At 32.5% G+C, this 135318-nt stretch overlaps 8 protein-coding genes across 10 annotated transcripts; 2 read left to right on the forward strand and 6 right to left on the reverse strand.

Annotated features, from left to right (window-relative positions):
- Nucleotides 1–19009: 19009 nt before the first annotated feature.
- On the reverse strand, nt 19010–23536 carry LOC148280445 (uncharacterized). The gene is made up of 2 exons (XM_088228350.1): nt 23240–23536; nt 19010–22384 (listed from the first exon to the last, which is right to left on the reverse strand). Exons 1-2 carry the CDS (start codon nt 23319–23321, stop codon nt 21417–21419), a joined length of 1050 nt encoding a protein of 349 aa, XP_088084476.1. The 5' UTR covers nt 23322–23536; the 3' UTR covers nt 19010–21416.
- Nucleotides 23537–26568: 3032 nt separating this feature from the next.
- anox (acyl-CoA-binding domain-containing protein anorexia) lies at nt 26569–27384 on the reverse strand. The gene has a single exon (XM_088228370.1). It carries the CDS (start codon nt 27382–27384, stop codon nt 26617–26619), a length of 768 nt encoding a protein of 255 aa, XP_088084496.1. The 3' UTR covers nt 26569–26616.
- Nucleotides 26569–27683, reverse strand: LOC148280448 (SRA stem-loop-interacting RNA-binding protein, mitochondrial-like). The gene has a single exon (XM_088228373.1). It carries the CDS (start codon nt 27681–27683, stop codon nt 27420–27422), a length of 264 nt encoding a protein of 87 aa, XP_088084499.1. The 3' UTR covers nt 26569–27419.
- On the reverse strand, nt 26569–30032 carry LOC148280447 (histone-arginine methyltransferase METTL23). Its single transcript, XM_088228371.1, has 3 exons — nt 29837–30032; nt 29585–29714; nt 26569–28149 (listed from the first exon to the last, which is right to left on the reverse strand). The coding sequence occupies exons 1-3, from the start codon at nt 29939–29941 to the stop codon at nt 27695–27697; spliced, it is 690 nt and encodes a 229-aa protein (XP_088084497.1). The 5' UTR covers nt 29942–30032; the 3' UTR covers nt 26569–27694.
- Nucleotides 30033–33376: 3344 nt separating this feature from the next.
- Sirt7 (sirtuin 7) lies at nt 33377–41991 on the forward strand. Its single transcript, XM_088228346.1, has 6 exons — nt 33377–33550; nt 33777–33992; nt 36398–36495; nt 37303–37450; nt 37548–37691; nt 37767–41991. The coding sequence occupies exons 1-6, from the start codon at nt 33449–33451 to the stop codon at nt 40563–40565; spliced, it is 3507 nt and encodes a 1168-aa protein (XP_088084472.1). The 5' UTR covers nt 33377–33448; the 3' UTR covers nt 40566–41991.
- Nucleotides 41992–46581: 4590 nt separating this feature from the next.
- Nucleotides 46582–55982, reverse strand: LOC148280450 (uncharacterized). Its single transcript, XM_088228348.1, has 9 exons — nt 55829–55982; nt 54954–55744; nt 53963–54119; nt 52851–52943; nt 52459–52567; nt 50364–50579; nt 48701–48873; nt 48095–48290; nt 46582–47733 (listed from the first exon to the last, which is right to left on the reverse strand). The coding sequence occupies exons 1-9, from the start codon at nt 55868–55870 to the stop codon at nt 47246–47248; spliced, it is 2265 nt and encodes a 754-aa protein (XP_088084474.1). The 5' UTR covers nt 55871–55982; the 3' UTR covers nt 46582–47245.
- A 128-nt stretch (nt 55983–56110) lies between these two features.
- On the forward strand, nt 56111–59921 carry RpL38 (ribosomal protein L38). Its single transcript, XM_088228354.1, has 5 exons — nt 56111–56169; nt 56330–56366; nt 56478–56538; nt 58176–58298; nt 59838–59921. The coding sequence occupies exons 2-5, from the start codon at nt 56364–56366 to the stop codon at nt 59861–59863; spliced, it is 213 nt and encodes a 70-aa protein (XP_088084480.1). The 5' UTR covers nt 56111–56169; nt 56330–56363; the 3' UTR covers nt 59864–59921.
- Nucleotides 59922–60046: 125 nt separating this feature from the next.
- On the reverse strand, nt 60047–96756 carry glob1 (globin 1). Of its 3 annotated transcripts, none has more exons than XM_088228352.1 (5): nt 96463–96742; nt 64923–64999; nt 63322–63480; nt 61134–61359; nt 60047–60331 (listed from the first exon to the last, which is right to left on the reverse strand). In XM_088228352.1, the coding sequence occupies exons 3-5, from the start codon at nt 63477–63479 to the stop codon at nt 60197–60199; spliced, it is 519 nt and encodes a 172-aa protein (XP_088084478.1). In that variant the 5' UTR covers nt 63480; nt 64923–64999; nt 96463–96742; the 3' UTR covers nt 60047–60196. The 3 variants fall into 3 exon arrangements, with proteins under 3 accessions (XP_088084478.1, XP_088084479.1, XP_088084477.1); XM_088228353.1 differs by lacking the exon at nt 64923–64999 and adding an exon at nt 76069–76103; XM_088228351.1 differs by lacking the exon at nt 64923–64999 and having other exon boundaries at nt 96463–96756.
- Between the last annotated feature and the right edge of the window lie 38562 nt (nt 96757–135318).

Here is a 135318-nt window from a genome sequence, read left to right on the forward strand (position 1 = left end):
CGTTGTAAATATATAAAAAATAAGAGAGAAAAATCTATTATAAATTGCAATATTTTTGTAATTTCAAAACCCTATTTTACGGGCATCAGGTTTTTTAATATATTTTGGCAGATAATCAACGCAATAATTTTCGAGGGGGTTTTTCTATATTTTTCTTCCATCAAAATATATACATTTTTATGGGTCTCTTAAATGTAAACAAATGCAAAAAATAATTTAAGTTCGGGATATTTTACAGATATGTTACAAATTTTTTTAAATCGTTAAAAAACGTCAAAAATAAATTTTGTGAGACAAAAGAAACATTGGAACACGGTGATTTTGATTTGATTGAACGAATAAAATGGGAAGAATTTGATACATAATAGTTTATGCTTGGATTATTAGTTATTCTTGAACTACCATGAGAAACCCTAAAATGAGGCATATTCATAAGACATTCTATTTATGCCATATAAAGAAGATTCGAAAATTGTTTATCGTTTCGGAGCCATAGGTGTACTTGTTCGAGAATTTTTTTTGCCTCTTAAACCCAAGCATCCTGTTACAGGCCGTACCTGGCCAATCGAGGTATTGGAGGTAGAACGAGTGGGGCGAACTGGGAGAGGCAAGCCTGTGCGTCGCGGCGCCGCCACTGCCACGGGGGCGGGACGCGGGGTGGGGGCCCGAGTGGTGGCCGAAGGGGGGCGGATGCCAGACACTCTCCGGCTGCTGGCGCTGACGGCACTAGACGAAGGTTGCTCCAGTACCCACCCGGGGATGGGTATACCGAGAGTCGTGTCCCTCGGTGGAGGCCGACAGGATTCTGCTCTTGCCGCTGCTGCTGCTCTTCTTGACCTAAAATCGTGGGCTCTCGCCATATTCACAAAAGGTGATAACTCCGGTAGGTCAGGAGGAGTTCGTAAATCTTCTATCGGGGGTTGAGCAGGAGGGGGTTGCATGGGAGGTTGCGGAGATATTCTGCGGGGTTTCGGAATACACTTGGAGACTTGCGAACGAGGTGCTTCTTGATCACCTCTTTTTTCCCTAAAGTCTCTTGCTCTCGCCCAATTCGCAATCAATGACAATTCAGGTCTATCCGGAGGAGTTTCTAAATCTTCGAATCGTTGTTGAGTAGGAGCTTGTGGTATTCGACGAGGTCTCGGAGGGGTTTTCGGAGGAGTTGGTTCTCTTTCACTTTCCATTAACTCACAAAATCTCTCTAATTTTTCAAACTCAGCGGTATCATCTATGTTGGCAACCAAGGGGCAGGGAGATGGGGATGGACCCTTCTGGAATAATTGTCTTCTTACTTGATTAGGTGAAGGCGTAAGTTCTCGCTCGCCTTCTACTAATTCCATCAATCTCTCGAGTTTCTCAAATTCTTCCGTATCGTTAAGGCTTCCGTATCGATGGGATGGAGGTGATGGAGATGGTGTAAATGGATACATTGCTTCATTTGCCTCTGATATAGGTGACAATCTTGGTCGAGGAACATTTGTTATAGATTTTTCGCACTCTCTTTTATCGGCTCGACTAGGAGTTGATGATGGACTATCAAAAAATAATTGTCTTCTTACATCTCTATGTGGAGGTGTGAGTTCGCAATCGTCGTAAACTAATTCCACTGAGGAAACTCTTGATGGTGGAATAATTGACTTAACACTAGATAATCTTGGTGGAGGAATATTTGACTTTAAACTTGAAAATCTGGGTGGAGGGATATTAGATTTTATAGAATAAGTTTTCAGTTGAGGAATCTTTGATCCTACAGAAGAAAACCTTGGTTGAGGAATATTTGACGGTGGTAATGTTTTTATTTTATTATCTCTAGAAGATGAAGGGCGTTGGGGATTGAATTGAATGGCAATTTTCCATGGTTTTTTATCAGGGCCGTCAAACAACAAAACATCTTTATCTGCTGAAATATCTGACTCTATATCTTCAAACGAACATTGAGCATCATCTATCAGGCTTCTATCTGCGGAGTCTCTTGAATGTATGAAATGCACTTCCTTTGGAGAATACTTCGTTTCATCGGTTAATATTGATATATTCTTTTCACCTTCCTCATTTTTAATGTTGATTAGAGAAACTCTTTCAACATGTTGCGGGTGAGCTACTATTTCTGGATTTTCAAAAGACTCGAAATCGCTCGGTTCTTCGAAAAGAGACATTGACATATCATTAATTGGTAAAGGTCCCAGTGAACTTTGCCTTCCCCTTTCAAGATTAAACTCAGGAGGGCCTGAGAGTCGTCTCTGTCGGTATGGTCTAGGAGGTGTCATACCAAATGAATATCTATCTTTCGTAATGGGTTGTTTGGGATCTAACTCAAATAAATCTAAGCCACCAACTTGTTCTAATTCTGGCGGTCCTGACATTCTCCTTCCTGGACAAACCTGATTCTGCCCTCCAGCTCCTCCATACGATCTTCTTCTACCTGGTATTCCGATAGTTCTAAACATATTTTTATACTGAGGGGCAAATGGATCTGGCAATGTTATATCTAAAGGTGGTTGTATTGTATCATTTATCTCTAATGGTCCCAGTCTCTCTCTGCCCATACTAATTCTAGGAGGGCCTGACAAACGTCTGCGTCTATGTGGTCTTGGGGGTGTCATACCAAATGAATATCTATCCTTTGTAATAGGTTGTTTGGGATCTAACTCAAATAAATCTAAGCCACCAACTTGTTCTAACTCTGGAGGTCCTGACATTCTCCTTCCTGGACAAACCTGATTCTGCCCTCCAGCTCCTCCATACGATCTTCTTCTACCTGGTATTCCGATAGTTCTAAACATATTTTCATACTGAGGGACAAATGGATCTGGCAATGTTATATCTAAAGGTGGTTGTATTGTATCATTTATCTCTAATGGTCCCAGTCTCTCTCTGCCCATACTAATTCTAGGAGGGCCTGACAAACGTCTGCGTCTATGTGGTCTTGGGGGTGTCATACCAATTGAATATCTATCATTTGTGATTGGTCTTCTAGGGTCTAACTCAAATAAATCAAGGCCACTGAATTGCTCCAATTCAGGAGGACCTGACATTCGCCTTCTTGAATAGATTTGATTCTGTCCTGCTCCACCATATGATTTCCTTCTGTGTGGTATTCCTATGGTTTTAAACAAATGTTCATACTCAGGTACAAATGGATCTGGCAACGTTATATCTAAAGGTGGTTGTATTGTATCATTAATCTCTAATGGTTCTAGTCTTTCTCTTTCCATGCTTATACGAGATGGGCCTGATAATCGCCTACGTCTGTATGGCCTTGGTGGTGTCATGCCAACCGAATATCTATCACTTGTGATTGGTCTTTTGGGGTCTAGTTCAAATAAATCAAAGCCGCCAATTTGCTCTAGTTCTGGAGGTCCTGACATTCGCCTTCCCGGACAGACTTGATTTTGTCCTCCAGCTCCACCAAACGATCTTCTTCTATTTGGTATTCCTGAAGGTTTGAATAAATTTTCAACAAATAATTCTGGCATAGATATATCTAAGGGAGGTTGAACCATGTCATTAATTTCTAATGGTCCTAGTCTTTCTCTTTCCATAGTAATTCTGGGAGGTCCTGATAGTCGCCTGCGCCTATATGATCTTGGTGGTGTCATACCAATTGAATACCTATCATTTGAAATAGGTCTTTTAGGATCCAGCTCAAATAAATCTAGACCTCCAACTTGTTCTAATTCAGGAGGTCCTGACATACGTCTGCCTGGATAAATTCTGCGCTGCCATGTTGCTCCTCCAAATGAACGTCTTTCTTCAGGCATTCCTATAGTACGAAACATTTCTTCGGGAGGAGGTAGTGTAATGTCAGACATTCCTGAATACTCATGGTCAAATATGGATGTGTCGTTAATAGGTAATGGACCCGGCAGACTTATCCTGCCTTTTTCAAGATTAAATCTCGCTGGTCCAGATAATCTCCGACGTGAGTATGGTTTCTGAGGGGTTAATCCAAATGAATATCTTTCGGCAAGAGGTTGAGCTCTAGAAACATCACCCAAAGCTGATAAAGCGGAATCATCAGCAACTAACTCCATTACTTCATCTCTAATTATATTTCTGTCTATTAATCTTGGTCCCATTTCCAAATTTATTGCTCCGGGTCCTGAATATCTTCGGTGTCGTATTATTTTATGTGGTGTTAAACCTTGTGAATAGCGCCTAGAATGTCTATGAATTGAAGGAGCCGGTATAGAGTCATCAGCTAAAGACATATCAAAATCGTCTAACAGTCCAGATGACTGGAATGAATCAAAAGGTAATATCTCATCATCTAAATTGTCAGCATGGGGTATTCCGGCAAAGGCTTGAGAAGGATAGTACATCTCGTCATTATATTTGACTTCGAGAAATCTTCTCGTTGCATCTCGAAAAGCTTTTTCACTTCTCGGAGTAAAGGCATCGTCCTTTTCAATAATTCCTGAGAAGTGGTGAACTGGTGTTTGAGGTGGGGTTGGCAACGATTCTTCAAAGTTTATTGATTCTTCAAATAAATCACGTTCATTTGGAACTGCAGAAATTGCTGACACATCAGCAAAATCTATTGAAACATCATTTATCATACCAGGATCAATTGAACTTTCTCTTTTTCGATACAAAGCTGGAGGAGCTGAAAGACGCTTTCGAAATGTATCTTTGGTTTGATTATAACCACCATATGATTCTCGCCTTTCGGGTATTTTGATGTTCCTGACAAAAGTTGAATCCACAGATGTTTGGGTTAAATCTCCAAAATGTCTATCTTTCAAATATTTTAATTTTTTAAATCTGGCACCAGGATCTCTTATTTTTGTTATTGCAGGCATAGCATATGTACCAGGAGCATTTTCATCTTCAATAAACAAATTGCTTACTGAACCAATACTTGAAAATGTAGATTCTGGTTTCTCAGAACGTGTTATGTTTAAACATTCATCCCCCATAAATGAACTTCCTAGAATATCAGAATCTAATGTGAAATCCAATCTTCGTCTGGCATCTTGTTGATTGAACATACTATTGTCCACTTGCCGTCCTGGTATAGGAACATTATGGGCAGTGTAATAGTTTTGGTCCATGTATTGAAGTTCCAGTAATCTTCTCGTCGCATCCCGAAATTCCTTTTCACATCTTGGAGAAAAAGCTGCGTCAGGCTCAATAATACCCGAAAAATGATGCACAGGTGTTTGAGGTGGTGTCGGAAGAGTTTCATCAAGGTGTATTGATTCTTCAAACAAGTCAGGTTCGTCGGGAATAGGAGTTACATCTGACACATCAGCAAAATCAAATGAAGTATCATTAATCATGCCTGGATCAATTGAACTCTCCCGCCGTTTATAAAGTGCGGCAGGCGCAGAAAGACGTTTGTTGAACCAATCTCTTTGTTGAGCGGCACCTCCATATGATTCACGATGTTCAGGTATGTGTTTGATAAAATAATCTGGATCAACAGATTGTTCTGACATATCGCCAAAATACTTATCTTTCATGTATTTCAGTTTTCTAAATCTCTTTCCCGGATCTTTAATTTTGGCTATTGTCGGCATAGCATATGTACCAGGTTCTTCTTCGTTTTCCACAAATAAATGTCCATCTGAACCTATACTGGAGAAAGCAGAGTTGTTGAAAGTACTATATGTGTTGTCAAAAGGAAAAGATTCATGTGATAATAATTCTCTAGACGATTCTGTGACAAAAGATGGAACTTCTCGAGAGAAATCTAATTCTTCCTGAGCATTCAAAGCTTCCCAGTTTCTGTCCAATAAATCTTGATCTACTGCTGGTGGTTTTTCAGGAAATGTTACTATTCTTGAAATACCCTTATCGGCTTCTCTTCTTATAAAATCTTCTAACTCCTCCATTCCCATACTGCTTTCATTACAAATATCCGGAATATTCATTGATATGTCCGTCAAATTATGTTGTGGATTACTAGATTCCTTCGCATACTCTAAAAGCTGAAAGTATCCTCTCGGAACAGGTGCTGTTATAAGTGGTTGCTGCAGAGAAGTAGGAATATCACCATCAAATAAGATATCCGGGCGCTCTGGTGTTTGTGGACCAAATACCAGTGGACAAAGTAAGTCATCTGGTAACTCTACTTCAGCTGCAGTCATCGGTAAACGTCTTCTAGGAGTGAGAGCTGTAAGAATTTTACTCAACATTATGTTTTAAAAAATTAAGGATTTTATTTAACTTTATATCTTAGTGAAATGTAGTTTCATATTATGTGTTCTGCGCTCTTAAGCAAATGTATTCATACCCGATATTGTTTGCATATCTGCAAATTCACATTTAGGAGAGAACATTGGAGGTGGCGTCTGATTAAGATTCCGTTGCCTTCTAATTTGTTGTAATTCACGAAATGTATTGATAGACCTATCTATATTTGGGGAAAATAAGTATCGAGCCCGAGGTCTTGGTCTCTGTGGTGAAAGGGACATATCTGAGGTCTCCAACTCGCCCATGCATTCCTGAGAAATGTTTAGATCGGCCATGTTGATCGAAGAGTCCCTTATCAAACTTTTAATTTATATCACTTAAATAATGTAGTTTAAAATTGAGTGTACTGTCAAATTTTATGGTGACAGGGGGTTAATTTTAGTATCCATAAGATTTCAAACTATAATTTTGTTATTAATTTTAGAGACACGAGATCATCAACTCATCTGAAAGACAAACGACGTCAAAATATTTAGTAAAAATTTGCCTTCGTACATAACTAAAATTTTAAGAAGTGACATGTTGTTGTATAAATTTATAATATATTGAAATGACATAAAATGTAATATTTAAATTCAGAAGGCAAAAGCCATAGCTTCATAATATGTTAACTTAGTTTGAGTAGGTTTCCGTATCCATAACTTTCCATAGACATAATTGAATCAAAAATTATTAAAAGACATTTGTTAATTTTTTACAGTTTCCGTTTTTATGACTTTATTCCAAAAATAAATCTAAAATTTATGGTTTGATTTGAAAACCACATCCTTTATACATTTTTTTCATTTGAATATTAGGTAGATAAAAACATGATGACTTTTAAAACAACTTTTGTCCTGGGCATGAGTTGTTTTAAAAACATTTTTTTATCTGCGACTTACTATAATTTAACAAAAGTTTTTAAAAAACTGAAGAATTGTGCAAACATGACAATTTTTATTTTGGTACAGTCTTTAACTATATGTAGAATCTACTCCTACCTAATATACTCCTACACACTACAGGATATTTTCTATCTTCTGTATTTATGGATTAACAACATATTTGGAATTAGTAATTTAACCAACAATGGTTCTATGTTTTATGATTATCACTAGGGTATTGCTAAGAAGGGAGCCAACGAAGTTTGCTCTTTTATTTTGTATTATATAAAGACTCTGACTTATACCCGTATGCAGAGACAGAACTTAAGGTAAGGAAAGTACAATCTAATCTCAAATGCATAGAATAACCCAAAGGTGAAGACAATAGAATGTACTTTCCTCACCTTAAGGTTTGTCTCTGCATACGATTATGCATTAGACTTAGAGTTTGAGTATTGCCAACTTTCTCCAGGAGCAGGGATCACTCACCCATTTATAGAAGGACCAATTTGACACATGTTTTATTAAAGAACTGGTAAGATTCCGCTTTTAACGCCTATGACAAAAGCATGTCCACTGGAATAATTTTTGATTAATATAAATAAAAAAAAGGATACTATAAACTTAATCAAGTGTATTAAGCCATCCTCATAAGATTTTCATAACTGAATAATAAATGGGTGACTAATGATTCTGGGAATTCACCAGAAAGAGAGCTGTTATAAAATAAAGTTACTAATGCTACCATTTAAATAAATAAAAATGTTTATTTCTTAGTCAATCTTGTGTTGATTTTTAAAACAACCTGAGTCCACTACAGTGTTTTTTTTTTCATATGAAATTATAAAAAAAAATTGATATTTCAATTACCACCAGCTGTGTTTCATCATAGTTATAATGGGTGGTACCAAAAATTCTCACTTTATAGTTTATTTCAGGTGGGATACAGTTTTTTTTTTAATATCTCTAAACTAACATTTATGGACGAAAGTGTCTTTTAATAATCATTGATTCAATTTATAACTTTTATCTACGCTCGGTTGATTTACCAGCCAATTGGCTACCTATCAAATTTGAAAAAAAATCGTTTCCACACTAAATGTCTGTTTCCAAATCACCTTTTCAAAAATCTTCTCCATTAATATCTTCCACAAGTTGGAGTACTTTTTTATGATGGAGATGGTTCAGAAGAAATTTCTGAGGTATCTTTACTTAACAGGGTATGGATACTATCCATGGCTGTACCCATCAGACTACATACTGGAAAGGCTTGGCTACAGTAGTTTGGAGAAAAGAAAAGATGCACGTTAGTTTGTGTATTTTTTCTAATAGATACGTGGTATTACGGTCAATTTAGGTGTAAAGAAGAGTATTTTTCTGTATTTTCCTACTGACTACTTACGACTTAAATACCCGCGGCTTAAGCTATTTTGTCTTCCTGCTTGCAGATCCAGCTTGCAAGTAATGCCAGTAGGAAGAGCAATGTCTCTACTCAACCGTATCTCTTTGAATATTGACGTCTTTTATGTTACTGAAAGAAAGCTCAGAGAGCTTCTTTTTACTTTAATTACTGGGTATTTTTATTTTGCCATTTTTTCACAATAATTTTTTTTTGTTTTTGTTTGCAGTATTTTGTATGCCTTGACTTTGTCTTTTGTAATAGACGTAAACATAATAAATAAATAAATTGAAATAAATTATCAATCGAAGAATCACTTCCTATACAAAAATATCTTATTTATTTACTATAATTAGTATGTTGATGTTTTTTTTAAATGACACATTTTTTATTTTACTAAGAAATTACCCAGTAAGCTTCCATTATTGTGCTAATAAAAGGATATGAAAGAAAGTTATCAATTATATACCACAACACCGGGACCAATTGAGAAAAAGTCTTTGTTGGATTTTTTTCTAGCAACGGCGGGAATCGAACCTGCAAAACTATGGCAGTTTCACAGTTGGCCTTTTAACCAACTGAACCACGACGCCTATCGATTCATCATTGAACAATTTTTCCATTGATCTCTGATTTGCTTATTCAAACAGTAGTAACTAAAGCTTATCCCAGTGTTGAAATTGATCTGTAACAAGATCATTAAATTTCAGTTTTTATGTCTATGTATTATTTAATGTTATACGTAAATACCACCAATCAATAATTTTAATTTTTGCGGTTTGTTTTAAAAAGTAAAATTACAAAATTCAAATAATGCATCGCAGTGTTGCCTACTTATGGCATATTTGTGTCATTTATAAATACAGAGTGGGATACTTCATATAATAATTTGTCAAAAATTATATTTTGGATGGATTTGTGAAAATATTGTTATTTTTTCTTTTCCCACATCTGCTTCAAAGTGCAGCATGTGGAGCCCGCGGGTGTAAAGAAGAGGCAACTTGGGTCAAGGCTCCCCTGTGACATCCGCAACACGTGTCCAAGTCAGGTCCACCGTCACACCTTTAAAACGCCCATTATAGGAGGCTGCTGTGTCCGTTCCTGGACCTCAATGTTAGTAATGAAATCGAATAACATTATACCTAATATTCTCCTCAAGCACTTACTCTCAAAACTAAGAAATTGTGTTTTTGAGCTTCGGTAAGGTGGCGGGATTTACACCCCAATAGGACTACTGGCATTATAGAAGAGATGAATAATCAGCATTCGGTTTTAACCGTTGAGTTCCAGACAGCACATGTCATGCTAAAAATTGTTCCAGCAATTCTTTGTCGAGCTCGGTCGTATGAACTCCCAGGTAGTTGATTCAGATTATTATATATTACTAGCTTTTACCTGTAGCTTCGCTCACGTGGTATTAAGGAGAAATTAGTTAGTTAATTTGTTTTATCATTTAACGATTAGAATTTTCTCAATGGATATATTTTTCCAGATAAAAAGTAGCCTTTATTGACTATCATCTGTTAGTCTATGGCGACAACATCCTCATTCTGTTTTAGTATTTATTCATTTTTCCACTTAGATTTTCTTAAAGGAGTGACAATTTTATTAGGATGAAAAGTAGTTTGTGACACTTGTCAACTTTCCGGCTATTTTTATGCAAAAAATCACATTGATCAGTTGCTCCGTTACAATGTGAGTAAAACGCAAACAGACACAGAGTATTGATAATATTGTTAATATTTAAGTGCCTATTTGAATGATTATTCACTGTTATATATGTGTATATACTATTTAGAGATTTCAAAATAAAACAAGTAATTAATAATTTTTCTGTAATTTTTTAACTAAATAAATATAAATTATTATGAAAATAAAACTTTGTTATCAGTGTTACACAATTTTATTCATTTACAAGAACACAACTATAGTTTTGGGAGAGCACTCCTCCCATCGACGGGTGATATAAAACTCAGTTTTATGGGAGGAGTGCTCTCCCGAAACTATAGTTGTGTTCTTGTAAAAGAATAAAATTGTGTAACAATGATAACAAAGTTTTATTTTCATAATAATTTATAATGAAGTGTTATGAAGTGAATGCCGATTCAATTAAAAATATTTGAAACATTGATTTTGTACATATTCATCGGGTTTCTGGAAGAAGTTTGTATCTAACATTTTACTAGTATTTTGTATATGTATATTTATTATGATCAACCGTTTTCACTAATTGGACACTCGCCTGGTTTTTAAGGTGGTGGATTACTAAGAGTGTACTATTTTAACAAATTAACTACTTTTATTTAAAGTTAATTAGACAACATATTTCAATGTTGCAAAAAATTAAATACCTGGTGTAAAAATTGAATACTAAAATATTTCATAGTCGCTAGACCGGAACCTGAATTGTAAGACTGATCATCTTACCTTCATGGAACAAAAATGATAAAGTGTACCTCAGTGTACATTTATATTCATCCTGTTTCTGGAGCAAGTTGATAACTATAAATTTTCGAAAAATGATATTTCTTAACATATATATATATAAATAATCTCTGTAAAAATAGTAAATAAAAATATACAATATTTCAAAAATACAAAAAATAATATTTTATAACATTCAACTAACGGTTTATCTCACAAAAAAATATGATAAAAGTTTAAAAAAATATATTTCAAACAATTTGTGCTTGCATCTTATGGATTATTTATAAAATTGCAAAGTATTTGTTCAGTATTGTTTGTTTGCAGTGGACTACCTAAGTACTGAATTTGACATTCGAATACCAGCGAACTATAAAGCCTGATTTTGTGCTTTCAACTGATAAAAATAACGGCGGATTATAGTAGTTAATGTACAATGTAATGTACAATGTACATAATGTACAATGTTAATGTACAATGTCAAGTACATTTATTTTTTGGTAAATATTAGTATGAATAATAAAATGTTTAACCACAAAATTAATGCTTTGAACATAAATAAGATTAAAGTGTCAGATAATCGAGCGGCAGATTACTGAGAGAGTACTGTATATGTAACTTGTTTTCAACTAATATTATCATGTTTTTATAAAAAGTCTCAATAAGGTTTTTTTTTAATTCCAGAAAAGTAGTCATTTATTCATTCTTATGGGCGAAATTTTTAAAAAGGTATTTGCTAAAATTATCATATTTTGGTAGAAGACCGTAATAAAGTGTGAAAAAAGTCTCTGCCTGGCTTTTTTTAGCGATAGTTTTTATGATGTTGCATTTTGAGGCATTAATCCTGCATTAATGGTCAAATAAATCATTATTAATTTACAATATTTGAATGTAAAGTTGTCACATATTTAAATAAATACCTAGATATAAAATATCACTATCAATGTGACTATATAGGTAATTTGATGAGTAAAGTTTAATTTACTCGTCAAATTACCTAAAAATGTTATTATAAACTATTAGAAAACAGTCATTACAAACTGATCAACGTTTTTTTTTAGGAGTTGATGTTACAGGTGGTTGAAATTTTGATGATGAATTTAGACTACTGTCATCTTGGTCATCTGCTGAGGCGGGTGTTCCCGTGTAACGAGGAATTCCAGATACACGGCGACTGCTAGAACGGCTCCCGGAAAACACTGGCTGGCTTATAGGCTGTTTGCACTCAGGAGTTGTCTGGATCATGTCCACTTTACCAGGCTCTAGACCTAATTCCGCTGATTCATACACAGATAAATTATCATTATTCACAGGACTTTTGGACACATTTGGATGAGGCTGACTTAAATTAGGCGATCTGCTGGTACCGAGCTCCATCACAACTCTTTCAAATGTATCGAAATTGTTCAATTCATCCTCCTCATTCCTTGGTGAATATTGTACAGCAAGCCTCCAAGATTGCCGGTCTGGTCCATCAAGTGAAAATGTTTCATTGCTTTTTTGTAAGATTTCTTGAGGCATAGAAACATCTTGAAGGAAAGCTCCAGAAGGCCTTTGTATCGATTCATTTAAAATAGAAATGAGCTGCTCACCGTTTTCATTATTGATGTTGAGAAATGATAGCTCCGAAACATGTTCCTGATTATTTACAATGTTTTTACCCAATGATATATTTATTAAGGACATGGTCAAATCATCTAAAGCAGTTTGTTCCATAACACTTTTGTGATTTTGTTGAAAATTTTTTGGCAGTGATTCCCGAGGAAGAGATTTCGGAGAAGAATAGTTATTAATTATACCATTTATAAGATCTTCATTTCTAGAGAAAGAATTGTTATATCTGTTATTATGGAATCGTTGGTTTGCTGGAGGAGTAACAAATTGATTTACTAATTTTCCAGTTACATTAGCCACCAATTCATCAAGTATTTCATCACGAGGTTCTAAAGAAACATTAACTAAATGTCTATGATTTGTAGCAGGAGATCTAATAGAAATATTTTGGGGACAATTTCGGTTTGCGGGTAGAGATGAAAATCTATTTGCATATCTTTGGCTGGCTGGTGTTGACGTCGTACCTCTATTTCTCATAATATCTTCAATGTTAAGTGGAAGAGTTTCATTAGAGACATCAAACCTTCGCTGATTGACAGGTGATGATTCTCTTTGATTAGCTGGGGATGGCATATACACAGACGAACGATTGGGGTTTGCCGGTGGAGATCGATATTGTAAGTGAAGTTGATTCGCTAGAGGAGATCTATAATCAATAGCCTGACTTTTCTCTGAATTTGAATTTCCAAAACCTGTTTGATTTGCAAGAGGTGATGCGTTTCGGTTTGCCTGAGGAGACAAACAACCTGGAGCAAGTCGGTTCCAGAAACTAACATTTCTCGCTCTCCTCAGATAAGCTGGAGAAGATGAAACATTTGCAGTTTCACTATCTACTAAATGAGCATCTCTCACTCTCCTTTGATTAGCTGGAGGAGATATATAACCGAAGTTAAGGCGATCATACACATGTTCATTTCTCATTCTTCTTTGATTAGCTGGGAGAGATATGTTACCCTCAGCTGAACCGTTCTCGAAATTTGGATTTCTTGTTCTCCTATAATTTGCTGGAGGAGACAAATTACCCAAAGTATGACGATCTTCAATGTTTGCATACATTATTCCCCTCCTGTTCGCCGGAGGAGATAAATATCCCATAACTATACTATCTGATAAACTTGCATTTCGTATTCTCCTTTGATTGGCATTAGGGGATAAATCGTCTATGGCAAGATCAACCTCCAAATTAGCATTTCTCAGTCCTCTTTGATTAGCCGGAGGGGAAAAATTACCCATGGCAAAATCATCCTCAAAATTTGCATATCTTATACCTCTTTGATTATCTGGAAAAGAAAAATTACCCATACCGAGGCCATGCTCAAAATTAATATTTCTCAATCCTCGTTGATTAGCTGGTGGAGATAAATTACCCATACCGAGGCCGTCCTCAAAATGTTCATGTCTCATTCCTCTTTGATTGGCGGGTGGAGATAAATTACCCATTGCCAGTCCATCTTCAAAGTCTGCGTTTCTCATTCTCCTTTGATTAGTCGGTGGAGACAAACTACCCATTGCCAGTCCATCTTCATAGTTTGCGTTTCTCAATCCCCTTTGATTAGCAGGTGGAGATAAATTACCCATTGCCAGTCCATCTTCAAAGTCTGCGTTTCTCAATCCCCTTTGATTAGCGGGTGGAGATAAATTACCCATTGCCAGTCCATCTTCAAAGTCTGCGTTTCTCATTCTCCTTTGATTAGTCGGTGGAGACAAACTACCCATTGCCAGTCCATCTTCATAGTTTGCGTTTCTCAATCCCCTTTGATTAGCAGGTGGAGATAAATTACCCATTGCCAGTCCATCTTCAAAGTCTGCGTTTCTCAATCCCCTTTGATTAGCGGGTGGAGATAAATTACCCATTGCCAGTCCATCTTCAAAGTCTGCATTTCTCATCCCTCTTTGATTACCAGGTGGAGATAAATTACCCATTGCCAGTCCATCTTCAAAGTCTGCGTTTCTCAATCCCCTTTGATTAGCGGGTGGAGATAAATTACCCATTGCCAGTCCATCTTCAAAGTCTGCATTTCTCATCCCTCTTTGATTAGCCGGTAGAGATAAATTATCCATTGCCAGTCCATCTTCAAAGTCAGCATTTCTCATTCCTCTTTGATTAGCCGGTGGAGACAAATTACCCATTGCCAGTCCATCTTCAAAGTCTGCATTTCTCATCCCTCTTTGATTAGCCGGTAGAGATAAATTATCCATTGCCAGTCCATCTTCAAAGTCAGCATTTCTCATTCCTCTTTGATTAGCCGGTGGAGACAAATTACCCATTGCCAGTCCATCTTCAAAGTCTGCATTTCTCATCCCTCTTTGATTAGCCGGTAGAGATAAATTATCCATTGCCAGTCCATCTTCAAAGTCAGCATTTCTCATTCCTCTTTGATTAGCCGGTGGAGACAAATTACCCATTGCCAGTCCATCTTCAAAGTCTGCATTTCTCATCCCTCTTTGATTAGCCGGTAGAGATAAATTATCCATTGCCAGTCCATCTTCAAAGTCAGCATTTCTCAATCCCCCTTGATTACCAGGTGGAGATAAATTATCCATTGCCAGTCCATCTTCAAAGTCAGCATTTCTCATTCCTCTTTGATTAGCCGGTGGAGACAAATTACCCATTGCCAGTCCATCTTCAAAGTCTGCATTTCTCATCCCTCTTTGATTAGCCGGTAGAGATAAATTATCCATTGCCAGTCCATCTTCAAAGTCAGCATTTCTCAATCCCCCTTGATTACCAGGTGGAGATAAATTACTCATTGCTAGTACATCTTCAAATTCGGCATTTCTCAATCCCCTTTGATTAGCTGGTGGAGATAAATTATCCATTGCCAGTCCATCTTCAAAGTCTGCATTTCTCATTCCTCTTTGAATAGAGGGTGGAGATAAATTACGCATACCGAGGCTATCTTCAAAATTTTCTTGTCTCATTTCTCTTTGATTAGCCTGTGTAGATAAGTTGCATATAGCTGGACTATTCTCCAAAATTCCATTTCTCACTTCTCTTTGGTTAACTGAAGGAGACAGACAACTGCTTTGTAAATTTCTCCTGAAATTATCTGGTAATGATAAATGTCTAGTACTATTGGCTAAGTTAGGACTCAAAGACATAAGTTCATTTATGAAGCTATCATTTACTAGATTCAAACTTGATTCTCCATTAGGTAGAGTAATTGATATTGCATCCAATACAGTGGGTTGTGAAGAATTGGAACTTCCAATCAAATTATGCGAAATATCGACTAACATATCCTTATTACCATTTTTTGAAGAACATACATACTGTTGGTTATTACTATTTGAGGACCCAACTAATTGACAGCGCGGTCTATTAGCAGTAAGCTGTTCATCATCAAATACTAATCTTCTACGCATATTCAACTGTGGAACATCTCTTCCAGTATTTCTACCATGTCTATTTACTCGATAAGGCCCATTAGAATTTCTCAGTAGATCCCTTAAAAATGAGTCTTGCCTTACTGATGAACTATTTGGATTAAACAATCCGGACATACGAGAATCTCTTGTTGACCGATTATTCAGTGGAGTAGAGCTGGGTAACATTGGAATATCTCTTGCAAAATCTTCTAAATCTCCGGATATTATGAAAGACTCGTGTGATGGGTCTTGGAATGAAACTGTTTGATCATTGCGATTGGACAATCTTGACTGATGAGTAGGTGAAACAAGCGCAAATTGTTCTCTGGATATGTTAGAACCATCACTTCTTATTGGTTCACACCTTAAACCGAGACTTGCTGCTTGTTCTATAATATAACTGCTATATTCTATCAAATCCATAGACTCCTCCGAAAGATTGTTATTTCTTTGTGGAACACCTAAAATGAATATGGTTTTATTTAGAATTTATTCATACACACCTTTAGACCAAATATGTTATCGATAGAGCAAATGCAATTCCATCAGTGTACGGAAAAAAGCATTAAAAATGGTACAGCTTCGTCACAAGTAAAAAAGAGATGGCACATTTTCCACAAGTTCTACAGAAAAAAATGTATTCTATGAAACCACACACTCATACTGTTCATCATCTTTGTTAATGATATAATGGATGTATTTGATGATATGGAAATATTGCTGTTTGCCGATGATATGAAGATTTTTAAAGTTATTAATTCCGTAAATGATTGTGTGACTCTGCAACGTAATTTAGATAAAATATTCCAGTGGTGCTTCACTAATAAACTTCAATTAAATATAAAAAATGCCACATAATGAGATTTTTTAGAATAAAAAACCCAATTTTATTTGTTTATTTGATGGGTAATATGCAATTAGGCTCAACTTCTGAGATGCGCGACCTGGGTATCGTTTTTGATCAAAAATTATCCTTTATTAGGCACATAAATAATATTACTGGTAAATCTCTAAAAATGTTAGGCTTTATGTTACATATGACTAAGGAATTTAAAAACATAGGCACTTTGAAGTTGATGTATACTTCATTAGTGAGAAGCCAGTTAGAGTATAACTCAACAATATGGACTCCTTACTACAACTGTCACCAAAATTCTCTTGAAAGAGTCCAAAAAAAATTCTTACGGTATATAAATTTTAAACTTAGAATCAGTCATGAATTTTTAAATTACGATCTTTTACTAACAACATTAAATTTGTTAAAACTTAACGATCGAAGAAAAATTATAGACCTTTTAAATTTATTCAAAATTGTAAATTCAATATGGGATTGCCCTGAACTGTTATCTCTCATCAACTTCAGGGTGCCTGGAAGAATGACTAGACAGGTGCCACCGTTTTGTAGCAACAATTCACGGACAGTGTATACTTGTAATGCAGTATTAAATAGACTTCATGAATTCGGCAATAGTTATTCCCACGTATCTGATATATTTAGTGTAGGGTATTGTTCCTATAGAACAAACCTTTTGAACTTTTTCAAAGATGGTGAATGGTAATTATATTTATTTATTCGTGCATTTCATATACAGTTTTTTGTTCACTTTGCCTAGCTGTGTGAAACAGTACTTATGATTTTCTTGTTGTTTTACTGTAGAATGTTTTATTATTTAAAGTTTCTACTGAATATGCTGTATAATTTTTAGGTTATTTTTTCAAATATAAATTTATAATATCACAATTACATTCACTTGTATGTGATTCTAATACACATGCATTAATTCACTATCAATTTAATTTTTCGACAGAGGAACCTAAAAACCATTATTTTAATAATGTATCACTTGCAATTTAGTCATTAAAAATATTTATTCATTTATTATATACCCTTAGAGAGCTTATACAGTATTTATTGCTGGAGTATCGAAAAACTATAATTATTTAGAGTAAAAATATCAATAATGTAAAACTAATAGAACTTAAAACATTTATGTTTGTAAGTAAAAATTTGTGATGGAAGTTCATTGTAATTTATTATGGAAAATAAAAGGCATGTGATACTTTAATCAACAAATTTGGAATATCCAGTGACCGGTTTCATCTCTCATTTAATTTTGAGTTCTCTCTCCTTATCTCTTTTTTGTATAAATACATTGAATTTCTTAATAAAGATACCAGTCTCGAAAATGTCACGAAAGCGATTAAACCGGTCACTGGATATTCCAAATTTGTGGACTAAAGTATCACTCGTCATTTATTTTCTATAATAATAGATTTTAGCCCAAATGAAGAATTTATTGTAGTAAAACGTTTTTGTAAAAAACAACAGGTTACGTGGTAGTGCAGTATAACCAATGTATTTCTGATTTGTTTACTGATATACTAAAAAATATTGTGGACGTAGGTACATCAAATTAATTTACCCATCCTTGCGAAGTTTCGAGGTAATGATTGATCACCTCTTCTCAATCTACACCGTCTGCTTGGACTAGCTGCATCCATGATTATATTCTTGAGTTTTTTATATTTTGGTCCCCTCAAGATAGAACATCATTACAATTACTCTCGCTCCGCACACAATCCATTGGTCTGAATTGTTGAGCAGTTTCAAAAAAATAAAACTTTCCAAATCAAAACAATATTTTTATAAAAAAATCTTATTGATTTTTTTATCAATATAAAAATTGCAGAAAAAAATGGTTACATCACTGAATACCGCATTGTAATTTTATTATTTACATGGCTAATTTGCTTACAGTAATTTTGACACTGACAAGTAAATTTATTTCATTTCTGCCTTAGATTTGGGTTCTCACATTTTGAAAATAGAATTTTAATATTTCTTTGAATAGCCACCCAAAAATGTTTAAAATTAATATTTAAAAATTGTGTACATTGGCTGAGGTTTTAAATAAAATTAATGATGTTTGAAGACATTTTTATTTTATTTATGTTGATGTCTGTAGTTAAAATATAAATTATTCAGAATCTTAGTTAAAGCCACGTATTTTAACATATCGTCGTGGCACTGGCAATACCTGTTAAGTGTTTTTTTTTTTCTCTCATTAGCTCATTCGCAGCGGCGCGCTCACATACATCTGTGAGCGCCTATGACAGCACTACTACGCGGAGCTCACTATGTGAGTAATTTATAATCAAAAAGGTTCGTAGCTTGAGTATTCATCAAGTACAGAATCTATAGTCCGCCTCGTGGTGTAATGGTCAGCGCGTTTGCCTACCATGCGAGAGATCTCAGGTTCTACTCCCGACATGGTTGATATGAAATATTGATTTAAAAGGGTGTTTTCACACCAGAATATTTCATAGTGATTAGCAGGCCTGGCGACAGGGGGTTACAAAGGGTACAGCTGTACCGGGCCCCGGACTTCAGGGGGCCCCGTGTAGCTAGTAATGAGATTAACGAAACGATGCATAATAACGATGACGTAATCAATTAAGGGAATCATTTGTTTTGTTCCTTCGAAAATCGAAGTAGGTAGGAAAATAGTCATATATAATACGTAAACCAACCCCAACATCTTGCTTTGCCTACTCACGTTCTTCGCTTATCATCACTAGTCTATGTGCCGTGCCGCCCGCAAGTGCAATGCGCGGTCAGCGCGGAGACTACTAAAAAAGTCAAGAAGAGCCAAGGTGGTGGGGTTAAACGACTTCAAGCTCACTACCTTTTACACGAAACTCAGAATGAGTTTATTTATTTGTGCGGGAAAAAAGTTTTGGACGTAATTTTGAATGAAAGAGCAAACGCAATTTATTTTTCCCTCAAATGTGATGCAACGCCAGATAGAACTTACATTGAGCAAAATGTATTGATTTTGCGTTATATTTTCAAAGATCCAGAAACCAGACAATGGGTTATTAAAGAAAAGTTCCTAGAGTTCTTCGACTTTTGGCAAAAAACTGGATTGGATATCGCAGACAAAGTGTTAAGCAGGCTCCAATATCATGGCATCAATATTGACGATTGCAGAGGCAAGCCTACGATAATGGAAGCAATATGTTGGGAAAGTATAAAAGAGTGCAAGCTCGAATTCAAGAAAAACATCCAACAGTAATTTATTCACCATGTGCTGCACACTCTTTGAATCTAGTTGGTATGCATGCTGCATCATGCTGCCCTGACGCCATAACATTCTTTGGATGTATTAATCGCTTGTTTGCTCTTTTCAGTGGCAGTCCTGACAGGTGGAGTATACTGACACAAAAGACAGGTTGCTCTCTTCACAGACAGAGTGATACCCGTTGGAGTTCCAGAAAAGAAGCTATACGTCCTGTTCCTAGGAACAGGAGTCTAGACACCTACCCAGTGTCATTCAAGGTTTGGAAGAATTAATTGACACCGGACAACAGAAACTCGGCGCTGAAGCCTACTCTGAAGCTCTTGGTTTGCGTAAATATTGTTCATCTTTTAAAGCTGTACTAATGGCAGTCACGTGGGTAAAATTACTAGAAAGCTTCGATGAGAGGAATTTGATCTTACAGTCAAGAGCCATTACTATGGAAATTGCTACAGCGAATATAAAAGAACTAACATCAGAAATGCAGTCACTAAGGGAACAATGGCCAACTTTACTTTCTGAAGCCAAACTTGTTGCAAACAATATAGGTACTACAGCAGAGTTCCCACCTGAGCGTCGACAAGACCAGGACCTAGATAATTAATTTAAGATAAATGTTTTCGTGGTAATCATGGATTTTATAATAACCGAACTCAAACATCGATTTGAGCACATGAATCGTATCTGTAGTGTGTTTCATCGCTGTTCAACTTTCAAAACATGAGAGGAGATGAAGACAAAGGACTTAACATCAAACTTAGAAAGTGAAATTATTCACCTTAAAACTATTTATAAAGCGACTTTTACAGAAAGTGCAATCTCTGCCTCGGGAGGTTCCTTTGTATTACTGAATGCAATTTACAAGTTGCAGTTGGAAAGCATCTTTAGAGAAGTGTGTATGCATTGCGCATTTTCTGTACTCTGCCAATAACAGTCGCGGAAGGTGAGAGAGCATAAGAGTTAAAATCGAACAGTGTTACGTTTGAGGTGCTAACGACTTCACCAGAGGGCCCACAAACAATCATAGTAACGGGCCCAAAAACTTCTGTCGCCGGCCCTGGTCATTAGACCTGAAGCGTAAGACTGATCATCTTACCTTCATCTAACAAAATGATCAAGATACGCTGCAATTGATGTACCAATGCAGTACTCTATGCACTATTAGGTGCAGAAAGTTAATGAATAAATTAATTCAAAACTTAAACGTTTATATTCATGGTCACTAACAAAATATGTGTTCAAACTAATAAATAAAATACATCAATTTTGAATGTGGGGAAAGGGTTAACATTAAACAATTTGGTTTTGACGAAATATGCTTCAATATTTCATTCAAAATAAAATTACATATGTTTAGTTTTTGTTATCAATAAAAAAATATGCAAAAAAATAAACAAAGCGTACATTATTTTTTTTTAATGTTAAATAAAATGAGATATTGCCGGCGCAACGACGATATGTAGTTAAAGTTTAATCAAATAACCGCCTTCGTGGTAACTGTGGACATTTTCTCCTCCATTTGTATTTATTATATCTCGGAGTTCTTTTAGGAGTTGTATTATACGCCGGAGGATAATCTCTATCTGTTGTATCTGCTAACAACTCGGCTACAAAAGCTGAATCTCTTAACAAATCGACTAAATAGAGAGGTTTTGCAGGGCTCTCATCAATTAAAGTAATTGATACAGCATCTAGCATTGAAGGTTCCGTATCATTGAAGATCAGTTGTCTCCTTGCGTCAAGTGTGCGAACGGGAGTTGAATGACCCGGATACGCAGGAATATCTCTAAAAAATTCATCGCTTCCTCCTGAAATGTTTGAATCATCAAAATCTGGGCTCAATGTAACATTTCTCGGTGTCAAGCATCTTTTTGGTGTCGATTGATACATCGGTAAATCTCGGAAAACATCCTGAGAATTATCCAAGAGTAAAGAAGAATGTTTCTGCTGTCGAGGTGTCCTCGCACACTGTGCAGCTCGAGCAGAAGCATTCCACATTGTTGAATGGCCATACGGATATGGAATATCTCTAGCAAAACGGCCATAGGGATCGGAAATTCTAGTGGAATGCGCCGGATACGGCGGTATATCCCTGATAAAACCATCTATTCCTTCAGACTGATTGTTCATGGTGGAATGTGCCGGATATTCTGGTGCATCCCTGTAAAATTCATCAAGCCCTGTAGAATTTCTGGAAGATTCGAGAAGAGAAAATGTTTCTCGGGATACATTCCGATAAGTGGGAGATCTTGAGGACCCGAGGAGAGAATATTGTTCTTGAGATATATTACATCCAGTAGGATCTAAATTTGCCCATTGCCTCTCTAAGTAATCCATTGGAACACATTTTAAACCAAGATTTGCCGCTTCTTGAATGACATAGTTACTGTACTCTGTTAATGGCCGAGGGGAGTGGCCGCTATAGGGCCATGGCATGCCTGAAATTTATATTATGTAGTTATTAAGGCATGGTAGGTGACATAATGTTTGCCAATTAAAAATAATTGATTTCCTACTGTTATTACATAGAATTATAATAGCCCAGAAACCGCGAACGCACGTCAAACTTAAGCCGACAAAACTACTCATAAATGAGTAGTTTTACATTTTGGCCATTAGTTACTCTGTAGATGTCGCTTAGTATGCAACTGCCGATTTCAATTCAATTATGCCGAGTTGTGTTGTTTTTAAGTGTCAAAATACTGCTGGGATTAAAAGAAAATAAGGTGGGATTACATTTTATGTGTAATTAGCTAATTTTATGGTTATTATATAATAACGTAACACAGAATTATCTAATGATATTATTTGTTCGCGGTTCAGCAACATTACGCGGCCACTTCATGCATGCGCGCAGGTAGGATGTCATGCAGGGGTGGGGAGAGGGGGGATTTGGCAATCTTCGGACACAGTGCGAAATATGCAAACTTGATTCTACGCGCCTTCTGGTATATTATAATTCTATGTGTTATTACTTCAAAACATATTTCTGAAAGACAAATATTAAAAAATATATATTCAAAGATCCTTTTTTTAAAATAGCACATAAAATTATTAATCATTCATCCCGCCAGTTCCCCATAGTGGTAGATAGACAAGTTAAAATACTATACCACCTTTATATTCATGAAGACTGCTTTTTCATAAACATTCATACATGTCAATAAGTCTAACTTTACTGAAATGTTGGTCAAAATTCAGTTTGACAAGGTAACTAATGTGCAATTTAGGACTTGAATACAGTTAATTATGTATTATTTATTGATTGAATTACATTAAAATAAAAGTATTACCCATGCTCCTAAAGTTCCTTGGCAGTGTATAAGCTGATCTTCCAGCGCGGGGGGGCGCACAAGCTGGAGTCCGTCGTGCCATTTTAATTTATTTTTATATACATTTTAAATTATCATAATTAATAGAAATGGATACAATCAATTTTATATTATTACAGTGTCTACAATAATTATTTTGTATAATAACATCATAAATTTGCTGTCATTTTTTTTTCTCCCGTTATCCTCAAACTTATTTGAACAATTTTAACCATCCACGAAGGAAATCTGCTAATTTAGGTAATATACATAATAAAGATTTTAAAAATCTGACACTGACGTATTGACATAAAATAGAAGCTCAATTGTCTTTTTGAATAAGTAAATTTTTAGCATTGATTTTCTTCATTCTAGACTGAACCGGTTCTACCTGAACAGACCAACAAAAAACTAATTGCAAAACAATAAGTATTGTAATAACTATGAGGATTTTTACCTTTACATTATGAATAGACGAAGTATCTTCTAATGTTGATGAATCTAAAATCTAAATAATTTATTTATTTACAAACTTCTTCAACCCATTTAAAATTCAGTTTTTCATGAAAGCATAATAGCTAATTTAAAGCAATTAAAAAAAATACAGGAATAAAATTAAATGCAGATGGATAGTGAAATAGTTTTTATATGGATAATTAACAACTTTAGTAAAACATATCAATATTAAAATCAATATAAAATCAATTTTTTTATCATCAATGTAAACCAGGGGGGTGCGGTGGAGTTTTTATTTTTTTATTAGGGAAGCAATTAATATATAGGTAATTGGTACATAATAATATATATTGCCCTTAAGAAGTTAAAAACAAACTAAATACTTAAAGCATATGATCAGAAATAATAACATTCAATAGCTAGAGTTATAAATTGTAAAATAATATAAAAAATAAAGTAAATGTAGCTATGTATAATAAAAAAACAATTGGAAAATATGTAGTTAATAATAAAGATAAGATCTCAACCTTAGATACTAATGGTGTGTATATTTTAAACTGCAATGATTGTGAAGGTATATATATATAATATATATATATAATAATATATAGGTTTTGAAGTAGTAGATCAACAAAAAAAAGACTCAAAGAACATATTGCCTCCGGTAGATTAAAAAATTATAAATCTAATTTTGCAACCCACTAAAACTCTCTTAGCCATACTTTTGACAGCAAAAACAATGTTAAATTAATACATTTTGAAAACAAAGGGAAAAAAATAGATAAATTAGAATCATTACAAATAAATACTATTTAACTTAATGCACTGATAATTAACCAGCAATCGAAATTATCGAACTCTCCTTTACTTAAACCATTAATTCAATAAATAACTACGCTACGTTTTATAAATTTATTTACTAATCAAAATATTATAATTCACATAAAATTAAATATCAAAATTAATTACTTCATTCCATAAACAAATGCATTATTTAGGTATGTATATTGAAATATTTTGTCATTTATCTATCGGTAAGTAAACTTCCCTGTCATAAAACCAAAGTATTCTGCTAACTTAACCTGTGAAAATGTGTATTTTCCACTCTGTTATATTTCACTTGTGTTCTTTTCACACCTTTTAAATAATAAATGCTTTATCCCAATTTCGGTCCAATAATTCCCAAAAATGAACTGTTTAGCCAACTAGTAAATATTTATGTTTCCTGCCCCTTGTTTTTTTTATTATTTGTTATTTGATCTCTTTATCTCCAAAATATGTTATAAATAGTATAAAAGCTGTAAACGTTGTAAACAATTTGCCAGTCTTGAAGATGCGTACTTAGGCGAAAGCGCTAGTTGGTCTAAATAATAAAAAAGTAAACCTAAACCAAGAAGTTTTATTGATAACTTTATTTATAATTTTATCAAAATCAGTAACTATTGAGTTTTATCAAGAAATATCATCAAAACTATCAAGATATTTTCTTGTTAAAAAACATGACTTTTCAACGAAAAAGAATTGGCCATTATTTGAAGGCGAAAAATCAGTATGATTATAAACTTTTTTTTCATCCCAAATAAACATTATTATTTATGTAACGTTTGAATTAAATTCTACACTTTATTTTGTATTCCTACTCCATCACAAAATAATTATAATATTATGTTCAGTGCCAAAATACCAAAATCGCATCTGTGCTGTGCGGCAATGAGCGGTGTCGTGGACGCATCGCGTCAAAACTACATGAAAAATGTACTAATATTTGTTTCGACTGCTTCCACAGCCTAGTGAGAATTTAAGATTGTGCATGTGCGCACTGGAATGGAATTTCTATTTGGTTCCACCGTTCTTTGCTTAAGATCGAGATCAACCATCCAGTTACAAGTTACAAGTGCAATTACACGCATGACAGCCCTAAAAAATGGGTGTGCCTAGGGGTTATGTTGCTTTTCAACATTTTTTTATAAAGCGATAGTGAAACTCCTCCGGATCTATTGTGATTATTAATAAAATTATTATTACATCATTTGTTTACCTAAATATTAGGTAATATGACTGATAATTAATTTAATAAACGTGATATTTTATAATAGCTAAATTTAAGGGAAGCGGTGGTTTCATGTGTTCTATGAACCAAATGCGCATGGTAACAACATATATTATGTTACAGAGTTAAACATCACGGCCTCCGTGGTGTAATGGCCAAGACACTTGACTCACATACGGAAGGTTCTGGGTTCGATTCTTGGAGAAAACAAAAATATTTTAAAAATGATTTTTATCGAGCCTGGGTGTCCTGAGCTGTAATTGAACCTCGTAGTCTGCGGTGCAAAAAAATAAAACAAAGACTTACTAAATCATAAAATGTTAACTGTTCTTGAATTACAAGTTACCTTTCACCATGAGACTATAATCCGATTACAAAAATAATGGAGGCAGATTCTGACAATTTGTTTACTAACTAAGACTGTTTTGGCAAAATTAAAATAATAGTTTGTTTTCTAATATTCACCAGCTACGTGCAAAAAAAACCAGTTGTAAATAATAGTAAAAGAAAATATAATGGAAAAAGCTAAACTGAATTAAAAAATATTTTTACTAAATGTTAAGAGCAAATTTTACAGATAATCGTGCATTTCAATTTGCGTTGTTACTTAATATTTTTAATTTTACTATGTTATCGTCACTGTTTTTATAAAGCATCTTAAATTGAATCTTAAGGTCAAATACATATTAATACTGTATTCTAACTTTACAAATTAATGTAAAGTAAAAAGTACTCTGACCAATTGATTTAAATAAATAACGATGTCAACAATTTTATGATGAGGTAAGTAGGTATTGAGAAAATATTACATATTCAGTACTTTATTCAATTGAAAATAAAAAAAATTCAATAATTATAAAAGTAATTGTTTAACAGATTCATCAGCCACATCCAGAGGTGTCAGACCTTCGTGATCTCTGGAATTTTTATCAGCACCATGTTCTAATAACATGAGGATACATTCTTCGTGACCACAGGTGGCAGCGTAATGCAGAGCAGTTTGATCGATATTGTCTTTCATAGAAACGGAGCAACTGTGTTTAAGAAGCATTTTTAACATATCTGGAAACCCTCTGTCTGCCGCCCAATGAATAAGTCCCAGACCTTGAGGATCCAAAGATTGCAAATATTCAGGGTTGAATTTGAGTAGACTGTCGACCTTGGAAGTATCCCCATCTTTACAGAAGTCGAACACAGAATGACTGGCAATATGTGGTTCATCATCTGCCTGTAAACTAGAAACTGCGGCCCTACGGAATGCTCGGGTGGCATTCTCTTTCGCTCGACTCTTGTCATCCCAGCCGGGATCTATTTCCGAAATGATCCGGATATATCTTTCCTTGGCAGAGTCCATAGGAAGACCTGAGAGAGCATTCCATACATCCCACTTCTGTTTACCTTGCAATTCCAACCATTTAGGCCGAGGAATATTGCAGTCTCCCTCTGTGGCCTGCTTGTAGTAACTATAAATTTCCAATAATTTAGTTTTGTCCAAATTTCCTACAATATTCTTAACATGTTCGGCGGCCGCGTTGAACTCTTTATGCAAATCGCTGAGATCACATTCTGTGTCTGAACCTGATAATTCGAGATCCGAATATGTATCCAAGGCTTCGGCCATTTCTAAATTCTAGATACTACAGAGTAACAGTTTAACTAAGAAGATGCAGGTTGCAATGTTAAGGAGCTGCCTTCTAAAGAATGATTGCCCTTATTTGTGGCGTTTTCATATCCATTCCTAGCAGAAAATTCCACAAATCCGTATCCTCGACTTAATCCCGAAGACCGGTCAAATATAACTTTGGCATTGTACACATGCCCAAACTGAGAGAAATACTCCACCAGTTCACGATGGCCGACTGTCCACGGAAGGTTACCAACAAACAGCTTGTTAATAACTCTGCTAGCCTGACTTGCCATAACTCGATTAATTAAATGTGAAATATCTCCAGCAAGTGTATGGAGTGATCTCCCATCAACTCTGTGAAGTTGATTCCGGAAACGGCGCTAACCGAGTTCAAATCAATAAGGTGACACCTCAAACTCCACTTCTTTAGGAGAGCTTCGATGGACCAATCAGAGCTTCTTTCTTGATAAGTACAGAGGAATCTTGTACTCCCTCTTCCTAAGAAATAAGCGATGGTAGCGATGATATCTTCAAAAATTGAGGGATCGTAAAAGCAATCGGATCCAATTATAAGATCAAAAGGACCAATATTAAATACGTTGTCGAGGAAAAGACCCCAAGTCAACCCTACTACTTGTATATTAAGTCCGGGAGTCAAGCCGTTTGCTTGGCAGCAACTTGCTATGTGAGATAATGACTTGGGCAAGGTAGAGCTGTCGGATAATGTCACAATAGCTCCACACTTGGCTGCTAGTATTCCTAAAAGAATAAGAATATATATGAAGATGGAAATTAATATTGATAAACGAGCTTGTGCTTGAAATTCAATTCATAAATAACATTTTGTTATAAACACAGGCACCAGAATAGTGAACATATTAAGCAGGGTAAAGGATTAAAGACTGGACGGGCATCTGAAGCATAAATTTATTTATTCATTCAAAATTACACTAGTTTAAATATTAATGAACTTATTAAGGCTTTTTAGGCTGTGCCCGTGTCAAGCCACAATAAATAACAATAAAAATACACAGTAAAATTAATTAGATTAAATTATAATGACATGTGATGCAATAGAATAAATAATAAAATTCCAAAGAATACAATCCAAAAAAGATAATCAGAAATAATTTTAAAAATATAAATGATATAAATTAAGAATCCCACATAATCAAATATACAAAATAATGGTATCATTAAAATCAACAAAATAATAGTAAAATATAGTAGTATTCAAAAAATAAAGTAAGAGTATCATTGAAATCAACAGAAAAAGAATATATATATATATAAAAACATAATTGAGATTTACACTCTATAGTAAGAAATAGGAGCGATAAATCATATGCCCAAATAATAGTACGTACTAAATTAAATAATACAAAAATACATAATGAAAATACGTAAACATATCAAGACATAAAAAGCAAATAAAAGTAGAAGTATGGAAGGAAAGCAGATTTGTAAATTTTTGCTAAATGCTAATCTCGAACTTTAAAAAAATTTACAACCTCGTCCCTATCAATGTGCAGCAACCAATTGCAATTTTTTTTCTTAAATACATTGGCACTTGTGGAGTTTTTTATGGCTGCCGGAAGATGATTAAAAAAATTTTGGAGCCAGGAAGGTAAAGTTTCTTTGAGCTAGCTTCAAGTGAGTGGTTGGACCAAGGTAATTAATCCTTCCCGCTGATCGCTTCTGTATATTTAGTTGTGTCCTGACTTTATCTACAGATTTCCAGAACTTCACAAGTGCCTCCTTGACAAATAGCTACCGCACATCTAGAACTTTACAATTTTCAAACAATTCTTGGATTCAAGGATAGCGAAAAGGTACTTTTTTTATTGTTTTAAGCACAAGTTTTTGTACTTTAAAATAAATATATGTGATAATTTGAAGACTGATCACCTTACGTTCATGTAGTCATCAAAATGTGTCACAATTATTTTACCAAAGAAGCACAGATCACGGTAAAAGGGGAAAGCCAGAGAAGCTTTAATGCCATTTAGCTTTTTTGTGATGTTTGTTAACTTCGTTCATACACAGCGACAGTATAATCAAATATTACAATGGTTCAATCATGAGTATTTTGGAGATTTATACTGTAAACTGTAATGTTCCAGTGAGAATGTGAAATGAATGAAAGCAACTAAGCAAGAAAACTTCAAAACTGATAGTCTTACAAATTACAAACCTGGTAGAGCTGTGCCGGAACCAATTTCTAGAATTCTTTTACCACAAATATCGTTACGGTGATACCACAGAAACCACGCTAATACGGGAGCGGAAGGCCAAGTGTAAAAAGAATAACTCGCATGCAGCAACTAGAAATAATAAATCACAAATGCAAAATAAGCCACACTTAACACACGTGCCCGGCGCAAAAGGAGAAACAAAAACTAAGGTTATTGCGTAATAGTCACAGGACAGGGTCTTTAATATTTACCTCCGGTATATTAATTTCTAAATATTCTCCGTTAATATCACCGTTATTTTTAGATTTGGATCTAAAAACAAACTTTTTTGTTTGTCCAGCTAAGCCATCAGTCATTTCAATTATCAGCCATGATAGTAAAATAATAATTATCCAAAATAAAATTCATTCATTTGGCAGATAGAGAAAAAGATCAAAGATGAAAGACATAGACAAGACAACGCCAAAAACTAAAAACACATTAAAATTTCTGTAAATATGCATTAGAAAATAGTTGTAAAAAAAATGCCAAGTGCAGCATAGACAGCAGAATTCTGGGTACCATTATAACAATGTTTTGAGTATGTCCTAATATTTACAGACTAATATTTCTCAAGTTCCCTACAAATATAGATTAACTTATAACATTCAAATATGTTCATGATTACGATGCCATAATTTTACTAGATACACAAGTTATCACGGGGGGGTAAAATTTAGAATATAAAAAATAAATGTTTTAACGGGGTTGTTTTCGGGTATTCGATAGAGTGGCGATGAGAGAAAAATTAAGATGAGATTTGATCATCTCGGAGGCTGTGAAAAATTAAGTTCCGCGTTCGCACGTATGAATAGACGGAAGCTGTCCGTCTCTCTGCTAACTGAGAGAAAGCGGGAACATCCGCCGAACGGAAACTTGAGATGAATTAAAAGATCGCGTCTTCCTGGTGCCTTTTTTGGATATGTGGTGTAGAAAGTTACTTTGCCATGTTTTCCCATTTTTATTCCCCAACATGATAATATAATCCAAATTAAAACTAAATTAATTTAAAGCCCAAAAGAAAATAAAGAAAACTTAAATCTATTCTGAAAACGAGTAAATTGGAATATAATTTAAAAAGCTTGAATGTTTTATGTACCTATGTTTATTAAACTAGAACATAATAATAATCTTAGAACTATAGTTACAAACATGAGAGAAATACAATACTTACAGATCTAGGTCCTTAACTAATGCAGTTCGTAATAGTCACTCTTCACTAATATCTTAATTCTAACGCAATGGTGGTTTCACTTATGTGGAGAGATGACGGATGGTAGTCCGGATGCTGTGTTCGGACGAACACATGCTGGGCATTGTCCTGGGTGGAGACCTGCCATGGATAGAGCCTTGGGCGGCTCTCGGGATTCAGTCCCGTAGTTATGGTGATGACGACAGCCAGCTGGAAGACTGGCCAGTCGTGGGCTGGGCACACGCGCTGGCGGTGCAGGAAACTGGCATTCATTTGGAGGACGATGGATGTTCTGGATGTGGAGGAACTTTCGCGGCTCGTTCCGACCGTTTGGGGTGGTTTTATAACACTCAAATTAGGAGGTTTCTCCTTCTCCCTTTCACTTATTGCCTAAAACTCAATGTCTCTTTTCCCCACTTATTCATAAACACCTCGTTATATTTAAAACTAAAATATTATCTTCCGCATATTATTTCTTTTAAAACTAAATTATAATTAACTAAGATTAGAATGTATATAATATTAAATGCGTTTAAAACTATTAATTAAAAATAAACATATACTAAACATGGAAAACTAAATGATTAAACTTACTTATACCAATGAAGATTAGAAAGGAATCAAGAATCAATAATTTAGAAATGATCCGCCTCTTGGTGTAGTGGTTGGTGCGTTCGCCTACCATACTTAAGGTCCTAAGTTCGATTCCTGACAAGGTGGATGTAAAATACCTTCATACATATTATAAAATAATCGCTGATACGTTGCAATTGGCGCACTGGTGCAGTGCCTTAAGTACTACGGGCGTGGATTAGAAAATGATGGCGCAAAATGTTATAAGAGTTTTAAGTTTATATGTGGCAAGTTAGAATAATCGGAGCCCGTACGAATGAAGATGTATGAAATTTGAAAAAGTAAGGTTTGTATGTATTACTGAGGAATTGATTATGCGTTTTATTTTGTTATTTTGATATAAGTTTTTAAAATACAAATATTATTTTAATGGCCATCGGTTTGCGAATTATTATTAAAAAGGTTATGTTTTTCCCCAGTGGAAAACATGGGTCAATATTTATTATTAAAGTTATTATTTTCAACAGAAAGGGTTTTGGAATTCCGGGTAATTCGCCGCTCGGTCATTTGAATTTAACCCGAGGTCGTAATTGACATTAACAATGGACGAAATATTTGTAAATACCTAGTAACGGCTCAGGTAAATGGGGATTTATTTTAATGTATTTATTTGTAAAGGCGGTAATTAAAAATGGGGTTCTTTTCGGAATTAGCTAGCGTGAACTAAAATGTTATATTTAAATGCATTATTGCTGAGAAACCCCAGATTAGAAAAAACAATAGAATGTATTGGAAAGTTATATTTAAATTCGTATTGAAATATTTTAAAACATCGCCGCGTTTTTTCCCAATACAAACAAGGTTGATTTTATAATCTAAAACAAAATACCTGCTTATTTTACGGGGACAAAAGATTTAAATGCATGAATATTTTAAACAGGTATGTTTAGCTCGTATCAAAGTACATAGTAAAAATCGAACGCAATCAATTTCGATAAACTTTCTCAGATTAGTCATAGTTCCAAGGTTTTGTATAAGGTAGCAGCTGCAATTGCATCCACTACCTTACAACCTGTAAACTATGTTTCAAGAAATAATATTTCTTGTATATTAGACCACAACAAACTGATAAAAAAAATAAGTAGGAAAAATATTTTTATATAAAAAAAATGTCGGGTGTAAAGATAATTTTATTTAGTAAAACAAATAACATTGATGATAAATAAAGCTTAAAGAGCACATAACTCTCCTGCAGGAATTTCACCTTTAAAGTATAAACATATATTATATGTATTATCTAAGTCAAAATGCAATAGAATCAGTGGTGTAGTCCTGAATAAAAAGCGCCGAAGCACACCGCCACCATTAAGGTGAAGTGGGAGGGAAGTCGTAGGGGGGAGGAGAGGGGGGACACATGTTTAGAATTTTGCCAGTTATCGGCAATAAATACGTTTGTTTTTATTTCGAATTGTTCGAAGAGACTTGAGTAGAAATATTTTTGAAATGTAATGTTTATTCCTGACCAGAGCCGAGCGCCACTCCGTTCAAACAAAAAGTGCCGGAGCGCTGCTCCGGTGTGCTCCGGCCCGACTACTCCACTGACTAGAATGCTATTCAAGCTAGAGATTTTTTTTTATTTCATGTACACAATAAGTATACAAAAACAAGCAATTTTATTTAAAGCCTGAAATTTTCCCTTGAATTACGTTTTGCTAGAATTATACGAAAAAAAACTGCCATATTCATTTATAATTTCTTTTTCTGGGTGAATAAAGAATAACAGTTAAATGCAGTTTTATTTTTTCAATATCAAAAATATTATTAATTTTTTTATTTCATGTTTCCATAGAAAATATATCTCAACAGAGACGGAGACAATATTTTTTTTGAATCAATGGTTTTATGTTATGTTTTAGTATTTACGTACACAAAATATTTAAGCCATAGAAAAAAGAAAAAGATTAACAACACACATTTAACTAGCAACACTGCATTTTATAAATCCATATAGGGAAATGTGACAGTTCACCGGACTACTCGATAAAAACATAATAGAAAGATGGAGGTGAAAACAAAGATGAGGTGTGGGGTGACAAGAAGAAAATGCAATCAAATAAGAAAAATAAGTCCAAAAATAGAAAAAAGGCAGTCGCTGCGAAGGGTAATATTGATGTTTTCTCCATTGTCAGATGCCTGTTTTCCATTTACACATTTCGCAATGCTGTATGCAATGCAGTAAAAATGACACTTTATTACTTAATTGATTGATATTGAATGTTAAATAAAAGTAACCTTGAGAATACCACGAACATCATGATGTTTATGTTAAGAAGGTGTCCTCACTTCTTGATTTAGTATTTTTCTGTAATACTGTTTGTTTATTATAGGTTTCTACCATACTTCGAAAGAATGAGTCACTTAGAAGTGCTGAGGAAATAGCGGTATTGGCAAAAATGACTGACGAAGTCAAAGAAGTGAAGTTTCGAATATGCAGGAGGCAAAGAACTCTAGAGCGAAGTAAAGAAGTTGAGGATGAACATTTAATTCTTCGTAGTAAATGTAAAAAGTTAGCCAATGCTGTACAGCGAGCTAAGCATCTTGTGGTAAGCATACACAATCATTGGACTTTTGATATTCTCGTGTGAAATGACAATAATGGTGGCCTAAGACGCTTGCTTTACGCACGGGGGTGTGAGTTCTATTCCCCTTGAGATCACAATAATTAAACCAAATTTGTTTCAAGGAAGTGACTGAAATTGCACATGAAAAAAATAGTGATGCATATTTTGTAGTTTTGTTAATGCACGATAATTTCTGGCATAAAATATGATGAATTTTGTCATTAAATATTTTATGGTGTAATAAACTTGAAAAAAATTTTTTTTCTGGCCTCGGTGCTTTGTTTTGTCCTTAAAGATCAGATGATTTTATAGCCAAAATATTTTGCAATTACAACAAAAGTCATTAATACAGTTGCCAAATTAGCTTTGTAGGATGTCTCTGTAGAAAAAACCGTGTTGCAATGAAGAAACTAATAGAAATATTATTACTGTTATAATGTACCCCGTGATACACCGCTGTAAAAGTTTTTATAAATAATTATTTTTTTATCATTCCCCTATTTTACTAAGCTGAAATACATTAAAAAATACGTTTAGTGTTATCTTGGCACCACTGGGTTTTTTTGGAGATTTAGATTTTAAAAATTCCCGCTTTAATTTTTATTTGTGATGTCACATTTTCTTCCTAGTCGTTTAACAAAATCTGTGGATTTTTCCTACTGTGGTCAACTCATTCACCGCAGTGCTCACATACGTCTGTGAGCGCCTTTGATAGCACTACTACGCATTGCTCACAGCATATGTGAGTAATTTATTATCAAAAAGGTTTGTAGCTTTAGTATTCATCATGGTCACTAACAAATTAAGTGTTAAAACTAATAATTAAAGTACGTAAAATAAGTGTTTAAGCTAATAAATAAAATACGCCAATTTTGAACGCGGTGAAAGGGTTAAAAGAGCATCTGTGTATTTTAAATGTGTTTTATTTTTACTATTTTTTTGCGCATTTTCTAGAAGTTAGGCTGCACAATTAAAAGTTCCCATTGTTATTTTGTCCTAGAAAACATTAAAAATATATGATTTCGGGTAGCATTAAACATTCTAACTGAGCCTCTAGCCTGTGTGGTAAAAAAATACCAAAACAAAATCGAATCTTAATTGCACCCTACCTTGATTCATCCCTTACGGAGGACTGGATGGACATTGCACTGGTACACTAATGAAGATATTCAGTGGTTTTTCTATATTTTTTTGTCACTATCAAACTAAGTCAAAAAAATAAATATGTATCATATCAGCGCTATGATTTTAAAAAAGTTTTTTAATTTTGTAATTACTCCGCCAGTGACGTCACAAGTTTTAGTCTGTAAGTTCTGCTTTGTTTTGGTGAGTTGACTTCCTGTAAACCAGAAATCTATCACATCACTCGGAAGAACTTGTGACTTAATTCAAAGTATTTCATGTAAGAGGAGGAAAATAATTTAAGCAACATATGTATGTGGTAGAAGTTTATACAATTTTAGATTTATTCCATCATCATCATTACTTTATTGACTCCTAATGCTGCGTATGGCGCTGTATCGATACACCAATCTAAGCGTATCTTGATTATTTTTTGTTGGGTTAAGGCATTACCAGTGTTATGATTCAGGTGCCCATCCAGTTTAGGGCCTATAAAATATTATAATGTAAAATACCCCTTTGAAATAACATTTTATGTAAATCATGTCGGGAATCAAACCCGAGACCTCTTTCATGGTAGGCAAACACACCGAGTACTAGACCACGAGGCGGACTGTATAGTGATAGGAAGAGCAGTCAGGCAGCTGAACATGATCATATTGGAGATCGACATTCATATCAGTGAAACTATGTTTAAGAGGCAAATACTTTTGCTATTATGCCTTCATAATATCGAGCCGTTGCTCGAGGGTTCCTGGCCTCATATATTTTGTTTTGTTTGTAATGTTTTGTGGTCCAATAAAAATGTATTTAAATGGAAAAAAAACATTAGTTTATTACGTGTGGCGACAATGTCAAGAGACTTTTATTCAGAGCTTACTGCACATTCATCTACATCAGTGAGCGTTAGATATAATACACAATGTCACAAATTAAAACAAATTAAGTTACGTATAACAGCTATCGTCAGTGCTTCAAGCTTTCCAAATATTGTAGGGCAACAGAAACATTTCAGTTTGACTCCTATATTTCCAGCATTAGTTATGGATAAAGAAAAGGTCTGAAAATTGAAATATTTGGGCGAATAAAAAGAACTTTAATATTTATTTTTAACTATTGTAAAAATAAATGGAAAGCTCAGTATTGCACTCTCCCACTAGCTTTCTGGATTCAAATGTTTATTAGTGTTTTTATTTATTAAGTATGCATTGTTTTAAGTTATCAACAATAAATTTTATTTATCAATAAAATTTTCTGTTTTTTAGGTTTACACAGGAGCTGGAATAAGTACTGCGGCTGACATACCAGATTATAGGGGTCCTAATGGTATATGGACCCTACTGCAACAAGGAAAACAAATTGGGTGTGTGCAAGTTATCTAAAAAAAATATTTTTTCTTTATTATTTTAACCATCTTACTAATGTTTTTTAGTTTAGATTTAACATATTTTTATCGCTTACTTAAAAACCTAGATCTTTGCCTATGTTAAGACACCTAGTATGTACTTTATATTGTAAACTCAATTTAATAAACTGTCTGATGAGCTAAAACACGAACGGTCGAATTGAAAATGCAGAAGTGTCGCAATTAAAAATATTACTTGAATCTTTTTGATAGTGATAGTAAATTAATGGTATTTATATAGATAGTGTTAAGTACTGTGTTTTATGTTTCTTATATAATGTTTTCTTACTATTTCGGATGTATTAACTATGTATGTATTGTCATTGTCACAAAAAGTTTTTTTTTTATGTACGGTCCCAAATGAGTTTTTTTAATAACTCCTAGGAGTATAATATGTACTTTTTGTATTTTGTATTTTATCAATAATAAAAAAAAACTGTTAATTCCAGTCTAAACATATTTAAAGATTGTAACATTTAAGTTTGTTACTCTCATACAGTTTATTGATTCGGTGTTATAAATATTGTATATTTATTTGAAAAAATTATACAACTAGTTTCGAATATGCAATGTTATCCATCATCCGATGAAAATATAAAGTTTATATTTTCACCTGCTGATACTTCTTATCTGATAAAAGTTATGTAAACACTTGAAATAAACTCGTTTATGGTTTAAAAACAATATGATTATTAATTTAATCAGTACTCTCTTTTATTGAATTTTTAGAACTGCATAGTTTAAATTGAACTTTTTAAATTTTAGAAAACATGATCTTACCCGAGCTGATCCGACTTCTACACATATGGCACTCTGGCAACTTTACAGGAAACGATATTTAAAATTTGTAGTCTCGCAAAATTGCGATGGTCTTCATTTGAGGTCAGGACTTCCAAGAAGGGCTCTCTCAGAGGTATAAATACTGTTAAAGTACCTACTTTCGACCCGGACTATTTTTAATTTTCTACGATTGTGACTTTGGAAATTCTCTATGGTGTATTTTGTTTTAGGTTCATGGGAATATGTATGTAGAAATGTGCAGAGAATGTAAGCCAAACATACAATACTGGAGGTTATTTGATACTACAGAAAGAACTGCAAGGTTTAGTCACAAAACAGGAAGAATATGCCACCGTTGTGGTGCTTCATTGCTGGTAATTATTCATTTTTGATTAGAATACTTTTTTCTATACTATGGATGTAAATTTATAAACAATTTTTTCCCTTAGGACTCCATTGTTCATTTTGGGGAACGAGGTATTGCGCAATGGCCCCTGAATTGGGCTGGTGCATTACATCATGCTGCCAAGGCTGATGTTATTCTGTGCCTCGGATCCAGTCTCAAAGTCCTCAAAAAGTACCCTTGGCTTTGGGCTATGGATAAACCGATCAAGAAAAGGCCCGCAATATTTATAGTTAATCTACAATGGACACCCAAAGACGATGTGGCTGAATTAAAAATAAACGGAAGATGCGATACTGTTATGAAACTAGTTATGGAGTATCTAGGTTTCGAAACACCCAGATATGATAGATTTAATGATCCCATTTTTGCCCACACAAGTTATTTATCACCTAGAGAACTTCACACTACTACTCAACCAATGTTAGTTAGGACTCCATTGAAAGATACTACATCTGCTGAAAATACACCTCAAAAATATAATTCCCTCGATCAACAAACCACAGAGGATGCAGAATTTGTAGCAAGTATAAAAAAACCACCAGATAAATTGCCGTTTGATAAATCAATGGATGTTGACGAAGACGACGATGACTGTCCACTAAATGTCCTTAAAATAAAAATGAATAAACCATTTACAAAAGAAATATCCTTGAAAACAGAATTCACCCCGATTACAGAAAATTTTAGAAGTGTAAATGTAAAACGTTTCTTGAAATCCGATGAAATGGAAAACCAATCCAATATACTCGTTGAAAACAATGAAATTTGTGCAGAGAAATTAGATGAAATAAACAACAAATCCAATTCGCTTGTTGAAAACAATGAAAAATATGCAGATAAATTTGATGAAACCGGAAACAAATGTAATACACTTGTTGATAAAGAAGTAGTTAAAGCTAATGTTAATAGATTAATAAATCATTCAAAACATGAAGATAGCTATTGTGTTGTAAAAAATGCAAATACAAAAAATGAAAGAGATTGTTTAAAAATGGAAACAGTAGATTTCAGTTGTACTGTAAATGTTGAAGACTCTAAAGATATTTCAAAGTCTGAATATTCCCAAGATTTAATTAATTGTAGTAATCTTCAAATAAATGCCATTATAAATAATAGTTCTAATATTAAGTCAGAGAAGTCCACCATGGATAAGGATGATAATAATGATTCCATTAAAATGGTGGAAGGTATTTCCATGGAAATTCTAGCTGAAGAATTTGAAAGGGTACATGTAGAAATGAAAACTGATGATAATGAAATCCATACAGTTAGTATTCTACTGGTCAACAAAACAAAAACTCCCCCTAAAAAGTGCGATAAGTTCCAACAGACAGACCCTGAAGTGAGTAGTAATTGTAACAAATATCCTCAGTTTAAAACAATCAAAGAAGATGTAATACCAGAAATGAAACTTCTCGATACAGGGCAGGACTGTGAAATTTCAATAAAAAAAGAAATATTCAAAACCAATTGTTTTAAACAAGAAAGGGAACATGACTTAGGAACCATTAAAACATCCCATGTGCTTATAAATGCACATTGTTTATCAACAGAAGTGAACAAAAATAATGTATCAATTTCTACGACAGATTTTCAAAAGCAATCAATCACTTCATGCGAAGAAAATTACTTTAATAAGGATAGATTATCTAACTCGTTAAGAACCTTTCGTAGAATGAAAGATGTAAAAAAATCTTTGTTCACTGACCAATTTGATCCCTTTTCTGCGCAAAATTTGAGTGATTCCAAAGATAATGTAATTTCAATGTTTAAAAAGAAATTCGAACAAAAAGATATTTTCAATCGAAATTTTCAATCACTGGTTCAAAAATCCAACGAGCCCTTAGATTTTAGTATAAAACAGAAAGAAGAAGAAGTCGATTCTTATATAAGAGTACCGAAATTTATTCCAGAAAAAAATGTAAAACCTCCGTGTATTCTCAAAATTCCTAGACCTTCAATATTCCACACTCGAAATGTTTTTAACCAAAACAAAATAAATCACGCTGTAGATTTGAGATTGCCCACTGAAATACAGAATAATTGTAGTAGTAATAATAATGGAAGACTGAAGATATTAAATCATAATGAAAATGATAAATATTTAAATAATTGGATGCAAGTAAGAAACATTGACGACGACTCTTATGCAACATTTACCGAGCAGTGTGAAAGTTTAGCTCGAGCTATTATACAGAACACGCTGATGGTGAATCATAATGAGTTGCAACGCGCATATTCCGGAATACATAGTATCATCAATCCGGTACCATTTAATGTACAATATGATTTCAAAAGTGTATTTAATGCTCTGAACTTTATCCACTTTGGACAAAAGTTGATGTCTAAAGGAAGAACTGTTAAAACCAGTAATGGGAATAATATGAATACGGTTAGTGACTCCATAATGAAAAAGCGTACAAACTTTCGTAAAAGGAGAAGTAATTTTAAAAGAAAGGAACCACAGTGCAAATTTTGTTACGAGCAATATAAGTCTTACATTTGTAGTTTCTATACTCCTCACAATTCTGACGATAGATTTGAAAAGTATTATAACAATAAATCGGTGATGTGTGATTGTTGCGGGGATTCTGAATCTTCAGATGACAGTGATGACAATATTCCTCTGTGCGAGAGAAAGAAACAATTCGAGGCCAAGAGTGAAGACAGCGAGGGGAGCAAAGATGACAGTAGTAATGTGGAAGATGGAAAAGTACTTAACTGTAACGGTGATCTCAAAAATGGTGTTCAAATTAGTGTTAAAGATAATAACAACTCTGATTCTGCCCAAGCCGGCTGGTTTGGTAAGGGGTTCCGGAAAAACAGGCGTCGGAAAAGATAACATTCTTGATTTTTGTTTTTCTTTGGACTATTTTTTATACACTATTTCTTATTTAAAAACATTCCTTTAACATGTATATTTTACTTTATTTTTTTGTACTGCAATATTGTAAATTTGTCATAAATTGTTTTTTAATTTTCTGTGTCTTAAAGCATGGTGGTAGCTAATTAATAGTTTTAATGTTTTTATCCAAAGCTGTGCCAATGAAAGGTAAGAAAATAAGCTTAATTTAAGTAGGAATCTTTAAATTGATCTCTAGATATATACTATAACAATGTTTAATAACTTTGAATACAGACAGTCCTACTAAAATACAGAATATCCATAATTACATCATACATATATATTATAATATGTAAATTTCATTACTACTTATTTGCCTTTCAATTGATCCTTAATCATTTTCAAAAATGTAATTACTGATTATGTATTTCTCGAGACTATAATTTTTATTTCAAAGGTTTAGTTAAAAGGATTTTTACAATATTTTTTTATTGTAGAACTCATAATAATCTACGAGTTTTTTAAATATTTAAATTAAAATTAAAAAATGAACTGCTTAAGATAATTGTGTTCTATATTTTTATGAACTATTTAATATGTAGTAAATGGTCATTTTTTATTGATCAGAATCATTGATCGCAATTTGCAGAACATACATTATAATAATTTGTTTCTGACTAATAATTATATTGTGTCCAAGCCAGACGCATTATTGATCTGTACTGGGGAATTTATAGTAAAATAAGAATAATAATATGCATTTTAATAGTAGAATAATCAAGACTTATTGAACAAATCTTTTATATGTACCTAAAACTTATAAACAATATATTTTTATTTTATAATCCCAGTGCCACTTTATTATGGGATATTTTATGTGTTTTTTAATTTACGGGTAACATATTGTCTCAAATGTATTCTGTACATAGTTTGTGAGCTTCATACATTAGAATAAAAATTCACAACAGTATTGCAATCACATGAACAATAATGATTAGGGTTTAATTAATTTAAAAAAATATATAAATAAACTTGCAAGAATATTGTAATGTGAGAACTCGAATTAAATATTTTCTGTGTAAAAAATATACATCTAAGTTTGTGAAACTTATTTGTGGTTTTATGTCTGTGTTTTTTAACAATGTATTTTAATTATGTATTGTCCATCATTTAATAGAATTATAATTATGTACATAATATCTCAAAGTGACCTGTTTAAGTTTTATTATTGACCTAATTATCAGTATTATCATATGTGTTGTTTATGTATCAGAAATTCTAATGTATGAAGTTCTCCATTAGCAAATAAGAAAATTTAAAAGTTGTGAGATTTTGTGAACGTCTTTTGTAATTATGTATTTATTTATCAACATTTCTATGTTGCATTTGTTAACAGATAAACCATTCAGTTAACACAATAGAATCTACCTGTGTTTTTATTCAATCCCAATCTATTGTGAAAAAGGAACACCACTTAAAAATGTACATTTTTACTAGAAGCTTCGAGTCCGCCGGACAACTTGATGGGGTAAAGGTCAAAGTAACCTGTTTTAAGCAGCATCCGAATAAAGCGAAGAGTAGTTTTTATGCTTCTTTAAAAAAAAAACTTAAATAAAATATTTATTTATTATTTAAACACTTTATAAACATATACATAAGGGCGGGCATATTGCCTTAAGGCAATTTCTTCCTACCTACCCAAACCGTTCATTACCTACATTATAAATCTTGGCCAATCGTTAACCGGACATTCTTTTGTTCAGTTCTACAATGATTTTCGCTTTGTCACACATTGACAACACAACTCATTTTCGTTTAGAAGACATTTTAATTAGGTCTATTCACTATAGCGCTATACAGTAATGTTAACAACTCGCAAACAAACATTCGAAGGACGTGAAAAAAGCGAGCAACATGGCAAAATATAGTACAGCGTAAACCAGACGATAGACACAAAAGGCACTGAGTCAATTTCAACAATGAGAGTGAGTTGATTGGCCCATCGGGGGGTGGGGACGGCATGCGGCTTGGGAATAGTGCCAGAGCAGCTGGCTGGCGCACCGGCTGCCAGTGCCCTTTTTTATTTGTTATTATAACATCTTTGGATCACACTGAAAAGGACTGGCGCTCTAAATACGTCTGCCGCGAGCAAAATCACACTTCTCTCCATAGCCCAGTTATGCCAATAGAAATGGAACATGACATCACATCTCCGCCACCTGCCTCTGCAGTAATGCCAATGTCATATTTATCAGATGTTGCTTAGCTGCCAGCTTACTTTCTGACAGTTTTATTAGCTATTGTGCAAATTCTGGTACAAGACATCACTTTTAGATATCAACCAGTACTAGCTCTACTTGATTCAGGAAGTCAAGCAAGTTTCATAGCGGAGTAACGTGTATCACGTTTGGGTCTGTCAATAATTGGACCGCCTATTACAATTCACGGACAATCTGGCATCCTTTTGGACATTTCTAAAGCTGTAACAAAGTCGCATATTAAATCAAGGGAACCATACATGCATATTGTGGATATGCAAGCTCTTGTAATACCCAAAAACAACTTCAACATCATCTAAATTCAACTCCAATTCGTGGTCATATCTCTATATCTACCTTTAATTAGCGGATTCTGATTCCCAAACCTCTCCTCTGGTAGTCCTCTTACTAGGAGCTGACCTCTATGCATCCGTAATAACTAGCAATTATATCCAAGGTCTATCGGGTATGCCATCAGCTATACAAACGATTATTGTGTTCTCGTATCCTGATATGTCTATTTACTATAGGTATTAACCATTATCTTTTGTTAAAGCGCTTTTCAGCATTTATATGCTAATGTAAAATATATCATTAGTTTGTGTGGTCGAGGATTTATAACATTGACCTAGATTAGTGGTCGGCTAACCGTAGCTCGCGAGCCGCGTACGGCTCTTACCCCCTTGAGTGCGGCTTACGGCGCATGTTTTAGTTATGCTATGGAAGAACTTTTAGGATTATTGTCACTGAAAGGTCAAACACGTGGCGAGGATATTGCAAATTCTGTTATTAAATGCATGGAGAAACATCAAATTAAACTTCCTAAAATTGTTTAAATTTCAGCAGATGGGCCAAAAAGTATGACTGAAGTGAGAAAAGTTTTTGTTTCTATTTTGAAGACAAAAATTTATCACGAGATACTCGATTAACATTGCATCATTCTCCAAGAAGCACTTCGTTCTTGGGCAAGAAAAAATTATCGATGTTTTGAAATTGGCAACCAAAATTGGCAAAATACTAATTGCAGCTTATCATAGCCAATGGCAAGTGAATACATAGATCTTCAGCTGCATAATAAGGTTCGTTAGCTTTTGACAGGAAATGTTTCAATACGTAAAATAATTGGCTCTCAAAAGTAATTATACTTGTTTTACTGTTGATCTTTGGAACCTCTCTCTGTAAAAAAACTAAATTATTTGAAAACAGTTAAATTTAACTGATTTATTAAACTTATGTTATTATCTATTATCTATTACGGTAAATTAACTCGCAATTTATTAATAAAGCATATAATTGTAGCTCGAAGCTAACAGATAAACAGATAGACTCATCCGCCGCCGCGCACGTGCAGTATAGCTTCCTCCCCTCCAGGTTAGAGATAGACTCGTCCGTCTGGCGTCTACTCCCCACTTCGTTCATCACTAGATGCTCAGTTGCTCAGTCGTAGTCCCGTAGTCGGGAGTCCGTGTTGTCCTGTACTGTACTCTACTACGCGCTACCCACTTGCACACACGGTCTTCTTTTATTTATCTCTGTTACGTTACTGTTACGTGTTATTGTTGTGAAATAAGATGAACAAAAAGTTAACCGATTTTTTTTTACCCTCGGGTGATACTAAGAGACTTAAGCGAACCATTGATTGTGAAGACAACCTCACGCAACCATCTTCAACGACCTTACAACTGTCAACTAGCACTGAAAAGGTAACCAGTTCAGATTCTGACGAACATCACTCTAAAGAACAAGGACAAAAGGTTGAGTGTAACGACAATGCCTTGCCAGATTGTTGGACTAATTTTCAAAAAACTGAATTTTGCGAAAAATATCACTGGTTGTTAATTAAAAATGGAAAGTTAGGATGCAGTACTTGTAAAAAAGTAGGGATCTTATCTGTTAAGAAAAAAACAGGTATGAAAATTTCAAAAGAATGGGCAAATGTTGAAATAGACAGTTATGGTGACACTAAACAGAAAAAGCAAACGTCTTTAAGGAAAAAGATTTTTGACCACAAAGAGAGTGCTGGTCATAAAGCAGCTGCTGAAATCCTAACCGAAAGTAAAGACGGAAAACTGGAGAAAACTATTTTGAGACAGAACTCTCATGAAAAAGAAATAACGGGGAAAATTTTCCGAACGGCGTACAAGGTTGTTAAAGAAAATCAGTCTTTTAACAATTTTGAAACGGAAATTGATTTGCAAGAACTAAATGGGATTAACATGGGTCGCATTTTACACTCAGACAAAGCCTGTGCTAAAATTGCTTTGCATATCAGTAAGGAAATGAAGAAAACCTTTGTAGATGAAATCATTAAGAATGATACAAAACTTGGTTTGATAATTGATGAATCCACGTCCTTAAGTAATAAGTCAAGTTTAATAGTATACGTTCGGTGTTCTTTGCCTAAAACTGGTATGAGTGGCTCCACTAACGTCTTTTTGGATCTAATAGAACTAGATGGCGTTACTGCTACAGCTGTTTTTGACTCTTTGATGAACTGTCTTCGGTCTAATGGAATATCTGACGTATTTTTAAGTAATAATTTAACAAGCTTAACTTGTGATGGTGCTGCTACTATGATCGGTAAGCACAAAGGCGTTGCAACATTATTTCGTGAGAAATTTCCTTCTGTTATTGTTTGGCACTGTGCAAACCATAGACTTGAGCTGTCAGTGTCAGACGTTATTAAATCTGTTTCAGGAGTTAATAGGTTTAAATCTTTTATTGACAAACTCTATGTTGTCTATCATGCTTCACCAAAGAACAGCAGGGAACTTCGAAGCTGTGCAACTCTTTTGGATACAGAAATTTTAAAAATTGGAAGAGTCTTGAGCACCCGTTGGGTGGCATCTAGTTTTAGATCTGTGTCAGCTGTTTGGACGTCATATGAAGCATTAGTCCAACACTTTAAAGAAGCTTCAAATGACCCGTCTAGAGACAGCAAAGATAAAAGTACTTTTTCCGGACTTCTTAACAAAATCACAGAAACTAATTTCATTCTAGACCTGGGATTGATGGCAGATGCTTTGCAAGAACTTTCAGAACTAAGTGAAGCTTTACAACATCGGAATGCAGATTTGAACTATGCGAACAGAAAATTGCTAATCACAGTTGGTTTATTTGAAGAAAGAAAAACAGTTCCAGGGTCCTACTCAACAATGGCTCAAGAAGCAGTAAACAACTTGTCTTTTTTCGAGGTTCCTCTCCACACAAAAGAAGGGAGATCAGACAATCAGCCGTTGAACCCCAAAATATTTTACGAGGCCCTTAAAACTTCTATTGAAACGAGACTACTTGATGACAAAGATGTTGAGTTAGCTACAACTCTTGAAGTTATGGATACCAAAACCTGGCCGACGAAACTCCCAATAAGTTTTGGGGAAAATGAAATGAGGAAACTTGCTTCCAGGTTCAAACTTAACGAAAGACAGTTAATTACAGGTTTACGCGAATATATCTACTCCAGAGAGTTACCAGAAAGCCTCAATCCTGTAAAACAATCAATTGACTCGGTTGCCATTTCATCAAGTGAATGTGAAAGAGGATTCTCTCAGATGAACTTAATAATTACACCGCTGCGATCTTCACTCAACATAAGAACGGTTTCTGGCCTGATGTTTTTGAAAATTAATGGACCTCCTCTTAGACTGTTTGATCCAGAGAAGTATGTTAACTCTTGGCTGGTTTCTGGACACCACTCGGCGCTAGCTGTCAAGAGTAAGGAAAGATCAAGAGAAGGCAAATACGAAGAAAACATGATGAAGTTTTGGAGTATATTTTAAGAACAATTTTTGAAACAGTTATGTTGTATTGTTTTACTGCTTTTCATTATGTTTATTAACATGTTACATACATAAACATGTATGTTTATTAACTGAGAAGTAAAAACAGCCTAAAAATGCGTAATTTTAAACTGAAATTTTGAAAATTTTCCGAGGGCCCCCGGACCCCCCTTTAGCTGGGGGGGTATGGAATACCCCCCAGACCCCCCGGTGTGTCCGCCCTTAACAGAGTTCCGGTACCTCAATTTTTAGAAATCGAGCACTGGGTATAATATATGTACATAATAAAATTTTAATAAATACTTAGCTACACATATACACATCAATCTTGTAAAATTAAAACAGCTGAGACACCACCCCTTTTCAGTTACGGTAAAATATTTTATATTTGTGTTTATAACTTTAATTTTATATAGGAGTTGAAATCAATGGTAAAGTGCGTAAATATAATATGATGGTGTCGAGCTAGGACAAATCAAAATTATGGTATGAATTCTCTTCTAACAATAAGAATTATTCAACTGCAGAATACAACTGGGTTGTTAGTATAATTCTGTTCAGTAAAATCAGTTTAAATATAGGAATTTACATCGAATATCCAATAGAAGTTGGTAAAGTATTAAAGATGTTGATTAAAGTGCTAAGCACCGGAATTTTCATAAACACAAACACACATAAATTGTGGTATGACACCCTTCGGTTCCAGTGTTTGTTCTACTGATATGTGTTCAATGGGAGTAGCTTGAGGTATGCAGAAAGGCATGGTGGCATCTTTAGAAATCTGCGACTGCAAGACATGCTCCATCTCCGGCCTGTTATGCGTGATGATATTATATTCTGGCTGAGGAAGCACAGAATCCTGCATCGGGTTGAGGGAGTAAATGGCTGTTTGCTGGTGATGCCATAACTCCGGCAGGTGGACTTCGTTTAGTAAGGTTCCATCAGACATGTTGATCACAGCGTTTTTAGACAACTCTTTGGCTGATAGTGTGACTAACTCGCCAGATTGTGCATCTATTAGTGAAAATACTCTCTCCTCTTGTATATTGGGGACACTTGCCATAATGTTTTGTGAGGTAGATGATTCGCTTTCTTTCTTGATCATATTGTTAGTTTCTTGGCTCATTACTAAAAGTAATACAAGTTTATGTAGAATAATACATACAAAATTTTATCGTGCTGACAAAATTGACTAGTGGAAAATCAATCAATTATAATTTAAAAATAAAAAACAGTAATCAATTAGACATCCATAAATTAATATTGGATAACTCCAATGCTTTAAATAAAATCCAATAGTTATATAAAATAAGGTTTGAATGTTTAGTGATATTTAATCTGTCTATATTTAAACTTAACATTTCTGAAAGGAAATAATATCTTGTGTTTCGGAATTATAACTTTTACTACTTAAAAAATGTATTTGTTGTACAACATAGTTTTTAGGGTTGAATGAACTAAAATTAGGCTGATAAGAGAAAATAAATACCATGTTTGTTGGCAATAATGTCTTGCTCCTTGTGTTTAGTAAGCATATGTCTTGTTAAATGACAACGCCTTTTAAAAGCCACAGAACACTGTACACAAGCGAATGGTAAAATAGAAGTGTGGGTGGTTTTGTGCCTGCTTAAACGGTTTTTCAGTTTAAATCGCTTAAAGCAAATATCACAGCTGAATTGTCCTATCTGTAACAAATAAACAAGGAAATTATTTAAATGCTTTGAAATTTAATGAAAATTATAATTATGATTTTCATTATAACTTTTAACAACTTAAACAAAATAAAAAGGAATGAATAAAAGTAGATATAATTTACTAAATTCCATTATTGCAGGAGTAAAACTCTTTGAACATTCAGTTAAAGTGGCAGGTAAGTAAGTACATACATATATTTATTTAAATAAATCTAATTATTTAACATGTTCATTTAATTATGTACACTAACATGTGGTTCCCATTAAAACACTAAAAATACTTTGAAATAAATAAATGGAAATCTTCTTCAACATTTTCTTATAAATATTGTTTTTTTACAAAACATCAATGATACAAGTAGTACATTATTTTTTACAAGATAAAAAAAGGTAGCACTTACTTCTGAATGAACCGAGTTGACATGATCTCTTATTCCAGAGGCACAGGAAAACAAAGAGGGACATTTGTCACAAGCGTATGCTTTGCACACTCCTTCATGGATAGACCGCATGTGTCGCTGTATGTTACTTTTAGAATAAGATTTGTACTCGCAACTTCCACATTTGATGAACTCTGCAAACAATAATCCTAGTATTGATTCTTTTCGTAGCAAATTGACTTCGTCTTCTCTTTCAAAAAAAATCTCGGTTTATCGCATTATTTCTTCCAAAACATTTTTTAAGTGAAATCACATTGTTAATTTTTGTGCTCTCTCTGGGAGTCGAACCCAGAGCCTCTAGTGCATAAATCGAGCGTCTTAGCCACTACGCCACGGAGGCCGCCATATTTATTAACCATTTATCCATTGCTAGTGTTGAGTCACTCATATAAGAGGCACTACAAATGTCACATACACCAACGCAAAATGTCCAACCAACAGAAAAAATATGTTTGTGCCACCTCAAATGCTTTGTTCTACTTTAGCGCATCTCACAAATCAAACAGCGCTTTACTTTCATACTTTCAGCGAACTAACAGACCGATCGACACATGTGTATTTTAATAGATTTTGTGAATATATGCGACATTTGTGTTTTGTGTGTGGGTTTGTGCGTTGCGTTGCTTGTTGCGACCCCCAGATCACAGTTATTCTTTCGCATTACCTCACAACTCACCTCATTTGAGGTGGTACATTTTAATACCTCAATTTGAGTACCTCGTACAAACTCATTCTAAAACCGCAATCCTACCAAACACAACCCTATGCATAGTATCAATACATAAGTAAATCTTTATTTTTATACACAAAATGGATTCTAAAATTAAACACGCTATATAAATTATAAATGACATTATTTAAAATAAATAATTCATGTACCCTTGGAAAATGTGTTTTAAAATGTACCTACTATTTATTTTAAATGGTTATTATTTAACAAATTACAACAGGGATGGAGACTACCTTAAAGAAGGGACTATGGAAGTCAAGGCATATTCACAGGGCTCATGACCTGTCATTGGCTGGTTTAAGGTTATTATTTACATAAAACAAATTCAAAAGCATATAGTTAATGATGTATACTAATGAAGTAGAATAACAACTCAAGAGTGAGTATAAGATCTATAATGTTAAAAAAGAAGTATAATGGATGATTCTACATAATACCATTACATTATAAAATTAAAAGATAAGAAAAGTAAATATTGATTTTTAAATCCTCAAGACTCTTGTTAAATATGTACATATCTTTAGCATCTTGGTTTGCAAGTAAATTCATCAGCTATATTAGCTACGGGGGAAAACATATATATATGTGCCGGGGTTGGTTGGTTAATACCCAAAATTAGAAAGCAAATTAATTGAAGACAGTTCACCCTGTGCATAAGTTTCTTGAGAATATTGATTAAATTATGATAAGATTCCCCTCAAATTAAGTTAAAAAAGATGATGTCACATATTATTTATTTAAACACTTCATACAGTTTACATACATAATATGCATAAGGGCGGGCATATTGCCTCAAGGCAATTTCTTCCTATCTGCCGAAAATATATATTAGTCCAGGGCTCTAATATAATAAGTAAGACAATATTATTATGTGCTTGGTTGCTAATCTAATACCTTTTCCACTGTGAAACTTTGCATTGTGATTGGTCAGACTTGATTTAAGCTCAAACTTAATGCCACATTTTTCACAAATGATAGGTTTGTCATCAAAATTTGAGTACGGAAGGGCAATTTTGAGATGGTTTTTTCTCGTGCAATGACGCTCATATGTGTATTGATCATAAAAGCTAATCTTGCATAATTCACACCAAATTCTTGTCGGTTCATCACCTGGAAATTAATATAATATATATATCACGTAAGTTCTTCATAAAACAGTTGATAAGAAAGTTCAGTGCTTCTGGAAATTGGATATAAAAAATATTTTCTTAAATCAGTAAAAATTAAGGCATTTAATTGTACGGCAAAGTTTCTCAAAAAAGTATGAAAAAATTTATAAAAAATATTTTACTACAAAACAACAATGTACTTTGAGTGGCATCACAAGTTCTTTCGAATCAACCGATGATAGTGTTGTGATAGATTTCCGGTTTCCAGGAAGCCAACTCACCAAAGAAAACTAGTGAAATCATCGGCAGAGTAATTTAAAAATTCCAAACATAAAAAAATCGTAGCAATGATAATGCCATACATAAAAAAGAAAGGAAAAAAGTCTATTGACAAATTTAAAGAAACAAATGAACTTCTTTATTAAGAAATATAAATAAATATGTACTAAAATTATTTAAAAATATTTATTTATTTATTTAATGCCCAGAGGGCTCTTACAATAAACAGTTTAAATGTACATAAAATATATATATATTAACATATTACAACAGAGGTGAAGAACATTTAAGAGAAGGTAATATATAAGTCTAGGCATCTACAGGGCTTATGACCTGTCAATGGCTGGTTTGGTGGTAGCTCCCCAGGGAGTTGAATCCAGTCCTTGTCTACAAAAATTTGGACAAACTCAAAATATTGTTGATATATATATTAGCTGACTTGACAGACGTCCTGCCCGAACGTTGTCTTGTCTGCTATTAGCTGGTTCAGCAAACGCAAAATCTTGAAAAATTCGAATTTTCGATAAACTATATACTAAAAGACATTTGACATTGAGATCGCAGCATTACCTACCGGTTCCAATTGTGAATCTAAACCGCCCAGAGATCCACTCGCAGCCAGCCGGGTTTTAACGTGAGCTTGGCATTTATTCAAAACCAAAAGAAATAAATAGAAAAATGCCCGATTGTGTCGTGAAAGCGTGCAAAAACTGTCCTGATCAAAAGGAAAATACTTTTCATTGATAAGTAGGTATCTAGGTACTTGTTTATGATTAAATTCCAAAACAAAAAAATATTAATTTTCAAATATCAAATTTAAGCAGGTACCTAGGTACTTGTTGATGGTTGAACTTCAAAACATAAAATAATTCATTTTCAAATATAGAATTCTTTTTGCAAATATCAAACGCTGCTTTTCTCACCAACAGGGGAGCAGTTTATTCACGAATGCGATTTTAAAAAACGTATTGAATGTCAGTTAACATTATTTTAGTATTACCAAAAAACCAGTAAGAAGAAATAAATAGGATGAAAATGTGAGGAATTTAAGGAAAGAATCTGATTGGGATCCATAAAACGCGAATGTTGTTTGTAAACAAACATTCAAAACCAAACTTTTTTTAAACACAAAAAAACAACATCCTTCCTTTTTAAATATGCATTCTCGTCGAATGCAACCCTGGTAGGTCGATGAAAAAAAGATTTATCCTCCTTACTTTTTTTTAGAGATTAGAATGAAGATTTCAATATCTACAAACACGCGCAGCGCAAAGTCATTTAGCTGAAAACCGCATGTAAATTGGTTAAGCCGCTTAGGAGGAGTTATATATAAATATAAAGATAGCAACAGTTATATAACATGTATAATCATAATTTCAATTACATTAAGCATGCCATTGTAAACACAAGAAGAAAACCTAAGCAATGAATTAATTTTAGTTATTACATATTGGTAAAGTTATGATGAACAAAGCATTAAGAGGAAATTGAATCTTCTACTAACTTTTGGTATTAAATTGAATGTTTGAATATGTGTGATTAAAAAAAGGTTCAGTTAAGTTTTTTTTTAATATTAAAAATAAGTCAAGAAAAATTAATACCTTGGTTATGCATATTATCATTTCTGAACTCCTTTTTGTGCTGTCTGTAAGCCATCCTATTTGGGAAAGTAATGGCGCAATGTTGACATTTATACTTGTTAATTCTTTCCTGAAATTCACAAACACATATACAGCATTATACCCATCGGCACAGACAAACATTATTACTAATAATGGTAAAGGATATTTTACACAAGACTTTATGGGTGATTAATTAATTTCATTAGAGGAGAATAATTTTTTTTAAAGTAATATTTCTGTCTTAAGAACTAGTTGCAAAAACATAATTTTACCTCAATGTAAATAAGGAAAGATCCAAATAACAATGCAACTTGTGTTTCGATTGCAGAAAGCATTAAGTGCAAAATAAAGAAAAGGAGAAGATATAATACCTGACGATGAATAGCATGATGCGCTCTAAGTAGTGCTCTGGTAGGAAATGAAGAATCACATTTTGGACACTTAACATTACCCTTTTCATGATTCTGAAATTTTTTTAAATGAAAACCATTAAATAAATAAATAGCCGGTTGATAATCTAAAACATTGACATTCCCTCTCAACGAAATAAAACAAAACAACATGGGGGCAAATTCTGAAGATGTAATATAAATTTAGTCAAAACATAAATTGTTTGAAAATGTAAGTCCATAATACTTTGCCCAAAAATCTTTCATAATAATGGATGGATTTAAATACCGTCGATGGAAGGATATTTAAAAAATCATTATCTTTGATATTTCTCAGAGCATGGGGTTACTTTTTTTATATTTATTAAATCAAATAATGATTCCCCAAGTGGGTAGTACAGATTGGCAAAAATAAAGCAAATTTATACTATTTTATTTTTTTCAACATTTGTTTTAAATGGTGTCTATTACAATTTAAGGTTATAGGTGCTGATTTCATGTTAAACCGTATGTTTGTGTGTATAAATTACGTGAATTTGCATTATTTGATACAGGTTGCCTAGTGGAAGATACAAAAAGAGAAAAAGTTTTTAAGTATATTAATAAAAAAAACAAAATAAGAATATAGAGATCAAATCTGTACCTTAAAAGAAAAACCACAGGAGTCACATTGAACGAAATGTTCAGGAAACAAAATTTTGTGATTGTGCAATTTCCAAAACATGATAACTTTTGAACCAAATGAGATAATTTAAAACTATAAAAAAACTTTCAATGTATAATATGATTATTTTGATAATAAAATTACATATTAAAATAGCGTACCTGGGACTACTGATGTGTTTTGCATTCAAAAAAGGGGGACTTCACATTTTTACTTCAACTTAAAAAAACATTTTTATGACAAAAGTAGACTTGGGTGTTTTATTCATGTATAAAATAGCTTATTGCAATAATTGCTGCATTTTTAACTTAAACAAGTGGACTTCTGAGCTTTATCCTCTAAGGTACAGAAATGATTTTATCTTACACTGCATTTAGGTAAATTCCTATTCATCCACTATTGATATATTAAAGGAAACATAATATACTACCTTTTGATGTTTTTCAAAGGCCTTTTCTGAGTTAAATACCAAACTACAGCAATCACAATGAATATTTTGCTTGGAATTTTTGTCTATTTGTTTTCTGATGGCACTTTCACTACAGATCCGTGATAGGTGTCTTTTAAAATTGAAACTCTTTGTAAATCTGTAAATACCATAACAAGTATTAGTGTGCATTACGGTAAAAGCATAATGAAAAAAATAGCAATAATTTCATTTCTATGTCTCGGGTACTCATTATCTTGTAAATATTGTAAGGTTAACCGGGTTGTGGTTCCGTGATAGTGACGCGGACTCGCGGATTAGAGGTCTGAGGTTACTTTTACTTACTCTACCACAACCTGATTTCCATTCTCTGGCACATTTATATATGACTAATTGAAATGGCTAAAAAACAGAAATATTTTGATTTATGTGTAAGATTGAACAGAAGCTCAGTAAATAATTCAAATTTTATTGGATAGAGAAAGGTGCGAAAAGTTTGAAAATATCTCATATTATTCGTTGTCATGGGTCTGACAATATTACATATTAGAAAAAAAAATAGTTTCGATCCTCGGAAAACAAATGCTTGTCGTAGGAGGCACCAGTTAACAATGGAGTCCTGATACCGACGTTAATATATGGAAGTGAAATATGCGATTGGAAAAATAAGGATCAAAGGTCAAAATACAATCTCTTAGACAAATGAGTGGTTATGATAGGAGCAAAGATGTCGGGATCCGTGCAGTATGCAAATTGGATAACATTGCTTTTACACTAGAATATTACATATTCCCTGGACTGGCACCGGAAGCATAAGACTGATTATTTTACCTTCACATAACAAAAATGATCGAGGTATGCTGCGATCGGTGTACTAATACTGTGCCCTAGGGAATATTAGGCGCAGAAAGAAAATGATGATGTATTGTTTGATTAATGTGCAACTGTGATGGTTTTGACAATAACTAAATAATATGTATAAAATGAACCCAACCTTTGTCCACAGTAAGGACAAATAAGAATATCTTTAACTTTATTTGATGCATATTCCAGGGATTCCGCTACATTTTGGAATACGTCTTCCAGATTCAGTTGAGTACAGTTGATGTTGAGATGAAGTTTGAATGAAATCGCATTCTGAAATACATTTCGGCACTTGTAACAAGTTTGCGCAGAAATTTCATGGTTGAACAAGTGCCTTATTAATAATTCGTATTTAATAAATGAAGTATTACAAACATAGCAAATATGCTTTTTAGAATTGTCTTTGCATTTTTTGGTTTTCATTTCGCCAATATCTCCATCTTTTTTGTCGTACTTGATCAAGTCATCATCCTCGAATGTTTCGTAAATATCGGAACATTCACTGTTATGACTGTTGTTATTTGAAGAATCCAAAAATAAGTCTAAACAGTCTTCATTATTTTGTTTGACAGGAGCATCTATGTCTTCAATCATCTGATGTTTAAGTTTATCAGGAGCACTCTCCATACTTTGAGACAAAATTTCTTTAGGTGGCAGTACATTATTTTCTCTCTTATCTTTACCGGTTCCAATGATTTCATCACTTTTGTTTATTTCTCTGGAATCAACTGATATCAAGGTTTTTTTGCGAGTTTTGTATTTGTGACGTGCTTTCAAAATTTTTCGTTTTGGGCAAACTTTCTTAGGTTTTGAGACGATAAGAGTTGATTTTATGTTATCCAGATATTTTTGAAAGAATTCGAGAGCTCTTAATTTGTCTCTATTAGGTAAATGAAACATTTGTTGCATTACATGTTTTACCTGAAATCAATACAAAAACCAAAACATAAATAATAATGTACCTAATAGTTTTCATAACATAAAGTCGAGCAACGACCGGATTACCTGGTTTTTGAATGCTGATAACGTTTCTTTTAATCGAGTCATTATAGATATTGCTAATTATTGAAGTCAATATTATATTCAATCACAATTTCGAAACAATTAAATTAGTGTCAACACAAATCCAACTTCCACCGAATTTAGACTTAACTTTGACAGCTTGAGTCCATAGATGCATAGATTGGCATAGACAATAGAATGAAGAATATATATATAATATTTTATTTGGTAAAATGTGGATGTTGCATTACAATGTGTGTACCTACTTGACAAATAAAAACAAAGTTTCAATTTTCTATTTGTAAAGTTGTCTAACCTTCTCTTTCCCGATATCGTCCGTCACTGTAAGTTGTGTTAAATATTTTTAAAACCCAAATCCTCTTCCATCTTATGTTTTTTAAATTATATTCCTTATCCTGGCTAATCAATTATTTATTATGACAATTTCCGTAATAAATTTGGCTTTCTTTATTGAATTTCATCATGACATTGTCTACTTTTTAGATCCGGACTGAACTGTCATTTCACACGAGAAACAATGGTGAGGATGGCTTAAAATTTAATATTTTAATGTTAATAATTACCATGTAAATTGCGCTTGGAAACGATTTCAATCGGTGTACTTAAACATACATTTTTTTCTCCTTTTCAGCCCCGTGAAATTAAGGACATCAAAGATTTCCTCCTGAAAGCTAGGAGGAAGGATGCTAAATGTGAGTATTTATTCTCCACACTTTCGATTTGTGTTTTATATCATGTGATTTAATAACTGCTTTTGAATGCGTACCGTGTAAAGTGCGTTAAATAATTTATGTTTTCAGCCACTGTCATAATATATGTAAACAACTGTTTCTGAACCTAACCTAACTTTTCGTTTACGAGACGTTTCAAATTGAAATAGTTTATTTTACTACACATTTAGTATTACTATTCCATTTGCTAAATCAGTTGACTGATTAATTTAAATTAAGCTTTCTTGGTTGTGAACATGCGGAAACGATTATTGTTGAACTAAATAGTTCGTTGGCTGCCTTGCTCTTAATTGATCCAACTCTTATTATGGCTATTTCAAGATAAAATACAAAAAATGTCTTTTTCAAACAATTTATGCACCGTGCTCAAATCTCACACCCTTTTTTCATCGACCTTATAAAAAGTTGGTGTTTCTTACTTTTTTGCTAATACAGTCTAATTTGGTTATTATTACGAGGAAGATGGGATTGACTGAATTTGCTCGTTATAAGCATTACTCGCTATACCTGAGAAAGGTTTTTTTAAACCCAATCGCTATCGCGTATTGCCATTAAGTAAACAAATAAATATATATATAGTTCATACAGATAATCAAAAAAATAAAACTATAAACGAAAATTTACTACTTTCTAAATTTAAAATTCAGATAAATGTACTTTATTAGTTTCCCACAATATTTACACCATGGATAAGAAGATTTTTTACACATCTCAAGATTTTTCACGCCACATTCTATTTAACAGATAATAGCTACTTTTTCACGAATTGAGAGACACTTCCTCTTGTTAGTAGACATGTTTATAATTCAAGGGTTAGTTTTAATTGATCTGACATCACCCCCTCGTATTGTTTATTATGCACTGACCATTGAACATAAAAATAACTAAAAAGCCTTGTAAAAAAAAAAGAAATGTTTAGGGATGTCATTCATAAACTACTAAAGAAGTTGTAATGTGGTGCCGAGCCAGTACTTACCGGGTTAACAAAAACAATTTTTTTTTATTTTTAATGTTGTCGGTGAAAACACCAATTGGGTACTTAAGAAACATAGTGTCATAAACGTCATCCGATCCCGATGTCCAGCGGCTTCGGTCCCAAGTTAGCTGCCCATTTAGATTTTATTACTCAGGTTTTTATTTTAAAAATTATGTTTTAAAACAATTGTAGAGTTTTTTTGTTCGGTATGTCCGAGAAGTAGCTTGTTGTAAAAGTGAATAAATGTATGGAGAAAACCATAAACTTAAATGTCGATGAATGTTTCCTCGTAACATCCGAGATCTCACTATTTTTGTGATCGTTGTAACCATGTTCGACTGTATATCTGTGGAGACACAGAAAGGGTGCATAAGTCGGCATGGCCTAATTTTACTTTAGAATATGGGATTCAGCACATCTCTAAGTACAATAATTGTCAGGTGACCATCCTTAGGAAAATCGTACTTTTGTGAGTGGTTAGTTCTTGTTTTGGTTTCGGCCAGTCTTGATTCATAATAATAATAAAACACCTTTTTATTGTGGTATAAAAAACGGTGACTGTAAATGTGAGATTGCATTGCGGATTCTTTTTTATAAAACTTTTATTTTTATCTGTCCTTAGCTGTTAAGATAAAGAAGAACCCTGACAATGTCAAGTTCAAGGTTCGCTGCTCCAGATTTCTGTATACCCTGGTAATTAAGGATAAAGAAAAGGCAGAAAAGATCAAACAGTCTCTTCCCCCAGGTATGTTGTTTTAATATTTTCCCTGCAAGCTTTGCATTGTATCTTTATCTAGTCGTAAAATGCGTAAAATAGAGGCCCTGTGGTAAAGTGGATAAGAAAGGTTCTGGGTTCGATTCCCTGCGAGAACACAAAAATTAAATGTGAATTTTCTCAAGCCTGGGTGTACTGTACTGCAGTTCACCACTGAAATTAGGCCTCGAGGCCTGTTGTGGTGCAAAAAAAATTACACAGTATTCCTCATACTAAGTCCAAAATATTCATATATGCCATCTTTTTTAAGTGTAGAGACATTCTAGCTTTCCTGAGACTTGCTGGTAACTCTTCAAACACTTTTAAAAGGTTTTTTTGAGTTTCCTAGGAATAAAAGTAATTTTTCATGCCTTATGAAGTAAGAAATCTTTTTCGTTCGATGTTTGTGAATGTCCTTGTTTTGTTGCATTTAATACCCTTTAATATGTCACTTGGGAGTAGTCCCCTTCTTAATTTGTAAATCAATGTAACAAATGTTTATTGAACAAAACTGTATTCTTTTAATCTAATCGTTTGGGTGTAACATACATTTTATTTTTGTATATTGACTGCACTTGAATACTACTCTCGCATAATTTTAATTGCTTTTGATTCTGTTTAATTTCCAAGACACAGGACTAATTAAAATGGAATAAATATAAAACTAAGTGGATTTATATTTATTTTATTATGACGAATAACCACAAAATTAGTGCTTCAAATATAAACTTCATAGGTCTTATTTTAATGTGACCTAAAAATCAATTTTTTCAGTGAAAATTAGTTTTTTTTTAATACTAGAAATCCTACTTTTTTGTCTTTTTTTTTTAAATGTGAGGCTGAAAATTCAGTTTATTGTCAACAGTTATACCTGAATACTTAATTTTATCAACTTGTTCAACCACTTATTCTTCCTTTATTTTTTTTACCATAATAGGTACTCCAATAAGGGACTTCAGTTTTATTTTTTATACTCTTAACCGTATCATTTTATTCAATATGTTTGCCATCCAGGTTTTACTGACAATGCATTAAGTCATTAAAACAAATTTCGAGATAATCGCATTTAAAGTTTTTTTTTAATTCTTTCAACGCATTATTTCTCCCACAATTTTCTTTTATTTTAATTTTTTTTAAACCTTTGAAAGAGTAATCTTTATTCTTGACATCAGAAATCAACATGTTGCACCTATATTAAAAAATATTTGAACTATATAAAGACTGTTGACTTAATGCATTCTGTCAGCATAGCCTCGATATGATGTCAGATAATAACAACTGTTTTGTTTTTTAAATTAGTGGAAGAACCACTATATTTATAATTTCTAATTAATTTTTTTGGTATTTCGAACTAGTCAGACATGACACATTTTTCCAAATATTAAATATTTCTGCTTTTACAATTCTCAGAATAAAGTTTTATCCGATTTTCTTCGATCTAGATGGTTTAGGTAAAAATGTCATGACCCTTTATTCAGATTTTTTTTTAAATATGAGAAATGTTTATTTATGATTGATTTTTTGTTACAGGTCTCCAGGTTAAAGAAGTCAAATAAGTAATGTTCTAATTATTAAAAAAATATATAATTATTTCTAATAAATAATTTAAACCAATCTTGGTATTTTCAATTACACGTCTTTATTATGAATTCCTGGAGATATGATTAATTTATCTTTATATTTGTATTGTTTTGGAATGAATTGTTGGTAAGGAAGGAAGGATTTTATTTATTAAAACATTGTATTGTCAATATTTATTTAACCTAACATTTATTTTTAAAAAAGAAAACTTGTATACAATAGTTTTGGTCAAACATAAATTACATTAGTATGGTGTAAAAATAGTGAGGTATGAAAAATTGTGCAACGAAGTAAATATTGAAGGCTTCTTAGTTCTTATTATGTGTAATTTCTGTAAAGATATTGGTGTATATGAAGGTCACGGCTCTCACCCAGGACTTCATTGTGGCTTCTCCAAATTTCAAGTCTTGAATAAAAAGTTGAACCAGCACTTCTTTGAGATCCTATAACAGAAAATATATAAAAATTAACTCAAGCAACCTTAGAGTTCTGTTTTCATAGCCGCCCCCCCCCCTCCCCCCCAAACAACTTTTATAAGTTAACGTAGGTGTAGGTACACATGTTTTTAATTGTAATCATTAGACATCCAGGCTCCGGATTTAAAGTTTTAGATCAAATTCTTGTTTTATAGCTTCCAGGTTGTTAAATTTAAATCTAATTATTAAGAGTGATAGGAATGCTAGGAGAAAAAAGTATAAACAGTTGTATTTATTATTACTTTGAATACTATTCACGAAGTATTTTTTATTGTTTTTTTTTTTACGCTGTCTGGGTATATATCGTCATGATCGTAGAACAACGACACATGTGATTTTCTTCAACTTTATAAGAGAGTGGTTTAACAACTCTATAGTACAAAAATATATGATTTGATACGATACAATATTATTTATCTCACCGCCATACGTGCGACATCTATGTCTATACCCTAGTAATAAGCATGAAAGGTCAACACATCTTAAATTTTGGCTTAAACCTTTATTTCACTATCCTTCAAGTTTGACATTACGAGAGACAAATTGCTGTGTAAGCAAAAGGCCCGGATCACATAAATGGTAATACTGGAAGAAATCATGCCAAAATATGAACTTTTTTTTTATTTGTGTACTTCGACAACACCATGGCCTCTAATTGGAAGAATAATATAATAGCTGTCGAGAATAAAAATGATTTTAACAGTCGCTATCGATAATTCATTATTTATGCTCAATTCATATTTGATTATTATTTTTAAAATATAGTTACATTGAAATGCCTTTCTTCTATTTTCCTTATGTTATGGTTAGTGCCGATCTTCTTGCACATTGTAGCTGCTAATTCTGGTTTATCTAAGTTTTCAATTACAGATGTCAAGGTTGTTATAATGTTAAGGGCGTGTGCATTAAACTGGATATTGCTTCTGAGGTCATCCGCTGGGATGTTTTTGAACATTTTGAAATATTGCTTATGCTGCGGATACTTCTGGAAATATCTGAAAATATAACAAATTAGTACTATTAAATGAATACCATATTTTACATAATACTACATAATAATAAACGGAAATCTTATGAAAAAAGAAAATGATAGCTTTGTTAGAACAATAGATAGCTAGTTGAAATTTTATTAAGACCTGCATTATAATTTAATAATTGCAGCCGTTCTAAAAATATCTATTTGGCTGGGTTAATTTTGATCCATCTCTGTCCATATCTCTAGAACCATTAAGTTGTTAATCTGTAGTTTTGAATTGTCAAAGACAGGTAATAAGGGAAAATTGTACCAAATAATACAAAGTAAAGCAACAAATTCGATTCTTTGATTATGAAAAAGCATATCAACAATATATTTATGGAGTTCTCTACAAGTTCTAGCTTCTTCGGGCCCCCTCTTTCTATTTACTTTTAATTCTACACCCTGTAGCCATCCAAAACGGTCTTGGGCTATTTATATCTTTGCTATTCCCGAACGCTTCACAATATCATCTCTCCAGCAGAGCTGGGGTCATCCGGGGTTTCTGGAAGTAGTCCGAGGGTGCCAGCACAAAAGTCCATCGTCTGAGCTGCGAGCAACATGACCAGCCCAGCGCCCTTTCAATGTTGTAAATCTTTCAATAATGTCCAGCATTCCTGTTTTGGTTCTTATGATTTCATGTCTTATTTTATCTCCGAGACTCCCTAACAACACCCCCTCCATGGATCTCTGTGTGACTCTCAGTTTATATGCATTTTTATTGGATAGTGTGATGGTCTCAAACCTATACGTGAGTAGTGGCAAAATACAGGAATAAAACACTTTTCGTTTGATGGGGGTTCGGGTATTTTTCAAGATATAAGTTTTCCGAAAGCTGCCCATCCCAGTCCTTCAGTTGATCTTTGCAGTACTTCACGTAAATTCATATGACAAGAATGATAATGACAAGACAAATGAATCTAGAATTTATACGCTAAAAAATTGTATAAAACCCTTTTTTTTTTCCTATATAAATAGAATTTATGATTTTTTCAAATAATTAGGTAAGCAAGATATACACAAACATATTTTTTATTTATTATTGCAACAAAAAAATTTTGTCTTTGAACCTTGGTTCATAATCATAGAATTAAGAATAGTTTAGAAACCGCATACGCCTGTCAAATAGAAGATGACTAAACTACTCATAAGTGAGTAGGTTTACGTTTTTACCAGTACGCAACTCCTGATTTGAATTAAACTATGCCGTGTTGTGTCCTTTTAAAGTACAGAAATACTGCTAGGATCTTTAAGAAACAGGATGGTATTACATTTCATGTGTAATTAGCAAACTAATGCTTAAGTAGCAAATGCATTACTTAAAAATTGATTTATTTTTTCTATCTGTCAGATTGTCGAAGAAACAAAAAGAAAATTTCGTTAGAGTTGCCAGGGTAGTAAATTTTTCTACCCTACTTTGCTCATCTTATAAGAAAAATAATGAAAATCGAACCTCGGATTAAACAACTCTGTTGGGGACATTTGACCTACATTATCTTCAAAACATAAAATATTTATTTAACATGATATAAAAATCATCCGTTTTATGTAAAATAAAATTTGTTTTATATTTTAAGTTCAAAGTTCATTAATTCAATTACTCTAATAAAATGACCCTTTACTTATCTACTCTGCTGTGTCGATCAATATTTCCACGTGCACAATAAAATTTTAGAGAAATTAACAGATGCTTTTTTTAACCTTACATTTGTGTTATGATTATTTTTTTCTCATCGTGCAACATTACGCAGCGACTTCACGAATGCGCGCGGCGAAAGTAGGGTATAGTGGGGGAATTTTCAGACGCAGTCCGATGTATTTATTATTATTCAACTATGTTTCTACGCTCCTTCTGGACTATTCTTAATTCTATGTTCATAATATTAAATTACCTTGATAATATTACATATCATCCATAGTTAATTTTGTGTGGTACACCTACCTCAATAGTAATTCAGTACCCGATGCTACACCATCTGCATCAACTTTCTTCCATGACTTCTTAACGTTGTAAATGTCCCTCACAGATAGGCCAGATTTTGGATCCACAGCATCAGGGTCTTGTCTTCCCCACCACAGATAGCTTATCATAGATCCCATTCTGAAATAAAAACATTTATATTTAGAATCATAAGCATTTTCAAAAAGAAGGTCTTGCAATTATTGTTGTCCGACATCATTTTTGGAAATACACCAAACTTGACTTCGACCTCTGGTTAAACCTGAGGGTACAAAAGTCTTTCCCCCTTCCTAATAGCCCGATACTTTCGGATCTGGGCTTTGAGAAGAAGTTTTAGTTATATGAGAACACTCGCCCCCTACACTGCCTGAGCTTCCAGGCCCTCCAGGGCAAGATCTAATTAACACTTGTCACAATACATCTACAGAGTGCATAGTGACTTCAGGGCCAGTCATAGAATTAAGAATAGTCCAGAAGAAGCGTAGAATCATATTTGAATACATCGGACTGTGTCCAATACTCCCCCCACTGAGCTCTATTTTCGTCGCCCATTCGTGATGTCGCCGCGTTATGTTGCTTGATGGGAAACGAAATTAATCATAACGCAAATGTAAGGTAAAAAAAAGCTATCTGTTAATTTCTCTAAAATTTTAATGTGCACGCGGAAATATTGATTGACACAGAAGAGTAGATAAGTAAAGAATAATTTAATAAGAGTAATTAAATTAATTAATTTGAACGAACTTTGAACTTAAAATATAAAGCAAATTTTATTTTACATGAAACGGATATTTTTATATAATTTTGATGTTTTTATGATAATGTCGAATAACGAATAATTTTGATGTTTTAATGATAATGTCGCCCAAATGTCCCCCACGGCGTTGTTTAATCCGATGTCTAATTTTCATTAGTTCTTTCATTAGATGAGTAAAGTAGGGTAAAAATTTTCTTCCTGGCAATACTAACGAAATTTTCATTTCGTTTCTTCGACAATCTGACAGATGGAAAAATAATTCAATTTTTAAGTAATGCTTTTGCTACTTAAACATTTGTTTGCTAATTACACATAGATGTAATACCACCCTGTTTCTTTAAGATCCTATCAGTATTTCTACACTTTAAAAGGAGCGAAAATTCATTAACATTTTCTTATATACCCACAAACAGGCCATGCCTTTGTGGGATTTTGTTGTTTACTATTTTTAATATTAATATGTATTTCATTGCTTTGTCATTATCCTTTATTTTTTTAATACTCTGTTTTACCTTTTATGCATATTGTAAAAAAAAATCAAAAATAACATGGCAGCGTTATCATGTGTTGTGATAGATTTACGGTTTTCGGGTAGCTATGTTTTTCAACGTTTAGCTTGTTTTAACAGGTAAGGGGTTCAATTTTTAAATGTCTTAATGACTTGAACTCGTGATGTCACGGGCAGTGTATTTTCAAAATGACTAAATCTTAAAAATTAATAGCGATGATAATACGATACATAAAAATATTACTAAAACAAATAACCTAAATATTAATCGTGACGTCCATCAGTATAATACGCGACAGCGTCAAAATATTCACGTACCTGGATCACGCACGACAAGGTATGGTCTAAGGTCTCTGCTACACCTTGCTTGTAGCGAGTAACAGGCTACCGGAGTCCTATAGAACGTCAATAAATAACTGTATTCATTTAAAAAATTACTACTTGAGGAGGTACGTGGAGGGTGAAATTTAGTTTTAAGTTATTTTTTCCCTTAAATATTTCTTTCTTGCAATATGTAAATATAACACTTTTATTTTTAATTTTTATTATGGATTGTTTAAAGGATGGCAAGCGGATGTATGATTTGTATCATATATTTGCTTGCTATCTTATTTCAGTTTTTATGTACATATTATTACTTGTTACTTTATTACTATTTGTTGCTATATTATTGTTGTTAACATACCTATGTGTAAATATTTTTCTGTCCCAAAATGAGTTTGTTGTAACTCCTGGGAGTACAAAAAAAATTTTTTTTGTATGATTTAATAAATAAAAAAAAAAAAAAAAATATATCTTAACCTAAGGGTAATTTCTTAATCTTAAAAACTCAAGCATTATTTATAATAAGAATTGGCCACGCCTGTAATACGTCACGATTGATGTTAATTTTGTGCTTCGTAACTGTTAAAACTTTTATAAAACATCGTCACGGATCTTGACGTCACAATTATCAATACCAAACGTATCGCGTTTTTCTAGTGACATATTTTATATATATATATATTTTTTAAAGTTATGTATGAAAACATTAATCCTTATTGATTTCGAAAACACAATTGATTTTTATAAATCCATTTCATATATTTTTATCGGTATTCGTAGTACGTGATATTTATCTATAATTGCATTATACCACACAGACACCATGCATCTATACATCACACTAAACTAGTTTTATATATTTCATATACCTGTTTCAATAAAATTAAACCCATTTGATTGAATAAACTTTGTATTACATGAATTGTAAGACATGTTTGATCAATTTTGTCAATTTATTATCAGTGTGAGAGGCGGTCCGCCAGTTTTTATAAAAATGAACGTTAAGTAATTTCTAAAGTATAAAATATACAAAGATAATTTTCAAAAATATGTAATAATAATTAGTCTTTATTAACAGCTAATTTTTTGCCCCTATAAATACTGCAAATATATATTTTTAAAATTTTAATCGATCCCGAAAACTTTTGCATGCATGAGCGGAAAAAGCGCTGACTACGAGGTGGACATGAAAAAATAATTTAAAAAGGTGTTTTTGCACTAAAATATTTCATAGCCTCTAGGGTGCGATTCTGAACCGCTCTCGCGGTACGAGTAAATAGTTTTTCTCTTGTATTTTGTATATAAATACGCTAGATAATACGGCCGCGAGAGCGTTTGGAATCACCCCTGGACTGGCATCTGAAGCGTAAGATTCATATTTTTACTTTCATGTAACAAAAATGATTTAAGTACGCTACGGTTGGTGTACAAATGCAGTGCCCTATGCACCATTATGTCCTATAAGGGAACGCTGACGTTATTTTATTGTCCGTAAAAATGCAGAATATAATCTCGCGGAAACAATTTTTGTGTGTTTTAATTAATGAGAAGCCATTTTAATGAAGCCGTTTGTTCATTGACAACCCGAATATTAAAAGATTGCGTGCTGCAGGCCTCTAATTATGTTTGTTGGTATGTTATCTATGTTAGTAACAGGGGTGCTATTCTGAACCACTCTCGCGGCACGAGAAAACAACAAAATACACGAGATAATACGGCCGCGAGAGCGTTTGGAATACCAGCCCTGGTAGGTACTCGGTACTAAACCTGAATTGTTGTAATGAATATCATAATATTATATTGTTACCTTTACACCGTCAATATTAGACACATATTCATAAAACAAATATGGCTTGATTTTCCTAAACTGAAAGTAATAGTTTAAATTACTGCCAATGAAACAAATAAATCAAGTCTTTTTTTCTTGAAAGCAGGGACAAAGGATCATATGAAGCAAGCGAGGCTGAGCCTCACTAAGAAATCATTGCTATTAACCAGTACCTAATATGTATTTTGATTTGCATTATGTCAACACATTATGAAGATAAAAAACTAGCAACCAATATAAAAATGCTCTAAGATGCCTACAAACATGGTCCGTACTGTGTTATTTACTGTAGGTACCTACATAACATTTACGCATATTATACTTATCCTTAAAATCTGAGCTTCACTAGAAATTTGGTAGCAAAGACGCCACTGCTTGAAAGGATGGTAATGTGAGCTGCATACTTTCGAAACTAGACAGAAGTGGACTAAAATAAATATTGTTTATTTGGTTATTTATTATTTTTTTCTTATTATGAATCGGTTTTTTAATTTCTAAGATTTCCAAGTTGCCTGACTATTATATTTTGTATTTAATAATATTTCATTTTTAACATGAAGTACTTTTATTCCATTGTTTTTATTGAAATTGCGATTATTGTCTATCAGATAATTGAAAATAAAATTATTAAAATTAGACAACTTGGAAATCTTAGAAATTTAAAAAAGCGATTCATAACAAGAAAAAAAACAACCAAATAAACAGAATTTTATTTTAAAGCTTGCGGAGGTGATATAGGGAGACTTTTAACGTACGAAAAAACACAAACGTTTCATATAAAATACTTGACGAAAATTGAGACGGTAAAAATTGTAGGTATTCAAAATTGCATTGGGAAACGTACTAGATGATGACATAAAATTGACCACAAATGGAGACTTACACAAATATAATATCAGAAGTGGGGCATGTGGACATCACCAGTTGCCTCCAAGATACGCTATCGCCAGCTAGCACTCTCGCGTCCTCCCACGTCAATCCAGCGCCCCTTGGTTCCGCCGAATAAAGTCAAAAGATCGTCACCGAAGGCCTCCCAGGACGGCGTGAGCCCGCGAGATTAAAGAAGAGGCAACTTGGGTTTAGGTTAGGTGTCCAAGCCAGGTCCACCGCCGCATCTTCAAGACGCTCGTTATAGGAGGCTGCTGCGTCCGTTCTCGGACTTCAATTTTAGTTATAAAATCCAACCACCTTATACCTAATATTCTCCTCAAAACTTATTCTCAAAACTCAGAAGTTTGGTCTTCTGAGCTTTGGTAAGGAGTCAAGATTCGCACCCATATAGGAGTACTGGCATTAATCAAGAGTTGAATAATCGGTATTTCGTTTTGACTGAGTATAGACTAGAGTTCCAGATAACACGCATCGTGTTAAAAGTTGCTCCAGCAATTCCTAGGCGAGTTGCGAGCTCTTTGTGCATGCTTCCAATCCTCAGTATGTGAACTGCCAAGTATTTTAAGCTGTCAACTGCCTCGATCTTTTGTCCATTATTATAGAGAGGCTAATCAGGGTCAGGAGAGGATTTTTTGCACATAATCTGAGTCTTTTTGCTATTCATATTAAGACCCAGACGAGTAGTTTTCTTGCAGTTTGTCAACAATTTCTTGAAAATCACTAACATACTTTTCAAGAAGAACCGCATCGTCTGCATACTCCAAGTCGCACAACTTTAGGGAGGAGTTTACTTAAATGCCACGATCAGGCGGTATTGATTTGCATAGTATAAAATCTATCAGTATGATGAATAGGAACGGTGCAAGGACGCAGCCTCGCCTTACTCCAGTGGAGATCCCGAACCAATCAGCCTAAGAGCTGCGGATTCTCACACGACAATTGCTTTTTATGTAGAGCGCTTTTATAAAAGCAATAATCTTGGGAGGAATAATACACGCATCGAGAATTTTCCAAAGAGATGGTCGATGCGGACTATCAAATGCTTTCTCGTAGTCAATGAAGCAACACGCAAGGGGTGAGTTCATTGCTCTGTTGGAGAATGCATTTTATATTTTGGATATGGTTCGCACACGACTTACTGGGAATAAAACTAGTTTGGTTGACTCTCAGAATCTGCAGTACGTACAGGAACTCGTATTCAGTCCAAGATTATGTGTGCAAGAATCATTCTTGGAACGCTCAGCAGAGTTATTCAGCGGTAATTATTGCACTCGAAAGGATCGTCTTTAGGACGACATTACGATGACATTTCGATTACCTTGTAGGATCCATAGTCGATGACACGCACGTGTTAAATTAGTTCACCTGAAGTAGGCTAATGACCGATGATGCAATGTCATCATTTTCTATCGAATCCAATACATTCGTATACTGCAACTCTTATAGAATTGCACGTTAAACCGGGAGCATTGTTCTGCAGTACATTCACAGCATCCCTACCATGAAATGAGCTACAAAGGAACGTCATCTATAAAGAGACCACAGGACGCAGCCAACGTCAGTTCAGTCAGTCAGACCAGCTCGACAACGTCACTCAGTTCCAGCTTGTAGTTCAAGTGCAGCTACTTCAACTCCCCATCGCCGAAACACTCGCGTGACATAATTCATTATTTATTCGCCATGTAATAAATAAACATCAAACAGCAATCTCGTGTCTTCTCTGTCAATCTCTAACTGGGGTAGGAACTCCAACCAACCCTCAACTACTTAATCCTACAACCTTACTACTTGAAAAATTATACTGGAGATAAATAAAAAATCCACCTCAAGCAGAGTATGACGAACTAACCAGATGAGACTTGTAATATTTTTATTTAATAATAACGGGTTACAAAAAAAAAAATAATAAAAAAATAAAAAAACACATTCGCGTTACTCGCGGGTCGTGTCGTCGTGTGTGCCTACGTAATTATTTATCAACTGTCATCTGTCAATGTCCCACTCGAGAGACAGCGATAGCTATTGCCACGCTCGGTAACGCACTCCGTCAGTTATACGAGATAATTGGATAATTCAATCACAACTGCTGACTAATGTCTGTTGGCTCTTTGATAGCTTTCCATCACTTGTATAGCGAACCGAGTAGGTGCATGGTACACCATTTATCCTACAATATACAATGCTACTATTTTGGAGAAGAACCTACATTTAAAACAACTGGGGAAATAACATACATTTTACACTTTTTTTGAAAGGGAAAAAATATTTTATTTTCATATTATATTCTATTCTTCTTCTTGAAAAATATTTTCAGGCGTTGCCTAGTATGTAGGTTTAAAAAATCGGTTAGAATCTCACCCGCATCAATCAAAGTTTCAGCTCTTCCACAAAAATCAATAAATGGAAGAATTGAAGGAATATAGATTTTCAAATATAGGCAGAATAGTGAATGTTACATAGCGTGTAAAGTTGCCACTTAACCAGCCAATGAAAGGTCATGCGAGCTGGGTAGAAGTAAAATGGATTGTCTCATTCGTCCAAACCAATATTGAATAAACTGCTCCACAAATGTATAGTTCATGCTATGTTTTTGTTCTTTTATTGTACGGTTTATAATATAAATAATCTGGGTGTACATAAATTAAATATAAACTTAACGTAGTGTTTAAAACTGTCTGAATATTTTGTTAATCAATCTATGTATATAAAGTCTTCTTTGTTAATTCTCACATGTAAAAATATTTATAAAAAAAGTATATTGTTTAGTGTCCCCGGCACGGGTAACCCCAGTGAAGTCACATTATTTTTATTATTAATCTTTTTTTATAATGGAAAAAATAAAATAATAAATAAGGTCTGTAAATGCCTAGACTTCCACATTTCCTTCTCAAAATAGTTTTCCCCCATAATGGAAGAAATCCAGCCTGTCTACAAAAATTTTTGACATAGTCAAAACATTGATATCCCTACATTATTTTATTCAAATCAAGTATGTTTTTGTTTAATATGGTAAAACTGGCTTTAAAAATATGGATTACACAAACATCACTCTGTCAGATTTAAAATTTACACTAAAAATGTATTATGTAACTTAGTAGACATTATAATAATAAACATGTACATCTCCCCTCCCCTCCTTATCCTCTCTTCAAGCATTTTTGTCCTTATCCCGCCCAATTTACAGTAACTTAATGTTCTTAAAATAAATATTTAAAAATCTTTGATTATTGAGTACATGAAAATAACATTTTATATGTATAAATTGTATGTATTTATTTGATATGTAATATATTTTCTTTACTAACTTTGTATACTATGTGGAAATCTGTTATTAGTTCTGAGTTTATACACTATATCTGTTTGTTTACTAAAAATATGTATGTAGAACTGTTGATTTCCCAAATAAAATAAAATAAAATAAATAAAATAATATTTAGGCATTTTACGGGAAATAAATTACTTTACTGGAATAGATTATTATAATAAAGTAGGGTAGTTATTACAACTAGGTTACTTCAAAATAATAATAAAAAAAAAAAAATAATAAAAACATTTAAAAAAGTAAAAGGCAGATTTGCCGTTTATGTCAATAAAAAAAAATCGGCATTTTTTAATTACCTACTAAAAACACATGCATGTATCTTTCCCCATGAATGCTGCAAATAGGCAAGTCGTATATTTTTATAATGTCGATTTGTGTATTGCCTATTTGTATCTTGTATATTTGTATCATTCATGGATGAGGGTAAACAAATGTGTTTTTAGTGAGTGACTCTCAAATGCTGATTTTGAAGTTACCTGGTTGAAGTAATTACCCTGTAATATAGGTATACATACACTGTCTGCAGCTCAATCACAAATAACTATCGACGTGCTAAAAAACATGCTAAGCATTTGAGCGATCACAATGAACACTAATGAACATGCTTAAGTTATCACAGTCATAAGCCAACGCGTGTGTAATCTCTTAGTCAACGCTCGTGTCGGTTTGTTTTTTTTCCCTCGTAAATAAATACAGTTCATTTGTGAAAAATCGACGTTTACTATAAAAAATAATACAATATATTGCATTTACAAAAACGTAAGGAGTATCTAATACAAACAAGTGAAAATTAAATTACAATTACTATGGCGACTGCTTTTCTTGACATTTGGCTTGCCAACCGCCGGCTAAATGCAATGAATAGCATGATAAATAAAAAATAAAAAATAAAAATAACAGTTTTGGAATATTTACTTATGTAAAACTAAATTTTATTTTACAATTCATATTAAACATGTCATCAATAAATCCTTAAAACTCATTGGTTTTATTAACAGAAGCACAACTGACATCAAAAATATCAATACCCTTAAATCTCTCTTCTGTTCCCTAGTTCGCCAGCACAAAGCATCAAAAATATTGAATCAGTTCAACATCGATTTTTAAGAATTAAATATATATGTGTGAATAATTCATTATATGCGGCTACGGTTTTCATTCCCCTATGGCCAGAATTTTTAGGTCTGCTAACAAACATACCAGTCTTGATTTCTTTGATAACAAGTTGTCTTCTTTTATACGATCATTGAATCAAATTCAATTATAAACACCTTTCTCCCGCTTCCACTCCCACCAAGTCTACTATATACCTTTGTGTCTTTCTACTTTCCTTTATAATAATTTTCTATGCATAAATATGTTCTTAAAATGCCCGTTGGTCGTATATATAAAAAAATAAATAAAACAAGTAATGTTGTGGTTCTTAATTAACAAAAGTTGTGCAATTATTTAAAAAAAAATTTACATAGATACCTGAAGGTGATGTCAATGTTAAACAAATTACAAATATTCGTACGTAGTAGGTAATCATAATCACATGTAAATAATATTTTATAATACCATGATATTTGTGTATAAAATTGTTCATTAAGAAAACCCGCACAATTTCGAAAAAATGAAAAAATAATCAAAGCTAACACCTAATACCAAAGTAAAAGCAGAGATCAAACTTTCGTTTTCAGAAAGAAGGCGAATAACTCAATTTTGTAAAAAGCAGTAAGAAAATATTATGAAATGAGAACAAAGTTTAAGATGAATAAAAAAAAATTAAGTCCAACGTTAAGGCACGCGTGTTAAATTATTTATAAATGACAAGTATGTATTTAATGTTATTATTAGTATACACATAAAAATATTTATACGTGTGCGTGTACTATTTTAAGATAAAAAATAAATAAATGAAACAAGATATTCGGATGCCTATAGATAGTGGTTATGCATATGTAAGTGTATAACACTTTGAAACTTGTTATTGGATTAATGCACAGGTTTAGTAATTGTTAGTTTTTTCAGTGTAATAGGTAACCACGTACAAAGCACAGAGGTAATTTTATTATTGGTCAAGCGCGGGGCAGTTGTGTGTTGAATAATAATTGATACTGTTATTTCATATTTATGTTAATCGAGCAATCGGAATTCCACACAGATAACTGAAATTTGTGTTCGGCCTTTGTGTCGCGAACGCTTGGAATAATTTAAATGGAATTTCCATCTCAATTCTCTAATCCTCTATTACGCGGATTTATATTTATAATGCAAAAATAAAAATATCACAGCACGAGTACGGTAATTTCAAGACCATTTGGGATGGTGCGAAATTGAGTTTTACAAGAAAAAAATGTTAAATGAAATAATATAGAGTGGTTCAGTCCAATTCAGGAATAAAGCTAGTCAGAATGTACATGCAAACTGCATATGTAGATATTGTAGATACATGGATATGTACCAGGAGCGTGCGGTGGGGTTTTTGATTAGGGAAGCAACTAATATATAAGTAATTGGTACATAATAATATACACTGCCCTAAGGAATTAAAGACAAAATATATATTGTATTCATACAATTAAAAATAGTAGCAATAATTTTACATATCTCGTAATAAAATGTAATAACCAATCAACCAACTTCACGATAATATATACTTTAATAAATAACTGCAAAGTATTTAGTGGCATTAAATTTTATTTGACTAAAATGCAAAGAAACCAAAATAGATATTATTTTATTAAAAAACATGACTTTTCAACGAAAAAGAATTGGTCATTATTTGAACCGGAAAAATCAACATATGCACTAGATTATAAACTTTTTTCTTATACAAATCAACATTATATTGCTGTAATGTTTGAATTAAATTCTACATTTTATTTTGTATTCCTACTCCACCACAAAATAATAATTATCATATTATGTTTAGCGCCAAAATACTAAAATTGCATCTGTGCTGCGCGGCGGCGGCGCGGCGTTGCGTTCGCAAGTTCGCATCGCATCTAAACTACATGGAAAATAATGTATTGGCATACCAATTCTCACTACGCAACGGAAGCAATCGAAATATGTTTTTAAAGTTTAGGAGAATTTTGTGTATTTTATCAGTACGCGCATGACCGCGCTGGTAAATGGATGTGTTGGGATGTCATGTTGCTTTTTATCATTTTTTATAGGCGATACTAAAATTCCTCCGCAATTTATCGCGATTATTGATAAAGTTATTGTAACATTATTTTTTTATAGTTATCTTAATTAAAAATATTATGCCTTATAATTAATTTATTTAACATGCTATTTTATAAACATTATTTGTCTAAATTTAGGGGAACCAATGGTTCCATGCGTTCCACGCGTAAAAAAAACCTGAACCCAATTTTCCATTCTTATTTTATGTCTATTTCACTTTCACACCATAGATTTCATAATATCGTCTGGTTTCTGGCACAAGTTAATAACTTTATGTATATATATATATATATTTGGATAATTTATATAGCGCCTTTTTTGTGAAAATCACCTCAAGGGCGCTATATTTTACAAGTTGTGAGATACTGAACTTTGAAAATTAAAAGATCATCCCAAATCAACAGTTCAAAAAAAACTGTATGCTGAATATTATAAAATAATATATTTTGTATTTGTAAAATACAAAATATTTTCATTTACTTATTTGAAATTGATTTATATTACATTCATTTAACAAAATATATTTATATATTTTTTATTTATACTCTGTTGTTGATAAATATATTTTTTACGCCTTTTGAAAAGTTTGTCTGAGTCTTTTGTTTAGTTTTGTCTGGTAGTTTATTGTATAATTTCAGTCCCTGATTTACTAGTCTTGTTTTGGAATGTTGAATGTGATATTGTTCTGATATATTTGTATTATGTCCGAGTTAATTACATTTTTTTTCAAGTTTTATTTCTTTGTCTACAATGGTATCGGTGGCTAACTTATGAATAAATTTTAAAGATTTTAGTCAAAAAAGTTCATTAAAATTTAATTGGTTAGTTTTTTAAAACAGTTCTTTAGTTGGTGTAGATACTAGCTTTAATATTTTATTTTGCTGTCGTTGTAGTCTGTCTATGTCATTTTGGTTTCATATTCTTCAGAGTTGCTGCATATAACATATTTTAGATTTGACATAGGATTAATACATAATATTTTTTTCCGTTTTCGAAACAAAGTTTTTGATTTATGAAAAATGACTCGATAATGATACCATTTTGCTAATGAAATTATTGATGTGAGCTGTCCACGTCAATTGTCCGTTTATTGTTAGTCCTTAATATTTAACATGTTTAATTTCATTTAGTCGTTCTTCGTTTAAGCATATATTTTGTGTAATTTTTTTTTAGATTCAAAATTGAAAAAGTGTAAGTAAGTTTGTATTTCTCCATTTAGTCAACATAGTTAGGTCATCATTTATGTATTGGTTAGTAAATGCGTCAGTTTCATTTTCGTATAATAGTCCCATGTTGTCGGCATACATTACATGTTACCAACTTGTGCCAGAAACTTGACGATGTATTTTAGATTTAACCCGACGATGTATTCAACTACTTTTATTTATTTATTTATTTGACGGACTATGCAGTCCATTCAAACGATGATAAATACAATTTCTTATAATAGATACAGGCACTAATAAAATAAAATACAACTAAATAAAATTAAAGCTTGGACGAAAAAAATAAAAATTACTACCTCAAGACAAGATCTGGTCTATCTTAATGAATGAACTATAAAGACTTACACCAAAAAAGTCCAGATCTTGTCTCGAGTTTACAATACGACACAATCGGGACATTGGTGCATGCAGGCCATAGTTTGTGCTGTGTTGATCGAGGAACAGCACATTATTATTTCGCAACCGGCGGATTGGAACATTGAATGCCACTTGTTCCGGTAACAATGGTACATCAATTAAGCCATTCAGCAAATTAAACATAAATATGAAGTCAATGTTATTTCTACGTTTATGTAGACTTGAGATATTTTTACGAAGACAAACAACCACATCACAAAAAGACTTGACTTATTACCTTCATCAGTTTGGATTTTATATTTAATAGCCACTATCAAAATTACACTAAATAAATTCTACCTTGATAAGGAAGTTTAGGTAGCGTCGAAACCGGTCTGTAAAAAAAAAAAAAAATAGCGTTTCAAAACTTGTTTTATTTAAATTTCAATGATTATTAATAGGCACAAAATAAGAGTTTTTTTCTTCTTATGATTTATCCAACTATTTCCATTTCGGGCCCATTTAAACCAATTGTAAATAATAACTAACCATCAAATTGGGAATCAAATTGTGGTAGAGAGGCGTTAGAATCTCGAACCTCTAATCCGTGAGTCCGCAACACTAGCCACGGGACCACAACGCGATTTGTAGTTTGTATTTTAAACATTAATTTTATAGGAAATGACACTAATTAGATATTTTAGTACTACATTTGGTGTACTGTTCCAACGAATGGGTTGAAATGTTAGAAATATGCAATAACTTTAAAACCATCAGGTACCGGAAATAATTTCCGTGGCGGTTTCGTTGATTTTTTCTAATTAAAAAAGCATTTGGAAGTTTAATGAATATACCAATTTAGGATAACAAAACGTCCCAATAAGAATAAAAGGGCACTCGGTGGCCTCAGCATCCCGCAGATATGGTTCTTTACTGATATTATTATATATCAGTGGCGAGCGGTGATTTTTTTATAGGCAATCTTCAAAAAATATTTGAAAATTTATGTTATTTTTTAAAAATAATTAAACCAAATATGCTAATACGTTATTTTTTTTGTAAAAAGCAGATTTGCCCTTTATATAAATAAAATAAAATATGTTCCTACAAATAAATAAATAATATAATATCTAAGTAATATAATTATAAATGGCTTTTTTTCTGTGGTTCTGTAAAAATCAAGTAAAAAAATAACTATTATTAACTAAATTTGTTACAACATAGAAGGAAAACATTTTTAAGAAGAGATTACGGAAGTCTAGGGCTAATGACCTGTCATTGGCTGGTTTAAGTGGCCACTTAACACACTGTGTAACATTCACCATTCTGTCTATGTTTAAACATCAATGAATGTTACACAGCGTGTAAAGTGGCTACTTAAATCATCCAATAATAGGTCTTAAGCCCTGTAAATGCCTAGACTTTCATATTCTTACTTCTTCTGCCATACCTTCTCAAAAATGTTTTCCCTCTCTGTTGCAATAAATTTAGATCTGAATAACTCCATGGGGAGGAAATCCAGCCTATCTGCAAACATTTGGACATACTCAAATCATTGTTAAATTATTATTAACTTCGGGATATACGTAGCTTTATTCTACACTATTTTAATACAGCACTTGTACAAAAGCTAATTAAAAGTTACATTTCTAATTCTTTTTTGTGTAGCACTGATTGAAAACACCGTTTTTTTGTTATTTATATCTTATACAGAAAATATCAATAATTTCAAATAAAATAAACTAATCATTGTAAGACGTCACTCCCCATTATGTACACAATAATTGTTTTTTCTTTTACGTAATGGAAAACGTTAATGTAAATATATGTTTTAAATTTATGTTAAAATTGTATTTAGTAGTAATATTAGATACTTATATTTTTTACCCGAATAAACTAAAAAAAAAAATCCTAACGATATTTATCAGATATTAACATTAAGACCGAAATGTCAAAACCGTGCACTGGCCAATTCCCTTTAAAATGAATAATGACATAAACGACCACTTTGAACGCCACATGTCCTATGTGATACGTTATATGTCAACGGAGTCCTATCAAAGAAAAATAGTCCTACGGAAATAATGTTCGAAATGCTTGTTTCCAAATAGAGATCCTTTAAATAATATTTGTAATCTGCAAGCTTGTTTTAGTATTAAAATACCGCGACTTGGTTAAAGATATAAAGTGTAGTGTACTTTTTTGTATGGATAAATAAGCTCAGGTAATCGGCTAGTTTCATCGTTAACTGAGAATGAGCTGGGCGCCGCCGCCGGGCGCACTTTATTGATATATTTTTTAACGAAGATATAAAAGGTAGTGGTGATTTATATAAAACAACAATTATATTATTTATTTTCCCATAAACATAGTTACATTAAAACATTATTATAAAAAGTAAAATATAATGGTAAGCTGTGTAGCCCCTTTAGTTTCTAATTACGTTAATGCAGAAAAGCAGAAATACCAACTATTTACAGGTGTTATTATAAAATAAACTTAAATATACAGAAATGAAAGAAATAGGTAACTTACAGGGGTGGGAGGAGCTTATAAAGAAAGGGAAGGTTTTTATAACGGAAATATATTACGTAATGGTGGGGGATTTTAAAATAAAATATTAATGTTTTTTCCGTTTTTTTTTGTATTCCTAGATTCGCGCTGCTGCGGATATCCTAAACAATATTCTGAACACATCCTGTGGTCTTGTCCCTTTCCCCTTCTCTATGATTATCGAATAGAGTTTCTCGCTACTATCCGTTGCCCTGTTATAGGTCCTGTCGGATATACAGATCTGGTGGCTTCTAAAAAGAATTTCAAGGCTTTTAAAATGTTTTGTAATCATTTCGGCGGATTGATCATGTCCAACCAATTTAATCCCAGTCAGTGAAGAATTCAAACATAACAAACGTTGAAAGGATTGAAAATGTTCGAAGAAAATGTTTAAAATACCTAGATTATAAAACAAAACGCTTTGCACTTACAACCAATCTGCTAAACAAAATCGAATTTTTACCCTTGAAAATAGACGCACTATATCTCAATTATGCTATTTATATAAATGATTAAATAATAAATAGACTCTTTTAACCTACTCTCCAAAATTAATCTTATTGTCCTCTTTCGCGTGACAAGAACAATTTGATTAATTCCATCTGCCAGTCTGTAGCACTAACTATACACAACACTCTTTCCTCTTGCTCAAACTATAATGCCTATTTCAGCTATTGATGTATTTAGCATAACCCTTAATTTATTTTTAAATAAAATAAGACTCATTATTTCTGGCCGCGATACGCCCTCACTTGCTATTTAATGATGCTCACGCTTACACACCTGAACACTTACTCCCACACAAATACACACAAACACACCTCTACACTTACTCTCATACAAATTCACACAAACACATCCTTTTGTTGTACCACAATTAAATATGTATGTTTTTTTTATATAGAATCTTCGCTGGTCTGTCTTTAAACCGTATTTTTTTTATGAAATTATATCATTGTTGACTGTTTGTTTCAGTGAAACAATTTCGTGTACAAGTATCTGGTAGATACGTCAATTAGCCACTCGTTTTCCCTCATGATATGTCGGTCAAGTGGTCCAATTAATTGGAATCATAAATTTAAATACTTATATGGTTATTCAATTGGCCGAGGAATGAAACGGTCGTGGTACGGTACACCTATATCAGGATAGGAATTTCTATCGATTTTATTTGATTAATACAATTGAACCAAGAGCTATAAATTCAATAAAGAAGATTAATGCTTAGGAAAGTTTGAAAAATTATTTATTCCTTACGTGCGGTAAAAATTAGAGCATTCAATTGTAAGGCGAAGTTTCTAGAAAACGTATGAAAAATGATAATACAGTGAAACCTCTATCTATCGTTTTTAAAGGGACTTATTGAAATAAACTATGAATGCGGGAAAACAATGAATGCGGGAATAAGAGGTCAATACACAAGGAGATAAGATACCGCCCTGGAAATCTGCATTACCATTGGCCGGTTCAAATTCTAAAAAAGATACATGTTTTAAGTGTAAATAAATGTAAAATTAGAAAGCAGAACAAAAACAAAAAAAAAAATTAATGTTTATTGCATTGGAAATAATCTTTCATCGACGTTTGTTTTTTTATTGTTTTATTCCCGTAAGTCAACATTATATTTTCGGCATTGCAAACAATTTTTTTTTTGGCATCAGTTATTGAATGTGAGAAGTAGAATGTTTTTAATCTTTCGAAGATAAAGCATGCTTCTGAAAATGAAGGTACAGGCAGCGTCTTAGTCAATCATCTTCAGAAACCTTAACTTGTTATAATTGTCATTATATCTCTATTTCTCTTTCGAACGTTCTGCGCATTAGAACATACACAAAATATTAAAATATGTCAAATACGCATCGTAATTCAAACGGTGAATGCGGTAAAATGGTGGATAGAGAAACGATCGATGCGATCAATTTTTGTATGTTTTGTGTAAAATTATTTCGGAGTTGGAAGAAATAAACGACACATCCGGGAAAACAATTATTCGAGGAACGATAGATAGAGGTTTCACTGTAATGATTTTAATAAAAACGAAAAACGACGTCACTAGTTCTTCCGAGTTAACCAACGATGCGTCTTTCTCTTAAGATCGCCATCGCCGAAGACATCTGAGTACGGATTAGTACATTTGCATTTGTCACTTTGTTCTGCCACGTCACGCCAAAAATACGCCGCAAACATCACAAATGAAAAGCGTTGATTTTCCTTTCTTGGTGTCTGTAATTTGGCCAGGTTTCAATGCTGTATAGGAGCGCGCCGAGTACACAGGCTTGATAAACTTGTTCATTGGTAAATAATATGGTAAGTTTATCATTTTTCCAAACTCTGAATTGAACTGAATTATTAAGTTCCCGGCAAAACAATATTTTACCTCAGCCAGCGTAATTGTTCATACAAGTACACAATTGCCCGAAAATCGGCGACTCAATTACGAAATCCTTCGATCGTAAACGGTTACACCTCCCCCGAGAACATAATTAAATGCCAGATTATAAATATATTGAAATCCGTTATTTTAAATATTATAGGATAGACACCACACACCTAAAAGCACAGGGTACGGGGAAAGGGTGAGGAAATCTATAAGAGAAGATAATATAGAAGTCAAGGCATCTACAAGGCTGATGACCTGTCATTGGCTGGTTTAAGTGTTACTTCTATGTAGAAGTAAATAGGTTATATAACCTTCTCCAAGATGTTCTGATCTCTGTTGTAATATGTCAATATTAACAGCTCCCCAGGGAGTTGAATCCAGTCCTTGTCTACAGAAATTTGGACAAACTCAAAATATTGTTGATAAATCTGCCTGGTAAATCCACACTTTTGACATGCCCGTCTTTAAGTATCTGTTGGATTTAGTCATGCCATGTCTTCCTCGATGTTTGAATTCTACTGATTTCATATAAAAATAATTATGTATTAAAAGATTTATGAAGACAAAATGAATTATCCGTAATTGAAAAAATACGTTATACCTGTATTTTTTCCTATTTTTTTTAGATTTTATACACAAGAGTTAACAGTAAAAGTTTTAATACGTGTTATAATGGTCACAACGTGCCTAAATTCGTTTTTTTTTTTTAAAAATAAGAGTTTTTATCTATATTTAATTATGTAAAATATGTTTTGAAATAAATCAATTTAAAAATGCCTAATTTCATTCAGATTTGATCGTGTAATGTTAGTAAATTTATTGAAAGCCAGACCTAAAATGTTCATGAAAGTTTGTTTTGGTTGGCTGAAAGATATTGCTATTGGCAATAAGTCCACCAAAGTGCATTTATTTTTTTCTTGAAAATCCAAAAAAAATAATATAAATAATAATATTCATTTATATCCAAAATGTGGAATTTTTTTATTTTTATTTATTTACAATTTTAAAAAACCCGTTAGGGTTACATTAGAAATTTATTATTGTCTAGTCATTTTATGTCTCGTCTAGTCTAGTTCAGTCATCATGTGCTTTTTCAGATTGATTTTAGATTTGTCTCCATTAAAAGTTTTCAAGTAGTAAGGTAGGTCGTTGTAGTGTTTAAGTCCATTATGTAGTATTTTTGACTGTCCTGTGTTTGTCTTTGCTTTTTCAATATGATAGTGTTTTTGTTGTCTGGTGTTATATTTATGTATGTCAGCATTTTTGACTAATATTATGTCGTCGTCTTGTATGTTTCCCAGTGTTATTTTGTGCACAATTTTTAAGGTCTCAATTTTAGTCAAGTAGTTTATGTCAAACTGGTGTGTTTTTTTGTACAGTTCAGTCGTAGAGGTCAGGTAGGGTAGGTTGTATGTTAGTTTAAGAATTTTATTTTGTTGTCTTTGTATTCTTGTTATGTCTGTCTTGTTTCCAGTTCCCCAGAAGGCGATCATGTAACTCAATTTACTTTTGACATAGGCTTCGTACATCATAATTTTTTCCTTTCTTGATATAAAATCTTTAATTTTGTAGAAGAGGCTATGTAGTGATGCCATTACTTTAGTGAGTCCGTCTATGTGTTTTGTCCATTTTAATTGTCTGTCCATTGTAAGTCCTAGGTAAGTCACATGTTCTAGTTCTTTAAGAGTTTCGTTGTTTATTTTTATGTTCATGTTATGGTTCTTCTTTTGTGTTTCGAAATGTATTATATTGCATTTATTGGCATTTAGTGTTAAGAAGTTTTTGTTTGTCCATTCTAATAGTTTTTGCACGTCATTGTTGATGGTTGTAGTGGTTTAAATCTAATTTCATAAGTTTTGAATACACTTTTTACGGTCGTTGCAGAAGTTCGTTATTTTGTAAAAATAAATATAATTTCGTTGAAAGTGGTTCTCCACATCCCTATAAAAATGAAAAGTTAGGATTTTTTTTTAAGTGAGAACTTTCTGACAAGGTGCTTTTTATTTGTTGAATTTAGTTGGCGCGCCAAATAAAATGTGACATCTCAAGAGTGTGTACAACTTACGAGTAATATGAGTGTTCAAATATTTGATTAGTAGTATTAAAGGATATTTGCGTCGCTTCGATATTTTAAATTATAATTAGAAAAAACGTGAGAAATCTCACAAAAAAAATTTATGATATGTCATCTCAATGCCTTAATGTACATTTCAATATTTTTTTTTTATAAAAAAAAATACATATCAGGCCTAAAAAGCTACTTTTTAAACTGTGTCTGTAAGTATCCACATCGCCACTCGTGTTCTATTTTGGACCGTCGGGCTTTACGTGTTAAGCAGACATATTTTTTTAATGTTTAAGATATAGAGAAAATACAATTTTAATTTATTTTAAAGCTCAAACATAATATTCAAACTAATGGATAAATCAATAATCGATGAGTCGGGTCGAGGTCCCGTGGCTAGTATCGCGGACTTTCAGTATTATATATATATTATTTTTATCGTCCCATTCTTCTTTGATTTTAAAATACAAAAAATAATTATAAAAGTTATTTTTTTAAAAACCGTCTACTTTTCCCACTGTTCAATTATTTAAAAATTTAAGGTTTTAGATATAAAATTGCTATATAAAAAGAATTGTTTGCTTCAAATACATAAAGATAAAATAAATAGTAACATTTCTAGGTCACAAAACGTAAATACGCGACCTAGAACAGGTGGTAATATCTTAATTCCTAAATTAAAAACAACTACTGCACAACATCATTATTCTTACAGAGGAATATTTTTCTTTAATGAAATGAACAAAGATAATAAAAAGTACAGTCAGGAATACAATATATTTAAGAGAGAAGTAAAAAATTACATCTATAATTCTTCTTTATGTAACACTAATTGAAAACATCGTGTATATATATATATTGTAATTTATTTATGTTGTTCTAAAAATATTATTGATTAAAATAAAATAATCTATTGTAAGACGTCACTCCTCATTATGTACACAGGAATTATTTATTTATTTTACGTAATGGGAAACGTTAATGTAAATATATGTATTTGATTAATGTAAAGTTGTATTTAGTTGTAATATTGTATTTTTATTTGTTATAAACAAAAAAAAAAGTACTTTCATATAATTTTGAATTCTCTATCCTGTTTTGTATAAATACATTGAACTCCTTATTGAAGATACCAGTCTCGAAGATGTCGCAAAAGCAATGAAACAGGACACTGGAGATTCCAAATGTGTGGATTAAAGTATCACTCGTCTTTTATTTCTATAATAAATTAGCTACTTTTTATAAAAACCATTATTATGAATTTTTTATGCATTTTCGAGAAACTTCGCGGTACAGGTAATAAATGCTCTTTTTTTACCGCGTGTAAGAAAAATTTTCATGTTTACAATTTCCTGTAGCACAGATCTACCTCATTGTACATTTAAATGATATATATTACATAAATACTTTGATAAGTGGGCTCAAAGATGAAGGATGAACAAGCACAATATTTGACTGTTATTTCAAAGACGTTCTTTTTAACGATGCACAATTTACAATGTAAGCTATTTATGTTTATTAGAATATAATAGCACCAATGATACGTTAAAATTTGTCGTGCCAAATAAATGTTTATTGCCAGAAGCGAATAAAGAAGTACATACGTTTTAGTACCAACCGTCACATAATTATATTGTACTTCAGTGCCGCGACTGTAAACGCCATATTCGTCGGTACATATAGAGACTGTATAAAGTACAGTGGGTTTCCAAATTAATAAAGACTCTACCAATATTTTGTGATTTTAATGTTTATACTGTCTCTAGTTCCAAATAACTTTAATTTAATGTGAATTCCTTGGTTTTTTTTGCTGCTGGTATCATCACCGACACTTTTACTTTTACGATATTTTTATGAAAATGAGCGGTTGAACGGGTTTTAACAGTTCAGCTATATCAAAACGTAATAATTATTAATTACCTACCATTTTTATTAGGTTTTTGGTGCATATCTTATTTTTATTAATAGTTTTGCCGTATTGACTCCAGTTATGTGTTTTTTCAGTATGGTCAGATCTTCCACTTCCCCAAGTAAATTTTTGGAAGTGAAGACAATATAATTCAATACTTAACATTTCCAAAGGGGAAAAAACAGCAATTACAGGAGTTTCAAAGTCTAAAATTAACAGGTTAAAAAAAATCTATCGAAACCTGCCCATTGAAGTTGATCGTGTTGGAAAATGTGGCAGAAAATGAGTAACTACACCTCGTACTGACTGCAAAATCAGAGACTTATGTCTTCAAATCCCCAAAAAAATGTGACTCGTCTAACTTTTATCATCAATGAAGAAGGTATCAATGTCCCCCAAAGGATAGTCTAGAGGAAATCGGCTGAGGAGAATCACATTGGTCATCGGCCAGCTAAAAAACCTAGTCTCACGGTAGCTACAAATAAAAAACAGTTGTATTGGAGCAAAGTACACCAATACATGACATTTGTGGACATATAGGGTATTTATCATTTTTGTGGTTTTGATGCTTTTAAAAAACTAAAATCCTGTGATAACTATATTTTTTTGGGCATGCTTCTCTGAGGAGTCTATTTAGAAAATTTAAGTGAACAAATCATCGCTCATTTGGCAACGCCCAGGAAAGAAATTCCATCCCGACTGTCTTGTAAAGACGATCAAACATCCTACTAGCATCATTATGTGGTTAGTTCAAGGGGATGGGGCGTCTTCATTTCGTGCAAGAGACTATACGGCAGGATCAGTCCAGACAAGGACTGGAAAATCGGTTACTCCCTATAGTCAAATAATGATTTCCTGGTGGCCAAGAGTACATATTTATGCACGATTCCACACATTGTTATAAAGCCAGGATTATCATTGCATTCCTGGCTGAAAAAAATTAGAAGGTTTTATCTTGGCCGGGGAATTCTTCCGACATAAATCCCATTAAAAATCTGTGGGAGTTAAAGAAGAGGGAGATTGCCAAGGAGGTGACCATAACCAATTGCCAGCTCATCGAAATCCTCATCCAAGTGTGGCCTTACTATTCTGAGTTATATATGAATGTAAAACAGCGCATTAAGAGTATCCCACGAATTGTACAATCTATAATTGTGGCTAAAAGCTATATAACAAAATATTAACATTCAATACGATAATGTTGAAATATAATGTTTTTTTAATCCATATTGGTCGGAGGGAGTCAGAGAAATTGTTGTCCGATGTAGAAGGACGTAAGCTGGTTTCTTGTTTTACTAGTAATGACTTAGGACTTCGGATATAGAGATATTAGTATTATTTATGTTTTCTCTGAATATTTATTTTTTACTTTTAAGAGTGAAAAAGCACACATGATAAAACTGTAATTACTTTTTAATATTATTATAAAATATGTAATTTACTGCCTTAGAACGGGGTACCTATCCCTAGTGAGGCAGTTTCGAAAACAGCAAAAATAAAAAAATATATATGTTTACTTTTACCACTTAATTAATTTGTTGTATGAATAATAACTTGTAAATTGCTGTAATAAATATGTAAAAAAAAAAAAAAAACTAAAGAAATAAACTCGAATTCAGAACAAAAATTTATCCATAAATTTTTCCAATAAAATGTAAGTAAAATTTAATTACACTGCCTAAAATCAATAAACTTCTTTATTTTATAATTACCTAAGTGACAAAAACTAATTTTTCATAGGTGTCCCTATTAATTTTGTTACCCACTGTAACATCGGTATTTATTTGTTTAAAATTAAAAAATAAATAATTAACATTAAATAAAGGCAACCTGTAATTAAATATGTGTATAAAAAAAAAAAAATATTCCATTTTTGTACACAAAACTTAATTTTAAATTGTAGATAAAATTAAAGATAAATTTTAACTTCCCATTTGAAAACGGACAGTATGGGGTTAGAAAAAAAAGGACTGATGTAATATGAATTCTGTCAAAACATGATAGTTTAAATGAAAAACCGACACTATAAAAATGTTGCTCAATTTATGGACGAAAATAAATATGACATGCCGAAATGTAACCATATGACAAATTGACGTCAACGAATGTACACAGTTAAACAACGCTTATATAAAAAAAAAACATCACGTTCCTTTCCGTACTATATGATTTGAGGGCACTACATTGGTATACCAAATGCAGTGTATATTGATCATCTGTTACATGAAGGCAAGGTGATTAGTCTTATGCTTCAGAGCCCAGTCCGATGACAATAAAACACATCAGTGTAAAACCAATTAAAAAAATAAATATTTCACGCCAACCTTCTCAAGAATCGACCCGTGGCCTCAAGCATGGTTGGCAAACGCCGCAATCGCTAACCTACGAGGAGAACTTATCTCCACTCGATTTTCTTTTTCAGGATTTTTGCCTGAGAGCAGCCATCCAGTCAAAAACATTTGTTCGTGATTTTGATCACACGCAGAATTGGATTGCCTAAACACAGTACAAATGAAGAAAAAAAGTAGGATCTCGGGGCTGACAGTGACTCAGGTGGATACATTGGATCAAGTATCTTGCACGTAAAAGTATAAAAACTAAAATTCAATCTTGCTCACAGTAAGAAGGTCTCATAGAGCAAACATATCACCACTAGCCGTTTGGTACAGGTGGTGCGTCCATTTTGTTTTTTTTGTCTTTAAACTAAATTTAAAAGGTAAGTGTTTTTGGCATGTAACATTTCCTATTTTACTAGTAAAATATGTGTATTCTGGTTACATATAAGCGTATTGTACACTATTGTGAAAAATTGAGTGATTTGTGTTTGTTTGACTAGAAAATCAACATGGCCGCATAGGGTACCGTAAATCAAAAATCGTAGTAGGGGAAGGTGAGGCGGGGCGTGTTGTGACTAAATCACAAAAAGTGTATAGTAAAGAAAAAAAGAAAACCCTTTAATAAAATCAAGGTTTAATTTTAACGAAAAAAAATAAATTGTTCTTTACCCATACTATTTTGGTATTATTACCCTCGTCATCCGATGGACGAAGCGATAAAATAAACTTTTACAACATATGGAAATTATTACACTGTCTACCTTTGTGAAAAGAGTGAAGCAAGTTGTGACAAGCAATATAATTATATTTATGTATTTAAAAAATGATTTTGATAAAGTAAGAACAAATTATTGTAAATATTAGTGGTTAAAGGTAAAATGTGATTCTCGATCATTGAATAAACTAAAAAAGGTTTTTTTTTTCGGTGAAAACAATTCTTATTTCCAATTAAAATCACTCTGCGCCAGTCAAACAAAAGTCATAAATAAAATCTAGTATGTATTCATCCACTCCAGCACATAGCTCATGACACATTCTATGGCATTTTATGCACCTACCTACCTTTTACCGGAAATATAATTTTGGAATAGAAGTTTCTACAATTGCTCGTCTTCGTTTGCGTTGCTGTCATCAGTTTCCATAAGATGTGGTTTCTTCAGTCCTGCTGAATGATGACACCAAAATTCGTTTCTTTACCCCATAAATAAGGATTCAACAAATTGCCAAAAGCGACAGGAATATTTTAATTAATTGTGTTTTGGTTAAGTAATATTTAAAGATCAAAAGCGCTGAGAGGAATTATTATAAATATTTTTTTAATTTATTCAAATCTAGAGTCATATACAAAATGATGCAGATATAATATAATATAAATTATATAATCTATCAAAAGCATTTGTGCACGATTTGTCACTTCCGATGGAAAGTCTTATATATCCCCATTGAACGCGTAAATACCACTGGCACTAAATCTGGCCATTTTATTTTGTGATGTGATAGCAAGTGGGAGAGCTTGTTCAATAATATCAAGTGGATCATAAATTGAACGTAGTTATGCAGAAAGCAGCCAGTCCACAATATCGGAAAAATGAGATATTGATATTATCGGGTGCAGTAAGGTCGATTCTATGTTCTGCTAAAAACAGCCAGACCACTTTCATTAAAAAAAGTGTATTAATCTCCTCTGGAAAAAGTTGTCGATCACAAAAATGGCATTCCTCAATTTGCAGAAAACACCCACAAAACTAGAAAATCGTATGGTACTTTAAAAATCTTTTAAACTGGTCAAATACACAATAAGATTTTTGTTTGTAATATACAAAAAAACTTAGGTATTCATTGTTTATCGTTTGTTAAAGTCAAAAACATTCAAACTATTCTGTAGATTTTATAATTCACTCTTTTCACAAAATGGCTATTGTCTCAGTTTCACTTTTCTATGGCTGGCTGCTTTCTGTATAACTACGTTCACATGTCATGTTATATAGTGGATACCCTTTCATTTATCCACCTACACTGTTTTCAAAGTTACGTTTAAAAGGTCCTTAGATCAACCTGTCGGGGGACTGGAGCTTGAGTCTCGTATGAGGTGTGAATGATAATAAATGAACCCCGTAATTTTTGTAGTAATTTGACACTACTTTTGACGAGTAGGAAAAATGGTTGTTCAGAAAAAGTGAAATTCCCTTTTTTAGTAAATATCGCACATATTTTACGAAGTGCTAAATGAAAAAAGATATACTCTGTGAGCCAACCAATTTATAGAGAAGTTCTGATACATTCCTTTTTTAAGTTATCTCAGTGGGGCTAGTTGTGATTGGCACAACTAACCCACCTTTGTGTCACAACTTGCTCCTTACAATACCGTTGTACCATTTTCAATTAAAATGGCCATGCAAGTGATTTATCTGAAGAAAGTATTTCATTTATTGCTTATAATGCAGGCAAAAGAGATAAAATATAAAATATCTCACCTCATTCTTACAAGATAGAAAAAACAAATCGAATAAAAGCAGAACAAGTTAGTTTAACACCTCAAAATCACACTTTATCATCTAATTTTACCAAAATTCATCGCACGATACCGTTATTTTGATAGTAACTGAAGGCACAAGGTTCACACTAAATCAAACCATGCGGGTGGTGCTAGGTCAATTAGCTTGAATTTTAAATACGTTGTCATGACCTGCCCCCGTCACAATACTCCCTACCTTCCCCTACACAGTGAATCGTGATCCACTGTGTACCTAAGATATTAGATACATTTTTTATGCTTCCCACATATTTACTGAAGTCTAAATACATATTTATTTACCGTGCCGTAGAATGAACCACTGTTGATTTATTTGTGATCCACTGTATCCGACCTCTAGGTTGTACTCTAGTACACAGTAGATCATTTCTAATTGTTTTATTAAAACAATTGTAACTCTTTATATCATAAGTAAATCTGTAAAAATACAATGCAGTCCAAAAATACTAAAATAGTAAGCTACGGCGACACCGAATTTTAGCTTCTGTGTATTTTGTATTAGATTTGAAGTAACACTTATACAAGATTCAGATAATGCATGAGTTAAAGCCTAATGATTTAAATTTACGCAATTTGCATGCCGAAATAATGTTAGATCGCTTCCGTAACTTCGACAACATCTTGTTTTCCGACGAAGCCCATTTCCATCTCAACGGACACGTGAACAAACAGAACTGCAGATACTGGAGCAGCGAAAATTAAAAAAAATAAACATCAAAGACCCCTTCATTTGCATAAGGTATGGGTAGAAATTCGAGCAAAAGGAATCATTAGACCCTATTTTTTTGTAGATACGCGGCCGTACGGTCACTGTTAACTCTACCGAGTATCTGAGAATGTTACGAGAGTTTCGGTCATCACGATAGCTTCTGTTTTTTGAGTTTCTGTTATCACCGTAGCTTCAGAAATTTGCTGGGTGCAATCAAAATACGTGGTTCCAGCAAGATAGCCACTTGCCAACCCTCTAATGAGTCCCTGCCTGTCGTTAAAGAGAAGACGTTCCCTGAAAAGCTGATTTCTCTGTGAGGTGAAATCCCGTGGCCACCCAGGAGTCCTGATTTGACGACAGTAGATTTATTTTTATGATGATATCTAAGACATTATGTCAACACGCATAAGCCAAGGACACTGCTTGAATTATAAGCCATGATTAGAGAAGAGATGTCAGCAATCTCACAGTCTTTATATCGAAGAGTATTCGAAAATTTTCGTGCTCGATTGGACGAATGCATATGTTGTGATGGTGGAAATTTAAATGATATTGTTTTTAATAAATTAATTCCTGTCTATTAACTTACTTTTTTTCATTGGCCGCGTCCCTAATACGTCACGATTCATGTTTATAAGTTCGTGGCCATATAAATTTGTGTATAACAATAACGCAAATCTTGACGTCACAACAACCAAGGCCAAACACGTCGCGTTTTTCTACGAACGAATTTTTATTGAATTTCTTTCTTATTTTTTGGTATGAAAACATTTCTCCACTATATATAGATTTTGAAAACACAATTGATTATTCTAAATCCATTTCATATATTTTTATCGGTACTCGCAGTATGGGATATTTCCCTATTATATAAATGACAAAAAGGATATTATTAATTATGAACATTTACGTCAACACTTTAATATTGTTATTAACATTAATCGAAACGTCTATTTCGCTTGGGTCACATAATTTATAAGAACTGAGAACATGTTTTGCAGTTGGTAAAAAAAAAATAACGTCAACACTTCAATTTGGTTATGGATATTAATTAAAACGTCTATTTCGCTTGAATAATATGTGTATGAAAAAGACTGCGAACAACTTTTGATGTTGGTCAAATGAATAAAAAACAGGATGATTAATAATATTAATGGCAAAAAAAGTTTTGTGATTTATGTAAAAAAATAGTGTCAACACTTCAATCGGATATTGATGTTTATTTAAGGCAAATGAAAAATAAATTTAAATGTAAGAAATCGTATAGTTGCAGTTTCCTACTTTAAAATATGTATGATGGAAAAATAATGAACAAAAACATAAATATTTAAGGAAGTATAAAGCACAATCTTGTTAATTGAATTGAAATTGGTCATTTTTAAAACATTTTTTTTTATTTATTGCAAATACATTTTTCAAAGCTATATTTCAATCGGTGACGTTTTCTTAAAATAAAAAAAAATATGTTTGCAGACTGAAAAACAAAAAAAAAGGTATTCCGTCAACTACTAAATTTCCACAAACACATTTGAGTAAACGCATTATGACGTCATGTATTTAAAAAAAATATATGTAATTAATATTTAAAGACAATATTTTGAGTTTGTCCAAATTTTCACAAACATCAACAGATGAAAGAATTAAAGGAATATAGATGTTCAAATATGGGCAGAATGGTGAATGTTACACAGTGCCTAAAGTGGCCACTTAAACCAGCCATTGACAGGTCATAAGCCCTGTAGATGCCTAGACTTCTATATTACCTTCTCTTAAATGTTCTTCATCTCTGTTGTAATATGTTAATATTTAAAGCATTAACTTCGCGGTCAAACATTTTACTTTTCCACAATAACAACTCTGAATTTACAAATCACCTAATCTACTTTAACCATGATTTTATTAAAGTTAAAGGAATTAAAATCTTACACAAAAATAATAAAGGATTAAAAGTAAATAATATGGAAATATTTTACATTCGGCAGGCTTTAAAAAAAATGTCCCTATCAATAATTAAACAACCTTTCAATTTAGCCCATTATACGATATTCCATTGTAATGTAGACTAAGAAATAATGAAATGCTTTTCCTCGGTCACTACAGGACCAATTATGGTGCACAGTCGCCTTTGCCCAGAATGATCAGGCGGGTGAACGATCATCAAGATCTTGATTATTATGGTGTAAGGATGTCTTTCTTTACAAATCAGCTAAAGAATCTGTATAGTTAGCCTATGCTTTTTACTTAATCTAAAAAATCTATCATCTGTCTTTGCTGCTTATTTCTGTTCCTTATATTTTTTTATTCCTTTGTAAAAATTTCTTTTAATTGTAATGTTTATAATGGACTTTGTCCGTAAATAAATAAATAAATAAATAAATAAATAATAAATAATGGTCACCCTATACCGTGTAAACTCATTTGCCTTCCTTCCTCCCCTCTTACATTTTTCAACTATTTCTCCCACAACATCAAACATTTTCATACATTTTTAGCCATGTTAGTGTTACTTACTAAAGGCATGTGGTTTCAAATCAGCAAGTCGATTTTATATTTTTGTGCAACAACTATGGTGGAGGTGTAGGTATAGTGAGATTTTCGTGTTAGTTTGATTGGTGTCCTGACAATGAGACGGGTGTGTCTCGAAACCGGTAGATATAGAAAAGGCAATAAGTGTTTTCATACAAATATTTCATAAGATTGAGTTAAAAATAAATTACTAAAAAATACACCATGAGTTCTAATTGATATAAGTGATTAGCTGCACCTAATTATAATTATTCTTAAATAATATTACCTTCTTATAACGTAAAAAATTATTAATAAAATTTTTCAAACACGCGTTTGTCAAATATTAATGTAAAAAATAAATTGATGGTGCTTGTCACAAAACGAAACAATACTGACCAAAATGGACACCAAGTCGTTGGAACAATAAGCATCATCCCTCTGTAACTACACATGTGCATCTACTATCTTCCAGGAATTATCAAGCTGCCATTAGGCCACATGGCGGCAGTATGTACCTACAATCTATAAAAGCTACTCTTTGGACACCTATTTCCATTTTGTTAACCATAACGTTGAAACAGTGCTTTATTTATTAAGTTTTTACTGCTTAATAATTCTTAGCTTGAACACTTGACAAATTTACTGCTGGGCTCTATGTTTATGTTTATTTTTTGTAAATTTATCGATATCATTTTAAGTTGCCAGAATTTCACTCGTCCATGCGTTTTGTAGATGCACAGCGATTGGTAATCTAGCTTACATATGTAAATGTTTTTAATTATAAAATACCTAAATTACGTAAATGGGGTCTAGAATCTCAACTGTTCACGCGCTTAGTAGCTGCAAGACGTGTTTTAATCTTACTCTAACTAATTTTTAAATTTTCACGAATACACTGAACTTCATTGTCATTTTGAAAAAGTGTAAATGAGGGCTAGATTTCTTACTGACCATGCGCTCTTTAGCTGCAAGACGTGCTGTATTAAGCTCATTTCTGTTATAATTGGAATAGATCTCAATTGGAAACGAGGAACTAAAATCCTAATCGTCCACGCGCTCTGTAGCTGCAAGACGTGCTGGGATATTTATTTATTGTACAGCGCCCTTGAGGTGCTTTGCTAAAAAATTGCGCTAAATTATCCAACTATAATAGTTATAAACCATACAGTAAGATAAAATACACTTAAAATTTAAGTCTTCCCGTGGTCTTTTTGTACGATTTATGACATATTTTTGTAATGTGAAAAAAATTGTAGTTTAATTTGAAACTAAGAAATATACAGTTACATACATAGGTATAAAGTAAGTACACATGAAATTATCTGCTTTACTTTTATTTATTGGAATAATAAAAAGGATTTTCGACATTCGTTACATAGAAAACATAATTTAGTGCATTGATGTATAATATTCTGGTTGATAATCGTATGATATAGTAAATAAATCCTACTGCTACTAGATAACACGTAAATAAACCAATGGATGAATTCTTTTATTTTACTGTTTAAAATTAATTAAAAATTTATCGAGGTACGAATCTCGCTCAACCCAACCACAACGTGTATTCTATTTTCTAACATGGTTATTTACGATATGCTGTAAATTATAATACAGAAAAACAGAAAATAAATAAAATAAAACATTGGTGAAAATTTTACATTGAATTTATATTTATACTACACGAACAATTTTGCTATCAATATTATTGTTTTGATAGTTCGTACTCCACAAAATAACGTTTATTTATATTAATAAGTCGTATTTTGAAATACAGTATGGAGACTATTTAATTATACATTATATTTATTTCTAAATTCACATTTAATAAGAATTTGAAGGCACTTGTTTATTTATGAATCAATCAATTAGATCTAAGAAGAACTAAGCCGCATAATATTTTTCAGTCTACACTCACTTAGAAGGTTGCAAAAATTCTTACCCATTAGTACTAAATGCACTCTTGTACAAGCATTACTACTACCCATTCTAGATTACGCTGATGTTTCCATGACCGATTTAAGCTGTGAGCAACTCGATAAACTTGAACGACTTCAGAATACATGCATAAGGTACATTTTTGGTCTTAGAAAATATGACCACATTTCTGATTATCGTAGGCAACTGAAATGGCTCAAAATTAGACAGCGGAGATACTACCACTCCCTCTCACTTCTGTTCAATTTACTTTATAGTCCTAACGCTCCTATATACCTGCGTGAAAAATTTCAACGCTTATCAGTTCATGGTTTACCTCTTCGTTTTAATTCTCAAGGCACTCTCTTAATACCCATCCACAATTCCTCTTTCTTCTCTAACTCATATAGTGTCCATGCGACTCGACTGTGGAATCATCTCCCACCCACCATCAAAGATGTTACTACATTATCTCTGTTTAAAGCACGTCTGAAAAAACATCTCCTTTGTCTTCCTTAATCTCTCCTCATTTCCCTTTTCCTCTTTCCCCTTTTTTCCTGTTTCCCATTGAGTAATAGTTTTGATTTAAGGTAATTTATCACATTTATTTCTATATTTATATATCTTTAGCTTTTTAATCTTTTTTTCTATTGAATATGTTCTGTAACTTGAATTATAAAAATAAAACTTTTATTTTATTGGTTGGTTGGATGAAATTGCCATTTGGCAATAAATGTACAAATGCCCGCCAATGTACAAATAACATTATGTAAGTTATATATAATATAATAAGGTTTTTATGAACAAACTATTTTTATTACAGTTATTTTTAAATATTTGAAGGGTTCTTCTGATTTAAGTAACATATTACCAAATAAATATTGTTGTGATATTTCATTTCTGATCTGTTGTCTATAAAACTAAACATATTTATTTATAAAATTGGTAATATCATTATATTGTTTACGTAAATATTTCAGGTACACAGGTTATCATGATCGATATTGAAAAAAAATTATAAGTGAGATAATTTTTGTTTACGAGACATTAATGAAGCAAGTATACGAGATAGAAATTATCAAGAGAAAAAAATATAAATTCACGGGAACAGATAACAATATTTACATAAAATATGAAAATTCATACGCTTTGTTATTTAAAAACATTTTACATTATGTAATAATTCGAGTGTTAATACACGTACACATACAATGACGTAATCGTCATATTTACTTTACTAAGATTTGGAAAATGATAATACATATTATAATTTCTCATTGCATTTCCTAAAAAAAAGTTAAGGCTGTCATTTCGTGAACAGGCGAATTCACGAAAATTCTTGATGCACCGAGCTGTACATATGCATGCAAATAATAACATAAAAAACAAACTTTTATTAAAATAAACAGAAGAACGGAAGATCGTTATCAGGAAGGTGATAAAAAAAATAGTTTTTAATTTAAATTTAATTGGGCATATAATTTTGCTGGACATGTTTGAGTGTGTCTTTAATGCAATCCCAATTTGCTGCATTATTTCAAAACCAATATAATCTGGCTCTATTAAATCCGCAAAATTTGAGTTTTACTGTATTATGAGTTTAAAAATATGTGTGTATTAAATAAGATAGTTCTTAAAACGTGTAATGTAATGTATATTAACACATAAAGTGTGCTGATAACTAAATTTAAGTTAATATTAGAACATTCATAATTTATTGATGTACAAGTTTATGATTATATAAATAAATAAATTATAACTTAACTCATGTTTTATAGAATGTCGCTCCTTTCACAGTAAAATAAAAATATAATGAAATTTAAAAGTTATCAGAGACATCAATTTACCTTAAGTGCTAGTTTTCCGGTGTTTGAGTTTTCCCCTAAATTTGAGATTGACAGCAGAATTGTATACCACAGATTTTCCGTTAATTATTCAGTAAGATTTTTATCAAAATTTGACAAATTTCACTACTTATAATTCAGAGCTGTAGTTTATCACATTAGATCGCGCCCAGAAAACGTATTTGTAAATCAAAGATTTAGTTTCTCGAGTCGATTTTCGATTGCCCAACACCGCCACCCGTATCACGATCACCGTACTCCAGACGTCCTAACAGCTCGGCGTCTGCCGATTTAATGAGCGAGATTAATTGTCGGACGTGTAGGCAAAGCTTAATACGGTACACGTCCGTAAAAGGGCAGAACGCCTTAAGCAGATTTTACGATTTTTCTCCGAAAATGAACAAATTGTTTTCCAGTGAGTTTTCTAGGACAGACTATGCAACAGGTAGCCACTATATTTTTACTTTTCAGTTTATGATAAGCAGCTACGAAAAAACAGAAAGATCCGAAGTTCCGCTTGCTCCGCACAGAAGTACAGTAAACGCTGAGTCCTGAAATTAGTGTCGCGGGCCCGATCCCGTTTAGATTTTTTTTTATAAATAAAGGGAACGTACGTACAAAACGACTTAATGTCATCATTTTTAAATAAATATTTAGTATAGTTTTAAAAATACATAAAAATAACATATAAGAAATCAACCACAAATATTTTTACCAGACAGTGCGGGTAAAACCTGTAGAAATTATAACGGACTCAGTATTGATGTAGACATTTTTAACTGCACGTTGCATTTGTACAGAAAATTTCTTCATGGGGTCGATTATTTGGGATAGTTGCTGAATGTACATCTTGAGTGGTTTATGCTATGTATATGTGCCGCATGTAATGTATATGTTTGTGTATGTTTTATATGTGCGTTCATGTGTGTGCGTGGATGGCTCGGAGTGTACATTCGGTATTTTTATTTATTTTAATTTATTACCTCCATGGAAAACGCAAATGTCAACAATTATTCTTTTCTCACTTAAAATTCTTATTTATTTTTTGTCAAATTTAATGTTTATATCTTTTTAATTTATAAAAACTTAATTGGTCTTTTTATGTTGAAAAATTGTTGTTTTTAGTACTTATTTTGTATGACTGTATGTTTTCTGAATAAAAAAAAAAAAAAAAAACGATGTATGAGTTATTTGTATAAAGAAATAAAATGTAGGAACTGACAAGTAGACATAGAGTTCAGAAATAAATAATATCTTTATTTACTTGGCATGCTAGCACAGAATGCATGAACCAAACGAAACACGTTCTGCGCTGTAAATAGCTCTTACCAGGCTTGGAGCGCAATAAATGGCCATTGTAATAAATGCCCGGACAATTTTCATCTTCCTCCTGCGTAAGATCCTCCACAATCTCCCTTCGTTTTTTAAGGGGATTTTTGGTTGTATTTTTTGCCTTTGCTTCCTCCATATACAGGTTGTTCATTAAACCATGTCACACCCGAAACCACGATGATCAGTATGAGCAAGAAGACATATTGGCACATTAAAATAGTTTTTTAGAACGAGTAAATTTTTTAAAAATAATACACATATGTATGAAATACAGACCAATTTTGTTATTTCGAACTCCGCTTTCCAGCTCGCAACGCCATAATCTTGAAGCTGAAATATATTTTAACAGACGTTCACATTGTCATTAAGAGTAGTTATCTTGCACCATTGTCCTTGGACTTCGAAGCATTGGTGATTGGACGCAATAAAGTAATTAACCAGAATTAATGATTAATCTTCCCATTTCCAAGATAATAAATTGCCATATTTCCAGAGTACCATAACAGCCTAGTAACATGACATGTACGGCTACAAACGGCGCCCCAAGCATAAAAAAATAAATTATCGCGATTCTAAGAATGAAGTTATACAATTTTTACTTTAAATTTAATTAACTCACAGTAAAAGGATTGTTGGAAGGTAATAATACTACGATTGACAATTTCAACATCAAGGGTTAGAAAGGCAACACAACTTCCCTTTTGATGGGAAAGAACGGCACAAAATATTTGTTCAGTTCATACCCAGAGAGATTGGGATTCTTTATGCGCATTTTCTCAAAGACGAGAATTCCGCAAATTTCAGCCATCATTTGACGCCACCCCTGAGAATCTCCCATTTCTCAAACTTTGAGCTAACAAACGAACTAAATAATCTGAAATTCGTACTGTTTTTAAGTAAGTGAGAATTTCAGACTGATCTAGTAATATCCGTCGTTTTTCTTTTTAGTGAACGCGCGTGAAAAGGACTGGATTTGAGTTGAAATTCTTGAGTAGTGCTAGCAGGTTACGCTTGTGTGGAGCACGTGTCACGCTGATGGCCCTTGGCGTAAGTACACGTGTACTGTGTGCGGTGTGTACCTACACTCTGTAGGAAGATTTGGAACTAAGTTAATGTAGTGCTTAAATGTTTTAACTTTCGCGAAGTAAAAACGGGCTAGGGTGGGTCGGCAATTTATGGCCACCCGAAACTTGAAATAAGGGAAAATTGAAATACTTCTACAACTTTTTGGTTAATGGTCCCGGCCAATGATTGGAATATTTTCGGTAATCAAGAACTTCCGAGTTGGTTTACAAACATATAATAATGTTGTCTATAGACCTTTGAGAAATAATATTCTTAACTACCTACAATCCAAAATGCAGTGCAATAAATGTAAAGGCGATACGTCAAACAAAAACTCTAAAGTGCTTCAGTGTAAGGGACCATGTGGGGTTTTCTTTCATTTTTTTTTTTAAAAATATCTTCCGACTTTTAATAATAATATGGCGCACTTGAACGCATAATCACGTTTGTTTTATATACTTATGTAGGAAGTAGTGCTGATATTTATATCTTTAACGATACAATAAATAAATATAGGACAACTGTCACGCAATTTATAAAATCAAATAGTCACTTATGTAAGTTGGGTAAAATAATTTGTAATAACCGGTTGGTAATAATTTATTGTAATAATTTTCATAACAATCATAGAATTCAATTAAGCTAGCCAATTTTAAAAGAGTCAATAATAAACTTATTTTTTTCTTTTTTTGTGCATGCTGTGTTCACACATAATTGATGAACAATATTTAAACACAACAAGTTGTGATTATTTTACCAATGTCGTATGTATTGCTTATTGTTTGTAAACCATAATAAAAAAAATAAAAAAAATGTGTACCTGGGAGGAAATCGACTCTTCGGAGACAAAGAGACACCTGGATATGTAACAATTGCAGGGAATCCACGTCCAGCGCAAGCTCCTGTAAAACCACCAGAACAGGAAGAAGGAGAACAGTGATGGAGAAATTGACCCTGAAACTTGTTTAGTGAAGCAGTTACTCTTCAATTTTAACACCAAAATGAATATCATATTTTAAGTGCAAAAGGAACTGAAGGAGATGAAGGAGGCAAGAGACTTTCTAAGTGATCAGTATGACTTAATGTGTGCGAAACTTGAAGAATGTGTAAAGTGTTGAAAAAAAATCTAAAGATTATTACCGACCTGACCAAAAAGTTCAACGGACAAGATAACTCTTCTAAAAATGTGGAAATTTATGGCGTAAAAGTTTGGGAATCTGAGCTACCAGTTCCGCAAATTATATTTACAGTAACAAATCCAAAAATCAAAAAAGCATGACAAAATTATAGTTCAATTTAGTGACAAAAAAGAGCGAGATATGCTTATTAATAAGAAGAAGACTACAAATGAGATATTTAATAAAAACGCAGATCCTATCTTCATAAAGAAACACTTTACTCCATTCTTTAAGGATTTACTCTAGAAAACAAAAAATAAACTGCCTACCTTTAAACTTGTATGGTTTTGTGGAAGAAAAATACTCGCCAGAAAAAATAGAAACGATATAAACATATATAGAAGATGATATAAATATGTTAAAATTCATCGGAAATTCCGCCTAAGTGCAGCGTAATTAAAAATTGGATTCTATTCACGATGGAAGGACTTGACCATGAAATAAATTTAGGTGATAACGAAGAGACCCGTGTATGCGATACAGTGTCGGAATATTTCGATCAACTAACAAATTACAATCAAATGTTCTCAATACTTTACATCAATTTACAGAAAGGAAAAAATAACTTTTGAGCTAATTCAGTAGTTAGATGGCAGAAGGGACCATCTGCATTTTTTTCTGTTTTTTAGTTTTCAAAAGTTTTAATCAATATTTCAGTAAATACACATGGAAAAAAAACAAAAAAAAAAATATAATTTAGAATGGTAATTCATAATTGAAAAACAAAACTAAAATATTTTGGTATGGGGATTTAACTCTTGAAATTGAGTCGTATTTCAGCTCTCCTGAACATTTTTAAAATTACAGATGGTCCCTTTTGCAATCTGACTACCGAATTGCATCCGTAAATCTATATTTATCTTATAAATGTTATTGTGATAACTGAGCCAAGTACTGACGTAAATATTGTTCCCAATATAGGTGGATTTTAAAGACACTATTTATATAGAAAAAATAACACAGGGGGTGGTATTTCATAATTTGTAAAATCTTCTATTTTAGGTAAATTTGTGGATCTTTTCTGCGATGGTTTCAAGTGAGTGAAAGTGAATTTATCTTGGAATACACGTGACACAATCGACCGCCAAACCAGCCAGTAAATAGATTTCTTATCAATATTAAACAGTGCATCCTTTCAGTTTCAAAAAATGATAACCTTATAATATGTGAAGATATAAACATCGACTTAACAAATAAACATATAAATAACGTGTAAAATTTACTAAATATCGTAAATAACTATGTGCTTAATTCTTTAATTATCAGTTTTACTCGAAAGGTCATATCATAATATCAGGATCCCTTAAACAAGCGTGGTTCAATCATTTTTATTCCAGGAGTAAATTTTATACGCCAAATTCTTCGATTGCAAACGAGTGGAGGCGTATAAAAAAAAATAAAAAAAATCTTCGATTATTAGGTTAAAGATATCGAATCTTTATCCAATTAAAATGAGTTTACGTGAAGTGCGAGACGGCGATAATTTAATACATTCTAGGACACGAGTGCGAGAAGAGCGTAAGATACTCTCAAAACTTAGAGAAATAAACTGAGATAGTATATTGCTATCACATTTCGACAATACAAACGACTTGATCGTTCAACTAAATAACACGTTTAATCGCATAAACCACGAATATAGTAAAGACGTAGTATATGACCCTTCTAACTCTTGAAGGAATATATCGCAAAATAAATGGATTAATAGTTTAATAAATAACGAAATGAAATTGAGGGATAATCTGTTCCGTAAATGGAAAAGTAGTCCTACAAACATAAATTATCGAAGTGAGTAGGTAAAAGGGAGAAACAAATTAACAATGTTAATAAAAAAAAGCCAAAATAGTTTATTACGAAAACAAACTAAAGAGGGAAAATATAAAAAAAAATGGGAAATAATTAATGGAATAGTGAGGAAATCTTAATCAAACAATAATAATCAAATTAGAGTATGTACTTAATTGAAGCAAAGATTTGTCGAAAAATCTATCAGAGAATTAATTATTTAAAAAATGTTTTTTTTTCAAATACTGTTGGTTTAACTAACTGATCCAAGAAGAACTAGAAAAATAGAAAAATATTTTCACGAACTGTCGAGTAAGATGAATCTCACCCTGATCAATAAAGGTTTCAGCTATTTGAATACACAAAAATCAACAGTTACGATAATTAAAGAAATATCAATGTTTATACATAGACAGAAGCCCTGTAAATGCCTTGACTTCCGTATTCCTTTCTCTGAAATGTTTTCCATTCATTCTTCTTCTTTGTTCACAGACTTTTCTACCTCCCTACTGGGGTGTTCTAGCCAGAGCGCAGTATTGAGTTTAAGCAATGCTACTTTAAGTTAATGCATAGTTTATTTTTGAACACCATTAATCAATAGCTGATAAATAGTCGATCAACAGTTGGCCTCGTGGTGTAGTGGTCAGCGCGTTTGCCTACCACGCAAGAGGTCTAGGGTTCGATTGCCAAGATGGTCGACATGAAATATTTATTTAAAAAAGTGTTTTTACAACCAGAATATTTCATAGTCCCTGGACTGACACCTGAACCGTATAACTGATCATTTTATTTTCATGTAACAAAAATTATCAAGATACGCTGCGATTGGTATACCAATGCAGGGCCCTATGCACCATTGGGTGCCGGAATATACAACATACGAGTAGATATAGACAGGCGCCGTGGCGTTGTTGGTTAGACGGCCAACTGTGAAACTGGCGTTGCGGGTTCGATTCCCGCCAGTTGCAAGAAAAAAAATTCAAGAAAGATTTTTTTCTCAATTGGTCTGGGTGTTGTGGTGTATTTTTTATTACCTCCTTCCATATCCCCTCTATCCCACCTGCTGGCGAGCCTCAAAATAGAGGCTTAGCGGGTTATTCGTTTAAAAAAAAAATGTACATGTATTATTTTCTGACATGTAAACGTACAAAAAAATATAACTCGAGACACATTTCATGTAATTTCACACAATTGATTAAGCTCGTAGGATGACACTTAGTTGGCTTCACGATTGAAAATTGTATATTATTTTTAGGTAGTAATAATCTTCAAATAATATGTGTCAACATTTTATGGTAATTTTTAGTTGAGTTTATAAGTTACAGTAGTTAAGTAACGCTACTTTTGTAATTTTCGAAACAATAGAAAAAAATGAATCACGTGTTTTGATAAATAATTGCCTTTTAATGGGAAAAAATAACGCTCGAGCAAAGCTATGGCTTTAAAAGTGTTATTTGGACTATATTCTCTGATGATGCTCTGGTCACCAAAATTCTGCAGTTGTTCCAGAAAATATAAAAGAGGTCCACAAAATAGTTTTGGCCGATAGTAAATTAAAGTTGCGCAACGCGTGAACTCTTTCCACTAGAATCCTTAAAATTTATTCATAAATTAGCCACTGATGTAATAGTAGACAAAGAAATAAAACTTGAAAAAATTGTAGTAAACATGGACACAATACGAGTATAAAAGAATAATATCATATACAACATTCTAAAACGAGACAAGGACAGTCGAGACTAATAAACCAGGGTGGGGTGGCGATTATAATTTTGCTTGGATATTATTTGACTGAATCGTTGATCTGTGTTAATTTTTGCGGGGTAATAAAAGATGCGTTGCGTGGAGATGGAAAATGCGGAAAAGAACAATATGCCGCCAATCAAACTTTAGCAGACAAAAATCCTACCTTTAAGAAGACAGGAAAAGGAAACAGGGACAGGAATCCGGATAATATCTCCAAGTCCTGGCTTCTGGGTAGTTTTTTCTTTTTTTGGTGAACACGTTTGCAAAATATAAAGATGAATGTGGCGGAGCGGCGGTCAGATGATGTAAAAATGTTCAAATGCGGGCAGATGATTATAGGACGAGCAGATGCGGGCAGATAAAATTATGAACATGCAGTAGTTGACAGAAATTATCAAAAAGCGAAAAAATGTGTAATTGTTGATGTTGGTTGCTATGGATATGGAAAATTGTTCTCATGGCAACCGTAGCTACCCATGGCCATAGGGACGAGGAGAATAACTAACATTGAAAGTTGGGAGATCACAGGATGGGTAGGATAGGTGGACCTTAACCTAAAGACTCAGAAAACCTTTTCTAAAGATGTTAAAAATATTATTATCAACAATAGAATAAGAATATAAAAAACAAAAAATATTTTATCTTTTTAATGAACTGATATCTTAAAGATATCCCAGAAGACAGTGTATTTACTATTTTGCATCAATATTATTTGTCCATAAGAAAGCTCTGTTCGAAGCGCACCGCGTTTGCTCTCAGTTGAAAAAAAACAACGACGCGTCAACAATTCAGAGCGCTGGCGCTGTTTGGAGCTGTTTCAGCGCAATAAAAAGTTTTTTTCAGAGATATACAATATTTCATAGATTTTTCATTTCAGTATATGACAATAGATGAAACATGGATCCATCGCTACACCCCAGAGTCAAATCAGCAGTCAACTGAGTGGACAGCAGCCAGCGAATGCCGCCTAAAGCGACCAAAATAGCGAATGTTAGCTGTAGGGTATTGGGCTCCGTATTTTAGGATGCGCACGGTATTTTATTCATCGATTAACTCGAGAAAGGAACCATCAATAGCAAATATTACATGGCGTTGTTGATGCGTTTGACGGAAGGAATTGCGTAAAAACAAACCCAAATGAAGAAGAAAAAAGTGTTATTTTACCAAGACAATGGACTGTTTCACAACACGATGGTAACGATGGCCAAATTGCTTGAATTGAACTTCGTATTGCTTCCGCAACTACCGTATTTTTCAGATTTGTCCCCCAGCACCCAGTAGCTGTTCGCAGACCTCAAAAAGATGCTCCAGGGAAAAGATTTGGCTCCAACGAAGAAGTGATTGCTGAAACTGAAGCCTGTTTTGAGGCCAAGGATAAATCGTTACTAATAATCTTACGATAATCCTACAAAAATGGCATCTAAATGTTAGAGATGCGTTGGAATTAATGCATGCCACTGAACAAGACTATGTTAATGAATAAAGTTAAATTTTGATTAAACGTTGTTGTTTTATCAGGCATCATAAGAAATTATTAAGTTGTGATGTGTTATGCGTATTGTAATATTGTTGCAATAATTTACTTTTATGTTTTTTCTGTACGTTGAAATAAATACCTTCCTAGTATTAAAATATTACAACGGAGATGAAGAACATTTCAGAAAAGGTAATAAAGAAGTCTAGGCATCTACAGGGCTTATGACCTGTCATTAGCTGGTTTAAGTGGCCACTTTACACACTGTGTAACATTCACCATTCTGCCCATATTTAAACATCTATATTCCTTCAATTCTTTCATCTTCACCTTCCTAGTAGTAAAGCAAAAAATATTGATGTGTATAACATCTTAATCATCATTCATGATTTACCTTCTTTTTTTTTTTTTAAATATATTTGGACCCCTGTATTTAGTAGCCTTACGTGTCATGTACAAGGCTAAGGTACTCGAAAAAAAAAAAGTTTTTGTTTGTCTTGGAAATGGGATGTTCGATCACTGATTTTGGTTTATTACCTTTATGAGTCCAATCACCATTGTTGCAAAGTTCAAGAACAATGGCGCATGATAACTACTTTTTACTACAGTGTGGATATCTGTTAAGGATATTCCTTCTTTCCTGCATTCTGCTTCAAGATTATGGCGTTGCAAACTGAAAAATGGGCACTGAAATAACAGATGTTCTATACTCTGTGAAGAAATATCATCGCATGGACAATAGTCAATGACACTATAATGGAACAATGATTTACCTTTACGCACTAACGGTACATAGGTACACCAACCGCAGTGAATTTTGATATTTTTGCTACACGAAGGTAAGATAATCAGTATTACGCTTCAGGTGCCAGTCTAGGGACTATGTAATAATTCAGTGTAAAAAACCTTTTAAAATGAATATTTCATGTCATGTGTCGGAAATCGAACCCGAGACCTCTTATATGGTAGGAAAACGGGCTGACTATTAAACGGCGAGGCGGATAATATATGAATAACAATTTCCAAAATAAAAAAAACATTAAATTTTACGTAGGTACGAAAGTGTTATGAATGCAAAATAATATTTTTCTGTGCTATAACAAATAAATCTAAATGTTATTGAATATTTTTATATAACCACTTACCGACTTTTCTATGTTCACCGGTTTCAAGACGTGCTCGTCTCTTCGTCTGGACACCAATTAAACTAACATGCAAAACCCACTACACACCGTCACCATAATTGTTGCACGAAAATGGCGGCCTCTGCGGTGTAATGGTAAAGATACTTGACTCACGGATGGAAGGTTCCGGGTTCGATTCTCGGTGAGAACAGAAAAAATAAATGTGGTTTTTAGTGTCTTGACCTGTTGTGGTGCAAAAGATAGATAAAAACCTACATGCCTATTTGAAATCACATACATTTAGTTGGCGACCCTGACTGATTAATTTGTATCCAAATATTTAATAATATTAAGTAAAATGTTTGACCACAAAGTTAATTTATTTATTTTATTTTATTTTATTTATTTTACATAAACGGCATAAATTGCCTTTAACATATATTGAACATAAATATGAAAAAAAAAATACATATTTAAAAACATAACAAAAAATTATAAAATTACATAACTATAACAATAGTAACAAGTAGGTAAATACACATAAGCAACCAAAAATATAAACGAAATAAATACATAAATATGAAAAAACAAAAAAAGGAAAAACAATGCTCAATACAAATAAATGTATTTATTTGACAGATTTATTTATTTATTTACTTTCTTTCTTTTGACGCTCATGGGGCTTTTACATTATACATACTATATAATAAGAAAAAGTTACACATTAAACATAATTATCATTTTTTCAAATATACAAAATTATAAAAAATATTTTTAAAATTTAAAAATAAAGTTACATAGTTAACATAATACACTATTAAGACATAATACATACATTATATTATGTTTATAATATAAGGCATAGTAGGATTAAAATAAAACATGATATTTTTTTTTTTTTTTTTTTACACCGGTAAACTTAACTTTAAAGTGAAGTTATCCAAAATGTTGAAAACTGAAAAGGGTTTTATAAACTAAAAATATAAAACATAACACGGGCTAACTTTTAAGCATACATAAATAAATGCGATCGAAGATTTATTGACTAGACTCCGTCGCGTCGCCGTCGGTCGCCTGTAGTACTTTGGTCTTGAATATGCTCAATGAGTAACGAAATATATCAACATCGCCATATTTATTACCAAGGCGATGGAGTCTAGCTATAGGTGAATTTACATAGTAGTTGTGCCCGCTGGACACCTCGACAAACACCGACTTATTTCGTGTGCGGCGGGATGGTATTTTAATATTAACCAGTCCCGTTAAATCAGGCCTGTCCAGCGCGCCATTTACTATTTTATATAGGTTAAGATTCTCTAATTCGAGAGAGTAGACAATTTTAAATTATTTGATAGGAAATTGTAGTCGATTTGGTCAACAGGAATATTAAGTTTAAAATTTATGAAGCGAAGGAATTTATGTTGGACTTTTTCTAATTTTATGTTATGTATTTTATAGCAAGGTGACCAAATTATTGAATTATACTCTAAGTTACTCCGAACTAAGGCAACATATAAAGATTTAAGCGAATCGGTGGAATTAAAATCCTTCACCGTTCTCAGCAAATATCCGAGACACTTCATTGCCTTGTTAGTAACTGCATCAATGTGTGGAGCAAATGACAACTTGTCATCGAACACTATACCTAAATCTTTTATTTATGTAACTCTTACGAGATCTGTGTTATTTATATTATAAGAGAAGTTGATTGAAGTTCTATTACGGGTAAACGTAATAACACTGCACTTGTCAATATTAAGAAACAGCTCATTTCTCTGACACCAAGTATATAGACTCGCCAGGTTTGATTGAAGAGATTCACAGTCACTAACAGAAGCAATAGTCTGAAATAATTTCAGGTCATCAGCAAATAAAAGAATGTCCACTCCCTCGAATATCGATACAATATCATTAACGAAAAGCAAAAACAAAACAGGACCTAAGTGAGATCCCTGAGGAACTCCACTAGATGCCTCAAACTGATAAAACCCATAACCGAATACTTTGACTAAAATTTTTTTAGATGATAAGTAGCTTTTGCACCACTTTAAATGTTTCCCGAGATTCTTAATAGTTTTAATTTGTGTACTAAAATCGCATGTGACACCTTATCAAAAGCATTACTAAAGTCAGTATAGATCGTATCAGTTTGCCGGCGTTTCTCCATAGCTTCTATAAGCCGATGCTGATACAACATTAAATTTGTCGTTGTAGATCTTCCTGTAACAAATCCATGTTGTAATGGGGATATAACTTTTTTTATTTCTGGAGTAAGCTTTATTAAAAAAATTGATTCTAATAGTTTAGGTATAGTTGACTGCATGCAGATGGGTCTATAATTAGCAATATCTGATTTATCACCCTTTTTAAAAATAGGTGTCAAGAAGCTGGCTTTCCATCTTTCGGGAAAGATACCAGTTTTTATGGATAAATTAAAAAATTTAGTAAGTGGATCAGTCAAGGAAGAACTACATTGGGTGAGGAAGAGGGGAGGAATATTATCTGGTCCAGAACTTTGCTTGGATCCAATTTGCTTATCCCAATTTTTATATCGGCATTAGTAAACAAACAGATATTAAAATCAATCAAATTCGTACAAACAAAATCGTGCAGTTCTGGATCAGTCTCTGAACTATATACACTACTAAAGTAGTCGGCAAACAAGTTAACAACATCTTGTGGTGCGTCGGCCATTCTACTGCCATAATACATTGTGGATGGAATTCCAGACTCTTTACAATTGAGAGTATTAAAAAATTTAAAAATATGTTTAGGGTTGCTTAGGGCCTCTTGTTTAAATTTTAAAATACCATTACGATAACATATTTTGGAGAGATTTTTAGCCTGAGCTCGCAGTTTAGTAAACTAAGTTAATATCTCGAGATTTTTTATAAGTAGCATGAACAATTTTTTTGTTACGTATGACTTTGATAAGTTGGCTATTAAACCATTTAGGATACTCATTCAAAATAAACTTGGTTTTAGGAACATATGTTTCAATGGCTGTGTTAAGGATGCTATAAAATTGGTCAGTTATAGTATCGATATTTGATTCCTGGTTTATAAAACTCCAGTCAATAGTCGAAAGAAATGAATTAATTGCTGGATAATCTGCTTTAAAAAATTAGACTTAATATTATAAGTTTTGTACTTTTGAGTTATCGAGGTATTGAATCTAATTATTAAAGGTGGATGGTAAACATCAATAGGTGGACTATGGTCATTTGCAACTTCCACAGATATGTTGTCCGAGTTGGAAAACACGAGATCCAAGAGACGATTGAGGCTATTGTAAACATAATTGACTTGCCGAAGGTTTAAAAAATTTGACATTTCGATGATTTCGTTGGAGCCATGGTTGATGACATCGCCGGATTTGGTCTTGCTGTTCAAAGGATCCCACTGCACATTTGGCAAATTATAATCACCTGTGAGGACGATGGTTGCATCGGGGTATTTTCTACGAAGGTTTTCAACTTCTAAGTAATGATCTCTGTAGATGTTTGCATCTGACATAGGGGGAGTGTATACACTTCCTATAATTATTTTTTCTTTTTTGGATGATATCATAACAAATAATTGTTCGATGTTTGTTTTAGTGCATTTTAATATGCGTGACGAAAACTTTGTATTAACTGCAATCAATACACCCCCTCCACGAGACCTGTCGCTAGTATTTTTGTTCCGATCGTTTCTATATATCGAGTGGTTACAAAACCCTAATTCCGAATTGTTCAGTTCCTTAGTAAGCCATGTTTCTGTAAGTGAGAAAACAAGGAAATATGTCGTTGGTAGTGACACCTTAAGTTGAAGTAATTAAGTCTTTAATCCTCTTACATTCTGGTAGTAAATCTTGATGGATTGTCCTTTTTTGAAAACCCTTTAACTATTTTGGGATTGTTGTTAGTATATTTGATTGTAATATCGGACTCCCCGTTTGCCCTCCGACTTTCCAACCCATTACGTAATTTGTTGAGGTGTGATCTTTGTAGCGGCGATTGGTCCTGGTAAATCCGAATGTTGTTCTTTATGTTGAGTTTTTTGCTCAACATAAAACGTTTTTTGCTCAATTTAAAAATTAATAGCAGTTTGCATTTTTTTTGTGAGACTTGTTTTTGGATTTGTAATTTACTTCATTCGCCCGGTCGAAGGTCGTTATTATAATTTGTCAAATTTTGTAAAAAAAAAAATCCAAAACCATTATGTGTTTGCATATTCGCTAAAGTAATATAAATCATACAAAAAAACAACTTACTTATGTGTGTTGTTCAGTTACATCAGTGTATTTTTAATGGCAGACGATGGTTTTTAAAACAATTTATTTGTCACGAAATAAACGACAGAGAAACAATGAATTTGACCCACAAAAAATGTCTGCTATTAAATTGTATTGAAGTTCTATTTTTGTATGTACGATCATCATTTTGATGAAATTATATGAAAGTTATAAATAATTACCACAATCGTCATTTTGACTTTGTGAATGCTTCAATAAAATATCCAGTACATTGATGCTTTATCATGGTTTACGTTGAAAACAAAATAATAATAATAATTTGCCTATAGCGCAAAAAAAATCATTACGTTATAAGTATTTTATCTATGGTAGTAAGTTGCTTACCTTTAATTTTTTAGTTTATTTATTTTTTTCAAATTTAAATATCACAGACACGATATTAATTACTTTATAAAATAATAGTAACGCGACGCGAAGATCGATTGTTTACGTCATTCGAAAATACAAGTTATTTCTATATCGTGTTCCTCAACGGAGCAAAAAAAGTGATTAGTATTTTTTTACTTCTTAGTAAGACTTCTTGTTCGTGTATTAAATATTATATTAAAAAAAAACAAAGACGAAGGGCTTAAATTAAACTCAAAATGACTCCCGGTATTACACACGACAAAAATGACTGCAACATGGTGCTAACTTCTAGTACATAAACATTTTTTTTTTCTACGAAGATGGGTCAACGGTAGCCAAAAACTCATGCATTCAACCTATATGCTAACTCCCAAAAAGACGATACACACACATTATCATGATTCGAAAAAAGAACAATGCAATGATATATGAAAATATTTATAATGCCACCTAATCTACTGCGTGGACAATGGAAAACGTGCTTGGAAATCCTTAGCCTTGCATTGATACTTGGAAAAAAAACTTTATAGGCTATGCGCAGCAAACGTTTTATTTAGGAAGATGTTATTTTATAAGTAGGATTACATTGAAGACCGTTTTTATGCGTCTACGCACGGCGCGCCATATGGCACGTTTAATTAGAGTCATAATAAACCTTTTGCATCTTCTTCAGTAATAAACTCGTCTTGTTAAGAACTGATTTGAAGCTGTGATTTTGGGCGGTAAAAATGGAAAAAAGTTTATTTTACGTTGAGAAATAGCTTAGCTCATTGGATTGAAGCCACACTATTTTGGTGAATTGGCTAATACAAAATCATACTAAACTAAATGGAAAATAACATTGTTTTTAACCACTTATTTTTTATTTTTCCAACCGACTGGTTTCAAAGCTACACAAACTTTATTATAAAGGTACTTAACTAACGAATTCTTTCTTATTTTATTTTAACTGCGTTTACTAAATATTACAAACACACGAACATGTGAAGCTAATAAATCAAGTCTTTTTGTCTATTCAAACCATGCCAAATATGGCATTGGTTGTTGATTTTTTTATCTGTTATAATTGTCTATCTATTTGAGTTAAAAAGAGCAGCGTTGTATTTTATTTATTGCTTTACTGTGAATTTTCGCTGCTCGCTAGTTGTTTGAAATCTATTTTTTAGGTCAATTAGCTACCTTTTAACTCGTATTGATTTGAATGTGTGATTTAAATTAGTATTTATTTTTTTATACCAGAACATGCCAGAAGGTTTACTTACAGAGGTAAATTACAGCACGGAACGCCTTGGTTCTTTTAACAATGAAACTAATAGGATTTATTGGTTGATTTTCTTCTTTTAAATCCAGTGGTCTAAAAAATTACATTTTCAAAAATTTGTTGTCTAAAGTAGTCGAATAAGTTTAGTCCGTGACCAGACGGATAATATATACAGTAAACAGTTTTGTTTGAGAAATTAAATTGGAATAATCGAGAGGGGACAAATCCTCGTTGTAGTCAAGTGGTCAGCGCGTACACCAACAATATTTAAGAGTGAAAAAAAAAATTTTGTCTACTTATTTGCAGCATAAAAAAAAAATTTGAATTTGTAATTTATTAATTCATTGCATTTGCCACGCCCCTAATACGTCACGATTCATGTTAATTATCAACTTTGTTCCCAACCGTTAAAACTTTTATAGAACATCGTCACGAATCTTGACGTCACAATTATCAATGTCGCGTTTTTCTAGTCTTTTTCAAAGTTATACATGAAAACATCTCTCCACAATATCCACATTAATTTGAAAAATACAATTATTTTTTCTAAGTCCATTTTATATATTTATATCGGTATTCGTATAATATGATATTTCCCTATTATATTTTTTTTTGCAATATTTCACTGTTTGGGGACTGGCGCCTAAGGCGTAAAACTGATCATCTTACCTTTACATAACATATGTATTTATTTATTTATACTTTTAAATTGTTTGTATTCTTTTTTTATACATAATGATGTTCCCTCACTAGGGTATTCCGTGCCGAGGGAAACATTTTACAAAATGTGAAACATGCCTAAGATTAGCTAATTAACGAAGTTAACATAACAATAACAATAAAAAAACGTAATTAATCGAATTAACCTTATTATAATTAACACAATAAAAAACTAAAATATTCATAAAAAACATAACCAATTTGTATAGACCAATAGAAAAAAATTCACAAACAGTGCACACATTTTACCTATTTGGCTTCATCCACTCATCGATCCGTGCGCAACCCACTTCCACTATCTATTTCTTAATAGCAATTTTATATGATATATATATACGCTGAATTTAGTGTACCTAAGAATGTAGTATAAAAAATCGTTTCTAAGAATGTGTATGATGATTATGTAGTCAATTAAAAATACAGTTTTTGTAAACATCGTACGCTTTCGTATAAATATATGATGTGCTGATTGACATAGAAAAATAATTAATATGTAAAACAAATGAAAACAGTTTTTGTGACTGGCAAATTCTAGCATATCTTTGCGATCGAGGTCTAACAAATATTTTAAATACACCTATTATATATGCAAAAATGTTAAATAAGTCAACGAAATATTTATTTGCCTAATTTAAAAACCAATTATCGTGTTTTTCGTTAAAATAACTATGTTTTAAAAGAGAATCGTTGTCTATTTTTAATTAAAAGATTCTTCCTTGAAAGCAGCGTCTAAAAGGAAAATTTCATCTTGAAACTGGATAGTTATAATAATAAGCATTTTATTCTGTAAAGCAAGTGGGGAAGAATGGAAATCACAAAAATTGTAAATTCCATTCTTATGTTAGTTTTGTGCACCAGAAATCCTTAAGGAGGTCCTTATAAGTCCAAGCACAATATTGTTGATTAAATCCATATTTTTACTTCGTAACTCTCATGATAAATTATAATTTATTTTAATATAAAGTTTATATTTGAAGCACTGACTTTGTGGTTATTCATTATAATAAAATAAATAAAACAACTTTGTTTTTACCAATAATTTTTATTTTCCACCGACCGGTTTCAAAGCATTGTGACTGTGGAATAATCTACCCACTAATGTCGGTGTAGTGGTCAAGACGCTTGACTCCCCACGGCGGCTTCCGTGGTGTAGTGGTCAAGACGCTTGACTCACGCACGGAAGGTTCCGGGTTCGATTCCCGGTGAGAATACAAAAATTAAAAGTGCGATTTTTCTCAAGCCTGGGTGCTCTGTGATGTAATTCACCACTGTAATTAGGCCTCCTGGCCTGTTGTGGTGCAAAAAAAAATGTTAAAATGTTTAAAAAAAAATGTTAGAGAAGCCCCTTCTTTATTTACATTTAAGTCAAGATTAAAATGTCACTATCTAAATATTTAAATTGTTCCTTTATCCTTCTTCTTTCCTTCCCATCCCCTCTCCTCTCTTCATAGTATAGTGTTAATTTTTTAAAAATATATATTTATTTTTGTTATTCTTTGTTTTTAATTTTTGTATAAAATTGTAAGATTCAATATGTCCATGTATTTATAATTTTTTCAAACTGAACGTTTTGGGTAGGTAGAAAGAAATTGTCTTGAGGCAATATGCCTGCCCTTATATGTATATATATATTGCTCACTTACATATAATATATTTTTATATATTTTTTTTTTGTTTTTTTTTGTTTGTAAACGCGACTTGAAGACTTTTTGCATTGATGCTGATCATTAGGAAGATCTCGCCAGGGATAGAGATGTGTGGAGAGGAGCCGTAAAGGAGGGAAAAGCGGCACACGACGACCTCTGGCTGGAAAATTGGAGGCTTAAAAAACTGCGAAGAAGGCAGCTACCTACTGGAGCCCCCCCCACAACCTGGAAGTGTGAGAATGTGGCGGACTGTGCTGGTACAATCACCGGAAAAGCTGTCTTTCCCAGTCTTTTATTAAGTGTACATCACCATCGTCTTTCGAAGACGGACGGTTGCCACATAGATGTATTTAGTTGGCTAGTGGTAGAAATGACTTTCTCCACAGGATGAAATAAATCCAGAGTTCTAATGCATTTGGCACTTAACCATCTGGTAAAGCCCCTGGAACCAATATTAACACTAACGGAATACCAATCATGTATTTTTATTGAAAAGGGTCGTTTCTAGAAAGCACTTGAAAACTATATGCTTCAACTTGTGAGAAATATTATTTTGCGTAAATCTCAGGATGTAGCGTGGGAAGAATAAATGTACCTATTTTTTGTATCAAACCTACACCTCCAAAGAACCAACATTTGCATTATATAAATCCATACTCAGTCCTTTGGAAGAAAAATTAAAAATGTAATTTCTTGTGGTTACTACGTCACTCTGACGTAATACTTAGTTTAAATGAATACGGTAGATTTTAAGAGTGACAGTAGAATGCTTTTTGTAATGTCTTTTAAATAATAAATTAATATACAGCATCTTCGTGTCTTGTCAATTGACAGATTAATTGATCTGTTGGACTTCGAATATTTATTCTATGTGTGCCACACTACATCGGCACATAACATCTTAAATGTTTAGATTTGCTGCGCAGTAATGTTTTTTATCAAGGAAATACCTACTTATTTCATGTTTTGGAGATATGGCGTTTGTTCAGGCGACTTCAATTTTTAACTGGCGCGTCTTGGCGCCGGCTATTTGCTTCATTACAACACTAATTATTCTCGTACATAAAAAAGGGGAACGCATTGTAATCTGAGTTAGATTAAAGCGACAGTCAAACAGTTGGTTTGCTCAGTGGAGAGTGTTAATCGCGCCGTTCCCCCGCGGGGGTGGGCGGAGAGGATATAACGCCGTTTTACTCTGTCTTTTGCATACGGACCTCGTTTCCTCTACTTTTATACGTCTTATCTTCGTAGTCGACATCTACGCCCTGTTTGTTACTGTTGCATTCTAAATAAGCAGAAATATAAAGGAGATTTTAATCAAAAGTGTATTCTACTTTTCGATTTACAAGACTGCCAAGATCCAGTTCCACAAAAATGATACAGTTGTATTTACTGGCTCAGTATCAGGTACAGAAGAAACATTCACATTCTATCACTTCTTCACAATCATTTAAATAATCCCACGTCGCCTGTTTATCTGAGAGAGCTCTACCAACCTTTATCACAACACGGACTGTCTCTTCGTTCTGGTGACGAGAGAACCCTTTTAATACCCTTTCATCTCATATTTTTATTTTGTTAATATCTGTTTTTAATTTTGTATAATATAAAATGATTCAATATGTACATGTATTTGTAATTTTCTCAAACTGAACGGTTTGGGTAGAAAGGAAGAAATTGCCTTAAGGCAATATACCCGCCCCCATATGTATATAAATAGTATATGTAGATAAAGCAAAAAATAAAGAAATAAATAAATATTCCTAAAATATGTAGTATTTACAATTATTTCCATTACTATACAGTACAATAATTGATAAATCTATGTAAACCATGGTTGGACTGCAAGAATCAGGAGTCTCCTTATTTTCCGGCTCTGGCCTGCAACCCACGGAACCTGCATTTCAGGACAGAAATAAAAAAAGAAATCTTATCGTCCCTTAACTGTTGCACTAGAGTTAAAAGGCTTGAATATTACTTGCGAATAACATCATATATACATAATTCTTCCAAATACAAAAAAATGTATTTAACACTATTCTTTTTATTTAATTTTTTTTACAAAAAGCCAGGAGATGCCTTGTGAGAAACGCGCAATATCTCACGCGATTCAGGAAATGCCGTTTCTATTTTTTTTTTAAATTTGTAGTTACCAACTTGTGCCAAAAACTCGACGACCCAGTGTTGAGAAAAACTTAAGAGGAAATGCGAAGAAAGAGATGAATAGGTATTTGTACATATTTTTTAAGTCACTCTCGCAGATACCCCCCGATATTGTGCGAAAGAGACAACAGTGCGTCGCGTTGGGCTGATTAAGTCTAATTAAAATCAACAACATTGAGGTTTTGTTGTCCCGTTTTCCGCACCCCAAAACAAAACCTATTTTGTTTTTTTTTTGTTGAGAATAAGTCTCAGAATGATTTTTTTAGTGTTGGAACCCTTTCCGATTTTCAAAATTATTTATTTTTTATATTTGTATACCGTATGTCCAAAAATGTTTGATGAACCCGGGAGCTTTTCGGGTTTTTAGATGGTTCTAGCTCTCGTAAGAAACAACTTTAAAAAAGTAAAACAAGAGGGACACGTCAATAGTAAATATCGATAATGTGTAAAAATCTCTTCTCTAGTGCCATAATACAGGCAGAAAAAACGAGAATACATGTGTATGAAGAAAAGTTGGACCGAGTTTCCTCTTAATGTTTGTGTTCTCACCGGAAATTGAGCCCGGAACCTTCCGTGCGAGTGTAGTCGCGAGTGGAGCCATTATACCACGGATACTTAAAAAAAATACTGAGTCAACGCCCATTCATAATTTTGTTTTCGTAATACTGTGTCGGGGCAGAAAATAGAAAATAGTTATGTACGTGAAATAGAACCAGACTAAAATAGATTACTGGACGGGTGTTCTTGTCTCGATGGCTACTCTCGGGTAGAAATCGAACCGAGTGGAGTTTAGTCCGCCTCGCAATACACTGGTTAGTGCGTTTGTTTACCCTGCCTTAGGTCCATTTTCACGTAAACTATGCCCAAACACTTAAAAGATATAAACATATTACAGATGAAGAGCATTTTAGAGAAGGGGTGACCCAGGGATGATAATGACAGGTCATAAGCCATCTAGATGCTTAGACTTATATATTCCCTTGTCTAAAACGTGTTTCATTTCATTTGTAGTATGTTAATATTAACAGGTTGCTGGGAGGTTGAATTCAGTTCTTGCGTGCAAGAGTTTAGACAGATTCAAAATATTGTTGTTCAAAAGAGATTTAGCATTATTTTATTTTATAACTCTGGGCCGATCATCTGGCATATATTTTTTGCGTCTTAAACAAATGAGTATTTGGAAAAAATAATAACGCAGCTTGCATTAGAATGAGCTGAACGATCTATAAAAAAATAATTGTGATAAAGACTAGTGATATCTCCCATGCACATATTTATAAAAATGCAAATCTTAATATTTTTGTTTTCGAATACTTCTTTGTGTATCTCTTATGAATTATTCAATCGCCATACTTTAGTCCAAAATATCACGCAATTCTAGTGATTTGTACGTGAGACGAGTTGCGTTGCGCGATTTTTAATAGTTGTATTAAGATTTAATTTATTATGATGGCGATCAGTTTATTTTTATTTTGTTTTTGTTATGAAGAATACAATTTAAAAAAAAAAATTCAATCGGGTTGTGGTCCCGTGGCTAGTGTTGCAGACTCACGGATCAGAGGTCTAAGGTTCGAACCCTACTCGAATCCAACTTGATTTCCATTTTTATAACAGTGAGTTATTTACAGCTTGTTGAAAATAGCCACTAAAATTGAACGAATTCTAATATTTCTTTTAAAAAAAAAATTATATATTTAGCCCAAAACCACCCTAAAAATTATTTATTTTTCTTTAGTAGAATCAATTATAAGATATGGCATAAAGTCATGGGGACATTAAACTTAAACTAATATTAAAATGATCCAGGGTCTACAGTACTCTATAGTTAAGAAAGTCGTACCAGCAGAGATTTACAGACAAATAAGTAATAAAGTTTTCCTGTACAAACACTTAAAACTCTGCCAGTTCAAGGATAACTGTGGCTTTGCATCATTTTAGAACCATTTTATAATAATAATTTTGAAATTCCTCTCAAACATAACCATAATACACACTTCACGTATAATGATGATTTAGTAGTACAAAAATTATGTAATAAGTATGGTAAAAGAAGTCTTAATTATTTAGTACTTAGCATTTTTAATTTATTGCCAAAAGAACTTAAATTTAAAACACAAGGTAACAAGAGCAAAACAAGATAGTGGCTACTCGATGAAAAGTTTGAAAATGAATATTTATTAAACTCGCTTATGTGTACATATTTTTATTTTTTATACATTGTCTTTACCTCATTTGAGTAAAAAACAGTTTATTTGTATCTATATAACTGATTTTTCTGGTTGCTAATTATATCTGTATATTCATTATTTTATAAATTTAGGTATTATTATATAAGTGAGTATTAATATAAATCTCCACCAACAAGCCACAGAAAGTGGCTTGGTATTTAAGTAACTTAAGTGTTAAAATTTCAAAAATGAGTATTAATGTAAAAAAATAAAGAATAAATAAAAAAGTACAAAAGAAATGACATAAGTAAATAAGTTGTACATATCCAGATGAAGTTTTTCACAGATATAAATACAACAATATTTATAATATATTACACGATTGACCGATTCGATTCGTAATTTACTTAAGATGAATAATATAAACGTATTAAAATTTACCAAATTAATTATTAACTAATAAACACTTAATTTTGAAGTATTTAAAAAACCTTTTTTTGGTGTTATTTGAATAATTTAAGTTTTCAAAACGTATTCAATAGAAAATAAAATAAAAACATTCGAAACTAAGAAAAGTAATATTTGTATATAAATTACCGTAAATCAATACTAATCTGCAAAGGGAAAAAGGAATAAGGAGGAAACTGGAAAAGAGGGGAGATTAGAAAAGATAATGAAGATATTTCTTCAGACGTGATTTTAACAGAGATATTGTAGAAACATATTTGATAGTGGATTGGAGATGATTCCATAGTCGAGGTACATAGGAGCGTGAGGACTATGAAGTTAATTGAACAGAAGTGTGATGGAGATGAAAGTCTCTCTGCTGTCTAGTTTTGAGCCATTTCAGTTGCCTACAATATCAGATAATATGTTGCCATATATCCTTAGACCAAAAATATGCCTAATGCGTGTATTCTGAAGAGTGAGAAGATCTTTTAATATAATTATGTATGTACTGCGGGTCAACTGTTTGTGACACCTGATTTTTATAATCCGAATCATTTCTATTAAACTTATATGTTATTCTTATTTATATATTATGTAGGTGCTTATAATATGCATTTGTGTGTTCGTTTTGAATCAACGTTCGCGTATTGTCAAACCTTATTTTATTGTTGTCATTATTTCGTATTTACTGCATTTTGTGGTTACCTACTGTATTGTATAGGACTCGCCGCACATTATTCATTCGATGTGTGTCAGTTAAATTTTAAAATAAAAGGCTTTTTTTTTTCAGAAAACGGTTTTGAAATTTAACATACTTAAAAAAAAAAAAAAACAATTTATATCATTTCGTCATTTGAATTTCAACAAAAAGATTTCTTACTTTTTACTAAGCTCTTTATTGTACCATTTTTAATAAAATTTACAAGTTTTAAACAATTATTTTTTTCATACTTACGCACCCACACACACGCACTCTCTCCCTCATTCATTCCCACACGCACATGTATCCTCTCCCTCATTCATTCACGCATACACACATTCACATACACATGAATACAAACGTCACACAAATACAATTACTAAACTTCTTTTCTTATATATTATGTGTCATCATATTTACAGTGGATTTTTTTAATTGGCTTTAGTATTGTTAAGATTTTTCTAATTATTTTGTTTATGTAATAGCTGTAAAAATCTAAAATAAAATAAAATAAAATAAGATAAAATAAAATAAAATAAATAAAATATCTAGTTGTTGAGAGCTTAAATCAACGAGTGAGTATTTGGTACTAATGGGTATGAACTTTTGCAACCTTCAGTGGGCCAAAAAATATTTTGCGGCTTAATTCATTAGTTATGAGCTCACCATCATAAATATTCCGGATAAGTGGGTAAGGCTTTTTATGTGAAAAAATGTACCATTGACATTAAAAGGAGTAAGATAAGGTATCTACGTCTAACTTACTCAGTAATCTTTGGTTCACTGCTAATACAATTTGTGTATTAGATTGGTCTAAAAGTAAACCATACTCCTTTGTCGATGTTACCACGCTATTTAATGTTTAAGACATGGATTTTATTTCTTCACCGGTGCTTTCAGATCTGCAATAAATATATAGTTGTAAATCATCAACATTGAGATGATATGAACACTTGAGATATTCTGCTATCATATTGATAAACAGGGAAAAAAGGAATGGTGATAAAACTCCACCTTGAGGTACTCCAACAACAAAATCAACCCATTCCGATTAGTGATCTGGTGTTTTGAAACATTGTTTTACAGCTTGTAAATACGATCAAAACCATTTTATGACCAGGTGTGTCATATTTCATATTTTGAGCCTAGCAAGCAAAGGATCAACATCGACCGAATTGGAAACGCGGCAGAAGTCAAGTTATGTTATCAAGGTTAGCATCTTGTTATTCAACGAGTATCTTATGTCATCTGTAACCTTGAATAAATCAGTAGTTGTGCTAAGCCCCTCACAAAAACCCGATTGATTGGGATTAAGAAGATTATTTGAGTGCAAATAATGATTAAGCTTTATTAATTAAAATTATATACAACCCACTCAATGACATTAGAAAAAAAAGAATAGATATCGGTCTGTAATCTTTGATAGATAGTGGCAAATAATTTTTGTGAAGTAGAATTATGAATCCTTTTTTAAAGAAAAGTCTATGTGACTAACGATAGGTAAAATATAATGTATCATTTTCATGCTCAACGTATACATAATGTATACTCGTATATTATATGCATATTGTATATTAACGTAATCAGCTGATTACTGCCAATAGATTAAATTTTTGGCTTTAATTTATTGTCCTTTTTTTGTCTTCGCAACGTGTATTTATGTTCAATTTATTTATTTATTTTATAAACATAAACGGCCTATCTGCTTTTTACAAACATTTATAATATTAACATATTTGGTTTTCTATTTTTTTTTTAAACATGAATTACCTTATACCCAAGATTTACATAAAAAAATTAAACCAAAAATTATAAAAGATGTATATTAAAAAAAATAACCTAAAAATTATCCAGCATATTCAGTAGAAAGTTTAAATAATAAAACATTCCACAGTAAAACAACAAGAAAATCATAAGTACTGTTTCACACAGCTAGGCAAAGTGAACAAAAAACTGGAAATATATATATATATATATATATATATATTATAAAATGCATGAATAAATAAATATAATTACCATTCAACATCTTTGAAAAAGTTCAAAAGGTTTGTTCTGTAGGAACAATAGCCTACACTAAATATATCAGATACGTGGGAATAACTATTGCCGAATTCATGAAGTCTATTTAATACGGCATTACAAGTATACACTGTCCTTGAATTGTTGCTACAAAAATTTGTTGCTTATAATATGATTTTTCATCTCAATTCGTGATGTAGGCTCGGGAATTTTAAATTTTATAAAAATATTTTTTTGTGGTGTTATGGTCATCTCATTTGACTACCATGAAAGAGGTCTCGAGCTCGATTCCTGACATGGTTGACATGAAATATTAATTTAAAATGGTAATTTTACTTTAGAACATTTCATAGCCCCTGGACTGGCACCAGAAGCGTAAGGCTAATCATCTAACCTTCGTGTAAAAAAAAAAACGGTCAAGATGCGCTGGGATTGGTGTACCAATTCAATGCCTTATGTATCATTTTTTTTTCGGAAAAAGAGTGATAAAGACTAACAAGTTTTCAGTTCAAAGTCTTAAGCAACAAAACCGAATTCTTAGTAAAGATACGCCGCATTTGCGAACCAATGCAGTGCCCTATGCTTTACTAAGTGCTAAAAGGGGGGTGATTATGAAGTTTCCTTGGGCGGTTGAGTCCGTGAATAGTTACGTGAATATTGCGTATCCCCTGGAAAGCCATTCGCCGCAAGAAAATAACAATTTCCTTTATCACGCAACCAAACACTAGACGAATAAAAACGCGGGAAGGATTATGTACACAAAAAACATAATGCATTTGAATTTTTAATAAATACCTATAATGCAGGTAATACTCGGCCTCGTGGTGTAATGGTAAGCGCGTTTGCCTACCACAAAAGAGGTCTCGGGTTCGATTGCCTACATGGTTGAAATGAAATATTTATTTCAAAGTGTGTTTTTACACTAGAATATTTCATAGCTCCGAAACTGGTATCTGAAACGTAAGATTGATAATCTTACCTTCATGTTACAAAAATGATCAAGATACGCTGCGATTAGTGTACCAAAGCAGTGCCCTATGCTCCATTAGGTTCGGAAAGGGAACGATGATTTATTTATTTTTTAAGTTAAAGAAATATTAGCGTTCTTATAATTTACCTAAATATTTCCATTTTCAACGAGTTGTAAATAACTCATTATTAGAAAATGGAAATCAAGTTGCGGTAGAGTGGGGTTCGAACCTCGGACCTCTGATCCGTGAGTCCGCAACACTAGCCACGGGACTACATCCCGATTTGGTGATGATGATGATTTGAATTACTGATTTGAATTTATAATTATATTTTTATACTTTTTTATTGACTGAATTTTTGGAGATCCTCACTTTTTGCTCTGTTTTTTTAACTACGTTTTTTTAGTGTATATATGCCCATATTTTTTTATCATATCGTTAACTATGTTTTTTTTTTTACCATTTACTTCACTTTGTTTTAAAAAAGTTTTTTTTGCTTTAAAACATATATTTTTTTACCATTGTCTTTTACTATTTTTCTTACTCTGTATTTTGTTTTTACTTCGTATTTTACTGGGTTTTCAAATATTTTTTTGCTATGTTTTTTAACTATGTATTCTACTATGTTTTTCATGCTTTTACCATGTCTACGACATTTTAGATTTTCTATGTATTGATTACTGTTTTTAAAATATATTTTCTGTCTTAGTACGGGGTAAATAATCCTAGTTAGGCAGTCAAAGTAACTTTGTATAAATGTATAATAATGTTCATGTTATATATTCAGATAATAAATAAAAATATATTAATTCATTAAAAATGTGCTTTTGTACTGCAATATCTCTTAGTGCCGTGACTGGTAAAAGCGTAAGACTGAGCACCTTATTTTTCATTTAATAACAATAATCCAAATAATCAGCAATCGGAGCACTAGGTAATGCAGTGCTCTATGCATCACTGCGTAAGGATAGAAAAAACAATGATGATTATTAGTCTAATAATATTTTTGGTATGTCGTGGAGTAGTATTGTAGATACAAAGCTCCTCAATAAAATACAAATAAATGCTGGATTGAGAAAACTCAGACATCGGGACATATTTAAACCGCCTATTTTTTTAAGTAATGCAACATACCACACACCTTTGGCCTGCATGTGTTGGGAATATAACATACTCGTATACTGCCGAAATAACTAAATCGACATATTTCATGATACTCTCCCAACAAATCTTAGTTAACAAGTACACATGCTAAACTTATTTTGTATTGTTTTGAATATTGTTCAAAAAATTAAAAAATGTATTTTAATATAAATAATGAACAAAACCAAACAATGTTATTCCATCTATTTTGAGTAATTCTATAATTGAAGATATACGAGTATATGCAAGTAAAATTGTATCGACTAATATCTACAAACTTTATGTTTTCAAGTGTGTATCTTTGTTGAATTTTACACCTTAGGAGTCTATCAAAATGATATATCAGAGATAGAAAAGATTTCTGGGAAATGATAACTAAATCTAGCCAAGGACAGAACAGACACTTCTGCAAATACCCCGGCTTTCATATTTCCTTCTTATTAATGTTTGTCATTTCTGTTCACTCTTTTGTAATAAGAGCATGTAAAAATGTATACAGTTTTTATTTTTAAGATATAAATGAATCAACTTTTATTTAATTCCTGAGAATCGACTCAGGCCTATTATTAAATAACTGTGTAGTGCAGAAGTTTGTACAGATACTAGTCCTGCATGCATCATACGAAACCGTAATATTACTACTAGTTCTGACGTCACACTATCAATGCTTCTCTCACAATGCATAGACCCGACTCTGTAATAAAAGCTATGGTTTTTATTCTTTTTTGTATTCTAAAAGGCTCAGCATTGTGCGCCAACTCGGCCGCGAGCTTTCGCCAAAGCTTTATGTGGGAAAGCAACTTGGTTCTATATGTTTTCATTCAGAATTATTCTCCATTTAATGCTCTTTACGTGTCTGGCGATGCGGGCAGTGGCCATTTCACCTGATTTCCCATGGGCTTGGTGGAAAATTTCAAATTCATTTCAAACGTATAAACGCCTTTAGTGAAAAAATCATTTTTCTCGTCTGAGCGTATAACGAAAGCGAGTGCCTTTTTGTGTATGAAATTGAAACCCGAAAGCTTTTTTAATTGCTACACAAACAAAATTAAGATTATTATTTATAATGCGGGCCTTTTAATAAATGCCAAAAAAAGTCAATTAATGCGTGTTAGATAATCACACGCCAAAATAAATATGTTACCCATTGTAAAAACTCATAATTTAGAATACCTTCATAACTCTACCTTTGATAGAGTTTGCTAATGCGATAAATTAGACATTGTGGACGAATATGTTTTTTTAGGTTTAACTATTGATTGCTTTTTTAAGTGGAATATTCATGTTATGAAAACATGCAAACGGTTAAGATCCGTAGTTAGTCAACTGCACAAATTAAAGTTTTTAGTTCCTCTCTCCACACTTAGATTAGTATATTTGTCTCTGGGAGAATCCATAATAAGATACGGGATCACCGCTTGGGGACATTCTTGTGCAACTAACATTAAATGTGTACAAAATGTTCAATATGCACTTGTCAAATTGATTGCATTAATTATGTATACAATCACAGAAATAATACTCCATTTATGTATAATAAATTAAATGTTTTACCAGTCAAGGGTATTTTATGTAGCAACATTATTATCCAACAGATGTTCAGCTCGATATATAAAAAATAAATTAGAACACAGCTATCTAACAAGATGATATAGATATCCATTGATGGCCTTGTTGTACCAAAATTTAAAAATAAATATGGACAACGTACGTTGGATTATATTGTTCCAAAAATATTTAATATGTTGCCACTTGACATGAAAACATGTTATAGTAAAAATAAAATTATGTTTTTATTACGTAAGTGGTTAGTAGACAGAACGTTCTTATATTGATTTATTATTTATGTAAAACATTTTTTTATCTCTCATTAAATACATTTTCGTTATTTTCTTAGGTTAACCTTTTCTTTTATTTATTTCGTATTTCATTAACATTTTTTAGATCTTAATTTCAATGGGTACTTTTAATTTTCTTATTATTTTTATTTTTTCTGTAGATATGAATTGAAATTTTCGATTTACTTCGTTTTATTTTTTATCTTATTTTGATTACATTTATGAGTACACACTATTAATAAATGTGTTTAATTTTTTTCTTATATTTAAAATATATTCAAGTAAATTGCTGTTCTTTAATTTTTTGTATTATTTTACTCTATTTTCTTACTTTAAAAAAAAAAATTCTTCAAATTATTTTTTATGTTTTTTATTTTATACGTATACAGTATTATGTCTGTACTCTTTTTATTTTATTATTAATTAAAACTAATGTCTGAGCACCCAGTGACAAACTATTATTGAATAGTTTATCGGGACAAAATATATTTTAATACTTTGTTTTCTTTATAATGTATTACTATTGTAATAATGTGTATTCTTTATTGAATAAAGACTCTATAAAAAAAAAAGCAAAAAACGTCATTATATATATTTTTTGCAGCAAACGTTGTCACATAAATAACTATGTATCAGATGTTAACATAAGTTATGTCAGTTTTTCCTAATTTAAAAATAAGCATCAAAGGTTAAAAAAATGGTAAAATATATATGTCATTCGAAAAAAAAAATCTGCTCCATAATACACCGTAATTATTTGAACGTTACATTTATAATTTTATTTGACTGCAATCCGTCAAAATGAAGCATTTTCGACACCCCTTTCTATTCGCGTTCAATCGAGGGAATACAATTACCAAAGCTGCTCGCGATATTTGCCCAGTATAAGGTGAAGATGCTATGTGTTGAGGAGTGGACGAGGTGTTCTCGTCCTATGAGAAGGAAAATTTTCTAAGTGGACTGCATTGAAGGAAAGGAAGGTTGCGCATCTGCACTAACCTGCTGATGATGAGGCGCGACGTGTGCTAGAACCCTGGTGAAGCTGGCGGTCGTGAGACGCTGGCACAGCTCGCTTGAGGAAAGATTAGTTGAGCACTTCACTCGGTTGATGTTGTATTGGTTACTGAATGTATCGTGGGTATACTGGCAAAAAGCTTTAACTCTCAAATCCCTGTTTTGAGAAATCAAGCATTTGGTTTTGTTCCAATTTTACTCTTTTACATCTTATTTAAATACAGCAAGATGTTAAGTGCTCATTTAACAACATTTTTTAGCTTTTCTGTTTCTTAATTTTATATTAAGTAATGATTAAGTTATTTAAAGCTTTTAGCCTGAATAAAATGCCCGGTATACGACTTAACCTGAAATTTATTTTTAAAACTACATATATATGAAATTTAATATGACTTAGTGAATTTTGTTAAAATTTTTACAAAACTGCACCATTAAGTCAAATCCGCATATTTTCGAGTTGACGTTTTTTGCCAGTATACCCACGATATAATGTTTTTCCGGCACTCATACGTAGAATTATTGTTACATGGAGTGCGCTAGGAAATGTGAAGGACGGGTAGGTAGGTATAGATTAAGTTGAGCGTTGGTCCGAACACTATGAATTATCGTCTGATTTGTTGTAAAATAATGAAAGAAAATACATTATTGACTAATTTACACACAGTTTACATTGCGTCACAATAGATCTTCACGGATTGCAGTGACGTCCTGACGTCTCCTTCTGAGAGCTGCTGAGCTTGTGTAGCACTAACTCCTGCCTTTAAGAATAAGAATAAGATATTGTAACTGAAATAATAAATAGGGAATATATATGTATATATATTAAAGTAATAAAGCGCTAAGCCTCTATTTAGTGAGCAGTGTTTGCGCTTCAGAGATGAGACACGTCGGCATTCCACATATAAAGGGGAATACTCATCGGTCATGCAAAAAATGACTGAGATGTACAAAATTGAAATATACGCCAAATTGTACTTAAAATAGAATGAAACCCGTTAAAATTGCAATAATTATCTAAAAACACAGAAACTGGGTAGGATGTTGCTGTAGATGTTGTATTGGTACCGGTAATTTCAGTTATAATATATGTATTAGAATAGGTTTTATTTAATTTCATTAGGGATTCATATGTTTACAAACATATTACAATATGATTTGAACATTTACTTACTGTTTAATTATAAAAGATGCCGGTGGGGCATCTGACTTTTGAAAAGACTGCGATGGGGACTACTATAAAGAAGGCTGGGAAACACTGATTTAGAGGCTTGTCAGCAGGTGAGAAAGAGGGGGCATGGAAGGAGGTTATGGAAAAATATACCATAACAATTAGACCAATTTAGAAAAAAATCTTTCTTGATTTTTTTTCTTGCAACCGGCGCACAGCGGGCCAAAATTCACAAAACACAATTTTTTTTTTTTGATAATTTATTACTAAAAATATGTTCAAAATATTATTTTTAAGGTTCAAAGGTTTAAAGGTCATAAAAATACACAACAAATTTAAGCATAAATAATTTATTTTTGGTTTTTTATTTAACGTTGATTGTTTTAAATATTTATAAATATATAAATTTATTCACTATCGGTTGAACCAGATTCAGCACTAGTATCCATTTCATGATTTGTATATTTTGAATCGTATATCCGCATTTTGTGCTGCTTCTCCACAACTCTATTATATTTCTAAAATGTGGATGTACAATAAGGTGGGCCGATAAATTTTTTTCCGAATTCTGAAAATAAAAGAGGTCTAAAAAGTTGCGTTTTGGATTACTCAGAATGCGAAAAATATCAAAAAAATATTCGATACTACTTTTGGCTCTCAACCAGAGCTTGAAAATTACGAAAAAGTCGATTGTTTGCGCTAAACCGGCTGTCATTTCGTATTTGAGTAAGAAAATCAGTCCAATTATATTTTATAATGTGCAATAAACCTTATCAAATAAGCATCTAAGGGCGTGAGTTGCAGTTTGTTTTCTAATACATGAGTAGCATTGTTTAAATGAGCCATTGTTTTCAGCCATCAATATTAGCCAGGCGCTCAACGGAATTAGTTCCGCGGAGTGTAAACTTTTTTCATTTCGGTAGTTTTAAAACGTGTTCGAATTAGTAGTGCGATTAAAATATTTCATTACTAACAAAAAATAATTTTATCAATATAGATAATTAACAAAATTTTCAGACAGTGATAAACTTCAAACCTCGGTTGAGGGCCAAAAGTAGTATGGAATATTTTTTAAAAATAATTTTTACGTTTAATGTGATCCAAAATGCAACTTTTTAGACCCCTTTCACTTTGATGTTTAAAAAAATAAAAAACCTCATACATCATCGGCCCTCTCTAATGTACAATGGCGCTTCCGATGATAACTGTTTCTTTGGTAAAGATACATAGAGATCCGATTGTATTAGAAGCATATTTAATAATATATCCTGCAGTGCGGCTGAAGGGGTTAAAAAGGGGGGGGGGGGTCATTTCTTTTACTAAATATGTAGGTACATGTGTATTTCACAACAATTTTTACACAATTTTTTTTGTAAAAATATATGAATATATTTATTTCTATATAGATTTTTCTAATATGATACACAAATTTACAAAATACTAATATAGCGACTGCACTTAATCTTGGGTCATAGAGTTTCTTAAAAGGGTCTTAATTCGTGTTAGCGTCGAAAAACATCCTTCACTCTCAACTGCAGTCATCGTAATTCCACAAATAAAAATTACTAGTACATTTTGCTTTTAAAACACAAATAAATTAAGTACTAAAAATGTACAGGATTTAAATTTTACCAGTCAATATGAGTTTAGTGCATACGAAAGAGGACAAATACCAGACAATTGAACACGTGCAAGAAACAATGTAATATTATAACACTATTAATTCACAAAATTCATTTCAATCTTGTAAAAAGGGACGAGATAAAATAAGCTTAAGTTAATCCTTTCCATTAAGAGTTCGCCCTTGTGTAAGTATGTAAAATACATAGGAATTCATTTATCATCGTATCTCTTCCAGCCTAGACCAATGCCAATATCATATTATTATTATTGATCTTATTCTTATCTTCCTTGTTTCATATTGTTATCTTCCGGGACAATGCCCGCGATCGAACTAATTTTGGGTGAAATGTTCCGATGTTCATGTACGCACGGAACGTTTCATTTCTTTCTTTCGCATGAGAAAATCTAGAGATAAGACATTAGCTTTGGGACAGTTACAGAAATGACCCGCGCATTCGTCATAACATGCATATTTGACGGCGCACGTCTTTTAATAGTATTCTAGATAACATCTATAAAAACATGAAAATTAGTAGGTCCTTATATATTTCAATGAATGTTTTTTTTAATACCTTAAAACCTAATTGCATTATATTATACAGTTTCTTTATAATGTATTTTAGATAAATTATTTTTATTAGCGGCAAATGTTGGGGGGTCATTGACCCAATGGACATTAGGGAAAGTCGCCACTGATATCCTGGTTGGTACTGACTTTTGAGGATTTACTCGCCAAACTTCTTCGAAACGTTTCGCGTCTTTATTTCTAGTCTCTTTCTCGCTTCTTCCGAAGTTTTCCGATTGGTAATAAAATTGATCATATTACTCCAGTACCACGAGAAAATATGACGGTGAAAAACCTGTAAAAAAAGAAAAAGAGGAATTATATAATAACTAAGGATAAAAATTCAAAACATTTTAGCTGTTTCGTAGGCATGTATTCTAAACGTGTTTACCTCAATTTGATGTTCACTTAATATTTGTGTGTCATAGATGTATAGAATAAGCCGACTCGGGCATGAATGTCATATACTTAAGTTTATTTTAGATTGATTGCTGAGATATAAAAATCGGAAAGAGCCTCTATCCGATATCATAGAGGCCTTATTGTCGGTGAAAGGTTATGCTATCGCTTTTCCAGATCAAGTTGTGCAGTATCTTAGCCTATATTTTAGTAATTTCGAGGAGAAAAGTATCTGTCTAACGCTCGTAGCAGACTAAAGTTCTAATTCTCAAGGCACTCTCTTAATACCCACCCACAATTCCTCTTTCTTTTCTAAATCATATAGTGTCCATGCGGCTCGACTGTGGAATCATCTCCCATCCACCATCAAAGATGTTACTACATTATCTCTGTTTAAATCCTCCTTTCCTTTTCACTCTTTTTTCCCTTTTCCCATTAAGTAATAATTTTGATTTAAGATAATTTATAAACAAATACGTTTATTTCTATTTTTATATAGCTTTTTACTCTTTTTTTCTATTGAATATGTTCTGTAACTTGAATTATAAAAACAAAACTTTTATTTTATTGGTTGGTTGGAACAAATTGCCATTTGGCAATAAGCCCGCCAATATACAAATAACATTATGTACAAAAAGTTAAATAAATAAATAAAAAAAGTCCGTTCCATCAAAAATAGACTAATTGGCTGCAGGTTGAGAGAACAACGCTTATGTTTGCTCTAGTTATATACCTCAATTGTGTAAAACCACTATATAAACACATCTCAGGAATCGAACCCAGGACCTCAAGCATGATAGATGAACGTACCAACTATTTCACTACTAGGTAGACTTTTCTCCACTCAATTTTATTTCTATTGAGAACAGTCATGAGTCAACAACTCGTCCAGAGTTCCGGTTCCATGTCACACTCAGAACTGTATTCTACATCTGCCCGGATACAGAAAAGATAAATAAACTATTTTCCTTGATTTGGTACTTGGTTTGGTCATGAAATAAAACGTAATCATTAATTTATGGCTTTTAAAATTGGAGTGAGGTTCATATTACAAACTTAAAAAGTTTTTATTACTTTCAAAATACTTTGGTTTAATTCGCAACATTCCACAAATTAAACGTTTTATTGTGAATATTATAATGAAATTCGTAATTCGCTTTGTGGCATCCAAAATGAATTTCAAATTAAAGTACCGAAGGATTATTCGATCCGACCGTTCGGCTAAAATTTGATTAATTAATCATGGCTTGTATGAATTTTTATGATAATTATATTCTAACAGAGATGAAAAACATTTAAAAGAAGGTAATATAGAAGTCTAGGCATCAACAGGGCTTATGACCTGTCAATGGCTGGTTTAAGTGGCCACTTTACACACTGTGTAATATTCACCATTCTGCCCATATTTGAACATCTATATTCCTTCAATTCTTTCATCTGTTGATGTTTGTGAAGTTAAAGAGCTGAAACCTTTATTTATGCCTAGTATGTAGGTGAAATAATTCAATTAGATGAATCTCACCCGCAGGCTGGCCGCTTTCTGCATAACAACGTTCATTTGATCCTCCCTTTACGTTTGAAACGTTTTACATTTTTCAAGAAATAACCTCCCCTATACTTGAAACCATAAGGATGTTGTATGTTAATGGATTTTCCTAAATCATTTATCACTAAACTGTTTTATCCGAACGTAAACGAGTGATTTGTAACCTAATCTGTAATTTCGTAGAAGAGATGTATTTAATCTACATATTGAGAGAAATTACCAGATAAGTCATTTACCTACGTAACATTGAGGCTTTAACAAAATTTACCATAACTCATGAATACTAATAACAATTTGCAAGAATTTCCTTATATTCAAGATGATTCTATAATACATATAATTTTAATAAGCAATTTAAAAGTAGTTATGACTAGAGTTACTAACTCAATAGGCCGAAAATTCGGGAGGCAAAAAAACATCTTCTTTTCCACATACACTTCTCTGTGGAGCATGTGGACATCATCAGACGCCTCCGGGAGACCGTCATCACCAGCCAGCATTTTTCCCTCCTCCTACGTCAATCGCGCGTCCCTTAGTTCCGCTGAATAAAGCCAAACGATTGTCATAGATCGCCTTCCAGAACGGCGGGAGCCTGAATGTCATAAATATGTGTTTATAAAACTAAAAGAATATGGAATATATTTTATAGTATTAAGTCAAAACTAGATATCTTTTCTTACAATTGTAATTTTTAGTCCGATTTGCCGCAATAACATCATGAAACTCTTTATGAGTATAATTTAAATAAGTGCACATCTAGATTTGACGGCATCGTGGTATAATGGTCCGCGCACATTTACAACGTCGTCAAAAGTAGTTATCAAACGCTAATTTTCTTGGACTTCGCAACAATTTCATAACTATGCAACAAGAGGATCTAAAAATATAAGACTGGAAAAGAAATCAAAAGCAATGTCCCAGAACTGCCTTATGTACAAGGGAATAAAACTATTTGAAGAAATGCCAGAAAACATAAAAAATGAAATTAATGTAAATATATTTAAAATTAAATGTAAAAAGTTTATATGTGAAAAATATTAGATAGTATATAGTTATAGTGTAAATAGTGAATTTAATTAATGAAAATGTACATATGAAACAGTTAATATTATAAATTAGGATACTAAGTGTATATTAGTGATAAATAATGTTAGAATAAGTATGGATGTAAATATTGTGTTGTAAATATATATTAGACTATGTTACATAGAACTAAATAAATAAACAATTATGATTGGAGTCATAAAGGTAATAAACCAAAATCAGTGATCGAACATCCCATTTCCAAGACAAACAATTATGACTTTTCCGAGTACCTTAGCCTTGTACATGACACGTAAGGCTACTAAATACAGGGGTCTAAATGTTTTTTTTTTTAAATGATCCGTGCGTTTGCCTACCATGCAAGAGGTCTCGGGTTCGATTCCCGACATGGTTGATACGAAATATTTACTTTAAAGGGTGTTTTCACACTTGAATATTTTATAGTCCCTGAAGCGTAATACTGATCATCTTATCTTCGAGTAACAAAAATGATCAAGATACGCTGCGATTGATATACCAATGCAGTGCCCTATGCGCCATTATGTGCGAAAAGATAATGACGATGATGATGTTGCACCTTTAGATTTTACTTGAATTTCATTGTGGTGATTACCACTTTTTGAAGTTAGTTATTTTACTACGTCAAAAACATGGTTAACTGCGGTATTTGCAACACGGAAGTTCGGTGTTTTTTTTTCAAAATGACATTTGTTAATAGACTATTAAACCAAGCTAAACACTTTTTTTTTATTTTTTATGTATCATATTTGAAACACCATGATTATTTAAAGTACCCATTATATTTCTGAAATTACTTCGCGTTCTTACCTTAAACCGGAAATCTTCCATAACTCTCTTTAACTATTAAATTTATTTATTTATTTATTTATTTATTAACGGACATTGTCCATGTATACAATTTATAAGGTTTAAATATTACAATAAAAGAATAGTTTAAAACATTTAAAAAAAAAAAGAAAGAAGCATTGACAAACATAAGGGACATCGAGACAAGATCTGGACTATTTATTTAGTGCTCGTTTAAATCGTTGTAAACTTAAACCAAAAAAGTCCAGATCCTGTCTTGAGTTAACAATACGACAAAGGCGGGTCATTGGAGAATTTAGGCCATAGTTTGTTCTATGCTGATCGATGAACAGTACTTCATTGTTTCTCAATCTACGAGTCGGAATATTGAATTTTACTTGTCCCAGTAATGATGGAACATCGATTATACCATTTAGTATGCCGAACATATATATGGAGTCAATATTAGTTCTACGTTTTTGTAGACTAGAAATATTTAACATTTAACATTTTTTTTTTTTTTTTGTTTATTTTTCCATACTGTTACATATTATGCATGTATTAAATTACATATTTTTATACATTATATTTATTAAACATTAGAAGAGAAAAAGAGAAAAAATACATATTCTAAAAATTAACATAGCCTTAAATTTGGAAAAAATGCCCACAAAGACTTAAACGTCTGAGCGTGGGCCATTCCTTTTTTATTGTTTTTGGTGAATTTTTTGGTATACAAACACAAATATGACAATGCCATTAAAAATCATACAGAAATAACTGGAAAATGACATAAACAATGTAATTAAGACATCAAAGTTTAGAATATGCTGTTGTACGACCCTTTCACAATAGGTGTATATCTGTATTTTCCATGCTAATCCAAGTCCTCAAAGCCACTTTAAACTTTGGAAGGGATTCTATATTTTGTATTTCCTTGGGTAGGAGATTAAAAGATCTTGGACCAACATGGAAAGAGTGTCTCTGTGCGAACTTAGTTCTGCATCCTGGAACCGACAGTACACTTTCTGATCTGCTACATTGACTCTATTTCAGCATAATAATAATTATCTCTCTCTAGTCCAAGCATCCATGATATTTTTGAAGCAAGCGATGTTGGACTGATTCAATGTGATTTATGCGATTGACATAGAATGGAGACCAGACCACTGAGGCATATTCAAGAAGAGGGCGAACAGTTGAGCAATAAAGAGTTTTGATTGGACGGACATTAGTAAAATCAGAGGATATTCTGTTAATGA

The sequence above is a fragment of the Micrasema longulum genome, unplaced genomic scaffold, assembly GCF_059751315.1.
Source record: "Micrasema longulum isolate JH-2025_06_02 unplaced genomic scaffold, ASM5975131v1 h1tg000579l, whole genome shotgun sequence".
NCBI lineage: Eukaryota > Metazoa > Arthropoda > Insecta > Trichoptera > Brachycentridae > Micrasema > Micrasema longulum.

What these genes read in the sequence shown, in the direction of transcription:
- RpL38 (XM_088228354.1), top strand. An exon ending in TAGGAGGAAGGATGCTAAAT is followed by an intron (nt 56,539 to 58,175) that starts GTGAGTATTTAT and finishes ATCTGTCCTTAG; the next exon opens with CTGTTAAGATAAAGAAGAAC. An exon ending in CAAACAGTCTCTTCCCCCAG is followed by an intron (nt 58,299 to 59,837) that starts GTATGTTGTTTT and finishes TTTTTGTTACAG; the next exon opens with GTCTCCAGGTTAAAGAAGTC.
- anox (XM_088228370.1), bottom strand. Translation starts at nt 27,384, where the DNA reads ATGGCCGAAGCCTTGGATACATATTCGGATCTCGAATTATCAGGTTCA.
- LOC148280447 (XM_088228371.1), bottom strand. Translation starts at nt 29,941, where the DNA reads ATGACTGATGGCTTAGCTGGACAAACAAAAAAGTTTGTTTTTAGATCC. An exon ending in TAGAAATTAATATACCGGAG is followed by an intron (nt 29,715 to 29,836) that starts GTAAATATTAAA and finishes TATTATTTCTAG; the next exon opens with TTGCTGCATGCGAGTTATTC. An exon ending in TTCCGGCACAGCTCTACCAG is followed by an intron (nt 28,150 to 29,584) that starts GTTTGTAATTTG and finishes TTATTCTTTTAG; the next exon opens with GAATACTAGCAGCCAAGTGT.
- Sirt7 (XM_088228346.1), top strand. Translation starts at nt 33,449, where the DNA reads ATGGAGGTGAAAACAAAGATGAGGTGTGGGGTGACAAGAAGAAAATGC. An exon ending in CAAGAAGGGCTCTCTCAGAG is followed by an intron (nt 37,451 to 37,547) that starts GTATAAATACTG and finishes ATTTTGTTTTAG; the next exon opens with GTTCATGGGAATATGTATGT. An exon ending in GTTGTGGTGCTTCATTGCTG is followed by an intron (nt 37,692 to 37,766) that starts GTAATTATTCAT and finishes TTTTTCCCTTAG; the next exon opens with GACTCCATTGTTCATTTTGG.
- LOC148280450 (XM_088228348.1), bottom strand. Translation starts at nt 55,870, where the DNA reads ATGACTCGATTAAAAGAAACGTTATCAGCATTCAAAAACCAG. An exon ending in TATCAGCATTCAAAAACCAG is followed by an intron (nt 55,745 to 55,828) that starts GTAATCCGGTCG and finishes TATTGATTTCAG; the next exon opens with GTAAAACATGTAATGCAACA. An exon ending in CCTTTGAAAAACATCAAAAG is followed by an intron (nt 52,944 to 53,962) that starts GTAGTATATTAT and finishes AAAAAATTTCAG; the next exon opens with AATCATGAAAAGGGTAATGT.
- LOC148280448 (XM_088228373.1), bottom strand. Translation starts at nt 27,683, where the DNA reads ATGGCAAGTCAGGCTAGCAGAGTTATTAACAAGCTGTTTGTTGGTAAC.
- LOC148280445 (XM_088228350.1), bottom strand. Translation starts at nt 23,321, where the DNA reads ATGGCACGACGGACTCCAGCTTGTGCGCCCCCCCGCGCTGGAAGATCA. An exon ending in AAGGAACTTTAGGAGCATGG is followed by an intron (nt 22,385 to 23,239) that starts GTAATACTTTTA and finishes TATAAATTTCAG; the next exon opens with GCATGCCATGGCCCTATAGC.
- glob1 (XM_088228351.1), bottom strand. Translation starts at nt 63,479, where the DNA reads ATGGGATCTATGATAAGCTATCTGTGGTGGGGAAGACAAGACCCTGAT. An exon ending in GGTACTGAATTACTATTGAG is followed by an intron (nt 61,360 to 63,321) that starts GTAGGTGTACCA and finishes TTATATTTTCAG; the next exon opens with ATATTTCCAGAAGTATCCGC. An exon ending in TAGAAGAAAGGCATTTCAAT is followed by an intron (nt 60,332 to 61,133) that starts GTAACTATATTT and finishes TTTCTGTTATAG; the next exon opens with GATCTCAAAGAAGTGCTGGT.